Raw genomic sequence first — 121339 nt, forward strand, 5'->3', positions numbered from 1 at the left:
TGCTTCAGGGCTGAGGGTGCAGAAATATTTACAGATGGAAGAAAGCAAAAGAGGGACTGGGGGAAGCAGTAAACCAGTGTGAGTGAAAACTTGCCATTATTCCTACCTGTGTTACACATCCAGGCTGCTCCTCCCAAACTCCAAGTTATTTCTGAAGGTAGCTGCTGGCAGCTGGAGATGCAGGTTCCTGTTTCACTGGGTAAGAGACGATAACAAAGTCCTGATAATTTATGCTAATCCCACCTCCTACAGCTCCCACTGCCAGGAACCGGAGGAGAGTAGCTCCAGCACTGCAGCATTCCCCTGGATTTGGCTGCCTTTTCCTTCTTTCTTGAAGTACTATTCCTTAGGAATGCTGCTAGTGAGTATCTGCTCCTTGTTTGTACTACCCAGTGAGTTAGCTCCCCTCAGACACAAAGCTAGATGTGTATATAGTGTTAAAGCTGAAGCCCTTACACTGCCTGGTGCTTCCTTTGTGACAGGAAAAGCACAGTACACAATGTATTGCCACCTGTGTGTATGGACACACACATGCCATAGAGGATTTTGCGAGCAGGAGCACCATGGAAGTTTGGTGTGAATTCCCTTGGGAATGTGGAAAGTGACCTTTGTGAGTAGCTGGCAGTGTGAAGACCAATACCACCAGGGCTGTGGCTAAACCCAGCTGTGGGTTAGCAATGCTGTGGTACAACCTCTGCCATTCTCTTCCAAACAGGTCTTGTATCTCAGATGGAATCCGCAGCCCGTTCCAGGTCTGGCAGTGGTTGCACTGCTTGTACAGACAGTCCAGAGCATGACAGAGCTTCCTATTAGCTTAGGACAGTTGAGTACCTGAAGGGAGACCTCTCTTCATGTCCCCTCAGTGTCCTCCTGTTTAGCATAGACATAAAAACTTGCATTGTTTCGTAGAAGCAAGACTTTGATAGGGTTATAGGAGGGTTTTTAACTTCATACTCTCAGTCTAGAGTTGCTTGGAGCTCACAAATGTGTTTGAGGTGAATATCCAGAAAGCAAAGGTGTGTATTTCACGCTCAAGCCTGTTCTTTGTGCTAGAGACCGGAGTGGGATTTACAGTGGGAATGGCAGGAGGGATTTGAACTGGTACCCCCTTGCTTTGATGCACTGCTTATATTCTGGCTTCTCCTACATCCTGAGTTCATTCCTTCTGAAACTGAGTGTGAAATTTGTTATCCCAGCACCCCTGCAGACACCCGGGGTGATGCAATACCTGTTTTTCAGTCGGTTGCTTTTTCTTATGCAATCCCTAATCTAATCTGGTTTTCTTCCTGTGGGTAAACCAGCAGTAGAAGGGCAATATTTATTACATACTTACTAAGTCACTGTTGTGTTTCAAAGCTGATAGCACCTAGGATGCTTTGTAGTGGCAAAGACCGCACTCGGTTCCAAGAGGAGGTGGCAGAGCCCAGCGCGACCCTCTCTCTGTTCAGCCTCCTACGCCAGGAACAGCATGGATGTGTTGGGTCATCTGTGTTAGATCATCCTCATGGCATCTGCTTTGGTTTCTAAAGGGTTGCCCAACCTTGCATTCCCTTTCAGTGTAATCCCATGGCTGAATAAGCTCCTGAAGCATCCAGAAGGTGACAGTGCATTACTGCTTGTTGACTTGCATATTTACAGTTACTCTAGGTTCGTTTCCAAGCTCCTCCTTGGAGGAGTGAAATCTCTGGTTAATCCAGCTCGGGGAAGGCCTTGTAACACTTTTTGACACTTCCCATGATGTTCAGGACTAGAACTTTATCACAGCTCTTTGTTTTTTAATTCAGACAGTTCAAGCTGGGGGCAGTTTTAGCTGGGTGATCACAAGCATCCTATTGCTCTTGCTGAAAGAAGATGACAGCTTTGTGGCCATGGAGCTGATACACAGGCGGTGGCAGTGGTTTGTGTTCTCTCAGCACGTGAATTCCATGTAGTGTGGAGTCCTGATGGGATTTAACCACTCTTAGAGAGGGGCAGGGCTGGTGTAATGACTCTCCACTTGGTCTAAGTCTCTAAGCTCACTGTTGTAAACCCAGTGTGACACATGGGTGAACTCTAGCAATGTGTGTTCATTCTGTATTATACAACACCTTTCCTGATAGCAGCACTATTGAAACACTAAGTTTCCAAGCTTTTCCAGTCTCTTGTTCTCTGTGTATTTTCTCTTGCCGATGATCTAATGCAATTACAATAGAATTTCTATATTAGATAAATGTGATTTGTGCCATAGTCTGTATCTCTCTGCAGCTTGTTCAGTCTGGAACTGTGCTGAATTATACTGGAGAAGTGTAAGGACCAAGGCATGTTGTGCTTCCTTAAGGATTATATAAAATCGTATTAGAATACCTGTTTGTGTGAAAACTTACTTGTTCTTTAAATAAGGATGTGCTGGGAGAGAAATTCTGGGAACCAAACCACTATATACCATGAGAGCAAGAGCCAAAAGGCAAATAAAAAGAGCACTCAGCTCCTTACCACCCCTTTTCTGATGGTTTCTCGTAGTTTAGAATGATGGGAAAAGGAGCTGTGACACACTATTTCCATGTTTTCCATTAGTGATACCAGAGTAAGGCTGGAGCTTTGTCTGGCATCAAACACACTTGAACTAGGAATGAGTTTTAACCTCAGTCATGTGTCTTCAAACACTTGGTGTGCTTGGAACTTACATACCCTGTGTTGCACAACAAGCATCTCACTTGGTACACTGCAGAGAAAGTGGTGTACTTTCCTACCTGGAGCCAGGACATGGGTTGCAACAAATAAAAGGAGGAAATTACAAGGATGTCTTAATTTTGCATGGTTTCAGCTGCAGCACAGTGCTGACAGCTTCCCTTGAACAGAGGACTTCCCTTATGCTACCAAGGGAGCTGCTTATGGGCACACATGAAAGTACTTAGATTCTCATCTATTAGTGACGGAGGGAAATGAGGCCAGTGAAATAGCATTTTCAGAAGATGCTTGTTCTGAAATCCAACTATCTGTGGTTGCAGAAAGCCTCTAAATTCAGGCCCAGAAGGTTGACCAAATCCATTGTGGGTTTTTTTTGTCTCCAGCCTAATGTGTTCAGTACTGCCACAATCCATCATAACTTCTTGCAGGGGCAATGTAATGAGGTTGACAATCTGATCACTTCTATATCTGATACTTCAGTCCCCTGGGGAGGTGTGAAAGTGTCAGAGCTCTGCTGCTCTTGTATGGGGGGAAAAAGCCAGGAGTTGTTCTGTATGGAAGATGCAGAGTTGGTTGCTGGGATGATGGAGCAGCAAAGCTTCAATGTGCAGTCTTGGAGCAGGAGGGACTTTCAGAAGCAGAGCAGAGATGCTGAGGGGTTCATTATTGGAAAGAAAAGCCAAACATCCCCTCCTTCCCCTCACGATCCTCTGAAGAGGGAAGCAACTTCCCTAGGGAGATAGTTCTGCTACTGGAAAAGCTGCTGAGACAGCAGTGGAGTGCTTGTGGGAAAAAGCCATGTTACATAGACACCAATTCCTTCCCTTTTTCACCCAGTTAGGCAGGGTGTATATGCAGAGTGCTGTCATTGCATACCTCCTTCCATGGCTTTCTTTGCCTGCTCCTGGCTAACAGGCAGTGGGGTGGTTTAGTTGTTTCAAGTGGGGATGCAGTTTGACCCCTTAGTTATATTTCCCCCTGCTTCTAAAAGCATCCATCATTGGTTATGCATGCAAAACTAGGAACTTTGTCTTAAAACCAAACCGAGAGAGAACTCTGCACAGTTGTATTGTGAAAGCAAGCAGAACACAAGTGAGTATGATTCTGAAGCAGTGGTGTGTTCCTGTGCTTGCTTTACCCAGCACTTTAGTACTTGTTGAGGTGTTAACAGCTGCAATACAGATGTTGTAGTCTCCACCCCACCGTAGCTCACAGCCCCTTCTGGGTGAGGTGTGTAAGTCGTTTCCCACAGTCCAGTTCTTGATGGAGATGGTGGAGATGTTCCCTTTTGCCTTGTGCATGGAGCTGGTGACTCGTTGGAATAATACCTCTTTTTTTCCACTCTTCAATGTACATTAACAACCCCTGGAGCCACGAATCACACAAAAGCCTTTTCTCCAGCCAGTGTCTCTGGGTTTGAATGCATTCTTCCTTTTGAGGGCTTGACCACAAATGGAACTTCTCAGGAACAGCTGCTCCCAAATAATTCCAGATGCAGACAGACCTCGAATACAATGTTCTGCTCTGTTTTGGGCCAGTTTATGCTGCCCTTTTCCAATCCCTTTTATTGCTCTTTAAGCTCAGGATTACCTCTTTGCTCATTTAAAAATACAGACTCTAGATACCTTAAAATCTCACCCTTCACACACATGAGCTGAAACTACTTTTATTTGTAGCTGTATTCTGTTGGCACGCTGAAGATGCTTTGCTGCTGTTGGAACTGTCCCTCTAACAAGAGCTGTAGGATTTGAGGGGCTGCAGAGCCCTTGGTACGCAAGCAGTGAAGCCTTTGCTGCTTATGGACTTGAGGAGAGGGCTTTAGCCCTCTGAAAACCAGTTATTTGGTTGCACACCCAGGTAGGTTAGAAGTGCTGATATGGCAAGGGAAGACCTGAACTTGTTGCTCACAGGACTTGGTGAAGCTAGAGATTTCCCCTCAACAAATATTAACTTCGGTTTCTTGATTACGATTTGCCTTATTTCCCTCTTTTTTCAGTGAGGAAATGTCAGAGCATGTTACAAATCCTCTAACTCATTTTCAGGTGAGTCCACGTGCACTCAGTTAACAATGGAAATGTACTTGACCGCATTTACTGAGGCAGCAGCCAGAAAGAGCAGGGCTGGAATTGCTTGGACCTTCTTAACTGCTCACTGTACAGGGAGGAGCATTCCCTGTGCCAGCTGGAATGCAGCTGCCCCTTAAATCTGGCGCCTAATGTAGAGTCCTATCAAAGTTCAGGGGGGTGGATAGATGACCTTCGGAGGTCTCTTCCAACCCAAACTATGGTTCTGTGATTCCTGGGGCAGAAACCTCCTTCTTCTTCAGTACTTTCTGCCCCTTCAATGAAGAGTGAAGTTGTTGAAAATACTTGATGCGTTTGGGTGCTAACGCAACGTAGCTGTGATGCTGAATTACATCATCGTTAAATGAACATTGCTAACAGGAAGAAGGTTAAAGCTGAAAGGGAAACGATTTTACTGGGGTTTCTTTGACTCTTTCTATACCTTGTAAATGATTATGACAGAAAACAACAACAGAGATTCCAGTTTATTTTCAGTTCTGTGCTTCCTTTTGTGTTCAGTCTTTGTACAGTGGCGTTAATACATTTATTCTCCTGCCAAGCAGCACAAGCAGACATCCATCAGAGATAAAATGAGAAAGGGACTGTACGTGTGATATTGTGACTTGAATTATGATGTGGTTTCTATTGCTCTGTCTTCACAGCTGCTTTACTGGCAGATCTGAGCAAACGTGAGCCAAAGGAAGGGGGTGAGGTTGTGGGAAAGAGCAGGCCTGTCTGAAATCTGTCACGCAGCTGTTAGGAGCAAGCAGTACCTTTGGGAGATACTAATGGTATTACAATTATGTGCATACTCAGTAGTATACACATACCATCCTTCACTAGAGTGAAGAAGGTAATAACGCACTTGTGTACGTTGTAGCTTGTCTTTCCTCTTCTCTCTTCAGGGAATAGAAAGTAAGTTTGTTAGTGGAAATAGGGTGGATCGCTTTCTTGGGGGTTGACTTTGCCCTGCCTGTCAAGGTGACGTTTCTTCTGCCCGTGCTTGAGGCTGTGACAGGCTCAGAGGTGGCTGACGCACTTCTCTGTATGAGAGGAACGGTCCGGTGCTGACTCACAGTCCTGTGCTTGAGCAGAGTGAGCAGCACACTTCATTCAGAGGGGTCACAGTAACATTTCTTCCTGCTGGACATGAGGAAGAGCTTCTGTACAATGAGGGTGGTAAAACACTGGCACGGGCTGCCCAGAGAGGTGGTGGATGCTTCATCCCTAAGACATTCAAGGCCATGGATGTGGTTCTGGGCAACCTGATCTAGTTGATGATGTCCCTGTGTATTGCTGGGGATTGGACAGATGAGCTTTGAGGGTCCCTCCCAACCCAAACTGTTCTGTGATTCTAACAGGGTTTACAGAAGGATTTTTCCATTTAATTCTAGACTATAGCTTCTTCCAGGCATTCGTCTCTTCCATTAGATGATAATACTTTATCCTAGTGCTATTTTATACCAGAGATTGTGAGGTTTGCTGTTCATTGTTTTCTTATGGGAGTCCCTTGCCTGAATCTACACAGTCACTCAGAGACTGACAGGCTCATTGGAACGAAATGCTGAGCTACTACAATGGCTTTTCATCTCTCTCTTGACCCCTTCAGCATTTAAAACCCAGCAGTCAAGTCACTGAACCCCCCCCCCCAGACTGCTTTTTAGAAGTGCCTTTTCAGGTGCACTTTCATTATTGATGGGGTTTTAATTTGAATCCAGTTTGAGTTTTTAAATGCAAGACAGGTCATGTTGTGCAGCTTCCCTCTGCACCATGGGATCATCACTATAGGGAAAGCTGAGAGTGTTTCTTCACTCTTTGGCTCTGTGACTGGAGCTTTGCAAATACAAAATGCTGGGAATGCTGGGAGTCTTGTAGTGGAATGACAAGGAATTCTAACAGTGAGAATACATGGTGTATTCTGAAGGTCATGAGCAGTCCCAACGGCATCTATGCTCATGGAGCTCTTAGTGGTTGGTCTGGCAATGAAAATATCTCCCCATTGCTCCTGAGCTCCTTGAAAAACAGCAAGAAAGGGTTTTTTCCTTCATGTGCATGTAGAAATGTGCACACATTCTGTCTTCTTTCTGAAGGGCATCTGAATCCAGCTTCATATAGAATTGTGGCAGCATCTCCTACTCCGTGCAGGGCTTTATAAATACACACTAGCACTGGGTAAAGGTGGAGTTGCAGGTACTGGAAGAGGCCCTCCCGTCATGCTCTTTGCCCCATGGAGTTGTTCTTTGTCTCCTCCAGGGAAGCGACAGCCACATGTATGTATGTTTTCAGTTACTTGTGTATATCACATTGAAGTACCCTGAATGCTTTGACTTCAGAGTCTGTGCTGTGCTTCATGAACTCCAGCTCCTCAGCAGCAAGGGGAGGACAAGGTGTTCATCTCCCCTGGCAAATGAGACCTCCTATCTGATTACAGCTAATCCATCGACAGAAGATATGGTAACAGATACCCAGTGAGATGCAAAACTGTTGCTGAATAGCAGCTGATGCCCAGTGGGCTTTTTAATTAGGACCTGGCCTCTTTTTGAACCAAGATGTGCCTCTGTAGAGGAAGATTTTGGATACGTTTTGGCTCATAAAGCACCAAAAGGTGTTGTTCTTTTCCCCTCTTCCTTTATGGGTTTTCCTCTTTGGTAAGGAGATGTAGTGCTGGTGAGTCTCAGTTTTGGTGCTCTGGGGTTTTCCCTTCCCTGATGACAGGATGAACTCTCTTTTCCAAGCGTTACAGTAGTGAGGAGGGGATGTGAGGAGTGAGAAACGGATGAGTAGCTTTCCAGGACATATCATTTGGCTGTTCTGTAAGGCCAGACCTCAACAGGAATCATTTGGAAGTGCTGTCAGGCTGCTCTGGTCCCTGGAAGTTGAATTATATCTTACTGTTCTGCTCTTTAATTTACTATGTTCTTACCTGTTTTACTTCTTAACCTATTCTCTCATAGCTTTCTGGTTTTGCTGAGGTATTCCTTGTGCACTAAAAAGTCTCTTTTGCAGGTGTCCATCCTAAAATCATCAGGATTTCTAAGGTGAGGGGGGAAAGCTTGAGATGAGCGTGCACTGATATCAACAGTATCTCATTCCTTTGGGAAGGCAAATAGCCTGGTCTCTTCGTTATCCTGCCTTTCTGCACAAGAGCCAGTGTAACAGAAATGCTTCCATTTGCCACACTACCCGTTGGGTGCTTGAGATAACTGCTTGCAGAAGTGGAACTACGCTTTCTTCTTTGTTCTGTCAATAAATCTCCCTATCACCTCTCCTTGTAAGTCAGCATATTGCATGTGCAACCCTTTTTAATGCCCTCAGTGGTGTGCTTGCCCTGGTAGGTACTTTACCAACTCATTAAGGCTTCCTTTGTCTATCTATTGATTTTCCCAAGAGGGCATTTTATTACTGACAGCATGAGCCAGGGCAGTTAAAGGTTGCCGAAATACTCCAGCTTCTGATGTGATACAATAGGAACTGGAATGAAACATTCCCTTAGACACAGTAAGAAGAAACCCCTATTAACATGCTGTGGTACCCGTGAGTTAGAATGCTGCCAGGTCTCTCTTCTCAGAAACTTCTTCTCTCAGTGTGCTTCATTGTTCTGTGTTAGTGTGCAACCAGCGTGGAGTTAAAGTGTGTTGTCTATGTTCATGTTTTATGGAGAGAAGGCTGTTAGGAAGGAAGGAAGGAGGGCAGGCAGGACTCTGGGGTTTTACTCCAGGCTTCACTGACTCAGCCAGGGCTGAGTCTTCTTGTGCATTATTTACGCCAGTTTTAGGCAAGGGTAACAAAAAATAGCTATTTTATGGGAACGTCCTGACTGCATTTGAAGGGCTGGGTATAAATACATATGCAGAGAGCTGTATATATAAAGTGTAAGTATAAAAATGACTTCAGGGCAAAATTTTATCTTATTCCTGTTGGTTTTGAAACAGGATTGATGGTGGCTGTGTGAAATTTCCAGCAGGATTGTCCTTGTCTATTTGCTTCCCCTTGGATTGTGAGAACTCTGCCCAAGGCAGGGTGGATGTTGATGCGGTGTTGCAGATACTGTGCTTCTACTCACTAAGAATTCCTGGGGTTAACAGTAACTTACTTTGACACAACAGCCCAACATCCATCTTGGTCCCTCACTGCTACCCATCCAGCCACACAAACACATGGAGTCATGGAGTGGTTTGGGTTGGAAGGGACTACAAAGCTCATCTAGTTCCTTAAAGCCATGGCAGGGACACCTTCCATTAGACTAGGTTGTTCCAAGCTAGGTGTAAAGCCCCGGCTCCTTGCAGGGTTTCATTTCTCAGTGGTGGGAATGGGCAGTGTCTTGTGTTAGGTGGTATGGCCGCCAAGGAGAGCATTTAGAAGGTCATTTTAAGCACTGTTACCTCTTTAGCTGCTCTGGCCAGATTTTGTGGCCTTTCCTCTCCCCTTCCCTCTGACTTTATAGTTCCCTGCTTTAGCCAGCCCAGTTACACAGATACATTCCATGGCACAGGGGAGGTGTTGGCATCCTCTCAGCTTCTATTCTGCATAAGGAGAATGGTTGCAGAGACACCATGTAGCATCGATACTGGTGGAACCAGGCCAGGAGTGATTTTAAAGGCAGAGTGATAAGGAAGTGATAAGACATGGTATTTCTCATGAATGCTGAGAAGGAGTTTCAGTTACCTGATATCACTCTTTTCTACCCCTTGAAAGCACATCAGCATCTGCTTAAATGTCACAGCACTTTACCACGTGGCTCAAGCAGCAGCTACCTGCACCCTTGATGCTTCCCCTGCAGCTGGTTCCAGGCTGAAGAGCAACTGATGTGTCAGTGGCAATTTAGAGGATTAAATGTTCTTGAAAAGCTGCTGCAGAAAGGTTTGTAAAGGAGGGAGTGTGTTCAACCTGAGCACTGAAAGCTGCCCAGCTTTCCTTATCCATCTGCTTGGACTGTTAGCTGTGCTTAACAGATTCCATTTCACCTTCCCATTTCAGGGAGGGCTCTTGAGCCTCAGCAGCAATGGGAGAGATGTCCTGTAGAGGAGGAGCTTCAGCTTCACTCTAACATGAAACAACAGGGAGGTGAGAACAGCAGAGGAGTTGCAGAAATACCACATCACCTTCGTGTCCTGACCACTCTTTGTTGGCATTACAGGCCAGGAGATGGGGACAACTCTCCTGCTTTGCTTCCTGGGCTAGTGCTGGGTTCATTTTCTGCCTTCCCTGTGCTTGGGGCCTGGCTTTAGCTTCCTGTCACATTGAGAAGCAGGTTCCCAGCCTGCACAGGCAGCAGCAGTGGTGAAGCAGGGGTTAAAGGAGCTCAGTTTCCTGCTCTTCTGCTTACTCAGGTGTGCTGCAAAAGGGAATAGAGAATGGCTGATCAGGAGAAACAACTTTGTGCGCGGAGCTTATGGGACCAGGCACAATTCTGGGCTGGGAACTCTTCTTGTTTCTCTTTGTTTTACTTCTTTTCCCTCTGGTAGCTGTCATTCCGTATAGAAAAGCCTGTCCTATCTGCAGCTCTAGTCTTCTTCTGTATTTTTTTTCTTCATGCTGAGTCATTGCCCAACTCAACAGTCATTTCTGTGCTCGCTTCCTGGAGTCTCGAATGGGTTTGTCACAGCCCTTTCTGCTTCCCTCTTACGTGTAATACAACTGCACTGGCTTCCAGCACAGCAGAACTCCTCTCCGATGGTGCCGCGGTACCTCTCTGTGATCAGGGTGAGTGGGGATTGGCAGGATTTGTCCTGTGGAACAGATCAGTCAGCTGTTATTCCTAGGATAATGTTAACATGTAGGAATTACTCATTTTCCTTACACAGAGGCAGCTGGGGAATGCAGACATGTTACCTTATAACTGAGGGGACAGAAAACTTCCTTTGCTTTTGCTGTTTCATACAACATCCCATTGTTGGCACCTGGAGTTAAACACCTTTCATCTTTTTCATCCTCTATAATGCATGAGAGGGGTCCTTGCTTTGCTGTTTGTTGAGTATCTTCCCAATCCTGACTTGTCTATGAATATGTATTTCACTTTTCTCCCCTCTTTCTGTCCCCCCTTTTCTTCTGCCTTTAGAATTGGATTGGTGTTCTAAGGACTCTCTTAGCCTGGCTGATTTAAAACTGAAGAGGTTACCTAAGCCTCATTACTAGGTTTGTTTTAAAAGGAGAATAATTCCTGGCTGATGTTTTATCAGTGGTAAAATGCTGTTCTCAGCTGCAGGTTGGTTCGTAGCTGCAGGTTGTGATGGTCAGATGTTGTTGCTCATAATTTGCTTTTCAAATCAGAAACAGAATCTTCACCTTCCCCCCCCCCCCAAGTGTTTGTGTTTGAGATGCCCCCCCCCCCCCCCCATATAATCAGAAGTCACAACAACCAACACAACTATTCTTTATCCTGAGCTCTGGCATTCCCAAAAGATTCAGATGACGTTGCATGATGAAGCATTGCAGCAACCTCCGCTCCTCAGCTCTAGCCCTTGCAAAGCTAAGATAAATATCCAGATCCTCTTCACTCAGTATGAAGAGACACACGTACACATGAGGATGGGATCTGCAAAAGCCCACAGGAGGCTTCATAAGGCAGGAGGTGGCCAAAGTCAAAAGGTGTCTGAGGAGAGTGAAGATGTTGCTCATCCCCTCTTGAGGACCGACCTTCTACAGCAGGTGAACTAAAGCAGTAAATGCCCCATCTCTGGCAGTGCTCAAGGCCAGATTGGATGGAGCTTGGAGCAAGCTGCTCTAGTGGAAGGTGTCCCTGCCCGTGGCAGGGGGTTGGAGCTGGAGGAGCTTTAAGGTTCCTTTGAGCCCAAACCCATCTGGGATTCCATGATTCTATGTTGTGGCTGAAGGAGGCATTTCCAGCCCTGCCATCTCCGTTAGGCCAAGAGGAGCTGCTGTGGTGGGGGCTTTGCTGCTGATCCAGTGAAAGGTAGTCCTTTTTGGAATGTATTTCTTTATCCTCCAGTGTCTGTAGAGAGGGGCAAGTACCTCTGCTGCCATGGGGAGATGCATCATCAGGTGCTGGGGAGAAGTGGGGAGCTGCCCTTTTGGCACCAGCAGAGCCCTTTGCATTGCTTCTTACTGTTACAGAAACCTCCTTGCTGGATGAAAGTGCTGTCTTGAAGCTGTGCTGCACAAGCACTTGAATGATGCTGATCTCTGCAGCCCAGTCCTCCTGGGTTTAGTGGTCCTAGGCAGTCTTTGTGTAATGTAGCTTATGGCTTTCCCTCTGAGTTCTTTTCCCTGAGTCTCATTGTTTTCCCTCCAGGCCCTGATAAGGTGTTTGGTGCTCGCCTGCCTTTGGATAAAAGCTGTGTGTGGTTATGAACTGTGAAACCCAAGTGATTTCCTACTTCAGGCCCAGTCTTCCTCTGAAATACAGGACAAGCTGTCAGTTACTTTAGGAAATGGATGGAGGTATTCTCTTTGCTCACCTCTTGTCTTGCTTTGATGCAGATAGTCCTTACCTTGATGTTTTATAGTCTCCTGATATACCCAAATGCAGCATAATTGGGGTCACTGGACCCTAGGCAATAGTGCTTGTTGTCAGAAATCCTTATAATCCCAGGTTTCACGTGGTACTTCAGTGTTGTGCTCCTCTGAGTGGCCTTTAACGGATTTGTTTTAGGATGTGCCACCTCTCAGCCTTTCTTCCAAGCAGAACAAGCAATCTAAATTTGCTTGGCTAATTGTTCTTTCTCTATTCACCCCACTGGCAGCAGGAAACCTGGCAGCAGGAAACCTAGCAGCAGGGTTTCCATTGCCAGCAGACATAGTACACTTCTGTCACTAAAGTGTGGGAGAGGGAGGTAAAAATGACTGGGGACAGTAGTGGATGCAACTGCATCCTTGAGACCTCAGGGCAGGGGAGAGCAGTGATTTCTTTCCTCTATGTTGAGGCTTATTTGCTGGAAAAGATATTTAATGGATTACTCTAAAAGGGCCAAGTGAAGGTATTTTGGGGTCTGTTTGCAGTGCTGTGCACAAGGGAAGAAGGGAATTGTGCTCTGAAGCACTGCGAGACAATTCGGCTCCTACTGCATCTTCATCTTCTGGTCTGTGTCCAGCTTTCAGGTGCTGCTTCACATGTCACCCCTACATCTTCCTGTGCTGCTGGCTCTTTCCTTTCCTCATCTCATGCATCAGGATGGGTGGCCTGGGAGGTTTGTCCTGGTCAGCACTTTGCTGTTCCAGCTTTGTGTGAGCCTCAAGATAACCCGTTTGCTCACAAGACACATCTCTGCTGTCGAGAAATAATCACAGTATGGCTTTACTCATGTCATGCCTATATGACCCCCATGTGTTAAATCTGACCCTGATGACTTACTCTAGTTGTAGATCTCCATTTAGCTGGTCAAGAATGATCCATGGGGAATAAAAAGAGTGAAACATGTAAGTAGTGGTTTCTAGACATGAAAGGATGGAGCAGCCTTTTGTTTGCTGTTGATGCCATCGACATGGAGTGATAGTAGCACAGGTAGGAAAAGTGCTGTTGTGAATAAGATGCAAGGGGCCGCCAGACCTTTCAGCCTAGATTTAAAGTCAGAACAACTGTAGCTATTCTATTCTCTATTTGTTTAGTGCTCAAGGCCAGGTTGGACAGAGCTTGGAACAACCTGGACTAGTGGAAGATGTCCCTGTGGTCTCAGTGCTGTTTCATGTTAGGAGCAGTTGTCACTTAACAGTGTGTGAGGTTCATTGTAACTGATGAGTTGATTGCACTTGAGCATTGCTGAAAGCATCAGTTTTCCAGTATATGCTTCTATGAGGAAAGATTACATTTGGCTTTGCACTGACACTGAACTGCAGCCAAGAGATTAGATAAATGTCCTTGGATGTAGGTTTGGGTCATTCTTTACAATTTGGGGTATACTTTGATCTCTGCTACATTTGGTCGAGCTGTAAGCAGATGGGGTTCATTACTGCTCTGGGTTACTGGACTATTTGAAGACTCCAGCAAAGATCAGGGTTGCTTTTGCTGGGCAGAGGGGAAGTAATGAGGCTGGTTTAAGAGAAGGTGTGATCTTAACAAACAAATCAAAGGAGGTGGCAAAGGAGCATCACTTCCCAGTGCAGCAGGAAGGCAGGCGCACACAGTCCTTTCCCATCTCTCTTCCGTGTTGTAAGTTGAGAGCTGCTTTTAGCAGTTTATTAATTGTAAATGAGAGGTTAGTACCCTTTCTCCCTGGAGGAAAATACCTTGAATACTTTTATATTTGTTCCTGAATCAAAGGAAAGAAATCCAAGGCAGGGCTCAGTGGTTCTGATTGTTCAGTGATTTCCTAATTCCTTTTCTTAAAGTGATAAGTAAAACCTATTCCTGAAGAGCTGTTTTATTGACTGCCACTGTATTCTTCTGCAAGAAAATGCCAAGCACCTACTGAAACAATGTTCCTTTATGTGTTGCCAGATAACAGAGCAGGTTTGTTCAGTAATATATGCATGCAAAAGCGTGAGGATTCTGTGATTATCAAGCTTTTTAATAGCTTAGAACATGTCTCAGAGCTTGTAAAAGCTGACTATTCCACAAACTTGTTCTTTTCATAAAGAGTTTAAAGGAATTCCAGGTATGCAAAACTTGGATACAGATTGTTGCAGCCCGGTTCAACAAAGCTCTAGAGGTACATGTTCCATTTCCTTCCAGAGCATGAAGTCCATATCGCTCTATTTTACTTATGGAGCTGGTGTTACTGAGTTGAGACGTAAGACACCATCAGGTGAGATAGGAAGTAGTAAAAGAAGCTCTCAACACTATGGCAGAAGAGCAGAACAAAGGGAAGGTGGGTCCGTTGGCCCCCAGTTGCTATTCATTGCCTCCCTGCTTACCCCTTGATGGACGTGCAAAGCATCTCTTCAGTGGGTGCATCTTTGACACCTTAATGGTACTTTACACCTTCTTCTCTGTGAGGCTGCTGAGGCGCTGGCACAGGGTGCCCAGAAAAGCTGTGGCTGCCCCATCCCTGGCAGTGTTCAAGGCCAGGTTGGACACTGGGGCTTGGAGAAAGCTGCTCTAGTGGAAGGTGTCCCTGCCCATGGCACTTGATGATGGGTGTATCTGCTTGTGTTGTACTGTTACTCTATTAATTATTCTTGTTTAGTGGCTTCCCAAACAATTGAATTTTGGCTGCCCGACCCTGAGCTTCCATCAGAAGTAGCAATTGCAGCTTTCAGCTTGGTTGAATCAATCACAGTAAACCATTTAGTTATGCCAGGTCTTCATGTTGTGGTCAGGATTAAGTACAATCCATTTATCATTTGTTTATTTATGGTGGAGGCTTTAAGCTGACCTTGTAGGTCTGCTCTATCTTCACGTTGTGTGATCCTTGAGACAGAAACCTTGTTTTATATAGTACAGATGGACATAATGGAATCAGGAAGGTGTTGACAAAGCTGATTTAAAACATGGGAAATGAAACCCTCTTTCAGGTCAGCACTGTCAGCCTTCAATTCCCATCTTTTGTTTCATTTTTCCTGGGGCTCCTGAGCTATCTCTGCTTCCCATATTGCACAGCTCTTTTCTTCCTTTCCACTGCATTAGTTTTAATTTCATGGACACAGAGTGTACTTGAAACCATTCTATGATTTGATGTTTTTTAACCCCCCTAAAGCTGAGCTTTCAAGGTACCTCTCTGTCGGTTCACTGTTGGCTTTTACCTGTCTGTGCAGTGATTGAGACCTTTGGGATTGAGTCCTGTCAAGACTACTTGATTCCATGGGAAGAGACAGGGATGCTGTTATGCTGAAGGGCCTTGAAGTGTTGATACGTGCTGTGGCTCACCCATAGTGACATCCTGAAGCCGAAAGTAACCTGTCTCTGCTGTTCTCCTCTTCCCTGAGCACTGTCTGGCAAACTGAAGAGTGCTTCTTGAAGACAAACATGGTTGCTAGGAGCAAGGGAGATGAGCCAAGTAGATGTAGAGGTCCCTGCACATGATATTTGCAAGCAGTGCAAAGCTCAAGCCATAGTTCTTTTTAGCGTGATATTTTGGCCTTTTGTGCAAATTACTTGAGTGCATAAATACCAGTTTTCATCAGCTGGTGTTTGGAGTTCTTTGGCTTTCAGGATGAGTTTGTGTCAGCACAGTGTGGCTTTTTGGGTAACATTTATAACACAGAAATCATCACTTTCTGTGGCGCTCCGAATCTTATTGTATCATTGGTTCTGTAGGGCAAAGCTTTTCCTTTGGCTGAGAAATCTCCAGGCACATCCCCAGTGTTAGATAATAAATACACTAACAAACCAGTTCTCATCAGCTCCCACCTCTCCAATTGAGGTCAGAAACAAGAGCCATTTGTGGGAGAAGCAGGAAGGAAAGCTGAAATGCCTCATGTCCCCATGGGGAAGCGCAACCTAAAGATCAGGCTTGGCATTTAATATAAAGATTCTATAGCCAGGCCCCAGGGAGGCTCTATCAAGCAGACAGTTCCCTCTCTGCTATGGGGAGCCTGGCATTCAAAATGCTTCATGCTTCTACCAGCATGGGGCTTTTAAACCACCTCTGCAAGGCATTTGTCAGCAGCCTTGTGTGCTCCCAGAGGAGAGCAGTTCATCCATGTATCACCAGCATCGAGGTGACAGCAAAACCCATGACAGTTGTGTTTTGTGGTCTGTTGTGGGACACAGGACGTGCCAAAGAGCCTCAAGCAGGGGAACAAGGGTTCTTGTAGGGATCCCACAATGGTTTAAGAGTTTCTGTCCTTTCTCCTACAAGGATACTGGAGAGGGGCTCTGCATCAGGGACTGTAGTGATAGGACAAGGGGTGATGGGTTCAAACTGAAACAGGGCAAGTTCAGAGTGGATATAAGGAAGTTCTTCCCTGTGAGGGTGCTGAGGCGCTGGCACAGGGTGCCCAGAGAAGTTGTGGCTGCCCCATCCCTGGCAGTGTTGAAGGCCAGGTTGGACACAGGGGCTTGGAGCAAGCTGCTCTATGGAAGGTGTCCCTGCCCATGGCAGGGGCTGGAACTGAATGAGCTTTAAGGTCCCTTCCAACACAAACCAGTCTGAGATTCTATGATTCTCCTCCCTGTTTGATTTAAGGAGCTCTTTCCACAAACCTACTTCTGGGACCAGCAGATTGGGCACATGGAAAAGATGTTTCTTGATACAGTTTGCTCATGGACGAATGTACATCCCTGACTTGGAATTCATCATCTTGACCTACCAGAGAACTTTAAAGAATGGGTGTGAATGTGGGCTGGGCCTTTTGTGACATGTCCTGCAAACATTTGTTCCAGTACATTTGCTTCTCAATTTGCAATGAAGAAGGATTGATTCAGCTGAACAGGGACTGCTTAATGGCCTCTATGCAGTCAGAACCTTTATTAATGTAATGGTGTCAGCCTGCATTTGAAGGGCATTCACAGCTGCTCAGCACTTGAAGAAGTGTCATTTTAAATGAAATTGGGGTTCTATTCTTATGGCTCCTGTTAAATTCCCCAGTGGATTTTCAATCATTTACAACTCCCATGGAACAGCCAAATATCTGCTCCCTGCAACAGAGTCTTTAATGTGTATAAAACATGGGTGTCGATGTTTGTAAGTGCCAGTGGGACCCTGGATCTTCTCCCCTCTCGTGGGAAAGAATCCATGGCAGAAACAAGATGAGGGTGGATGGAGAAATAATGCTTAGAAGTGTTGCTGTGGATGGATGCCAGATGCTGAGGTTTTGGTTTCCTTGTCTGTCATCCTCAAGAGCGCAGAGTTGAAGTAAAGGCTGTTGGAGCAGTGTGAAAAATGTACTAGTAAGAGTAACTAAACCTTGTCACCTGTATCAAACCTCTCTGTCCTCCTTTCCAGAATGATGAAGTCCTCTGTACACGCAGAAGAAGATGACTTTGTGCCAGAGCTTCAGAGGAGCATCCATCCCAGAGAGAGGCCAGACTGGGAGGAGACTCTCAGCGCTATGGTGAGATGCTGTGTGCTGTTTTCTGTCTGTGTTATTTTCAGTGCTGAGCGCTCTTCCAGTTACACACTCATTTACATGCCCTGAGTTTCAGATTTCTAAATACACACTACTTTCAAGACCAAAATACTTCCCTTCCTCTGGCAGTTTGTCAAGGAGAGAGAAGGAACGTGCATAATGCTTCTGCCCTATTAATATGTGCCCCAAAGCAGGTCTAGTAACCAATTAAAGGTCCGTAATGTCACAAGGATTTTGTCTGCACTAACCTCTTTTTCAGCAAGGCTCATGAGCATGAAGCATGTACAAACATGCTCTTTGAAGCATGCAGCATTGTGGAAGAATTAGGTTTTAGCAAAAGGCTGCTTTAGTCTACAGAAGTAAAACCTCAGCCTGAAAGCTAATGTACCATCAGAGGGAGCAGAAACAGAACCACAAAGGTGCTGTTCTCCTGCTGACAGAAGGCACTGGAAACGGCAGTGGGCCACAGGCAACCGTATTACCTTCATGTCTGTGTTTTCTGTTCTATATGAGGGAGTAAAATACCTGCAGTTCAATTTCCCAGCCCCCTCTGGCACTTGCTGAGATTGGAAGGTCAGGTGTTATGTATTACCAGCCAAACAGGGCAATGTGATGAGGTGGTTTTGTGGGGTTACCTTACCTTAAAGCTTGACCTGCTTTGTTGCAGTTCAGAAGTGTCGGGAGGTTGGAACTTGTCTGGTGTTTTCAGTTGTTCTTAAAGTACTTCCTTAGCATCCTAAATTGGAGAGGAAATTGCCTTCTGTGATGGAGCTTGGCCACCTGATTTTGGATTAGCTGTTGGTTATACAGTGCTCAGAAAGTGCACAGGTAATAATCTCCCTGTCTATGTTGATTTTAAACAGGGGAACAAAGATAAGTGCTCTTTTACTCTTTGAAAAGCATCATCAAACCCCATATAATACAATGATCACATTTTGTTCCAAACTTTATGTTCAAGGCAAAAAATCAACCCAAACCATAGGAGTCATCAAGTGGTTTTGTCTGTGGGTATTTTCTGTGCTGGTCACTCCACTCAACCCCTCAACACCCAGTGTTAATGTTCACTTGCTGCAGCTGGCACTATGTTTTTCCTCATCTCCAGCTATTTTCTCCTCCTCCTCCTTGGCCAGCAGCTCACACTGGTGCTGGGTGTCTGAGAGCACTGTCTGTTCTCATCAGCATTCCCCAGCCTCAGTGCATGGTGCTTCTTACCCCCCTGGAGCCAGGCTGGTGTCAATCACTGTGTGACATCGCTCCATGCTGGCTGTAACCTCATGGTGTGTCTCAGGATTGGGGAGTCCCTAATGCAATGTCTCCCCCTGTAACACAAGGTAGCTGGCATGCCTCATTTGTTGCTGCTCTGTTCCACTGTTTATTTACAGGGAAGGAAAGGTTCACCTCTTCTGGCTTGGTACTGCCTCTATTCTCATCCAGCCTATTGTGCTTATGGCTCAGGCTGTTCTTTTTCCTTAAATGTTGATCTTTAGGGAAAAAAAGATGCCTTTGTTTTAGCTAATGATGCAAGAAAACATCCTTGGAGGATGAAGATTCTCACTGTCACCTCCTGCAGAGTTCACTACTTCTTCAGGTGTTTGGGATATAAATTGCATGTTACAAGTAGACACATTCTTCACATTATTATGTTGTTAGAAGAGTTGGGGAAACAAGTGTATCGTACACCAGGTTTGTGTTTTATGCCACTGGAAACAGCTCTTTTTATAAACCAAAAAGGGAGTCCAGGTTGGCTTTACATTGTTCAGTGTTCAGCTCCTACATGTGTGTGTAAAGTTGCTCTCACTCTACTATCACATCACTTTTTAAACAGCTTTGTGCCAGCAATATAAAGATTGAACAGTCCAGGTGGCTGTAAAAGAGAGATTTAGAGGACAAGAAACAAGAGAATTCCCATCTCAGATGTGCTGCACAGGGATTTGGTATGATGGAAGCGCAGGGCTCCGTGCACTGACCCTGTGTTTCTAATGGCTTGGATTTGCGCTTACGGTGTTGGTTTGACCTCCTGCTCCTCTGAATGCATTGTAGATGGGTAGAAAAACCTCATGTTTACTGTGCTGAGAGAATCACACTTCCACTCTCAACCTCTGCCTTATGTCCTGTCAGAAGGTAGCATCTACAGAATGTCAGTATTTACAGGCCAGTGGCAGGCAGCTGGAGAGGCAGCTAGGGACAGGGCTTTGTTATTGAGCTAAATTCCACCGTCTGAGCAAATACGGCGAGTAGGAACACTATGGAGAGCTCAGGATAATCAACAGACCCGTGATGCTTATTCATTTGTCCCTTGAACTTTGTCTTCATACATGGCACAGAGTGACCACAGAAGCTGTGGCTGCCCCATCCCTGGCAGTGTTCAAGGCCAGGTTGGACACTGGGGCTTGGAGCAAGCTGCTCTAGTGGAACGTGTCCCTGCCCATGGCAGGGGGTTGGAACTGGATGAGCTTTAAGGTCCTTTCCCACCCAAACCATGCTGGGATTCCATGTTTCTGTACTTTGGGAAAGGGCCATTTAAGCAGACACAGTTAGATGAACTCTCGTCATCCCCACTCTCCCTCCTCCCTTTTATCTGCAATCCATTTTGGAGTGCTTATTATTAATGTATAAAAGTGCTTTGTTTCCAGAGCTTTTTCTTAACTAGAAATAAACTAAAGGTCTTTGAAATGGATGGAGGTTGAATGTCCTCCTATACTGCAAATGTAAAGTAGGGCAGAAACTCTGTTTCTAATGTTTCTGTGCTTGTCAGTTTATTCTGGGCACCTGAGTAGCTTCAGTCCTTCAGTATCAGTGTGCTACTATTTTTGTCATAGAATCATGGAATAGTTTGGGTTGGAAGGGACCTTAAAGCTCATCCAATTCCAACCCCCTGCCATGGGCAGGGACACCTTGCACTAGAGCAGCTTGCTGCAAGCAGTTAAGTGGATTTTGGGAACCAAGCTGGACAAGATGCAATACTACGTGGACAGACGTCGCAGCAGCTGGATAAGAAGCCAGCTGCCTACATAGTCCTCAAGGACTCCTGTGTTTTATGTTCCCCTCCCAACTCCTGTTGTGTATTTATGGAATCTGGGGATATTAGAAGCTCCTGGTCCCTCTGTGCCTCCGGGTAACCTTCACACAGGTCTCTTTCTCTCTCTGCTCCAGTTTGGAAAATGCAGTTGATGATATTGACTTTCTTTGGAGGAGACTTGTGAGTTCTAGGGGTGAAAAGCCGTATTTGAGGCAAGTGATATTGCAGAATATGGATTTTCTCTGAATTGATACTTGTTCTTAATACTACATTTACCTTCTGTTATTGACCATCTCAGCACCTCTGTATGAGCTCAGTGAACTTCCCACCCTTCTGAACACTCGCTTTTGGGATCTAGATTGAGGATGTTGAGGTGACAGCCGTGGTGTCCGAAGTGTTACTGGTTGATAGCCAAGCTGCCAGCAGAGGTGTGATGAGGAACCTCTACATTACCAATGGGAAACCATGATGAATCCTTGAATTTGCAGAAGTGAACAAGAAGGCAGGCAGGTGGCACTTAGTGCCCGTCATCCTTTTTGGCTTATGCTGGTGGAGTTTTATGTGGAAGAATACAAAATACAAGTGTTTTGGAAGGGCACAGGGGTTATATGCTGTCCTGGGAATGCCCTGGAGTAATCTTCGTTCCTGTATCAGATCAGATGAGTTCTGAGATCAGCAATTGATGCTGGATAAGGGAAGGTACCATGGCTCCAGAAGGTAATAAAGGCGTTTTAATGAGACCTCGATACATCACTGTTAAATCTGGGACATGAGTGAGGAGAAAACTATTTTTAAATGCAGTTTATAAAAGCATGTGGAAATGAGTGAATTGCAAAGGTTTAAAGAGAGATTTCACCCTCCTTAGTGCAGGGTTCGTTTCTTGTTCTTCCTATGGCACTTAGCCCAATGCAAGGGACCTTAGAGCTCATCCAGTTCAGGCAATTCAGTGGAGATGGACTTTAGATCTTTTCTTCACTGAGATGCTCCAGCAGTTGGCTTGTGGCTCTAAATCTCTGCATTTCCTAAATGCCATGGAAAACATTCCCTTAAAACTGTTCCATACAGTTCTGGTCTGGCATTGCACCAGTAACCTCTGTTCCATTTTCAAGTCCCATAACTTGTTTTCCTTGTTCTTGCTGCAGAAATGAAATGGTTTTTCCCCTTGTTAGGCTTTTGGCAAGGTGTTCTGCTGTCCTGCATGGTTCTTTCTCTCCCTCCTGGTTAGTGAGTTGTTTTATTTCCCAGGCTAACTCCCAGCATGAAGCTTGTCCCTGAGAAGCTCGGAAAACTGGGACAATCACTGAATTGGAAGCACATTGGCTTCCATTTGGGCTCTCTAATTAAATGAGTTCAATTAAACCAGAATGGATCCCATCTTTTTGGCAGTAAATATTAATTTATAGCAATCATTTAATTTCCAGTGGCGATGCTGTAGAAGGCATTGTTTCTGGTGGCATTTACTCACTTTACACTGTACAGTGTTGATCCAGGAGAAAAATCGTACATTTTCTCTATTTCTGGTTTAAATCTGTGTGGTTACAGCCTTTAGCCAGGAAAGAATGAGTTAGAATTTGGGAAGGCTGGATCAGTAACGTTGTTGTTCGCCATCATCATGACTTTATGCTCCTTTCTGCATATTTATCCATCTCAAAGTGAATCCGATGCACAGCAGTAAATTCAGGTCTTGCTCAGTGAAGCGTTTGGGGCATGGATTTACACACCTCCACTAGGAATTCTCTTATGGTCATAAGGGATAACGGCAGTTCCAAAGATGAAGACGGCACTGGAGTGTAATGACTCGTGTTTGGAATGCTCTCAGCCAAATTCCATCAGTGTAGGTAGATGTCATCATGTATTAATGAACACAAAGCACTTAGGGCTGGGTTTACTAAGGCATTAGAGAGCCTGAGTACTTCACTTTGTCACACTGTGGGTAAACCACTGGACTCGGTGGTGTACGTGCTCTAGGTAGCAGCTTTTGTGAATGAGCAGTCTGCATTTCTTGGGGTGTAGATGGCAGAATTTGAGGTTCAGTGTCAGACAGTTCCGTATCCCGGTGTCTATTACCATTATCTGCCTGTTGGTGCCAGTATGGTGATGTTGTTGTGATGAATCACTGCTGGAAGCTCAGAGAGGCACCATGAGATGAGCCCTGAAGACAGGACCACATTGTCATGACCCTCCACCTCTTTTCCTCCTACCTGATTCCAAAGATGATCTCTTTTTAGTAATGTTTTGTTGCACTAATAGGAGAAAAGCCACATCTGTGTGCAGTGTACTTCTTTGGGAGATAAAACTCATCATTTATTTATCAGTCAATCACTTTTCCCTACTCCCAGCTGCTTGACAGTAAGATGGAGCATCCAGGAAAGGAAAGGAATCTCTTCTAAACCAAGTGCTTGCTTTTGTTGTGGGGTTTTGTTTTGGTCTGAAATCGTTGATTCTTAGTATAATGCAAGAAAAGATGGAACTGTTCTTGAAGGGTTGTCAGTAGTTTCCTCATCTATCCCCTTCTGTTCCCCAAGTTAACTGCAAGAGACAAGCCAGACATGTCATATATTGCCTTGCTTAAGGTTGTAGGCATGAATTTTTTGGCCCTAATTCAGCCTTCTTAATTATAAGGTGATGAATTCCTCCCTGAAAGCACTGATAAATCTTTAGCCTGGTTTATTTCTTTAAATCCAAGTGTTGTGCTCATTGGATGTGCTATTTGCTGAGGCTTTTTCCTCACATTTATTCTGTAGGCTCTACAGAAGCCATAGGCAGGACACCTTCCACTAGACCAGGTTGCTCCAAGCCCCATCCGCTGTGGGGTTCCACTTAACCAAAGTTGTTGTTTCACATGTGAGCTGGAGATGGTTTTACCAGGAGGTGAATAGTTACGCATTTGTTCTTTGTACGTTTCAGTCTGATCCTTTAAACTATGGTAAATGGATGCCCTGGTCTCCTTTACAATGCTGAGGCTCAGGAATGAGAGGTTTGTCTTCGTTTGCCAGCTCATGGCAATGCTTAGAAATTTTTTTCTTCTTATTTCCCCCCCTCCTTTTTGGAGGGGAAAAGCTGGGAATAGAATAAGTACATCCTGTGTGGTCTTTGGAAAGAGTAGAACTCCCTGTTAACTGTGCCATGCAGTGAGTACTGCCTACGACAACCCGGCATTGACAGGGAATGTGGAAAAAGGCATTAAAAGTCCTAAGCTCAGAAAATGATACACATGAAAGTGTCTTCTTTATTGAATGCAGATTTCTTAGGCACAGGATTAAGGATGTATTCAGAGTTTCCCTACCAGTTTTTCACTGGCTTTCCTCTATCCCATTTCTCATTTACCATGACCTTTTAAAGGCATCTCTGGCTGGGTAATTGCTTCCCTGCATTGCACAGTCCCTGAACTGACAGCTAAATGAAGAAGTCAGTGCTGCCTCTAATGAATGACTCCAGCCACTGTGGCCTGGAGCTATCTCTGCACATGGTCCTACTGCTGTCTTACATATCAGAAAGGATGCGTCTCTTAACTTTCCAACAGGGATCAAGACATTTGCACTATGTGATGCACTAGCTAGGTGGTGGCTTCAAACTGACAAAAGAATACCTTTATAAAATGTGAAAGGTCCCGCTATTTCTCATTGTGCCTTCTTTGGATCTCGAAGCTGTTTACTTGCTGTAATCACAGTATGTTGGACCCTCAAAGTGATGCCTTGCTGGAGCTCTTGCAAACATAGATGGGTATCCAGGCCCCTTGGGCATGAGAAGTGGAGCTTGTCCTTGGTGTGCAGCTTTGGTACGGCTCTGGGTGGTTATTCAATGTGCCAGTGCTGCACTCTGCTGACCACGCCGTGAACAGCACAGATCTTCATTCCTAAGATGCTCCATTAGGAAATGCCCTTGGAAGGGGGGTGGTTATTTTCCTTTTTGACTTTTTCAGTAAAGCTTCTGTGGTACCCTGAGCAGACAGCTCTGTTTCTGCTGAGATTGATGGACCTGGAGGCATTCAAGGCCAGGCTGGATGTAGTTCTGAACAACCTTGATGTAGTTGAAGATGTCCCTGCTCATTGCAGGGAGGTTGTACTAGAGGAGCTTTGAAGGTCCTTCCCAACCCAAACCATTCTATGATTCCATAAACCAGATGCAATTGCTTCTTCATCTTAAATGTGTCCAAATATCTGAAGGATCTCTGAAAAATGTAGCTGAAATGTGTTAAAGTGCCACAAACACCCTGGATGAAAATGCTTAGGAAGATTCATTTGCACCACTAAATGAATCAATGGGAAGTGCTAATATGGAGAGCTTGGCAAACATTTGCAGTTGTCATCTTGCCTCTGTATCTCAGCTGGTTTTGAGTGACAGTTGTATCTTCTTCAATGACCAAACTTTTCTGCTGTTCACTGAAGTGACCCAGTTGCAGCCTTGTGTGCTTGATATGTTCTAATCCTTTTCAGAGAATCAGGGAATCAACCAGGGTGGAAAAGCCCTTTAAGCACATCCAGTCCAACCATTCCCCAGCATTGCCAAGGCCACCACTAAGCCATGGCACTCAGGGGCTCACCTACACAGTGTGTGAACACTTGCAGGGACAGTGACTCCAGCACTGCCCTGGGCAGCCTGTTCCACTGTATGTGAGTGGCTGTGGAGGATGAAGCTGAGCTGAACCATCTTTCTCCTTTTACTGTGCTTCAGGCTAACTCTTGAGCAGTAAGGGTCAAAGCAGGACAGTGCTGATGAAGCCATCATCTGTAACCCGTGATGAGGGGACGGTTCCTTCTTGATGTTGCCAAGCTCTGCAGAGACGTTGATGCTGAGCCAGCTTTGTGTAGCTGGTTGGTACCCAAGGTTTGGAATAGCTGTTGATGTCCTTGTTCATAAGCACCCACTTCAGATAGGCAGCTGTGTAGTTCAGTCCACCCTCTTGCTCAGGTTAAGTAGACTATTGCCTCAAAGTCATGTCTTATTGAACCAGCATTTCTCCAGTGGAGAAGTAAAGCTCTAACAAAGCTTTAGAGTTTCTGATGGTGGGGTTTTTTCCCCTCTTTTTTTGTTTTTTTATCTCTCCTTCGGGAAAATGGAGGGGAAATGAAGATGATGTAAAGGAAAGACTGTCATGGAAACCAACCAGCTCAGCCATTTCTAGAAACAAGGCTATGTGCTGAAAGCATCCAGAGCAGTCTGGTCCTGCCAAGCTGGTTTCGGTGAGAGATTGGTGGTAGGAAGGTGCATAAAGGCCAAGGCCAGGTTGGACGGGCCTTGGAGGAACCTGCTCTAGTGGAAGGTGTCCATGCCCATGGCAGGGGGTTGGAACTGGATGAGCTTTCAGGTCTCTTCCAAGCCAAACCAATCTGGGATACTGTGGAAGTCAGCTGAGTTCTGGATGGAGTCCTAATGTGTTGACCAAGTCTCAGGACAGAGCAGCTTGGCTCAGCAGTGACATTAAGCTGTGAAAACTGGGCTAACTCATTTGCCTAAACAGATTTGCTCTGCAATTCCTGGCTTTCCACAAACCAGCGCTGCATGGAAAGCAGGGAAGTGAAGAGCAGTTGCTGAGGCTGGCGAGCTGATTTTCAGATGTGAATAACCCAGCGGTTTCAAAGTGATTTAAAACATGAAACCACTGTGACACAGAGCACAGAAGATGACAAATCTCACTTGGAGAGGTTTGTATTTTGAGAGAAGGGGACAGTTTGCATGCCAGGTTTTGGATCAGAACAGGTACAGACAAGTAGGGAATAAAGTGCTTTTATCTAGCTTCATATCTTAGGCTTAAATAGAAAGTAGTTGCAGTTTCCTTTGGAGTAACATGGTTTCTAAATGGCAGTAAGTTTCTTTTTCACTTACCTGTCTAACCACCCTGTTTTTTCTGGGGTTAATACCTCCTACTAGAGAGTTTAGCTTGCACAAGATCCCCATTGTGCCCTGTTTCCCTCAGCTGTGAGACTTGGGAGAGATTGTCATGCTGCAGCAGAGTCAGAGAGTGCAGATCTACGTGGAAAAGCAACCAAAGTGAATTACTGTGTTGCATCTCATTGTAGTCCATTGAAATGGATACTTGGTGGTAATGGGAGACAGATCTCTCCTTCCAGCAGGGTTTGGACATAACTGAACTGGGAAGAAGAAGATAATACAACTTCTTCAAAGAGCGATGCTGGCATTTCACTCTGCTGGAGGTGTGAGTTTTGCCTACGCTGCTTTGAGTCAGATCCAGGAGAGTCTCTACCCACTGCTGCAAACTGGCTTGAAGCCCACATTTTTCTGTCAGAGTTGTTTATCCATTTTTATACCCCACCAGCTTCTACTGCTGAGGGAGGAGAAAAACTCTTCTTCTTCCTACAGAAATTCTGTTCCTTAGAAAACTAAGGCAAGCACATCCAGCTTTGCCTGAAAGCAGCTTGCAGGGATGGCGCGTTCATTACTGTCGTTAGTTATTTGCTTATGTAAAAAGACCTGCCAGGTTTATTACATTGGTGATCCTCTTAACATTACAATTCACAAGGAGACTCTCAAGTGTCCTGTTCCGTACTGGAGTAATCGTGTGCTTAGTCAGTCAGCCCAGAGAGGTTTCTTTAGGGGTATAAATACTTCTTTAAGGGTATATTTCCTGCAGTGCATGGTCGGTACAGTGGTGGGACAGTGGAGCTGAAGGGCTGTGAATAGCACAACTGGGAGAGTGGGTGTCCTGGCTTCAGATTTGTTTAGGAATGTTGAAAAGGGGGAGCAGTAGTGCTGGAGAGAGCAGGAATTTGTCTGGGTGCAGAGAGGATGCTCTTCTCGCAGCCTGTGTAAGCCGCAGTGATGGTTGAATGAATGCAGCCAGGATCATCCCACATTCTGTGTGTCAAGGAAGGAATAGATCCTGCCACAACACGGTTTCTTCTGTCCCCATCTGTTGCCTGAAGTACGTGAACTGGACCCAAGGTTTATCTCTGATGATTGCAAAAGCATCCTCAGGTAGAGAGCACAGTTGGAGCTGTGCACACTGGGAACTGAGAGACATGAATCCCTTCCTGTTGCTGTTAATGAATTAATGAATCTAGACAATGTTCAATTAATGAATCTAGTCAGTATTCAATTAATGAATATAGGCACAGGGAATGATTTTGAGTCATTTGCTGCAGCTTTTTCTGATGTGGTAAAGCATGTGGAAATGTGGCCTGTGTCAAGCAAAGAGGAAAGCTTCAGGAGTAGGAATAAGAAAGATTCCCCCGTTGTTCATCCTGTATGTGGGCTGCTGCCTGGAACTCTAGCTGTCAGACTCTGAAGTTTTGGGGTGAGGACCAAGTTGTTTCCATATTTTACATGTATTCTGTTACATGCAACAGCTTTTGGACTGAGCATCTCTGCTCAGAGATCTTTGGTGGACCAGGTTAGAAGCATCAGTACTGATGTGGATCAGGGAGGTCATCTCTGCTCCTAAGGGATTTGATGTAATACTTCTTCATTGCAGGCCTGTAGGAGAAGAAATACTGAGGTGCCTTTCTTCCATTACGAATTGTGTAAAGCAGAAAAAAGCTCCTTCAACCAATGTCACTCACATCATTAATGACTGCTTCTGGCCAACATCAGGGACCGTGTTTTTCTCCTCCCATTTGATCACTGCTCTCTTCATAAAAGCCTCACCTAAACCCCTTGATTCCCCTATTGTTCAGGGCCTGGTACAGCACAGCAGGAACATGAGTGTTTCAGAGCCTTTGGGATGGTGAATGCAGCTGGAGGAGGGAGAGGATGGGAAAGCATGACAGAACAATTGAGAAGAGGGAGTTTGCAGTTCTGTCCCCCTGAAAGTCAACCGATTTCAGTGATTAAGGAACTTTAATATGCACTTACACCAATAGCTTCCAACACCTCCTTTAAATGTTCACCTCCCACATCTAAGCAGCTCTGTCATTAACTTGATTTCCCAGTGTGTGAGCTCTCCAGCTTCTTCCAGTGCCTCTGCCTGAATCCAAGTGTTCGGAAAAGCAGGTGCTTCATGGGGAGTCTGAGGATGGAGCTTAGGGATGGATGTCTGACTCCTGCCTCTGAAAACCTCTTCAGACACCAGCAGTGGCAATGAATGAAATCCTGGCACTTGCAGTTATTGCTAAGAATTGGGAAGGTTCTGCAGCAGGGTGCAGGAAGAGATGATCCCCTCCTAGATCCTAATCCTGAGGTTCCCTTTTCCTTAGTCAAAGGGCAGAAGTACAACTTGTAGCAGATACGTTTTAGCTGTGTTTGTAGATATATGTAAAAATACGGGCTTAGCAGGCAGCAGGCCGTAGCATGCAATCAGATTTGAAGTTCCTTGTTGTTTCTTCCTCCTGTTCTGCAGGCAAGAGGCGCAGATATTCCCGACATTCCAGGGGAGCTGGCGCTCCGGACCTGTGGCAGCACAGCCAGCATGAAAGTGAAGAATGTGAAAAAGTAAGAGCAGTGTCCTTTGGTTTTCCTGTCCTTGCTTGGCTTCTCTTTCTGATATCCCAGTGAGGGCATTCAGGAACGATTTGGGGTAATACCTTCCTCAGAGCCACCAAGATCCATGTGAAACCAAGTAAATTAGAGGTGATGGAGTCTAAAAGTGGGGATGTGAGAGGCTTTGGTGGCTCTCTCCCCTGTTTGTGGCCATAGAAGCAAAGCTTCTTAGAGTTTTGAACTTACGCATTTTCTGCCTAGAACTAATTAATAATAATAACTTCAAAATACACATTAAAAGAACCTAAAGAGGGTCCCAGGCCATGTGTCAATGAGACAATCTTCCCTCTCTTCTCATGCTCTGGGAAGCTAAACCAGGACAAATGAGTGGCCTAGCCATACTTTTTCTCTTTTCCTTTCTTTGCATTCTGCCCTGTACATCTTCATCTGAATGGGGTTTGCACAGTTTCAGGGGTATTTTTTCTTCTCTGGTCTCCCAGATGTATTTTTCCATGGTCTTGCAATGTCCTTCTGTCTCATTCTCCCCCAGAGAATATAAAGCAATTGATTCTGCTTGCAGCTGAGGTTTCAAACCTCTCACTTGCAAAAGGGATCAGCAGCAATCAATATGTCTTTGCTATGAATGCTGACTGGAGGACCGCAACTCCCCAGCATCGATTGCTCTGTGCCTTCAGCTCACCTCTCCGATGCTGTAAGGGAAATGGCTCTTTGTTCTAGTGCTGAGCAGCCAGCTGCTGCATCTCACTTCCCACTTATATTCCCGTGGGAAGAGAGAGCTAGATAATGACAATCTCATTGGCTCACCACCAGCAATATCTATAGGAGTCTATAATAGCTTCAGCAGAAGCGAGAGCATGTTGCAGAGCCAGAGGATCTCCCCGTCAGCCCTCATTGTAAATGGAGACACTTGGAAATAATTATGGCTCACTTTGGAATTTGAAAAAGGCAAAGGATAAATAGCGTTTGTTCTGCACCCTCAGATACATCAACCCGGGACTGATGGGCTGTGATGCCTTTCACAGGTAAAGCTCTACTTTCCTATGTGTCTCGTGTAAGGCTGTGTATTTGCACTGCACAAAAGCTTTTGTAAAGATAGAGCAGCTTGTCCCTGTACCTGTCCCTCAATGTGGGCTTTGGTGTGGATGAGCTGCCACACAGTGCTTTAAGGATGCCGTGGTAAAAGCCACTTTGCAGTTTAGTTTGCCTTTCTCACTCAATTCCTTTCTCCACTCTTTTGGTGCATCACATCAACAAATCCCTCTGTTCCCTTGGCTTTTGGATGAGAAAGTGGGAAGTGTTATTTTCTATTAGTAACTGTATTTTGGAATGGTACTTGATGCTTGGTTCGCTCATTTGCATCTATCTGATGGGGTGCTTTTGATGTGCTTCAGGTTATCCTTTACAAAGGGTCACTTCCCGAAGATGGCTGAATGTGCACATTTCCATTATGAAAATGTGGATTTCGGCAACATCCAGGTGAGTTTCTGGCTTCTTTTATATACAAAACATCCCTGGGTTTGGCTGCCAACTTACCTGCTGGGGAAGGCAGAGGAGGGACCTCCACTAAGGTTGGTTTAGCTTGTTGTTTAGTGATGAGAAGTGAAAGCAATAGGGTCTCTTGCTGTGAGCTTGCTTCCATGTACTGGGCCAGCATCTGTACGTGTTGCCACCCCTTTTGTGGCTGGAGTGGTGTTATTTCCACTGGATTTGACTGAGGTCACTGAAGACTGCATCAAACACTCTTGATGGAGTCATCTTGATAACTGCATGCATGATTTTATGTGTGTATGTCTTTAACCAGTTGTGTGAATGTATTTATGTGAATAGAAATCATTCCATTTTATCCCTTCTCTTCATGTTGTCTTGGCTCTGCATTGTGCGGCTGTGTTGTCAGAATCCAAGCAATTGTTAGTCAGCCTGAGTTGCACTTCTGGAAGTGGGATCCATCCATCAGAAGTATTTCTTGCTGGGCAACACTGGGGAGGGCTGAGAACCAAGAATCACAGCTGGTTTCTTTTGAACAGGCCACATCGTGCTCTGCACTTAGAGAAGCAGGGATGCCTCCAGCATCTGCTAGCCTTGGCCAAAAAGAGGTTACAACCTTTTCATTTGTAAAACATTTCCTGGAGTAGAGAGTGAATTATTTACAGCCTTTCATGTTTCTTTACTCGACAGTTCTGGAAGCAGAGTTAACGCATCCAATCTTTCTGTCTCTATGAAATTCCAACTGAGAAGGAGTTTGGGTCCTAGTCAGGTGTTGTATCTACTACTGTTCACATTTTCACATTTAGTGGCTCTAAGTAGGTTCATTCTATTGAGCATAGGTTGGCAGACACACATACACACAAAGGCAAAGCAACTGAAGCTAAATGAAGATGACACCAGCATAAGAGCGCAGTTCTCAGGAGGTCTCTGGAAGATGCTGACACAAACAGGGGCAGTCCTCAGTTTCTGGAGCAAAACTGTGTTTCTTTGTTTGCAGTGTATAGGAATAGCCTGGCTACTCTGTGAGCCTGGTTTTTGTCTCCTGGTGGTTTTCTGATTTGGCACCATTACTTTTTCAGTCATCTTGGAAAGAAGTTTGCTGTTGGAGTAGGTGTCAAGCAGGTATCTGTGTCCATACAGATCTCTCTTGCATCACGAGTTTTCGTTTCCATCAGTCAGAGATACAAGCAAGCAAGCTACAGAGAGATCACAACCCTTGCATGGCACCAGGATTTGAGGCATTTTAAAGGCAAAGTGTGGTTGTGTGTGCTGGGGGGGATCTGTGCTCTGTTTCCACCACTCCTACCTCTGAAAAATCATATACACTTCACTATTTAGGTACCTAAAGCAAAGCATATGCTTAGATAAGGTGAATGAGGCTCTGAGTACTGGCTCTGTGCCTCTTATGCCTTTCTTTTTCTAAGCAAGATTTCTGTAATGCCCATTTGATACGCATAAAAATATCCCAAGAACAGAGCTTTGCTCCTCAAACACAAGAGGTGTAGGACATTACAGTGTTTCCTTAGTAGCAGAGCAGTGTTAAGGGTAAAATAAATGCAAGCTATTAATACAACAGCAGTATTAGTCTACAGGTCTCAAAATAGGTTCATCTAGGGCTCATATATGTGAATCAGAAGGCATTCATTGGTGGCTCCTTGGTGCTAAGAAGGGAACCAGAGAACAGCAGTAGGCTGAAGTGACTTGTAAGTGACAGCTTGGCACCTAATAGTGAGTTGCCAAGTTGCATCTGAGGGGTAGTGGGTGGAAACTCCTTTCAAACTCTCTTCAGTGTTCCAAATGTGCAGAGTTGCAGTGCAGCATTAGCAGGTATTGTGTAATGCTGCCTGTTAAGAGCCTGGCTGGATTTCAGCTTGTTTTGTAACTGTTGATGTCACTTCGAAGATGGGCTCATGGCGCAATCGGTATTAATATCCTGTCTCCTCACCTCATGAGCTCATTCTAAATTAACTTTCTGAGATGTGTCAAATAGGATTTGTTCTCTTCTTACCCTAGCACACTGCTAACAAAACTGGGTGCTTTGAGGGATGCTTTTTCTTTGCACAAATGTGATGCTCTCCTGCTTTCTATGTGCTTTAACCTTGTTTGCTTCTGGCCAGTGAGACACATGTTGCATAGGCAGGAAATTGCTGGCTTACCATGCACAGGTAGTTGATCTCTAAGCTGTAGTTATAGGAGAGGCTTTACAGATTGCGTCAGTGCCTGAAATTCACTGCTGTTTTGCTGAAATACCTTAAATTTCTTACTGCATTGAGGTTTTAAGGCGACATCATTGATTTTCAATCTTACAATGAAAAGCCACTGTCTGCATAATAGATTTCTCTTAACATTGATTTCATCTTAACATTCTCTTAACATATTTAACATGGGATTAATGTGTAAGAATCCCATTAGCAGGAGCAGAACTGTGGTTGAGCTTCACTGTGGTCTGGGTCTCCCAAACAGCATGCCTTGATGATCTTAAAGGTCTTTCCTAACCTGGTCGATTCTGTGTGAGGCCATGGCTGGATTGGGATCACTCGGCATCGGTTAGGTCAGTTCTATTGCTTTCCTTCCCTCTAAGCTCTGCTGCCTTCAGACAGGGCTTAGCTAAAACCTCTCAGTGATGCCTTTCCCTCTCTGGAACATCAAAACTCAATTCATTAATACACAAAGCACTGAGGTTTAGAGTTGGAAGTCCTCAACATCTCTACCAGCTCTTACAGCCAGCAGAAAGGCTCACGATGCATTTAACTTCATGAGTGCCTCCTAATATAAAATAAGTTCATAATCAGTTTCTAAATTGTTAAATTAAGCATGATTTTTGGGTCTCAGAGTTGCCTTCTTAGGGGCTTGAGTTGTTCCAGTATGAAGCTGAGGTGCACACGCTAAACAGCACAGCATCTTCCTGGCAGGATTTGAGTTGGAGTTGGACCCTCAGCCAGCCTGATGCCCTGTTCCAGGTTTTGTGCTGTAACTATAGAGCTGTTGAGGTGAACTCATTCACATGGGATTTGGGTATCTCAGTGCAGCATTTGTGTCATGTAGCTTCACTGCCTTTCATCAGCGAGTTTTAGGCCTTGTTAATATGTAGGAATGGAACTATTTCAACACCTCCGCGTGTCACTAAGTTACACAGAGTGGAGTGATTGTCCCCCCAGTGTGGTGCAAATGTGATTGTATTTTCCTTAGTGCTGTGTGCATTTTCATGTTATTAGGAGATATTATTATATATTATATTATTCATGTTAATAGGAGAAATAGAGATTGGGTATTCTGTAACATAGAATCATAGAATAGTTAGGGTTGGAAAGGACCTTAAGGTCATCCAGTTCCAACCCCCCTACCATGGGCAAGGACACCTCACACTAAACCATGGCACCCAAGGCTTTGTCCAACCTGGCTTTGAACACCGCCAGGGATGGAGCATCTGTACTTGCTGCCAGCAATACTTTGTTCTACCCTTGACAGAATTAAGACTTCAGGTTTAATTGAGTAGGTTTGAGTAATAGAATATGGAGAGCTGATCAGCTCCCTGCTTCGCAGGTAATATTCCTTGCTTCCTGAAAAGCGTATTGCTAAGGGCAAAGTGCTGTCAGGCATTTCAGCACTGTTCCATCGGTCATGGATTCAACCCCTTCAGACAACAGGTCTCTTGTCTCTCTGTGTAGCTGCCTTCTAAAAATAACCCCATCAGAACAGGATTGGATTACGGCCATGGAAGATCCTTTCCCTCTCCTTATCTGTTGAACTTTGGCATTGCAAGTGGTAGGAGCATGTTATCAGTGGTAAAGGAAGTATTTGATCCAGAATCACTTCCGCCTGCGGAGGCATCAGGTGCCAGGAATGCTGCCAGGAATTCCTGTTCCCAGCTCAGCAGTATTGTTTGCTGCTGAATGCCTTTGGCGAGCTGCAGCTTTCCAGCCAAGATGATGCTTTGCCTTGCAATGGGGGCTGTGGTTCCTGCCTGTCACCGTGTTTTCCTGTTGCATCTTCAGAGGGAAGAGCAGCTCAGTTCTTCTCATGCCTTCTGCCAGCAGTGCCTGTTGAGAAGGAATTTTTCAGGGTCACCTTCTTTTGGTTTGCCTTTTTATTTCATACCATTCCAGGGAAGGGGGTGCAGAGGGGAAGCATGCTTGGGAAGGTGTCTCTGTTAGTTACGCAGTCATTTTCCTGTGGTGGATTGCAAAGGAAACACAGGTGGTAAAGCCTGACCAGATGCCCTCCTCTGGAGTGAGCTAGGGTAGTTTAAGATGTTTCTGCCACAGCTAAAAGCAGTTTCTCTTCACTGATCAACCAGAAAGAACAGGAACAGAGAGATGCTGCTGGTCTGTGTGTGAAGTCGGGCAGCTTAGCTCGACCCTCTTCCGGCAGTCCTTTCAAAGCAAGGCTGCTCACTACCTTCAGTGTAGGAGGGTGTCGTGGTTTAAATGCAGTCAGTAACTCAGAACCACGTAGTCGCTCACTTGCTCCCCCCTTCCTCCCCTCCGCTCCCAGGGGATGGGGAGGAGAATCGAAAGAATGCAACTCCCATGGGTTGAGATAAGAACAGCACGGTAACGAAGGTATAACACAAACCACTACTGCTGCCACCAATAATAATAATGATAAAGGAAATAACAAGAGAAGAGAATGCAGCCGCTCACCACCCGCCAACCGATACCCAGCCCAACCGAGCAGTGATCTAACCCTTCCTGGTAACTACCCCTGGTTTACATCCCGGGCATGACGTGCTGTGGTATGGAATACCTCTTTAGCTAGTTTGGGTCAGGTGTCCTGTCTCTGCTTCCTCCCGGCTTCCCCTCCTTCCTGGCAGAGCATGAGACTCACAAAGTCCTTGGTCAGAGTAAACATTTGAGCAGTAACTAAAAACATCGGTGCTATCAGCGCTGTTCCCAGGCCGAAAGTCAAAACCACAGCGCTGCATCAGCTACTAAGAAGGAGAAAAATGACTGCTACTGCTGAACCCAGGACAGTGGGTTTCTTCATTCTGCAGCTCTTCTGTGGGCACGGTGGCTCTCAGTGTCTTGGCAGTCATGAGCAGCTCCAGGCTGTCATATCTTCAATAAACTCCTTTGCAAAGTGTTCTAAGAGAAAAACGTCATAGAATCACAGAGTGGTTTCAGTTGGAAGGGCCCTTAAAGCTCATCCAGTTCCACCTTCCACTAGACCAAGCTTTGATGTATTCTGCTACGTTGTGTTCCCCTTCTTTAGATGGATACCTCCCCCCTGTTCCCTGTCTTTTCTATATGGTTTCTTTACTATTGCCTTCTACAGTGGCAGGAGGAGATGTTGCAAGGCCTGCTTTAAGGACATGGGTATATCAACCCGACTATGTTCATAGTGTAGGTGGAAACTGCTTCTATTAAATCAATAATTCCAGCCACAACTCCCAGAAAACTGGCACAGTCTCCTGCCAAGATTAAGAGTCTCTAGGCCAAGCTTCCTGATGCCAAAAAAGTTAGGAAAATATTCGAGTAAGTTCACCTCAGTTTGTGGATTCTTCTGTTTCCTGGTCTTGCATCCAGCTTTGCCACGAGCTCCTCAGAAAAATTCCTCCTTGGAATGCGATCAGACCTGTGACATTCCAGCTTGCTTGCTTTTCTTCCAGGGAAGTGGGGGAGAAATCCAGCATGGGTGTTCCAGTGGAAGGGTAACTTCAAGTGAATGGAGGATCTCTCATGGAGCTTTACGGTTGCCTCTCACACATTTACTGCTTGTTTGCACTTGTTGCTTGCTGTGCAGAACAGTGGCAGCCTTCAAGTGATCCAGCTTTAATGGGGCAGTGTTCAAGGCCAGGTTGGATGGGGCTTGGAGCAACCTGCTCTAGTGGAAGGTGTCCCTGTCCATGGCAGGGGGTTGGGACTGGATGAGCTTTAAGGTCCCTTCCAACCCAAACCAGTCTGGGATTCTATGACTGACAGTTACTGAAATCAATAACTGCTCCATGTTTATCGTGTATTATAAAGTAGAAGGTAATTTGCTGACATTACTCAGCTGGAGGGTTATTGAATTGCCTGTCACAGGGAGGAAGGGCTCTAGGCTAGCTCTATGATTCCAGGTATGTTCATCATCAGGCAGGCTATAACCCCCAAATCATCATTAAAAGCAAATGAGATTCTACTTGTTACTCTGTTGAACAGGTATGTCTGCTTTCTGTCTTCTCAACACACAGCAAACTTGTTTGTGGATCTTGAGTGCGTAGTGGCTGTTTGATGGCATGAATAAAAGTGAGTGCAATGAACCCAGGTTTAACTTTGGCCTTGACCTGCTGTTTGCCACCATCGTCCATCATCTCTAGCAACATGTGACACAAATGTACTAAAGTTGTTTTAATTAGTGACTTGTGTTGGGAAATGTTCCTTCCCTGAGGATTAATGGCCTGGAAAAAACAGGGAGATGTATTACATGTGTAATTAAAATGTATTAAAAAGAATCCATAGGTCCCTATGGATCCCTACCTCACTGGTGTTTTGTAGTCTGAAAAGGGATGGAAACCCCTATGTTTTTGTGTAGAGTAAACCATGTTGTTAACACGAATGGTGTTAAAATGCAGCATAATATTGTGCTCAGAGACCGTCCAGCATGCCAGGCTGGTGGGATTGTAATGACCAGCAAACTTCATGTTGCTGTGATCCTGAGATTTCCCTTGGCAGGGCTGTGTTTTCAGTCTGCAGGGGAGCTTTGTCGTGCCAGTGGATGTATTAGTTGTTAACGCAAACAGCACGGGCAGCATTTCCGTTCTGCATTTACCGTACCTGCTTGCAAATAAGGCAGTTTATTTACTTTGGGCTTCTGTGCCAGAAACATGAGGTTTGATGATGGAGTTGGCAGCTCAGGGGGAGCAGGTTAGGCTGCAGGGTTTTAAGGTGTTCATTCATGGCCTTGGCTTTCCCATGGTGTGTGTACCTTTGGCCTGCAGTTACAAGCGTCTTCATTCATTTCCTGGTGAGGAAGCATGGATAGGATAGAACCTATAGATGTGATCTTGCAAAATGTGGGTTCCTGACTGGCTTGGCTGTGGGAGCTGTTGGAGCAAGGCCAGAGGAGGCAATGGAGATGCTGTGAGGGCTGAAGCAGCTCTGCTCTGGAGCCAGGCTGAGAGAGCTGGGCTGGTCCAGCCTTGGAGAAGAGAAGGCTCCTGAAGGGGAGACCTTAGAGCAGCTCCAGTGCCTAAAGGGGCTACTGGAACGCTGCAAAACAAATGTGCTTTTGCATGCACAAAGTGGTGCTTCTGCCTTCCCCCAGGGCAAGGTCATGAGCAAGCAGCTAAAGGCCATAGGGTTTATTGGAGGGCACTGGGAATCCTGTAGCTCTGCGTGTGCCTGTGTGATATTCAGATGCTTGCAGCGGTCAGTTTAGTCCTAGCCTAACCTTAATGGAAAAGCAGGGGGTGTCAAAGTGGAATGCAGCAGTTAGGGTTTCCCACAGCTTGATTTGGGAAGATGAGTGCTTGTTGATCTTTCCCACTTCTAGGGTCATGGCAGGAAATGGACTGCACTTCCCCTCAGCTTTTATCACTTCCTGCTGCCAGCTAAGGAGAGATTATTTTCCTTCATTCACTGCTCTTCTTGTCAGCAAGAGGAGTTGGTGTTTAGCCAGATAACAAATAATGCTTTTCCTGGGGAAGGAGCTCTCAGGAATGCTGATTTCCCCAGCCCCTTGTTTCTCTCTTGGGCTTAGTCCTGCAAGTTCTTGCTTGGGAAGATGTGCTTTGCATATATGTGATGTGCAAAGCTTGCTTGCTTTTGCTTACAGTCCCTTTCTGAAGCTTTTTCAGCAGTTCTGATGGTGGCTCCTCATCTGCTGTTGTGTAAGGCTTCTGAAGAAGCTGCAAACCAGCCTTGCAGTGCAAGTATATGCTTGTGCACGCCAATTTGTATTATGTATTCTTATTTATGGAGTCTACTTTATCGTTCGCAAAGGGAGGCTTTGTCATCTTGTTGGGCTGATTCTCTTCACCTGAGCCTGCAAGGGTGCTGCACGCCTGCAGTAGGTTGAAGAATATGGATCCCTTGGTATGTGGTGATGGGTAAAACTTGGAGCGTGGGGTGAAGGCTGGGTCTTGAAGTGCTCCGGGAAGGTAACAATGACCAATCTGAAATCAGCACATCAGGATCCGCTGGAATACTCTCCAGAGCCTATGGAATTACTGGGCAGATGGGTCTGTGGACAGGAGGTTGTACATCACCCATGGGTGAGATGAAGCCAGGAGGTGCACTTGCTAATGAGATTCCAGAGTTATTCATGTCCTGCACCTCCAGCTACAGCACAACCAAGCTACTGACTTCAAGGTTCTTCAGGGTACATTTGCTTTTCCCTTGCGGGCATTGGTAAGGTTTGTTTGCTTCCTTTCTGCCCTGGGGATGCTGGTTCCTTGTTACTGGTTCTCTATAAATGCAGAATAGGAAACATTACTGAGCACAGTTCTTGCTTTGGGCTGTGCATTCAAAGTAACACGAACACCTCTCTTCAGATGAGATGAAGGTGAGAAGTCATAGCAAAAACCGACCTGCACTCCTGGGTAAGGAAAGGTGCTTTGAAAACGTGGCAGTGAGACAGGATCAATGACTACCTTAAGTACATTAAGCTTCTCATCACCACAGTACTCTTCCTCTCATCAAAAGTAGGGTTTCTGGGAGGGGTTTGGTGGTCTTTCTCCCCTCTTGCAGCTCCTGCTGGTATTTCAGATATATAAGACATTTTTTGCCAGTGATTTTGATTCTTCTCTGTGTGGACAAAAAAGATAATATTGATTTAGTGGGGGAGAAGAAAGAAACAGTGAGTGAGTAAGGGAATAATAGCCTGGAATGACAGGAGTGTCAATTTTCAGTTCTCTCACAGGAATAATGTGCTTGTTTCAAGCAAATGGAAAAGTAGACTGTGACTAAAACTGTCACTGACCTCCCACAGAACTGAATGGATTTTGGAGCTCAGAGAAGCAAAGGCAGTTGTAACTAATGTGGTGATTTTAATGTGCTTTCCTTGAAAGTCAGCAGTTTTAGGAGATGCTGTATGCAGGAAGATTAAAAGTATCTATAGAGAATCATGGCCTCCCAGACTGGTTTGGGCTGGAAGGGACCTTAAAGCTCATCCAGCTCCAACCCCTGCCACGAGCAGGGACACCTTCCACTGGAGGAGGTTGCTCCAAGCCCCTGTGTCCAACCTGGCCTTGAACACTGCCAGGGATGGGGCAGCCACAGCTTCTCTGGGCACCCTGTGCCAGCGCCTCAGCACCCTCACAGGGAAGAGCTTCTGCCTAAGAGCTCATCTCAGTCTCCCCTCTGGCAGGTTAAAGCCATTCCCCTTGGCCTGTCCCTGCAGGCTCTTGTCCAAAGCCCCTCTCCATGTTTCCTGCAGCCCCTTTAGGCACTGGAGCTGCTCTAAGGTCTCCCCTTAAGGAGCCTTCTCTTCTCCAGGCTGACCCAGCCCAGCTCTCTCAGCCTGGCTCCAGAGCAGCGCTGATCCAGCCCTCGCAGCATCTCCATGGCTTCCTCTGGCCTTACTCCAACAGCTCCATGTCCCTCTTGTCTTATATTCACTGGCTTGGTCCTTTTTTTGATATGGTTGTATGCATTTGTCAATGAGCTTAAACAACATCCTACATGATGGAATTATGAATATATTATAGGTTCAGCATGTAGAGCAAACCTGTTTAAAAAGGATGGCTTAAAACTTGAATCAATCTCTTTCGAGTGGCTTTTCTGTGTGAGCAGCAGTGCCAGCTATGAAAAGGTCCCTTTTGCAGGCTGAGGAGGGCCGTTGCATTTGTGTGTATTTATTGGCAACAGCCCGAATAAGAATCCTGTTCTGTCCAGTGGCAGACAGTGGAAGAAGGGACACTTTGTTTGGTGGCAAAGCCACTTTCCTTTTAAATAAGCACATAGATAAATAAACAACAATTTAATTGAACTGCCTCTTTGTTTGTGCCTGAAGCCACCAAGGGGCTGGTTCCTCTTACCGAGCCGTCTCCATTGTGTTGACACTGTAAGTATTCAGGCAGTGGTGCTGAGCACCTGGCCTTTCAGGAGGACCAGGAAGGGATTTCTAGTGGTGTTTTCCCCAGGAACTCCAATCGGTGCCTAATCCCTGCGATCATTTGTAGTGCAATGCCATCTAGTGTGCACGGAGCTTCCAAACCTCTGGAAATTCATCCAGCAGTGATCTTCCTTGTGCATCTAACTCCCTGTGCATCAAACAGCCACGTCTTTCAGTGGAGATGGTTCTAATGATGTTTCAAGTGTTCAAGGCCAGGTTGGACCTGGGGCTTGGAGCAACCTGCTCCAGTGGAAGGTGTCCCTGCCCATGGCAGGGGTTGGAACTGGATGAGCTTTAAGGTCCCTTCCAACCCAAACCAGTCTGGGGTTTTGTGAACTTCCAGCTTTTCTCTTCTAGGGTTTGCATCATGTCCAGTGGCTGGTAGGTGTTTACATCTGGTCTGTTGTTACTGTTGTGCTACTGTATGAAACACAGCTAGGAATCACCAAATCAGAGGCCATTTGAATTGACTTTGCTGTTCTTCAGACCTGTTGTCTAATAGATATGGGGCAGGAGCAGCATTACTTCATCACTCACACTGTCTGCACTTTGATCTCAGTTCTGCGCATGGAAGGGTATAGTTTTCCCTGCCAGTAGGACAGAACAATCCTTCCCTCTCTTGTTCTGAAAAGTGATGGTTGGTATCGTTGTGTGGTACCCAGTGTCTCACTGCTGCCAGGAGCAGGGCTGTGTCTCTGCAGGTGGTGACTAGACCCCAGCCTGGCAAAGGCTGCCAGGGAGGCTTTGTTTCTGAATATTCTCTTTTGGGTTTCAATTAATTGTGCAATCAGACTCTAAGAGGGTGTGAAATGGAACCAGAGAGAGGTAACACCAGGTGCCTTGAGTTACGTGTGTTACTCATCACAGACCCAAACAACAACAACAGATTCAACTGGAGCCATTCATAGAGTTTGAAACGCTCCGTGTTGTAAAATGTATGACTTGGGAGAGAGATGGAAGGTCAGGGGCATGCAGCCAACATGCCAGCATTCGATCCGACCCCCCCTGCAGTTACAGCATTTCAGAAACACCCAATGTGGCTATAGCAACCCATCATTACATTGAATTAGCTTTGCTGTGAACAGTAATGGGGAGAATATTTACTTCTCCCTTTTTGAGTATAGCCTGTGGAGTAACAACGAGCACACAGTGTCATGTGTGTATTCTGTGTACTTTGTATCTCAAAATGCCTGTTTCCAAATGGCTGCTGTTATATTCACCAGGGTCAATTTACTAGTAACTAAAGGGGGTTTCCTTTGAAGACAGGCTGCTGGTTCTGTAATGGTAGGCATTGGAATTCTATGGGAATTTATACTGTAAGCAAAGTTTGCTTGGCAGCCAGAGAGGTTTTGTAGTTAACTCTTTAATTGAGCTCAGTGGGGTGAGGGGGAGAACCAGTATCTGATGGTGATTGTGCTGCAGATGGTAGTAAGAGTTTTGTCCCTGGAAAAACACACTTGTGGCTAATTCTGTTGTTCAACAGAGCAATTGGATTTGGGTTCCCGGGAAACTTGTGGGTTTTGATGCTGTTTGGGGATCAGGTTTGGTGGAATGAGGATGATTCCTCTAGGGAAGAGTTGAGGCAGGTTGGTGCAGTAACAAGGAAGAAGTAGTTTTCTTAGAAGCACCACTTGTTCTGGTGCTGTGAAGTCCTTTTGAAACCCTGTTTATAACCCTGCAGACTGCGTAGATCCCCAGGTCCATCTGTGGTGGGAGCAGATGTGGTCAGCGTAATCAGTAACGTGTTCAAAGGGTTAAGAGGGGACAAGGGGAGTTGTGGCTATGTGGCGTAGGGCTCTGCATACTCCTGGGTGCAGATCTTCAGCATCCCAGGTAGGTTGTGGGATGTATTGACATCAGAGCTCCTCTCGAGATGTCTCTAAACCTAAGCTGTAGTTGAGCCTGTTTTGTTTCAGCAGCAGTACTCGCCATTCAAAACACACTATGTGAAATGCTGCTGCCGTTTTAAAGCAGACAATGATTCAGGATTGGAAGTTCAACCCGACTTCTTGCCCCCTTGCATGAACCAGGACTGAGTGTTGCTGATGTAAGGATGTGAGCCATGATTTCATTTAATAAAGTCAATTTAGAGAAGAGTTACAATTGTAGCTGGTTCAGATGCGATTTGTCAGTTGAGGGAATAAGAACTTATTCAGTTATTTGCTGGTGTTTCTTTTCCCTCTCAGAAGGAAATCATAGAAGCAACTGCATTAGAAAAGACCTTTAAGATCATTGATTCCAACCATTCCCCAGCACTGTGAAGACCACCACTAACCCATGGCACTGAGGGCAAATCGAGTTCTGTTTGCCTTAGGAAGTATTCTTCCATCCTCGGAAGTGATTTCCTTCATTGTCGCTTTCTAGCATCTCTTTATGCCAACAACAGGCCAGTCTGCACATCAGTAGCAGTGCGAATTCTGCATCAGGAGTTGCTTTCTAATGGACAAGACCACGTACAGGAGTGGTTAACAGCGAGCAGGACTTGGAAGCTACTACTCCCTGATTACTCTTTTGCACAAAATAAGGCTGCTCCTGAATTGTAGGCTGTGTAATTTGAAGGCACTGATTTCCTTCTTTCCCTGTTGTTTTCTCTGTGCCATTACAGCCCCCTGTAGACTCATTTCCTTTGGTGTATGAGAAGCAATCTTATAAACTTTCCCAACTTCTCATCCCTGAAAATACAGCAACCGGTGGCACTGTCTGATAAGTTTTCCAGCGTGACAGTTTAGAAGACACTTTAATGGAAAGCAATTTTCCAAGGTTTGGGAAAAGTAGTGTGTTGGATGGAAAAGAAACTTGAGTTTCTTCACAACAGTGCTGGGTTTGCCTTTTTGAAACAGCTTGGGTTGAGCATTACAAAACCTCTGGGGTATTTGCATGTTTTCTGGAAGAACAGAAAGGAGCTTTGAAGAGGGGAGAAATCAGTTGATGAGTAAATCAGTTCTATCGGCTGATGAGTAAATCAGTTCTATCAGTTGATGAGAAATCAGTTCTATCAGTTGATGAGAAATCAGTTCTATCAGTTGATGAGAAATCAGTTCTATCAGTACAATAGAAGTGTATGTCCCTATATGATGTACATATGATGGACTTGAAAACTCTCATCTTCCACTCCACTTGTATATATAAATAAGAAAAGTGTGCAACTTTCCATTTTAACCTTTGAATTCAGGAAGAGAGATGTGAGAAGAGGGAGCTGACTGCATTCCCTTCCTTCAGGATGAAATTACTGCCTGGGGAGGGCAGGCTGGCTGTAGCCTAGGACCAATTCCATGGTCAGGAACTCTTTTTCTGAATAGAAATGACCAGAGCTTGATATTCTGGACTAGCCAAGGTGCTATGGAGCTGCAGCAGCAGTATTCCACAGCGTGGTGGTCTTTAGCTCTTTGCATGGTTAAATGACCAGGCATGCCTTCAATTGAACCTGAATTCTGGGGCTGGAGGTAAGGAATGATCCCCTTGTTAGTGGTCACCGTGCTCAGGAGCTGAATGGTAAAATCCTGCCAGGGAATAATGATCTGCCAACTTTGATTCTGCACGTGCGCCAGGACCATTTGTTCTGTAGTGATAGTACAGGACCCCTGGACAAGCAAGCGTGTTCAGGCTCTTAACTGAACAAGGAGCATTTTGACAGCAGACTTTTCACCATCGCAGTGCTTGTTTTCCGTAGGGAATATGTACAGTGAACAGAGAACCCTTGTACCTAGGCGCTAGGGCACCATCCTGCATCGATCTGCACCGGGGACTGGAGGGGAATTTCATGGAGCTTTAGCTCCATGATACAAGCAGAAAAGGACAAGCAAGGAGGAATGGGCTTGCCTGGAGCCGTGCTGGGCTTCAGGCATGTGATGGCAGTTTGCTGTCATTTGTTTTCTTTCCCTTTGAGCTGTAGCAGCAGACTTCTCTGCCTCAGCACAGCCCCTGCCTGCATTCCCTCCCTCTCTGTTTCTCTTGGCTCTTGTTAAACTCCACAGCTTGTCTTGTGGGACCTTTCCAATGCAAGAGCGAGCGCGAGAGCAAGGAACACCGCAGCTTGCTCCCCAGTGCAAACTGAGCATGAAATGGGCAGTGTGGAAGCGACGATCAGGGCTGCGGAGGCAGATCTTAAATGCTATTCATAGGCACTGAAGAAGCAGCAGCACCAGGAAGAGAAGAGAGCGAGGGAAGCGAATGTGGGGAGTTTGATTGGATTCTTCCAGCCTGGAGTTCCTGCCTTTCGGAGCTGATGCCTGGAAGGTTTTTGCACTTAGCTGCTGCGAAGCTACGGAGGGACCTGGAACCGTTAGGCCTTGGCTAGGGATCCATCCATGGAAAGAATAGATCGTTGTAGCAGGGGTAAGTAGCAGGCACAGCCTTTCAGAGATCCTCTGTGCTTGAGGGAAGATCCTTTTTGTTACTGGCACACTATAACCGTGATGCTAGCAGGAAGGATGGTACCGAGTGCCAGTGTGGCAGGAAGGGACCATTCCGATGGCAGTTTACAGGCAGTGGTTCCTTTGCAGAGGGATCTGCTGCAGTTTCCAGGGGGAGTTGATGGCATTTTTGTGCAGGCTGTCTCCCATTACAGATTTGAAAGCTCAGTACAATGCAAACTGTGGCTCTCCTTCCTGAGGTTAACCTGTGGCCTCTGGGAAGATCCCTGTTTCTGAGGTACCTGGAATTAAGTGGAAGTGGGGCTGGGAACATCCCAGGAATGATTCCCTTCTTTGGCTCTTCAGATACACAGTTTTGAGCTTGTAGTGTGTCTTCTACTAACTAATGAGTAAAAGAAGGAATATATGCCATTTTAGGGTGCTAGATGTATTCCAAACTGTTGCTGATAATGCCTACAACGCTCCCTTTGTGCTAAGGGTAGGGTTAGTAAAGGCTGCTTTTTGAAATAAGGAGATTTTAGAATTTACTTCATTTTCTTTGCTCTTTCATGCATCTTCCTTTTAAAATCATCGCTGGAACATGAAATGTTGATAAGGGGAGTGTGTATTTGACTTTGTAAGCCTTCATTCTGTATTTCTTTTTGAAGCAGGTATGCATGTATGTGACTCATAGATTTCAATAAATCTTTATTCAGGTGCAGGGGCACATAATACTCATCTTTGATGCCATATGGACAGGAACCATAGGAAAATATGCAAGGATTTTTCCATTCATAGCCAGCGAGGTATTAACCAGACAAAAGCAGCTTCTGGGCTTTCTAGGAATGACTTTGTCCACATGCCTACCTGTGGAATTCCTGCCACAGGTAGCTCAGTGCCACTCCAAGCCCTTCAGTGAGCAGTGCAAACCGGTACAAAGCATCTATGAGACCCCTACAAAATCCTTCTGAGAGTTGCCATTGTTCCTTCATTTGGGAATGGTAAATCACTGTGAGCTTTTAGGATGCATCCTAACTTCTCCCTTTGTGCTGGCTCAGCTCTCTGCCTCCTTTGTGCAGGAGAGTTGGACTTCAACCACTTCCCATTTCCTGCCTATCTCTGCTCATTGCTTTTCATATGGCCCACAATGCCTTTTATCCCCTGCCCTCTGATTTGCATTTGTGAGCAAAGGGCATCTCTTTGCATCCTTTTTTCCCCCTCTGTTGGCTGTGTCAGGCTGAGGGACACCGTTCATTTGAGTTCTTGGTTAGTGTTGCTGGTGATGCAAAACTCTGAGCTTAGGATTTGCCATAAGCTAAAGAAACGGAGAGCTTTTTTTGCTCTGTATTGATGTGTTTGGCTGAGCAGAGCAGAGTACCCAGGACCAGCTGCTTTCAGAGCACTGCACAGTTTGCTTCTCACCCACCAACTTTGGCAGTTGTGACATTTCAATTCATTATTTGGAATCTATCTGTTGGACTTGCGGCTTTTTTTCCCCTGCTCATTCCTTCGAACACACCTCAGTGAGCAGCCAGGTTTTCTGCTTGTTTCTGCCTTTGTTACCGTTCATGTTTTAAAAGGTAGGAATTCATCAGGATCAACTTGCTCTGCTCTGGAGCTCAAGGGGACAGACTCCTCACGAGAACTGTGCAGCTTAGTAAGACATGTGACACGGGGAGACACGTGGGGCTGCAGGCGATGTGCTGGTCACTGCTTCAATGCAATCATTTAATCAACAACATGCCATAATAGAGGCTCTGTATTTACTGAAACCAGATGCATTCATGTCTCTCAGGCTGAGCTTAAACTTTTCAAGAGCTGTGGTTTTGATTCCCATCGTAGATGTGCTGGCAAAACAGGCTTTTTCCTTGTTGTTTTATCCCGTGCATCTTCTATAATGGATAGATATATGGATAATATATTTATATCCTTCCCTGTGAGGGTGCTGAGGTGCTGGCACAGGGTGCCCAGAGAAGCTGTGTCTGCCCCATTCCTGGCAGTGTTCAAGGCCAGGTTGGACGACGCTTGGAGCAAGTGGAAGGTGTCCCTGCCCATGGCACCAGAGAGCCCTTCCAACCCAAACTAGTCTGTGATATGATTCTATTGTATGCCTCTTGGTGGTAATAGAAGTTATAGATGGAGTCAGTGACAGATTTTCTTCATTTATCTTCTAGTTCTTAATCTCTGAAGTGGCAGAGTAGCCCTGGAGCCCTGGACTCTGGTTAACATGTTATTGGCTATGGCCTAATAAGCTCTCAAGGGTGAGTTTGAGGAAGGAATATGATTCCCTGCACCCATTCACACTGCTCTGGCAGTGATTCCCCAGTTGTGGTCACAGTTACTGGATGCAGGGACTTTCCACGTTGTCACCATGTGTAACTTATTACCCCATTGTATGTCTGGCAGCAGTACAGCCACCCGTGTCCACGCTAAGCCTTTGCCACTGCTTAGTGTCATGTTTCATTGCTGTCTTCCAAAACCCCAGAGACTGGAAGTAGTTTCCCCCATGAGAAAAGGGGAAGAAAGGTCATCATGGAAGCTACACCCATGCAGGAATGAGATCTGTGAAACAAAGCTAGTAGTAGTTCCGTATTTCTCCCATATCTTCCCAAATTTCATTACAAGTGAGAGATGGGATATCCAGGTTTCACCCAACTAAGGTGAAAAGTGGTTTTCAGCCTCAGTATCCTCTCACTATTCTCACAGCCACTATTTCTGTGGACTGGAATACATGGAGTGAGCAAGTTTCTTAGCGATCAGTTCACTCAGAGCTTTAAAGACAAAGGTCAAAGCCACTAAACTTCGTCCAGGTGACAATTCCAGCTTATGGAGCGTTCCAGGATGTTGTCAACCATGAAGAAGTGCCCCAAGCAGTGCTCTGCATGAAGCCACATGGAGGGGTTTGTTTTTAATAGCAGCAGATACTTTAACTTTGTGAACACATTCTGTTGTCAGCCCCTAAGAAGTTGGTTTTGCCTCATGGAGTCCCTGATGGCTGCATCTAAGAAGTTTCGATGACTATTTCATTGCTTAGGAAGATTGACCTTCTTGCACATTGAGAGGAAATCAAAGGGTGAGACCACATGAGAAAACATTTGCAGCTTAATACAGGCAAATCTGGGGAAGAAGTATCCGTGACACAGCTCACTGAGATTTTATGTCTCAACAGGCTTAGGCATCAAATGTACTTGGCTTAAGAATTAGAACCGACTCCGGCAGCACATGCATTAGCTGCCTGTGTTGCCAGCTCAGCCTGGAATCAGAGATTGAAAGTATGGTCTTTCCAGTTGTGCACTTTTCTCTCCGCTGGCTCTTGGGGGTATTCCTCTGCTTGGCCTTGAATCCCCCCAGTAGGTACCGAGATGCACAGCACTTGTCCATGGCCTCCTTGTAAGCCTGTGCCGAAACCAGCATAAAACAACCCAAAGGAGACCTGACCTATGAGGCACATATGGAACTATGTGTGATTGAAGCACCTCGAGGCTCCTGCTGCACGATCAGTATCTGCCCTTTTCTCTAGCTGTGCGTATTTATGGTAGGATTTATTAGCCTTGAAGGTGAAGCTCAGTCTAAGGGATGCTGCCTGCTGAATAATCATGCTTCCATTGGAAAAACTTGTCCCATGTGATCTGCAAGCTTAAAATAGTTCTGAAAGTAACTACAGGCAAAATACACATCCCACAACCTTTCCTGTTTACTTAGTGCTTGTACTTGCAGGAAGTGCAGCCTTCCCAGTACACCTGCAGTTTGCTGGGGCTTCTGTCTGCGAGGAGGGGACTTTAAGCCAGGAGTTAATTTCACCTCTGGCACTAGTATCCTCCTTGCATGTTCTAGTGATGTTATAGACGGGTTTGTGTTGGGAGGGACCTTAAAGCTCATTCAGGTCCAAGCCCCTGTGTCCAACCTGGCCTTGAACACTGCCAGGGATGGGGCAGCCACAGCTTCTCTGGGCACCCTGTGCCAGTGCCTCAGCATCCTCACAGGGAAGAACTTGTGCCTAAGAGCTCATCTCAGTCTCTCCGCTGGCAGGTTAAAGCCATTCCCCTTGTCCTGTCCCTGCATCTCTTGTCCAAAGCCCCTCTCCAGACTTTTCTCAGCCCCCTTATGATGCTTCTATGCAGATGTATCACCTGCATTTTGCAATACTTGGATCATTCAGCATGTTTATGCTTGGGTAAAGAAGCTGCTCTGTCAGAAATGTTCTTTTCCTGCTCTCAAGCCACCGTTGAGTATGAAAAGGATAAAGCAGGAGACGGGGAACCCAGTGGGAGGATAATTAGTACATTTAGCTAGAAAAATCTGGAACAAGGAAAAATAGGCCAGATAAATACATGTATGGTGTCAGAGGCATGAGTTAGAATACGTTTCCCTGCTTGAAAAGATTGGCCAGCCTAGAATTTCAAACACAATAAAATCAAATCCTCAAATACATCAAAACCCTGGTCAGGAAGGTGCCTGAGTGCAGGACAAATGTGTGTCATGGGCTCAGCTAAATGAAGATGAAGTGGTTTGTGAGTCACCAGCGTGATTTAGGAGATAGCGGAAGTATTGGCTGTCAGGGACTGGAGCTGCGAGGGGGAATAAAAGCTGTTTCTTATAATAACTGCTTCTCTGAGTGTGATCAGTGTTAACTCTTTGAATTTCTGCAGGATTTATCCCAAGGGTATTTGGGCTTTTTTGAAAATAAAGCACAGCAATCTTTCACAGGAAAATGAGCCTCATGTTTCTTTCTCTTGGCCACCAGACATACTTTTCACCCCATCCATACATTCCAAAGCGATGCCTAAAGGTGGCATTTGTCCTGTGGTTTTTTCCCTCGTCTGATTTGCTCCATTGCACAAACCTCATACATTCACATGGAGGAGGCAGGAGGTGGTTCAGAAAGAGAAGAAAGATAAAGTTTGTTCCTAACGCTGTCAGGAGAAAAATCATCAGATGCAATAGTGGTTTGGAAACTTAATGAGCTTTTGCTCTGCTTGAGCTTTCGGTTGCATGTGTCTGGCTGCTTTTAACCTGAAATTCCAGCTCGGAAAAACACAGAAGGATTACCAGGTTTCCTTGGAACAATGACACATCCTTTGCCAGGAAAAGCATCAGCCTTTCCACTGACTTCAAGCTCCTGGCAGAAGACTTCTTCACCATTCTTGTCATCTCTCCTCTCCTGGAGGTCTCTACAGATGTGTGCTGTGTTTGAGATGACACCTCTTGAAGCTCGTGCTTGCCACGGAGGCTGGTTCATCACCATCTGCCCCATTGCATCCCTCCAGGAGCTCTTCATCCCATCTGGAACGCTGTGCCAGATGCTGCCAGTTGAGGGATGTCACAGCCGGATAGGTTGTGGCTTCAAGTGAAAGGAGTGGGTCTCTATTAGCTGACTTTATAGCAAACTTCTAATAATATTAATATTAGGGTGCATTACAGTTTCATAGAATCATAGAATGGTTTGGGTTGGAAAGGACCTTAAGATCATCCAGTTCCAACCCCCTAACATGGGTCCAAGCCCCATCCAACCTGGCCTTGAACACTGCCAGGGATGGGGCAGCCACAGCTTCTCTGGGCACCCTGTGCCAGCGCCTCAGCATCCTCACAGGGAAGAGCTTCTGCCTTATATCCAACCTAGATCTCCCCTGTTTCAGTTTGAACCCGTCACCCCTTGTTCTATCACTACAGTCCCTGGTGAAGAGTTCTTCTCTGTCATCTTTGTAGGATTCCTTGTAGGATTCATCCTTGTAGGTGTCTCTTCATCTGTAAAGAGTTGTATTCATTTTATGTGTCTGATGACTTTGATTTGTCATGGAATACATGTTTCACAGGGGAACATGCATTTGCACTGCTCAGATACGTGTGTGCAAGTGAAATCCATGTGTTCCTGCAGTTGGAAGCAGAAGCTGAAATAAGTAAGGTTCAGAGATAAATTAAATCTATCCTTCCCCGGTTTTTCACATATTATCCTATCATCAGGAGGGCTGGATGACGGAGCTAACATCACTCAGCAAACAAGGAAATGAAAGCCAAAGCTATTTAAATGAGCTTATTTGGCATCTAGGGTCAGAGGCAGACCGAGGAGGAGCAGACACAGCCCCACTGACCTTGCAAAGCAGAGCCAGCTCTTACTTGGTAAGGATTTGGCACTTAATTTAGTAGCCAATAGTCCTGGTGCTGACAGCGGATTTCTGTAGTGCTTTTCCTTGAAGTGGTTCTTCAGAGCTTTTGCAGTTTCTAAGAGGAGCACACAAGGACGTGACTCTGGTTTAAAGCTTGTGGTCACCCTGCCAAGTGAAGGACCTGCCTCTGCTTGGATTAAAGCCCTCTCCCCAGTCACCAGCCCTTGCTTTTTGGCTCTGTGTGAGGAACGTGGCAGGTCCTATGTGGCTTCCAGAGAGGTTCATAGTGGCCTTGTGGAGCTCCAGACAAGCAAATGTGTCTTTAAAACACACGCTGCTTTGCTCCAAGCGCAGATCTGCCAAGGTTTGATGCGAGGAGTGTTCTTGGAGGGCGAGCAGAAGGGAGCTTCCAAAGCCGCTTTGGAGAGCAGGGATGAGAGTGTGAGTTTTGTTCTTGTTAGCCCCAGTTCTGGAAGGTAAATGCACAGCATTGCACCTTGTAAAACTGCTGAGCTTTGGAATAAGCCTTCTGAATGTGCTATATCATAACTTACCCTACTGTTCACTCTGGGGCTGTTTAGCTCTACAAGAGGAATAAGCAGTAAATCATCCTCTGCGGGAGACTCCTGTAATCACTGTCTTTATCTGCTGGCTTACCAGAGATGAGCTGCTTGTTCTCAGACTACATGAACTAGAGGCACTCGTAACCTACTCCTGCCTCTGTGTGTGACCAATAGTCTTGGCTGGTGAGCTCTGCTCTGTGTGGCAAAATTGTGTATGAGCAAGGTACATTTCGCCTTTCACCCTTCCTGGCGATACCATGAGGTCCCGATTGCTTCTTCCTCCTGCTCTCAATGTCTTTGTTTCTATTTGGTTTGTTATAGTTACTCATCCTTTAGCAGATCATCATAGTAGAGACTACAGCTCTTCCTAGTCAGCTGCACAAAGCAGCATAGTGTGAATGTGCTGGTAGAGGAAAAATGGCCTGTCTGCTCCAGGATTTAATACACTCACTGGGTCCTTGTGGATGTGTGCAGGAAGGCAGAAAGGAGGAGACTCACAACGATAGCTTGACCTAACATTCACAGCACTATGTGCTATTCAAGCACCTGCTAAACCTCATAGGAGCATCTTTAGGGCTTTCTTTGTGTATCATGAAATGCTTCTTCCACTGAACAGTTTAGGGTACCATACACATGATTTACAAAGTCAGTCCTATCTGCCTGCGCTAGCTGAGCATAGCATTCCGGAAGCAAATGTACCTCCCGAACCTAATGCATCCTATGTGCTTATCGTGCTCAAGAAGTTTGACACGTTTTGAATGTGAAAAATGAACATTTTGGATTCTGTGTCGAGCCACATTTATCTGAAGGATGTTGTTTAACCCTTCGCTCAGTTGCCATAGATGCTATTCACAGGTTGTTTCAGCTATCTCACATTTCTGCTTCCATTTGTTGGGATTGTTTTGCTCTTGGCCAATTATGATTTTTTCCAGACATCAGCTTTTCCAAAAGAGAACCAAATCTCTTGTTCCAAAAGACCTTTGTGGAAAAAGGCCCAGACTCTTCCTCTGTGCTTTCTGCTTTTAAGCTGCCATCATTTCTGCTTAAGAAGGTGCTGTCACTGCAATTTAATGTCTGTCACACAAGGAATAAAGGTAGCTGTGATGGCTGTGTGAGTGCTGAGAGGTTGAGATCCTCATCCTGCTCTGTGTATAATGGAGTTTTTCATATATATATACATATATATATACACACATATATACATATATATATACACACACAATTTTTAGTTCCTGGGTCTCTGTGCTGGGTAAGGATCTCTTTCTTTCATAAAATAACTTTTTGGAAGATGTTTCCCTTTATTATTTGCTTTGCAAAGTCTTAATTTGCTTCTGATCACTTTTAATGGTGACTTTTCCGAGAAGATGATGAAATATAAGCAATTGTACAGATAAGATGTTAAACTAGTAGGAGCAGCAGGACTAGTAGTAGTACTAGTCAAGGCACTTGGTGCATTCAGTCCAGGTAAGGAATGAGGTGGTTAAATCCCTCCTCCCTGCTCTGAAATGAAAGCACATCCTGATGTTGTGTTTAATGACTCTCTATGTGATGAATGGTGCCATAAAGCTCTCTGTTGTGGTAAATTGCTTGACAAGGCTGAAGCTAGGAGGTCTGGTTTGTTACCTAATGTCTGCTGAACAGATTGAATAGAAAATGAATAAAATTGGGGGGGGGGGGGGAATCACTGTTACCTGATACGTGAATATTTATAGAGATATTTCAGTGAACAATCGATTTTGCAGGCTTCTGAGCTTTAATCCCTGGCTTGAATACTTTGCCTTCCTAGGCTGGTTTTATTTTTGAACCATAGTTTTAGTTTTAAGCTGTCAGGTGAGATGCCAAAATCCAATGGCATTCCAACGCAAGCCATGGATGCTCGATGTTTGCTCTTTGACAGCTTCAGACACACAGACACATCCCTGATTCCCTGCTACTCAGCATGTCTTGGAGCAAGTTGATGTGAACGTTGTGCTTCATGCATTATTACATGCCTGGCTTATCCCTGCTCACTGACCTGGTCTTTCTCTCTTTCTCCACCCCATCCCTTCTCCTTTGGTGTAGCTTTCGCTCCCGGAGGAACAGAATGAAGTAACAAGAAATGGCTGTGAATCCAAGGAACTGGTCTACCTTGTACAGATCTCTTGTCAGGTAAATGCTGTGTTTTCTAACCCCACTTTGTTTTACATTATGTTTGGCAGCACAACGTTTTGATGGGACACTTCTCGGTGGCGGGGAGGTGGGTTTCTGCTTCTCACTTTGGGTCCTCCTAAGGATGCTATCTGTGGGACTGCAGGGAGCTTATTGTAAGCAAAGGACCATCAAGGGGAGAAAAAGGAGTCTGTAAGCAAAGAATCCTTGTTCTAGTGTGTGCAGAGCTGCTGGATGAGTAGCCTAGAGATGCAGAGCTGCTGGATGAGTAGCCTAGAGATCCTGGCTGCTGGAGATGGGGATTCTCCACCTGTATCTCTAGGCATCTGGCATGGAATTCTTTCACTGCCTTTCATATCCAAATGCATTGGTCAGATAAATCTGCTGCTTTGGACCCTGTCTGCTATGATGAAGATAGTGACTTTGTCAAATGCTGTGGAACAAGTGATCAGATTTTAATACGTTGAATTAAATTGTTGTTTGTGTAAGACATTGCATGAGTGCATTCAGCTAAGTGTAATGCCTGTCTTTGGTCCTCTTGGTGTAGCAGTTTTTTCTGTGATTCATGTCAGCACTTCTTGAGTGTCCATCTTAGCAATTTATGCTGAACATCACTGCAGTGTCTGTCGTTTTAGAGCTCTTTATGTGATCCTGCTGACATTTCTGAGGTACCAAAAGGAAATGTACAGACAAGGCACGCCTCTGCTGCCTACATGTGAATTGCTGAGGTAGGAAAGTATCTTTCTCTTGGATATTGGATTGCACTGGCCCGGTGGCATCAGTACACACAGAGACAGGTAGTGAGTTCACAGTGCACTTGCTCCTCTCCCCTAACTCTGTATGCACACTGGTGTAGGGTGTTTGGGGAGAGCTGAGGAGCAAAGCATCTTGCTCTGTTCTGAAGGTGGAGCTTGGCAAAAGCTGCAGTGTCGTTGGTGTGATAGAAACACACAGAATAATTCTTCTCTGTTGTCCTGCTCTCTCTGATGCTTTGCAGGGATGTTTCTGAGAACACAGTGCAGAGATTTGATTTCTGTGGGGATTGTGTGGGGAATTCTCTGCCTTGTCTAAGGAAGATGGTACTTTGCAGCTGCTGTCCAACAAATCCAGAGGCTGTGAACAATAGAATCATGGAATGGTTTGGGTTGGAAGAGATCTTAAAGCTCATCCAGTCCCAACCCCCTGCCATGGGCAGGGACACCTTCCACTAGAGCAGGTTGCTCCAAGCCCTGAATGTTCAGTCTTTCCAGGGATGGAAGCACTTCCGTGTCCAACTGCCAGGAAGTTCTGGTACCTCCTGTTTTCCTGTCTCCTCTTTTAAGTAATCCTCCCGGCTCCCTGGAATTCCTCCCTACCCCAGCCATTGATTCACCTCTTGTGTGTTAGTTTATGTCCTTGTCTCTTGAATACTTACAAAGCTGGGAAACTTATGGCATCTGGATTCAATGAGTGGAAAGGCATGGAATGAACTGCACAGCTGAGCATCATTCCTACCATGGAGATACTTCACCCCTGACATCTCGCGGCCTCTCCTAATGTCCAAGGAAAGATTCCATTCTATCACACATTGGACACTGCCGGTGTCTGGATGGGTTTGGCTCCACATTAGAATGGAATGGGAGGTGTGAAATAGCTCATAGAATGATAGTGCAGTGGGGGAGAGATTTTTGGCAGGATGCACTTGGATGACGCCAAAAGTACTGAAAGAGGGAGAAAAAAGGCCTATACCACAAAGTTTACTTTGCCTCACCCTTTGGATGTGCTGCTACCACTGGTACTGCAGCGCTTGCAGAAACCTTGTCACTTCTTAGATGGACACAGAGAAAACCAATTCTGTTGATGAAGGCTAAACCCATGTACATTTAAAAGCCTTGAGATACTTGGGGGTTGTTGCATAAACAGAGAGCATGGGGAAGAGGAAGGGCATTTGGCCATCCTGGTAATTTTAGATTACAAACCTTAGAGAAATACCCCAAAGCCCTTAGTTTTGGGGTTGAACTTATTCTACTGCTGTGCCTTGCACAGTTTGGACTGTGCAGCCCCACTCTGTGTGTTGTGTGGTCCATTAAAAGACATTGATTTTGTCCTCTCACTCTGTAGCAGGCAACAAACCAAAGCTTGTGAACATTAGACCTTTAAAACCTCCAGTTCAGCCTTAGCTGTGTTTGGCAGCCTACACTAAGGAAACTCAATCCCACTCTTTCCCATCTGTAAGTATGATTTTAGTGGTGTAAAGAGAATTATTGTCTTGCAGAACCCTCCCAGATAAGGGTTGAAACAAGTTTTGAGGGGAGTTGTATTTGCAACTCAGTTCTGCTGCCCCTCAGCTTGTGAAATACAAGCTTTGTGTGATGTTCAGAGGGAGGGTTCAAGTCTCTGTTCAGCTTTTCTTCTGCTTAGAGACCTCAAAACAATAATCCAGTTTAGTAGCTCTTAAGAAGAAGTGGGAATATTGAGAGGTTGATATTATTAAACTAAATCTAACCAAAATCCCTTTCTAGGAGGGAGGGAGGAAGGGAGGAAAAGAGGGAGGGATGGAGGGAGGGAGGGAGGGATAGATGGATGATGGATGGATGGATGGATGGATGGATGGATGGATGATGGATGGATGGATGGATGGATGGATGGATGGATGGGCGGGCCTCTTGATGCGAGTAGTTGCAAGTCTTAACAATAACTCTGGTCCTTAAAGGAGTCCAGGGAATGCTGAGATCTTGCTGAACCTGTGCTGTCCCTGCAGGCTGGGAAGGGCCGTGGGCAGTGTTTGCAGTCCTTGCAAGGTTCCACAGGGTTACACAAAGAATTTACAAGCTCTGCAACACATTTAAGGGGGTTATTCTGTGCCTTGAGAAGAAATGAAGCCTGCAGAAAGGTCGAACTAGGCTAAGCCAGTTTTGTCAAGTCCTAAAGCAGGCTGTGAAAAGACACCTTTTCAGTGGTTCTGGACCTGTTTGTGTGACAGTACAGCAGCAGCTTCCTGCATATTTAAATGTCCCAACATAAGAGTGGCCATTCTAAGCTGTTGTTCTGAAAAACATGCATTTCAGCACTTCAGACAATGTTTTGTGGTGATGTTTTGAATGGGAAGGAGAGAACAAGAGACGGATTGTGAAACTGTTCTAAGGGAGACCTTAAACTCCGGTCATCTCCCGGGGGTTTTATTGTTCATTTTCAGCATCACAGGTAGACTGTTGAAACAGGAGTGACAGACTGCAAGCATAGCTGATGTTTAACACAATGAGAGGAAGGTTTGGGTTGGAAGGGATCTTAAAGGTCATCCAGTTCCAACCCCCTGCCATGGGCAGGGACATCTTCCACTAGAGCAGCTTGCTCCAAGCCCCTGTGTCCAACCTGGCCTTGAACACTGCCAGGGATGGGGCAGCCACAGCTTCTCTGAGCACCTTGTGCCATCACCCTCATAGTGAAGAGCTTCTTCCTAATACCTAGTCTGAATCTTAGGGCTAGAACTCATGGCAGACCTCTAAACACAGACTGGCTGTTGTGCTCTTGGAACCGAGCCACACCACCTCCTCTGCTCCCTGCTGTTCAGGGGATAACACCAGTGTCCTGCAAAGGAAGCCTCTTCCTGCTGCAGCTCTGGCAGGTTTCTGAGGCTGTTCTCATGGGCCAAGTGTGGGTTTTCTCTCTTCTTCTGCTCTCATTTGCAGACCCCACACTGGCAGCAGAGGAGCTGTGTGGCTTTGTTGTGCAGGATGCCCTGTTCCTGCTTTTTGTTCAAGGCAGCCACTGCTGCCTGTGCTGTGTTCATTTTGATTGATAGAATAAGGTCTCTTATGCACTACATGAAGGCTTTTATGCAACTCTGTGCCACTTGTATCTCCCAGCTGTGCCTTGCAGGAGATTCAAGCTCAGTATCTACTGTCTGAAGAACAGCATTTGCAAACCTCTGAAGGCACCCTCATCCGGTGTTCCATGGCTGGAAGCGTGGTCGCAATAATAAGTGCTTCAAGGGCAGCAGAGAGAATGCCAGGAAAAAGTGGGATCCAAGAGGGAAGAACAGACAGGACTCCCTATCCTGGGTGGTTTGTGGGGAGAGGAGAGTGGGATCTGTTTTCACAGAAGCAAATATCTTACTCAGACTACTGACATCTAAAGTACGGTTCTCTCTGCCTGTCATAGTCCCTGCTAGAAACCACAAATTGCTTGCAGTAGGATTCGAAAACCCTTTTGTGTGCGTGGTTTTCATCTTGAAGGCTTTCTCTGTAGCATATTGATGGTTTCATCTCGTGTGATTGGAGTTCAGACACTGAGGGAACAGTTACTGAGTAGGGGCTGCTGACATTCCTCCTGTGGACAGCCACAGTTCTTTAAACAGATGGCTCAATGGGACTTGTCCTTCATTCCCAACCATGGAGCAGACTCAGTATTCCTGGGTGTAAATCCATCCCCTGGTGACTATTCATCAGGAATCTTAACCTTCAGTATTCAAATTCTCCATTCAGGGCTCTCTGAGGTTTTTCCTCTATTTACATATGGATTAGGAAGGAAACGGTTCTTTCTTGTTCCTGACTCTGGCTGCTTGAGCTGCAGTACCAGGGTTCTAGCTGTGTTGTGTGGATTTTGAATGGAATGATTTCTTTACTGAGTGATGCCATAGGGATAAATACCATGGAATGTTTGTGCTAAAGCCCGTTCCTTCAGCAGATGCAAATGGAAGTGCATTTCAAGCTGTCTCTTCAGTGTACCAAAGATAGAGAGGCTTTACTGTGCTCTGTGCTAAAGGCTTCCACTGTAGACTCTAGGAGAGGAATCACAGAAGCCCAGCTTGGTTTGTGTTGGAAGGGACCTTAAAGCTCATCCAGTTCCACACCCTGCCATGGGCAGGGACACCTTCCACTGGAGCAGGTTGCTTAAGTGGAAGGTGTCCACTTGAAATGGTCTGGTGGATTTATTTAAGGGTGGTTTTTGCTGGGAAAAGAAGGCATCCAAGCAGATGCCAGCCTCCCAGTTCATCAGACCTGTGCTGGACTGAGCTGCAGTGCAGTTGTGGAGTGCTCTATAGCAGAATCTACTTTCATGTGCTCTTCAGATGCTTTGCTGTGATGAAAACCCACAAGCTGAAGCGAATGCTCAGTGTAGCCCTGGTCTAGGAAGGGATGGTGAGCAAGAGGGAAAATGATCTCTCTGAATAAAGTGCAATATCACATAAAAGTGCTGCCACAAAAGGGTTTCTTTTAAGCAACAGAAGCTTTTACAATTACACGGTAGTTTGTTATTGTCTTGTCCTTTGGGCATTTTGCTTTCAGAAAGCAAGCTCTGAATTAGAGACACCAATCCTCTTGTCTCCAAGTTGTATTCTACTTAGCTCTGAAGCCAATGTGAAAATCACTGTTGCAATCCAAGAGCCAGAATGATGATTATGGTTTCTGTCAGTAAGTGATGGTTTTGGCAGGGCTTCCCCTTGTCATGTGGTGCTTTGTAGACAAGGCTGGGCCCGGCCACAGATTGAAGAGTAGAGCTGGCTTTTCATCTGAAGAGACACTGAATCCTGCCCTGTAACCAGGCAAGTGCAAACCCATTGCAGAGGAGCAGCTTGTCTACAGTCTTACTTGTTTTACACCTTCTCCAAGAGCTCACATCCAGGCTAAGAGGAGGATTGTGGTGCATGGTCCTGGTTTTCAGTGATGATAGAACCATAGAATGGGTTGGGTCGGAAGGGACCTTCAAAGCTCATCCAGTCCAACCCCCCTGCAATGAGCAGGGACATCTTCAACTACATCAGATTGCCCAGAACCACATCCGTGGCCTTGAATATCTCTCCATGGCCAAGAAGTGAGACTTAAGCAGCTGAAGATCACTGTCTGTCTAAGCCAGCCTCAGGCGAGTCATTGGGAAAGCTGTGTTTTATTTTCCTTCCCTAACCTCAGGCGAGTCATTTTCAAAGGGGCTTTTTTGTTGCTCTGATTTAAAGGATGGTGCTGTGGCCTTACTGTAAGGAAACTCTGCTGCTGCTTCTCTGTGGTTAAGATTATAGCACGTTTAGAGCATGGGGTGAAGAGGGCGTTGTGCAGTGTCTGTGTAATCATTTGTAAATGGATATCTGTATCCACTTCTTGCCTTGCTACCTGGAGGATGGGAGAATCTTGCTCCCTGTTACTTAGCAGTCGTGTTAGTGCCTTTGAACTATTCCTTTTGTGGCTGTAAGCCCATGTTAGGTTATTCCTTGTATGTTTTGCAGTGTAAGAAAGCAATCCCCGTGTTGTGGCTTCACCTCTGTGTCCCTGCTGCTCTTACAGGATCATTTTACTAAAGAGATGATTGATGCTGAATTGTTTCAATTACAGCTTGCCAGGAGAGCAGGGGATTTCATTCACGTGCTGAGAGTTGTAAACCCTGTTTCAAGTTCATTAGGTGCCTGTCAGCCTGCCGTTCAGAAACAGGCTTTCCTGTGGGAGCACAAATGGATGTTCAGATTTCAAATACATGTGGTGGGTCTTCTTAGCGTGCCCTTGTTTCTGGGTACCAGGGATGGGGCAGCCACAGCTTCTCTGGGCACCCTGTGCCAGCGCCTCAGCACCCTCACAGGGAAGAGCTTCTGCCTAAGAGCTCATCTCAGTCTCCCCTCTGGCAGGTTAAAACACAGTTCCCATGTGTGTTTTAGTGTTCCAGTCTGTAATTGGAATCAGGGTGAGCAAGGAAGTACTAATTTTTAGGGGAGAAAAGCTTCAGTGGTTTCCATTAAAATCTCTTTTCTTTGCTGATTGCAATTAGTTGCTAATAAAGTAATAATTAATGCTGAGAGACATGAATTTCTTCTGTGGAATAAGGCTATTAAGGATTCACCACATGAATACACTGAACTTTCTCCTCTGTCTTCTGCCTTGCAGTCCGTCTGTGTGTTCCCTTCATCTTGTGATAGTTGGTCTCTGGTGTGATTTCAGTAGTGCTGAAGTTACAGCATTCCCATTATTTTCACCTTATTTCACCTCCCTCCTGCCCATACTTCATTTTCTTCTTGTCATAAATAAGGGCCTGACAGTGGAATGGGTATCACCCTGCAAGCCATGGATGCTCTCTTCTAAGTGAGTCAAGTGAGCAGACATCACCTTGGTGTAGCTGCCTTCACTGTTGGCTTGGCTCTGCCCAGCTCTATCAGCTGAAATGGGAGCAAGCACCAATGTTTGCCAAAGAAAATGCATTCATCAATTCCAATATCTTGGAAATGCCTTCCAGCTTAAGGAAAAGCCATAACGCGTGTTCCATACCCATGAGGAGCAATGCAAGTGAGCATCCATCTGTGGCCTCAAGGTGAGACCTGGAAGCCCAAAAGCATTGCATAGGCTTTCATTCAGAAATGAAGCTGCCTTAGTGCAAACTCCCTCGAAGTTTTACTGATTTATAGTTTCCCTAAAGTTATAATAATACACCAGAGGTCATGAGATCACACAGGCCATTTTGGTAAACAAACTGAAGCTCAGATAAAGCCACCTATGGCCCCAGCTAAGACCACTTCCTGGAGAAACCCAAAGTGATGGATTTTATCAGACTTGGTTTCTGTTTTGACTGAATTTCTAAGCCATTTTCCAGCGTGACTTGAAATAGAAAAAGGCTGAAGGGTCATGCTGGAATAACATACAGAACCCAGGACCCAGACAGCTGTAAAAGTCACCCTCATGGCAGGGTTAAACCCTCTTGGGGGATGCTGGCAGTTTCCAGCTATTTAATACATGGTGTTTTCTTACTATCGGGTCAAACTGAAGTGACTTTTGCCGTATACTTTAGTCTCATTTTCTGGGCTTGATCTGGTGAGGTTCATGAGAGCATCCACGTGATTTCCCTCAGGAAATAAGCATTTGAACCAGAAAAGAAAGGTCTGTCCCTGCCTTTAAATAAATAAATCCGAGGTGCTACAGAGAAAACAGAAACCGTGGGACAGGCAAGTTGTGCATGCAGGGATTCAGTAGGACCCTGCCTGGCTTGAAGGGGCATTGATAGACACAAAGGACTCCTGTCTGCTCAGCTGCAGGCAGATGCAGCTGGAAACACAGTCTTCCTTATATCTAACCTGAACTTCCCCTGCTTCAGTTTAAACCCATCACTCCTTGTCCTATAGCCACAGTCCCTGATGAAGAGTAATATGTATTATTTCTCCTGCAACTGTGATCTCTACTAACATACCATATACATAAGAGCCTGAACTGGAGGGCTGGGATTGCAGGCATTGGGCTGACCGAATGCAACGCGGGTTCTGGTCACCCCGGTTGTGCACCACCCCTCTTCTGGAGGTTGCTGCTGCTTCCGCAGGGATAGCTCAGGAATAGCTCAGCTGGTTGCTTAGCAGCAATTGGAAGGTACAGGAACGGGTCAGGGCTACCTCTGCACCACGCTCAGGCAGTGCTGGCTCAGTGCTTGCTCCACGAGTTGTTGTGAAGAAGCTCCCAGAGAGATGCTGGGGCAAGAAGCACCGCTGCTGTCGGGAGGTAAGCTGTCCTTGCTCACCGAGCAGCTGCCTTGCTAGCTACTAGTAGCCTTGTCACCATGATGGTGTAGCATGGCTTTCATCAGAGGCAAGGAGAACACTGTATAGTCTGTTCTCTGCAGCTCATCCTGCTCGCTCCATGCCATGGACCGGTTGTTTGCCAACCGCAGCTATTCCCACCTTGTAAATATAACTCAAATGTCTTGATTACAGGGAAAAAGAGACTGCAAATCTACAGCCCAACACTTGAAAATACAGAATCATAGAACAGTTTGGGTTGGAAGGGACCTTAAGATCATCCAGTTCCAACCCCCTGCCACGGGGAGATTGGAATCTGTCATTGAATTAATGACAGATTTATGATCGTTTGACAAATCTGCTTGTGTTTTGTGTGGGTAACGTGTGAGATCGTGTTGAAATATCCTCTGAAGTGTAGCAGGCAGAAGGAAATGAAGGATTGCAGTGATTTCTCTGTTGTTTCTTCTATTGGTGACTAAACCTTGCTTTAGGTGACTTACCTAGAGAGTAGGAACCACTGAGCTGCAAAAGGTGGAGAGGCTGGAAAGGCTGTCACCTTTCTGCAGATAGACTTGCACTCCTGGTTTTGGTTTTCTCCTTTAGGTGAAAAGTAAAATGACATAACTACTGGAAATTACAAAGCATTTATGTCCTGTGTAGATACCCTCTTTGTAAGGTTGTGAAATAGGGGTGATTCCTTGTTTCTGGGCACAGTACACGGTCTGGAGTTGTCTTAAATAAATAGTTGGTATGCTGAAGTAAAGATTTTGCATTTACAACTGGCTTGCAAGCTTTGGATATTGGTACAAAAATGATGCTTAGAAGCCTCCTGACAAATGGATCTAGCAGAATGGTGAATGTGAGGTGATGCTTTTTGTATATCAGGTGAAGAGGGCATCCAGTCGAGATTGAGAGCCACGTACAGCACATCTGGTTCAGGCTTTACAGCTCCTTTCCCTGGTGGTGCGTCCCCTCTTACACCATGCATTTCCCTCCTGTTTGTGCTGGTTGCCAGGCTTTTAATCCTTGCCCTGCCTTACAGTGGCCGTGTATCCTGAAGCAATCTTAATTCCTTCCTCTGGCATCTTCTGAGTCCTTGCCAGAGCACCAGGACTTGGACAGCATGGCTAACATCTCTTGCAGGCTGTGTTGGTTTTTCCATCCTTTCCCAAGGGAGAACAACTGCCTGTGGAGTGAGTCTGCAATGCTGATGGAGATCCTCTTCTTGTTAAATCACAGAATCCCAGCCTGGTTTGGGTTGAAGGGACCTTAAAGGTCATCCAGTTCCAACCCTGACATGGGCAGGGACACCTTCCACTAGAGCAGCTTGCTCCAAGCCCCTGTGTCCAACCTGGCCTTGAACACTGCCAGGGATGGGGCAGCCACAGCTTCTCTGGGCACCCTGTGCCAGCGCCTCAGCACCCTCACAGGGAAGAATAAATACAGCCATGCTGTTGAGTTTGGGAAAGAAAGACTGAAACAAGCACTTTGCACTTGAAAGAGAAGGTGTGGGAGCTTTGTGGAGGTCCACGGTAACTGAGTCAGCATCCACGCCTGTACCACACAAACAGTGTCACTTAGGGTGCTGAGAGGATGAATGACTCTTCATAAAGTGCTTTGACCTGTAAACTGCTGCATTATCACAACATTCTTTTATTGATCATAATAGGCCATGCAGCATTTAGAAGTGGTCATTTAGATACTAAAAGCTTCGCAAAGCAAATTATGCTGCCCTGGGCTCTTCCTTGTCCCCTGAAGCAGTGTGTATCTTGTCAATATTTCAACTGGGGCAGTGATATGCACTCAGGAGTAATGTGTTATTCATCAGAGATTGGTTGGAACGATCCCTTCCCTGTAAGGGTGCTCAGGCATTGGAACAGGCTGCCCAGGGCAGTGCTGGAGTCACCATCCCAGCAAGTGTTCACACACCGCATAGATGAGGCCCTCAGTGCCATGGGTTAGTGGTGGCCTTGGCAGTGATGGGGAATGGTTGGATTTGATGAGCTTAAAGAGCTTTTCCACCCTGGTTGATGCTGTGATTCTCCACACACTTCCATTTTCCCCATCTACCCCAGTGGGTGAGGAGCCTCTAACAGGGGGATTCTCTCTTGTCTTTCTGCAGGGGAGGAGCTGGATCGTGAAGCGCAGTTATGAAGATTTCCGAGTACTGGACAAGCACCTTCACCTGTGTATTTATGACCGGCGCTTCTCCCAGCTCTCGGAGCTACCCCGCTCTGATGCCCTGAAGGACAACCCAGAGGTGAATTCCCTAAAGCACAGTCACCAGCAAGGGCTTGGAAGAGAGAGCTTGAAACTGCTTTTTCATGTACAAAGTAGTTTTAATGTGGCCAGGGTTAGGTTTGGACATTGATTATGAGCAAGAAGATGTAAGAAGTATGTGTTTTCCACCCTGAATTTCAAGGGGCTAAAGGGAAATGCCCTGCAAGTTCATAATGATTGATGTGCTGCTAAGCATGGAATGGTCATTGAGAGTGTCAAGAAAGAAGCTGTCCAGTCTGTACCTTAGCTAAGAATGTAGTTACATCTTTGGAAACTTCTTCAATGATGTGGATAAGTTCCTGCCTTAATGTTAGCAGCTTGACATTCCCAGGAAATCATGCTGTGCCAGGGCTGTGGCACTGCAAGAGGACTACCATTTGCAGTGCTAGACTGAAGCATTTGCATTAGTGCATTATTTAAATGCTCTTTAAAAAGCTTAAAAAGTGGGGGTTTTCCCTAAATGAATAAGAGGTATTTTTCATTGTGAGCTGGAATTCCTTTGGCTTCATAAGCCTGTTGATAACTCCGAGATTCACTCATGTCTATAATAATCGAGGAAGTAGCAGGTGCATCTTGACTGCATCATGTCAGTAGATATGGAGAGGGAGGCAATGTAATGCATGGCCACAGAGGTTACTTGAGCCAGTGGAGCATGACAAAACCATTCTGCCTCTCTGTCTGCAGGAGGAGGCTGTTACCCAGTGATGGGCAGTGCCCCTTCCTTCATTTCACAGGTCACTTAGCTCAGGGACCTGCAGCTGTACATTTGCCCCCTGCCATCAAGCACACAATCCTGACATGCTGTGCGGGAAGGCTGATGTTGCCTGCCCATAAGATGCATAGCAGTAAAGGGAAATGGGGAAATCGAGGCCATTCAAAGAAGAATCCATCCAAGACTTGTAAATCAGAATGTGTGCTCTTTCAGCACGGAGCTGGTGAGGACTGATTACTTTTGAGCAACAGACGGTGGCTGAAATCAGTACCCACTAGAGTCTGCAGGGCCACTGCATATGGGAGGTTGGTAATGCGGACCCATTGCTCATCAAAACATCTGATTCGTTAGTTGCTTTGGCTTAATGCAGGCTGTTCCTGTAGAGAATTTATTTTCTAATCTTTTCAATTCAGCAGAAGCAGCAATATTCAGGGGGAGGAATTCCTGGGTTTATTGTTTTAAGTTCTGGGTTTTTTTAAGCATTCCTATCTCTTACATCTTTATTTGTACAACTGATTTAATATGCGCTTTATAGCATGAGCCTGAAAATGTATCTCTAAGCACAGAAGATGTAAAGGTACTGAACAGCTCTACTGCTCCAAAATGGAATTCTGCAGCTGGGTGGCATCTTGTACTGTATTTTTCACTCTGAATTGACCACATTTGAACCCCTACCAACGCTGGGCTGCCTTGGTAAAAGTGCTTTATAACACTGGGAAGCTTTGGGAAGTCCTCCCCAGCTTCTCTTTAATACAAGCAAGTTTACTGTTACAGAAAGGACATTGCCAATACAAGCAAGTTTACTGTTACAGAAAGGACATTGCCAAGTGTATTTTAAACCCTCTCTTCTACTGTTTGAAATATCCCTCTTTCACCAAGGGGTCCAGCTGAGCTGCCACATTTCTAAGGGCTTGCAAGTGGGTGGACATAGTAGGGTTTGTTGTGCTAAATGTTTCCAGGCTGTGTTTGATGTCCGTAGTATATGATTTGTTTGGTATGAAATTCATGATGAGAAGAAGGCTTTAGTTTTCAGGTATCTTGACAAGGGAGATTAATGAAATCTACATCTCTTATAAAAATAAGTATAACTTTCACAGGGAGATGCTGCTTTACCCTGTTTTTCTGGTGTGTAATCATTGTAACGCTGTATGGAGTGTGCTGTCCTCCTTCCAATGACAGATTTCCTTGCAAAAGGGAATATATCTCTTTTATGACAATGGATAATTTATAGTCTTTTAAGTCTGAAGAAGTCTTTCCAAACTGGTGGATTAACAGAAAAACTCTGTCTCTCTTTCTGTCCCAGCTTGTCACCCAGATGCTGATGGCTTACCTGTCACGTCTCTCCGCCATCGCAGGCAACAAGATAAACTGTGGGCCTGCTCTCACATGGATGGAGGTATGGGATGACGCCTAGGTTGTTCTTTGTTTCCTGACCTTAGCAGGCCACAAATGTGCTCTTTGGCCTTTCCAGAAAGAGGTATAATCCTTCCAGACCTGTTGGTGTCACTGAAACGCTATCCCAAAAGCTTTACTCCCCAATTACCAGCATATAAGTGGCCACAGAATGTCTAGAACAAATAGAATCAGATTTAGTATTAATGTAGGAGCTTTTCCGCCCTCTTGCTTGGATTTTGTCACCCAAGGACATATCATTCTGCTAATGCAAATAAAAGGAGGTGGCAATTCCAGGGAAGCAGTGACTTGGGCAGTGCACTGTCTGGAAAAGTCCCCGAGGAATAGGTTGCAGAAAGCACACACATTCTTACCCTCCTTTTTGGCAAGGCAATACTGCAAGTGTGGCAAAAGCTATTGGGGCTGTCTCAGTTATGGTGTTTGCCTGCCCTCTTTATTTTAATTTCCCTGGTGATGGCTATAGAAGCAATCAAATCAGTTCCCATTTACTGTTGGCTAAACTGGCACTGTTTGCATATCGTGAATTGTGGCTTTTGTTTCTCTGTTAATGCTCTTCTGCCACCTCAAACAACAGACCTTATTGGGCCAGGAGCACAGGAAAGACTGGGGCTGAGAGATGAAGCCCCCCTTGTCTGTGTCAGCAGCCCTGTTGCTGATTAGTCTTGTGGAGATATGTGTGTCTTTCTATTGCCTGATGGTATTGCTGCACACCAGGAATAGAAACACCTATTATTAGGCTGTTGCAATTCAGATTTAAATGGTTGTAATAAGGATTTTGAGTGCATTTTCCTGCAATTTTCCCTGCTGACATCCTCCTCACCCTGAAATACTCTTCCTGGGTTGCTCTCCCTCTCCCTGGTTGTGTGTGCTGTGCCCTGCTCTGTGTGTGCTGCTCTCCTCAGAGGGCCCTCAAGCTGTGCTGTTACTGGGAATCAGCTTGAAGCCCCTGCCATGTAGATGAGCATTGCTAAAATGCCTCCTCGCTTGTCCCCAGCTGCCTCACAGTCTCCTGTGCTCCTTATTTCAGATTGATAACAAGGGGAATCACCTGCTAGTCCACGAGGAGTCATCCATTAATGTTCCTGCTATTGCTGCTGCCCATGTTATTAAGAGATATATTGCTCAAGCAGCAGATGAATTGTCCTTTGAGGTAAACAACAGAACTCCTATTCCTCGTTGTCATATACAGCAGAGTGTAACGTGAGTGTCTGTGTGTGTGTGTGTACATCAGGAATACATGCAGACACTTCCAGAATGTTTTGTGAGGTGAAGCTTAGAAGATTCAGTTAAATACTCGATTTGCAATGGGTTAGATACAGGGAGGAGTTCAGTCATCTGTAAAATACAGCTTTACTTGGCATTAGTATCTCCTGATTGCACGGATGCTGCCAAGCGCTCCAGCCTGGTCTCTGAGCAGCAGCTCATACTGCAGGGGTATTAAAAGTATGTTGTCTCCATCCACATATGTGTGTGAGGACACATGCCAAGTTCATTCCTTGCTGGCCAGTTTACACAACCTGTGTTCCTGTTGGCAAGGCCATGTCTAACCCCATTTGTAAAAGCTTCTGCTCCCATGGAAAGTAAAGAACCAGACTGTCAAAGGATTTGATACCTGAAGAACGTGATCATCTAAAGCTGCTCTGAAGACCTTGCTTGATGCAGAGTAGGAGCTGCTGTTGGAGCAAAGAGCTGGGAGATCAGACCCTGGAAGGCTTTGTGTGTCCACCTCTTGTCTGTTCTACCCAGAGAGCAGCATTTTATGCTCTGATTGCTCATGTGCAGTGGTACTATCAATGGAGCATTCATGGTGGTGTACAAAGAAGTGTCAAGGGAAGCAGGTAGTGCCCAAAGGAGTGTTTGTGATCACATTGTTGGCATGTAGCACAGGAATGAAAGATAATAGTGCTGGTCTGGTGCTGCCAGGGCTTTGTTCATATTCAGGTGCAGTAACTCTTCTGCCTCACATTTGGATTTCACAAAGGCAGATGCCTCAAGATTGGCATTTCTGCAGTTGCTCACGAGTTGAACAGGTTTCTTGCAGTGTTGAAAAATGCAGTTATTTGAACTGTGCTGTGAGCTGCAGGCTGTGATTGATGTTGCCATTCTTTTGCAGGTGGGAGACATCGTGTCTGTTATTGATATGCCACCAAAGGAGCTGACCACATGGTGGAGAGGCAAGCATGGCTTTCAGGTAGACACAAGCATCAGACACAATAGTGCAACTTTATGAAAGGCAGGAAACTGAGCAGTGTGTTCATGGGACTGCTGTGCCTGCACAGGATGTGAGCAGTGCCCCTGTGTTGGTGTAAGAGGGCTGCTTTCTCTCTGGACTTCCTGCCTAACTGTTTGAGTAATGGACAGCCATGACCCTTTGGACAGCTGATGTTAGTGGAAGCTGATACTGCACCCCCTCCAGTGCAGCTGATACTGCTATTCAAATCATCTCTGTTATCACTGTTATCATCTCTGTAATCACTGTTATTCAAATCATCTCATTCCTTCCACTCTCTAAAACTAGATCAGGCAGAACATCGAGGGTTCAGAGAAAGCCATTTGGTAAGACACTGCCACTGACTTGGACAAACTACCCAACTACCCTGTGCTTTCATACCTGCATTTATTGTGTAGCCTTAGCATTATTGGTCTCTATAAGTGTTACAGCAGAAAGAATTAGACTCCATTTTCCAGAGATCCTAAACATTCCTGGGAATTAGGTACCAAACCTTTTGTGTCGAAGTGGCACTTCTCTGCCCAAAGAGTTTTATTCGCAGCTTGGGTTTTCTCATCAGGACATTAAAAGAGAGAAGTCTCTATTTACAAAACAAAACCTTCCACTGGAGGAGGTAGCTCCAAGCCCCTGTGTCCAACCTGGCCTTGAACACTGCCAGGGATGGGGCAGCCACAGCTTCTCTGGACACCCTGCACCAGTGCCTCAGCACCCTCACAGGGTTTACCAAGGGGAAGTCATGCTTGACCAACCTCATAGCCTTTTATGAGGAAATAACATTGTGGATGGATGATGGCAGAGCGGTGGACGTGGTCTACCTTGACTTCAGCAAAGCATTTGACACAGTCTCCCACAGCATCCTCATAGCTAAATTGAGGAAGTGTGGCCTGGATGATCAGGTAGTGAGGTGGACTGCAAACTGGCTGAAGGAGAGAAGCCAGAGAGTTGTAGTCTATGGGGCGGAGTCTAGTTGGAGGCCTGTATCTAGTGGAGTGCCTCAAGGGTCAGTATTGGGACCAGTATTATTTAATATATTCATCAATGATTTAGATGAGGGAATTGAGTGTACTGTCAGCAAGTTTGCTGATGACACTAAGCTGGGAGGAGTGGCTGACATGCCAGAAGGCTGTGCTGCCATCCAGCGGGACCTGGACAGGCTGGAGAGTTGGGCAGGGAGAAACTTGATGAAATATAACAAGGGAAAGTGCAGAGTCCTGCATCTGGGCAGGAACAACCCCAGGTTCCAGTATAGGTTGGGGAATGACCTGTTAGAGAGTAGTGTAGGGGAAAGGGACCTGGGGGTCCTAGTGGATGACAGGATGACCATGAGCCAACACTGTGCCCTTGTGGCCAAGAAGGCCAATGGCATCCTGGGGTGTATTAGAAGGGGGGTGGTCAGTAGGTCGAGAGAGGTCCTCCTTCCCCTCTACTCTGCCCTGGTGAGACCGCATCTGGAATATTGTGTCCAGTTCTGGGCCCCTCAGTTCAAGAAGGACAGGGACCTGCTGGAGAGAGTCCAGAGCAGGGCGACTAAGATGATGAAGGGAGTGGAGCATCTCCCTTATGAGGAGCTGGGTCTCTATAGTTTGGAGAAGAGGAGACTGCGGGGGGACCTTATTAGTGTATATAAATATATAAAGGGGGAGTGTCATGAGGATGGAGCCAGGCTCTTCTCAGTGGCAAACAATGATAGGACAAGGGGTAATGGGTACAAACTGGAACACAAGAGGTTCCACTTAAACTTGAGAAGAAACTTCTTCTCAGTGAGGGTGACAGAACACTGGAACAGGCTGCCCAGGGAGGTTGTGGAGTCTCCTTCTCTGGAGACATTCAAAACCCGCCTGGACACATTCCTATGTAACCTTATCTAGGTGTTCCTGCTCTGGCAGGGGGATTGGACTAGATGATCTTTTGAGGTCCCTTCCAATCTCTAACATACTGTGATACTGTGAAGAGCTTCTGCCTAAGAGCTCATCCCAATCTCCCCTCTGGCAGGTTCAAGCCATTCCCCTTGGCTGTCCCTACAGGCCCTTGTCCAAAGCCCCTCTCCAGGTTTCCTGCAGCCCCTTTAGGCACTGGAGCTGCTCTAAGGTCTCCCCTTAAGGAGCCTTCTCTTCTCCAGGCTGACCCAGCCCAGCTCTCTCAGCCTGGCTCCAGAGCAGAGCTGCTCCAGCCCTCGCAGCATCTCTGTGGCCTCCATTCTTCAGTGCAAGCTCCCTGCTTGCCATCCGGCTGGCTGAAATCCCGACTAGACACAATGAGAACTGCTGGTGATTAAAGACACAAGAAGCAAGGGAGCCCTTGCGCAACCTATCAGGCCTTCTGCCTCTCAGATCAGAGCTATCTAGAGTGCTTTCCTAGCATAAAGATATGTTGATCAGCAAACCACTCGAAGAGGGGTTTGTCTGTATCCATGCACAGTCAGCCTACTGATACAACAGATCCGAGCAGCTGCAGAGGTAGAACACCATATTCTGGCTTAACAGAAAACTAGGGGTGGAATAATCTCGTGTCTTACATTATAAGCAAGTCTTTCACAATGTGAGTCTGATCATGGCCACTGAACCACACCACTGGGAACACAGCAGCTGTAATACATGTTTCAGGAGCTCTCAGGATGTGTTTGCATTGTGTGCTTTGGGAAGTTCCTGCCTGTCAGCTGAGGCAGGTAACAAACCATCTGGGGGCTTTCTGCTCCCCCTGACTGCCAAGTAAAGCTGCTTGGAGCAGAGGTGGTTTCCAGCAGCCGTATCTGGGCTGACAGGCAGTGATTTCATCAGCTATGCAGAGTCAGTTATTACTACATCAACAGAGTTCTTCACACGCCATGGGTCTGATCTGCAGAGAGGTGCATTTTTCCTAGGAGTTGATGGGTTTTGTCATTTCTTTGAACAGGACTTGGCAGAGCTTTTCATTTCCATGAAATCAGCTACCAACAGATGCCAATTCCAGTGTGGTACAAAGAGGGAGAAGGGTTTTTAGTGTAAGTTTAAGGCCCATAAGCTGTGAGTATGCAGAAAAAGTGTGCTTTCCTGTTATAACAGGAGATTTTTGGCCATGCTAACTGCTGCAGTGAGAAGAGAATTCAGACTTAGAGGTGTGTTACTGTTCAGTACCAAACTGGTCTCGATGAGTGTATAGGTGAAGAATGTTGTTATAGTTACAGGTTCTGATGCAGCTGTGCAGCCTTGGAAGCATTTGTTCTAGGCAAACAATTGTGTTCCCGTGTAGGAACAGAAGGCGATAAGGTGATAGCAATCCGTTGATTCAGTCATTTTAATGGACAAAATAAATCAACAAACACTGTCTTGCCCCAGAGAGCTGTGATTCTGAGAGCAAAGGACGAGGCCCAAAGACCAAATGCTTGGCCAGTTTGTTCATGTTACTTCTCAGGTTTCTGCTCTGGGCTCAGAGAGGAGCAAGGTTTTATGCCATGGCCACAGCTTACACTGTAAATCATACCTTGATAGAGGTGAGCAAGGCTTTGCTCCATGGGGAAAACCACAACTTTAGGACTGAAGAGAATTTACTTGGTTGTGTGCATTTAAAGCAGCTGTGACTTGGTTATGTCTGAGCAGAAGTGTCTTCATTTCTGCACGTCCCCCCAGCTTCTGGAGTGAATAAAGGCTTTCTCTGTGGTGGGCAGATGAACAAGAGGCAGCTTTACTGATACCATCAGAAATGCAGATCCAATAGGTTACAAGTGTGTTCAATGTGAGCTGGAGCTTTGATTCCGCATGGAAGTCAACTTATTCTGTGCCAGGCAAAGCTATCCTGCAGGGATGAATCACCATTCCTGTTATCCTCCAATTCCCTGTTAGAGTTGCAGGTCCTCTTCTCCCAGTACCTGATCTAATGACTGCCTTGCAAGCCACTAAAGCCAATGGGGAACAGAACAGCTGCTGGGCTTCTTATCATTTACTCTGCTTAAAGTAAAGCGATTTTGAAGACATTTCTCCTCAAGCCTTTCTCTTTTCAAATGCCCTTAGTGAGTCACTGCTTTCCTTGTCAGATTGTTACCTAAATTGCAGCCACCTCCACACTAAGAGCCTTCCAGCCCTCTTTGTTCTCCTTTTCCTTCATGCTTTGTCTTTTCAATCACAGTTTCAGGCAGCTGAATCACGAGGGAGAGGCCCTTTTTTGATGCACAAGTGCCTTTGGATGTGCTGCATAATTCTGTCTTTTAGTTGCACTGCTGCTGGAGGTGACGCAAAGCACTGTGGTAACCAGAAGTGGATTGGGCTTCTTGGTAACACATGAGCTTGACCTGGTTGTGGCCCTTGCTTTCAAACCCATGGTCCATGCTGAACCTGAACACGGGCTTTAAGACTGAATGGATTTCCCAAGAAGGGACATGTTCTGCCCTGCACTGGTCAGCAGTGAAGCAGTAGTTTGTGCTTTCCTCCTTTGGTTAAGGTGTGTGGTGGGTTTTTAACCTTTAGATGACTTTGTATTGATCTGAATATATTGCTGTTCATTTTCAGATGTTGCCAAATCCTTTAAGCCAGTGCCTTACTCCATCTGTTGAGATTAACTCCTGGCCTAAACTCCTTTATTTATACAAAATCAGGGAAAACTTTGCAAGGGAGGAAAGGCAGCATCTTTTAAATGGGTGGGAATGAGGCACAAGTAACAGGTTGTGACCCTGAAGATGATCTCTTGGGATCATTTCGTTTCATCATTTCAATCATTTCATTGCTTGAACATGATCTTGAAAGAAGAGTTGGAATAAATAAGTCAGAAGATGTAAGCCATGTGAACTGTTACCAGGGAATTAACATCGGATTGCTTGTCAACAGCGGCATGAGGGAAAATTCTCCTTCCCTAAAAAATCCATTAGTTGGGAACATGGCAGAAGTGACACCGTGAGAACAGTACAGTGTTTTATTTGGGCATGGTTCTGAGCTATCTGGAATTAATGACATAAAAGGGTCTTCTTGCCTTCCTAAATTCATGTTTAGCATTTTATATTGCTAACAGGAAAAACATTAGGTTGCCAATCAAAGGCAAATAAGCTTTTGATTACAGGATGGGATTCGGGGCTGGATTTAGATCCACCATTTTTCACAGTCTCCCAAATGTATCGTTTGTGTGATGGGCTCAGACTCCCACTGGATATGTATATTTTTCCTAGCATAAATATTGTCTCCTTCATCTCTTGTGCAGGAGATGCCCCAGAGAGGCTCTAAGCTATAGTAAAGTAGTTAAAAACCATAGAATAGGTCTTGTTTAAGTCTATTTTGCCCCGAGAAGCTGTGGCTGCCCCATCTCTGGCAGTGCTCATGGCCAGGTTGGATGGGGCTTGGAGGAACCTGCTCTAGTGGAAGGTGTCCCTGCCCGTGGCAGGGGTTAGAACTGGATGAGCTTTAAGGTCCTTTCCAACCTAAACCAGTCTGGGATTCTATGATTCTATAAAATCATTTCCCCCACATATAGAGACTATTGAGTGGCATGTGAATTCCTGCTGGCACATCCTATTTCATCAGAGCATTAAGATCCTCGCCACACTCCAGTCTTTAAACTTTACCCTGGTTTTGACAGTCTCTCTGGCATTTCTGAGTTAGGGATGCAGGGAAAGCTGCCATGATGAGGGTCGGTGCAGGAACACTGCAAATGAACATTTGAGAGGAGTGGGTATGGTTAAGGAGCTTGTGTGGTATGTTCATCAGCTGTTCCTCAGGTCAGTGTTCAGTAATGGACATGTGGCACTTTTCTCCCCTGTCCTTTAGTGACAGGGAAACTGAGGCACAAGGGTTGCACTGGCTTGTCCATGTTCAGATGCTTACCAGGAATTCAGGCTCTTGTTAGAGGTGGTTTTGCTACATCACACTCTAAAGCCACTTACATTTAGTTAAATCTCTGGGTTCTTTCTTACAAATGTAGAACTCACTGTATATTTTATTACATCTCAGTTCTAAGACTGAATTGAATTCAATAGAACTCAACCCACATCTCTTAAACACAAGTGGTAAATGCTCCATCCCTGGCAGTGTTCAAGGCTAGGGCAGACAGAGCCTTGGGCGACATGGTCTAGTGTGAGGCATCCCTGCCCGTGGCAGGGGGTTGGAACTGGATGATCTTAAGGTCCTTTCCAACCCAAATTGATCTATGATTCTATGAAACACACTTATTTGGGATGCTTCAGTAGCATCACGAATCAGCCCATTAGCTCATCAGACCAAGCACATGCAGTAAGGCAAGGACATGGTAGAGAGCTTTGTGCATTCAGTGTGTCGTCTCCTAACTTAGCACATGAGAATATGTCTTTTTCCCTGTAATGGGACTACACAGACAGCAAATAACATTGAACCATACTGGATTTTAGTTTTCTAAAGGAATAAAATGCTCAAGTGCTTGTGAATATGGTATTTTAGCAGTGAAAACAGCGAGGTGTTGGTGTGATTTGAGCACACACAATTGAGCTGCTAAGAGCTCTTCCTTAAATTTCATGGTACATACATGCAGTGCAGGAAACACAACAGAAGTCTTTCTGTCTCTCTTGAGCTCCACTTAGGGATGTGTAGCACATTTATCCTGTCCCCTCTCTGTTGCCGTGGAATATCTGTCCTATGAACCAGGCTTAGAAAACAGACTCACAGCAGTGGTTTAGAGCACTAACTATTTGGTTTGTAGGATTTTAGCTGCATCACTTCTCTCAGGCTGGTCATTTTGTGCTGGGGCATGTTTTGGAGCATCAGAGATGAAGGAAAACGTTTCACAGGTGCTGGTTTAACAGGTCAGATGTGAAAAGCGCCACACTGAGTGTTGTGCCTCTCTTTGTGTTTCTACTACAGGTTGGATTTTTCCCTAGCGAGTGTGTTGAACTAATTAATGACAAAGTTCCTCAGTCCGTGACCAACTCTGTGCCAAAACCAGGTATGTGTGTTCAGGTTTATGATGAGTGAACTGATCTTTTTGGTGTTCCATGTTTAATATTGCCTTTATACCTACACACCATGTTACACCCTGTGTGTCGATCATTCTTTGTGCGTACCATGTTGTCCTTTCTATGTGTCAATCATCCCACGTTCCCTCTCTTTGAGTAGCTCCCACTGGTGAATGTCTTTCATCTGCAGTGTTTTGCAAGCTCCTGTCAACATCCATCCCCTGCATGGTTTGAAGGATTTTAAGCTTGTAAGAACTTAAATACATTCAGCGATCTGTAAGTAGTGATTCCTTGCAGCATCCTCCTTCCTGGTGTCCAGGAGGTGTTGTCTGTTAGGCTATTTTCATACAGCATACAGGTGACCCAAAAATGCTTCTGCTGACTTAGATGGAATAGATTACTTAGGTGCTGAAAGCTTCCTTCTGTTTGAGGATTGATGGAGAGGGTTGGATTTAACAGAACTTGGAATCCTGATTGCTTCTGCTCTGGGTATATGACTCCAGCTACTTCCTACTGCCTTCTGTACCAGGCAAATTACTACCCAGAGCTGCTGAGGAAAGGGAAAATAAATAGAAAATGAGACCTTGGATCTATTCTGTTGTCAGTCCCGTATACACGGGAAGTAATTGCAGGTAAATGTGCTGGCGTAATTGTGATCTCTGCAGAATGTGCTGGTGGTGAAGCTTTTGTTCTAAGTTAGAATAAGAAAATCTATATCTTCATATAGATGAAGATAGATCTATATATCTTTCATATCAAGAGAATCATAGAATCATAGAATAGTTAGGGTTGGAAAGGACCTTAAGATCATCTAGTTCCAACCCCCCTGCCATGGGCAGGGACACCCCACACTACACCAGAAGCAGTTTGAAATTGCTGATCTCTCTTCAAATGTTATGCAGCTGGCAAGTTGAGCTGGGAGATGGTTAACTGGGGTTCTTTGCATCTATTTGAATGATGTTCCTTATCTGACTTGGTATTTGGAAACAGATGAGATTCAGAAGTGTTTGGCTTTTACTAAGGGAAATGTGTTCTATCAGATCTTGTGTTACAGCTTGGAACTTGTGGTTCCGTGGTAAAAAGCCATCAGTGCACTGCATGAATATACGTGCTTCAAAGAGCTGACAGCTTAGGGAAATCGTGTCCTCAGCCTTTGGTATTGCCAGCCTTTGGTATTCCTGGGAACATTTTGGAATGTATTTATATATTCTAATCTATGGCTTAAACATATAAGGTCGTTCTCACACACTTAAATGTCCACATCCATGATTTTTCTCTCTTTAACTATATTTGAAACAGCAGATTAGCTTTTCCCAAGGAATAAGAGACTTCTCTAAAAGGAATCACTTGGAGCTTTTGTCCTTACTCGTCATTAGCAGAGTATTTCATCTAGAATTAATGTGATTTGGGCTTGATAAGAGGTACTTACGACATGTAAGCTTTATTTTCTTCCATCCAGATGTGCAGGACGTTTTGTATCTGCAGCGGAAAGCTCTTTGCCATGAAGGAATTTACAAACATAGAACTCCTTGTGCTGTTTAGTTGTCCATAGGCTTGGCTGGGTTGAGGAATCTAATGAAAAGCAGATGGAAAGCGAAGAACTTCCTGCCTTGTGTTTTTATTATGATTTATAATGAGAGGGTTTGATGTGCAGAAGCGATGGGGACAGCATTTTAATAGAACCATAAACTACTGCAGCGGTCTGTAACAGGACAAATAATGACTGAAGTTCAAATGGAAATGAAACGCAGGGAATGAGAGGGGAAGGTTGGGTTGAAGTGCCAGCTCTTCTCTTAGAAGCAATATTTTCTTTGCCTGTGGACTCTAATGATAACTTCTTAGCCTAAATTATGATATTGAATTGATAGCTGATATTTCAGAGCTAATCCCATTTACCGTCAATTCCAGTACTAGAATAGATGGAAGCAGCTCGTGTTTCTAATGGTGTTTGAAGAGATCCAGGATAAAGGTTGCATTTGAATTTCAGATACTCAGTGAGATGTGAATCTCTTCAATATTCATTAGTAATAGAAAAAGCTCTTGTTTTTTCCTTCTCAGTGAACATCAGGGAATTGTCTGTAGCGTGTGGCTGTGTTTACTCTGCTCATTCCCTTCTGTCCTGTCCGGTTGGTCTTTTCTGGGAACGATGTGTCCATGTGTGTGCTCATCTTGTCCCCACTCATCATCTTGGCATAGCTCACAGTCCCAGGCAGCGTGTCTCAGCTATGTCTCGGTCCGTTTTTCCTCATCATCCTGGATATCTGAAGCTTCTCAGTCTTGCTTAGGACAAACGAATGAATAACGTCAGCAGCTCTGGCCAAATTCCTGTCTCATGCATTCGTTACATTTGGATTGAACAGGTAAATGTGCTCTTATGATACGCAACTAAGGACACATTAAAGGGTACTTGTTAGTATTCCAAGCTTAAGCCAGGTCAACACACCAAATATAACTAATCCACTGACCTTCAAATTTAGGTCTGGACCAGGCAGCAGACTCTGTTCTGACTTCCTGAAGGCTCTGGTACAGTGCTGAAGGAATGAATTTTGAACTGCAAAGAATGCAAACTGAGCTACATCCACTGTATTAAAGCTATTGCAACCGTGACAGACCCTTACAAGGTCAGCCTGGGTTGAAACAGGCCAGTTGCTAATCCCTGGGCATAAAAGATTGTAGGTTTTCTTTTACATAAGAATATACAAAGCAGGAAGAATAAGGTACAGATAGAAGGTAGGTTTTCCAGAGGCCTGGGTTGAACAGTCATTGACACTGATGAATGCATAATGTTTTAATCAGTGGGTTTATAAAGAGAGATATATGTAATTAGTACCATTCTCCTTAATCTTATAGCAATGAACTAGTCATTTGGTGTTCAACATGCCACTGTCTCATTAAAGCTAAATGAACTGAAGCTCTTACTGAGCCAAGTCAGGTCTCCATTTCCAGTGTGAAAGGAGACAGGGAATAAACATGCTCAAGGCCCCTAAATATAGCTCTCGATGCAGACGGCAGGATGTGTGCTTTCAGTATTGACAGAGCTCAGGACCAATCCTTCAAGTTATCTCCTGGGCTTTGTGTTTTCTCTCTTCCATTAAAACCAAAGCTCATCCTTGGGGCTGAGACAGACCTAAGTCTCTGCCTCCTCTGCAAGTAATGATTGTCAGGCAGAACACCTTTAGTCAAGAGGAAAACACAGATCTGTGCCATTATTATCTTTTTGCATGGAATGCTCAGCAAGATAAAGCATAATAAAGATACTAAAGTAGAGGAAAGCTGAATGTGTAAGGCACCAAACCACACAAAATACACACTTACAAATCCGGGTGTTGTTTTCTTGTGGAAGTGCTTGGCATTGTCCATTTGGACAAAGAAGTGTCACGTCTTCCAGCCCTGTTCCTGACCCCACAAGGTACTTAAACATGGGCTTAATAAACACATGCTCAGCAGAGGGTGGAAGTAACACAGAGGAATCCCATGCTTCCCTCCCTTGCTCAACAGGGATGGGCCTTGTGCTAAAGGTTTAGACATGCAACATGTTTGGGAGTATTTTTTGAGCTGGGACACACTGGCTGGATCCTATGGAATTTCCCAGGCGTTTAGGGAATAAAACACCAAACAATGTGGAGGATTGGGGCTGAGCTTTGTGTGAAATGAGCCCATTTCAATGGGTGTGTGTTTTAACCAACTGTTTTGTTTGTTTCTTTCTTTTTTCGCTTACTCCTTCCCAGTCTCCCCTGCCCACGGAGCCCGTCCAGCGTCCTGGAGCTACTTCCCCCCTTGTACGTTCTCACTGATTCCTTTTTCCGTCTTTCTCTCCCTTTCTCTCTCTTTGTATCTCTTAAAGATTACTATTTTCCTCTGTACTTGCAGGTCCAGGTGCTCTGAAGGATATGCAGGGAAACCAAACCAAACCTTTAGTCTTGCATGCCTTTTTAAAAGCTCTTTGCACATAAAGCAGGGAAACAAAGATCTTTTATCTCCTTTCTGGAGGAGATGATAAAATCATTTGGAATGAAATTAAGTGCCAGGCAACCAAATGTCAGTTTGAAAGAAAGAGGGGATAAAAATGGGTGATGGAGAGGAATTAACTGTTGCAACCCACCTGTGAGGGTGGTGAGGCACTGGAACAGGTTGCCCAAAGGAGTGGTGAATGCCCCATCCCTGGCGGTGTTCAAGGCCAGGTTGGACAAAGCCATGAGTGATATGGTCTAGTGTGAGGTGTCCCTGCCCATAGCAGGGGGATGAACTGGATGATCTTAAGGCCCTTTCCTACCCAAATCATTCTATGACTCTAAAGTTTGTTAGAACTTGAGAATCTTAGAAGCAAAGATTCCCCTTTAGTTTTTCTTAAGCTCAGAAGATGCTACTTGAGCTTAGCATCTCCCAGTGCCCAAAGGGAAGCTGTTACGTGGCTTATTTATTCAGAGAATCCTGCTTCATATTGCCCTGGTCTTGTTTAGGTCCTGCTAGTGCTCATCTAACCTCATGGCAATGATCTGTTGTGAGTAAAAGCAGTGACTGTTTCCATAGATGTACCTTTTTTTTACAGTAAGGGCCTCATTTACACTTACCGATCCCCCCTGGGATGTTGTTGGGATTTCATACATCAGCCTTAAAACTGGATATGCAAATACTGTAGAGAGAGATAGATATAAAGACCAAAATATATAATATGCATATATATATATACACAACACACATGCATATATATGTGCTTTCCCCATGCACATGCACACTTCCAGCCTGTTGGCATAGAGACGGTGTGCTGGTAGCCTTGTAACATGGGAAACAGGAACATGGCTCCTATTCCTGATGCTTCTTCCTGGAGAAGAATGTTATTTGACAGCAAACATCTTGTTTTGGAGCACCTTCCTCAGCATGTGCCAACATTATCGAATGCTGTCCAGACAGAAAGGTAGAGACTTCAGACAGGAAGGGGGAAACGGGGTTTGTATTTCAGATATAGCTTCCAATACCTACAGGAGCCAAAAAGAAAGCTGGAGTGGGACTTTTTACAAGGGCCTGTAGGGACAGGACAAGGGGAATGGCTTTAACCTGCCAGAGGGGAGATTGAGATGAGCTCTTAGGCAGAAGCTCTTCCCTGTGAGGGTGCTGAGGCGCTGGCACAGGGTGCCCAGAGAAGCTGTGGCTGCCCCATCCCTGGCAGTGTTCAAGGCCAGGTTGGACACAGGGGCTTAGAGAAAGCTGCTCTAGTGGAAGGTGTCCCTGCCCGTGGCAGGGGTTGGAACAGGATGAGCTTTAAGGTTCCTTCCAACCCCAACCAGGCTGGGATTCTGTGATTTCTGTAGCACTGTCTCTAACTGCTGTCTCTGCAAATTGAATTGTAACTCTCCTGCAGTTTGTTCCAGGAGATACTTTAACTTTGTCTTTTCTCTTGCCTTCTGTCTGTCCCTTGTCCCTCTTCCCACCTGACCTTACTTACGCGCAGATTTGGAGATGGATAGTGTAAAGCCAGGCTCTCCATATGTTACAGAGGCTCTGAACCACTCCCAGCTGAGCTCAGGTAGAGCCCATTGGTGTCCTAACCAAGTCTAACGCTGTGTGTGATAGCAATAACCATTTACTAACACCCTAGGTTTGGTTACAGAAGTTAGATATAGTTGAAATAGTTTATTATTCATTTTATTTCTATTCCTGTCTGTTGGCTGGAAGAGCCAAGGCCTGATTCTCAGAATCCAGCTTCTCACAGGCAGGTTTTCCACAAGGGATTTCGTTCAAGTCAATGAATCCAAATCTGAAAGAGTATGCTTAACATAACTGGGCTCGTATTGCAAGTGCTCTGCAGCATCAGGACTATGGGACTCTTGGTCTGTGTATCCTAAATTACCTTCTTCCCCCCTGCAACTGCTGGATTTCTAAATATAGAGTGTTCTTCTCTTCCCAGGCTTTCAATTTGTGTCTCAGAAAGATATCTGCAAAGAGCGTGCCAAACCCCATTTGACCATGTTCTGTAGGAAAGAACTTGCTTGAATAAGAGAAATGTGGTTAAATCCTCTAGTTTCATGGCAATGTAACAACCTGAATAGGAGAAAACAACTGTGTTGTGTTGTCTTTGTCATTACGACATCGTTAGAGCTTTCCAGAACCAGCATGAGGTAAAATCAGAGTGCTCCAGTGGAGCTGAGCAATGAGATATGTCTAGGGTATGTCTTAAGTACATGCCATGTACTTAACCAGTTTGATCCTCAGTTGTTGAGGGCTATTTGACAAGAGACATTTCAATTGGGTTGATTTTGTTAAATCAGATCTGGACTTCAGTTTTCCTGGATCAAAGTGCTTTGAAAAAAGATGTGAGTGGAATTTTAGGAGAGGCTAAGCAGCAAACTGTGGAAGTTTTGTTTTCCAGAAGTCTGGATCAGGGCTTTACAGTAAAGCAAATCTTGCATAGTGTTCAGGCAATGTGTTGTCCTCTCATGTTCCTCTGTTTCATCCAGTCCTTTCATCCTGTGGTTGCAATGCATTTGCAGGGTAACTACCTGTCACAGAGATCACCCCAGTCTGTTCCGTGGGTAAAATGAATTGCTTGGTGGCTGGCTGGTACTGAAGTGATGCCAAGAAAGGCAGCCAGCCAGCGCTCCCTCGGGTCCTGCTGTCCACAATGCTGGGTTTACATTTCATTGCATCTTGGATACATTAGGAATGCCAGACTTTGTCTTCCGTAATTACATTGCATTGCTTCTTGCTTTCAGTGGAAGAAATGCTGAGAAAGTGTTTATTTAACCTGAATTGCTCCAGTAATTACCTGGTTGTAAAAGGGGATTTATTGCAGTGACTGAACACAACTTTAACATGTTCTATTGCAGTGGTTTTAGTCTTTTTAGGTCCTCAAATTCAGGCACCGAATTGCACCAACCAGAACAGCAGCAGCGTTTTCCTGTTGGTTTTTCATTTCCTTGGAGTCTTCCTTTCTCTTTGATCTCTTCCTTTCTTTAAAGTGATTCTTCCCAATGCTTTTCTTCCTCCTTCCCATTTTTTGGCTGAGCTAGAAAGGGACAAGGACCGTGGGCTGATCTGTGGAAGTGCTGCTATATGCAGGATGCATCTGGTCCTCTCTGAAAGTCACACCATCAAATCTGTGATCCTGCTGGAGAAGTATGAGTTTGAGAGAACAGCTCCCTCGAGCCTGTGTGCTGGGAACACATAAGTGATTGAAACTCTAAATGACAGATACTGTGTTCACCGGGCACGGAAGCATGGGTAGGTATGATGAGCATCCCAACTGCAGCAATATACGTGCTGCCCTGGGTCCTAAACAGTCAGGGTGCCCAGAGAAGCTGTGGCTGCCCCATCCCTTGCAGTGTTCAAGGCCAGGTTGGACACAGGGGCTTGGAGCAACCTCTGACTATAAGAATATGTTTTTCTGTGCAGCTTGCTTTTGGATTCAGCCTTCAGCATCGTATCTGAAATACTCTTCCTGACCACCTAAATAAAGCCAATAAATCTTGGTGTAAGTGAGGGACGAGCAAGAATTTGAAGTATTTCAAGGCAGTTCCTAAGGATACACAGCATTAGGAAGTCAATGTATTTTTTGTCTCCTTCTTAATCCTTTAATCCTTTACCAGTGCAGATGTTTTCTGCACTGACAGCAAGAGTGAGAACCAAGCCTTCGTTTTGGCAGGGTTTGTAAGCACCATGGTTGTGGCTCCACAGACTCTGTGGAGTTGTCGGTGATGTTTGTAGCCAATGGAGCATTTGCAGTGTGAACAGATGAGGTATTTTTGGAACACTTCCTAGGTGCTATGGAAACACGTCTGGATGGTTATCAGGTACTTGAGAGTAAATTGGTTGATGTTTTCTTCAAGAAGCCTGGATAGGGAAGTCTGGAGTTTCCTGTAGGAGAGAAGGGATTTGGGGATTACTGATGGGTCCAGGGTCAGAGGCTTGGCACGGCAGGAGATCCATAGTTTGGGGATGACCAGGAGAGAGTCTGAACTAAACCTAAAGGGCATCTGCACTGATGAAGAGGAGTTTCCTCATTTCAGGAAGTGCTTAGGTGTGCAAAGTAGTTACTGCACATGAGCCTTGCCTTGCATAAGTGCAAACTGAACAAGGTGATTGTGGGCTTCTTTGTACTGGACCAAGTGGCGGACATCAGTAAATGTGACCTCAGGCTCCAACCCCAGGCCAGGTTTGCACTCGCACAGCTGTGGATATGGAAAAGATCACATCAGAGCTGGTACAGCCAAAAATACCCCCGTAAGGACCCAGTTGTGGTGTAGGCACAGCCAGAAGAGTCCCTTTGCTAACACAGGTTGTGGCAGAGCTCTGCCGGTTGGGAAGCATCTCCATCAGCACATCCTGCATCTCCACTGGGAGGCACTACTGGTGTAACCACAGCATTGGAAACCACTTGGAGCCTCCTGAAGTCCAGGGAAACACAGATGGAAGGACAAGACAGATTAACTTCTGCATCCCCTGTAGATTTCTTCCTTGTGCAGGCTCACTCTCCCTGGGCTTCAGGCTTCACGTGTTTTTACAGGTAATTTTATGGCAAATCTTGGCCATGTTTCCTGGAGGAATTATAATTGGGAAAGAAAGCGTGGTGTATGGCTCTATATGCATGAGTTCAGAAATAATTACATAGCTCTGTGAATTGTGTAGGTAACAAAGAGCTGTATTCATCTTTCCGTTACGGAATCCTTCATACCTCACCTCTTTGGAGAGATTTGGTGGAGAGTCCACCAGAACATGATGTCTGGTTGGGAAGCAAAGTGGTAAAGCGTGGCTGAGCACAGGGGTGTTTGAGGCAGTGATGTGCTATTAATAAGGCCAGCTTGCCTTTCGCATGTTCTTGTGCTGCTTTTTCACTCTGCCTGCTCTTCACTTATTCAGGTTGGAGGGGTTGTTATTTTTAAACTAGATGTTTTTTCCCTTTCACACAAGCTCAGTCGAAATAGGACCTAACTCTAATAATAGTTGGCTTGAGCACAACTCCACAATTATGCTAAGAGCCTGGAAATCATGGGAAAAGGTGGTTTGTTCTGCTCTGCTTTTCCTCTGCTTTCCTCCTGAATAATCCTGCAAATCAGTGTGGGAGCCAAGCTGTGGCTTAAAAACATTCTCATGGAATCCCAGCCTGGTTGGGGTTGGAAGGAACCTTAAAGCTCATCCTGTTCCAACCCCTGCCATGGGCAGGGACACCTTCCACTGGACCAGGTTGCTCCAAGCCCCTGTGTCCAACCTGGCCTTGAACACTGCCAGGGATGGGGCAGCCACAGCTTTAAAGCCATTTCCTCTAGGCTTAGCCCTACCTGCCCATGTAAAAAGTCCACACTGGCAAATCCCTGTGTTTGGCTTTCTCAGAAGGTCTTGGATTGGGCACAGCTATGGTGTCTACTGGGGACATGTAGAAATGGATCTCCTTCAGCAGCAAGGCAAGAGCATCCCTGCCCCTCTCTGCCTCGCCATCCTTCTCTGTCCTCCCTCCTTTTCTTTCCCTCTCCCTGGTAGTGAATTCATTACCTGCAAAAGGCATTACTGTGGATTCTAGGACTCGCTTTGCTAGCTCGTGAATCAGCCTGGCTCTGTGATTAATGCACAAGTCTTTGCTGATCTGAACTTTCATCTGCCGGATTTCTTTTAGGAGCTTGTCTCAGTGCCGTGCTCATTCTTCTTCAGCATTTAATCCTGTAACTGCAGTGGGAAGCTTGCAGCAAATTCTTCGTCTTGTTCTCATGGGAACTGCTTTTGCTTAAGGAAAGGCGAGAAAAGGCCTCTATTACCCACTTGGCTACGTATCACCTCAGTCCTGACTGTGGTTTCGCCTTTGTAAATGCAGTATTTGGACTTGCAGACCCAGACAGCCATGGCAGACCATGGCTACATCCACCATAAGAACAAGTCACCACCTGACTGTCCAGGTACTCTGTGACAAGCTGGTTCCTTTCTGTCCAGCCAGGTTTCTGTCAGCTCTGTGCATCGAATCAAATCACTTTGATGATGTCCCAGGACAGTTTATTGCATGGTGTGCTGTTCTGTTGGGGTTTCTTTAATCTCTGAGCCTGCTTTCGTCTATAATCCTGGTTTCTCCCCAAACCCCTTTATTTAAGAAGAGGGGGTTTGTTTATGTGGGGGGTCTTTTTATGTGTTTTGAGAGCATTTGAGTGCAGGATGCCAGGTTGGACAGAGCCTTGGTCAACACAGTCCAGTGTGAGGCCTCCCTGCCCATGGCAGGGGATTGGAACTGGATGATCTTAAGGTCCTTTCCAACCCAAATTGATCTATGATTCAATGACAAATCGAGCTGAGTAAGACTCAGCACTGAAAAATACCGGCTGCCTAACTTCTAATAATAGGTTGAAGCTTCCTGCAGTGGTTGAATCTGCAAAGCCAGGGTATATTAATAACAGTTCTAGGCTCTCTGCCTTCCCAGTACTGAACTAACGTAAAACTATGCAGGGCAAAGCCTGTGAGCTCCCGAGCAGAGGAGTCACGTCCCTGTGGTGATGTGCACATGATCCTCAGGGTGATGCAGTGCTGTGCCAAAGGCAGAGTTGCTGTTTCCAGGTGTGGAAGAGCCACATCTCTGGTTGCTCAGGTTTTGTTCTTTAAAGAAGGATGTTTTGGAGCAAACATTGAGTATTTTCCTTTACAGGAAGCAAAGTGCAGGTGGGGAAAGGTGTGCCATTGTACACCATGTGGTAAGGTAGCTCCTCAAGCACTGCTGATCATCATGCAACCAATGTTCAAAGGTTTCTACCTTTGAATTTGTTGTGTGTGTCTTTTGCGTGTCGATTTGGAAGAGCATGGTTTCTGTGCTGTTCATTCCCTCTTTGTGCTGGGATATCACCAGCTTTTATCTGTAGGTTTGAGAGGAAGAACATTCCTGGCATGGGCGTTTGTATCAGGAAGAAGGGGTTGCATTCAGAATCGGCCATGAGCCATATGCAGAGCTGGGTTGAGGAGTCATGCTTGGCTGCTAAGGAAAAAAGTGATGTGGTAGTGTGATCGTTGTCCAAGCACAACACTGCCAGTAATAAATCCCAGTGTAATAAGCAGCTGGAGAAGGGGCAGTGTTTGGAGATAGGAGTCAGCAAACAAGTCTGAGAATAACCCGTTTGCTTGAGGAGAGGCTGTGAGCACCAGAAGAAAGGAGTCATACCCTCCTCAGCATCACCATGACACATTCCTCTTTCATCTCCCGACCCTGAGGTTGCCCAGCTCCTCCAGCGAGCGCACGTTTCAGTGTGTGACAGCAATTACTGACATCATAAACCCAACAGCAGCCATATTTACTCCTCAAGCATGGAATACATGCGGGTAAGGCAGGAAGGTTTGTCCCAGGTTTCCTGAGCCCGGTGACCAGCTTGGCTCCTGTCCCTGCTGCGGCATGGCCGAGCAAGTGATGGTCAAGTGAAGTCACGGCATGTTCTGCTTCCTGCCCCAGAGCATGGTGTGCTGGGGATGGGCATGGAGCAGGGCTGTAAATCGGCTCACTGTGCAGTGAGCTGTGTCGTTTGCCTTTGCTTCTAACAGCAGAACTCCTCGAGCTTTGAATTGAGGGGGGTTCTGTTGGATCTGATCCATGCAGCCACAAACTGCTTGTTGATGGCCACTCGGGGGGAGAGGGTGAGGTTTCTTCAGTGCTGTAATTAGTCCTGAGCCTTTTCAATGATCCATGCCCATAGCAGGGGCTGAGGTGGGTGATGCTGAGGGGAACCAGGGCTGTGTTTGCCCTCCCGACCCCATGAGGTTCCCGGCGCGGAGGCCGAGAAGCGGCCGCACGCAGCGCCGCACCTCAGGCCGCGGCCTGGCTCTGGAGGCGGCGTGGAGGGAGGCACCTGCGGGAGGTGGAGCCGGGCGGCGGGGCCGGCTCGGCCGGGGAGGGGCCTGGCAGAGCCGCAGAGGCGGTGAGCGCCCACCGCAGCGCCGGGAAGAGCCGAGCCGAGCCGAGCCGAGCCAGGCCGTCCGCGGCTGCACCCCTCGGTGCAGGGACCCCGGGCAGGGACCGCGGCCTCCCCCCGGGCAAGGACAGCGGCGGAGCGGCTGACGGTAGGAGCGGTCTCCTTATCCCCCCCACCCCGGCCTCGGGTGAGACCCGCGGTGTGTGCTCGGGCTCCTGCACCCACTTGTTGCTTCGTACCTGTTTAATGTGCGGGTGCCGGGGGGCCATGGGAGGCCTTCATTTCCTGGTGGTGTTGGGGGGGAAGAGGCGGTTTGGTCGTTGGGACCCCCTGCGCTGCTCCCAGCAATGGGCATTGGCTTCTCCTGCCAGCCAAAGGCTGATGAAGCAAACGCCATGGACTTCCCCCCCTCCCCATGCTGATTTACTTGTTTCCCTCTCGCTAATCTCCGTCTCTAGGTTTCTATTGCACCTTTCTCCTCGCTAGGTCCATAGTTGTAAACTGATTTATTGGACTTACTTCAGGGTGTGTAGCAAGCCGGAGCTGGGAAAGGGAGCCTCTTGCATGGCTGGGATGGATTGTGTGAGGATTCCCACCCAGATCCCAGGGGAGAAGGGATTCCAGCTTGCATGCCCCTGTGAGAGCAGGGCTCCCTGCTCCCAGAGGGAGAGCTGACACATGGGAACGGCTGGAATCTCAATTGCAATGGCTGTTTGCATATCACTTTATCCCGCCCCACCGGCACTCGGAGGACATAGGATGCATTCCTAAGCGTTCCTATTCCTCATTCTGTTGTTCGGGAGAAGGGGGCTTCCTGTTTAAAAGCGCCCATCCTTTGTTTGCTGGAGCCCTGGGGCGGCGAATGCCACCCTGGGGAAAATAAGATTCCCAGGGAGAGCAGTTACTGTGATCATAGTAGGCATTTTGCAAGTAGCCATGCCTTGTCTGCTCCCATTGGATCACAAAACCTCCTAGAAGCTCCGGTCCATTTTAAAGGCTAAACGCCCTGCAGGAGCTTATTCTTTATGACAGAGAAGGCAGGAGGCCTCCCCTTTCCACTCTTCCCTGACCTCCTTTGTTCTGGGCACCACACAGGAATGATAAAAGAGCCTGACTTGAAATCAAAGCTCTTGCTGGTGAGATAAAGGAAGAGAATAAAGCAGGCGAAGCAACGCAATATCTGCATTCCTAAGTCTGAGAAAGCAGATTTCAAATCCCCAAACAGATTGGGCCCAATTTTCTTTTTCCATAAAGCTTTTGTATCCTTCTTTAGCTGCGTAAGGAGGATGTATGGGAAGATGCCGTTTTCATCCTCTTTAAAGCTGCTGATTCCTGCTGGTGCTGCTTAAGGTGACTGCAGTGTGGACGAGGCTCATGCCTGTTGTCTTCGATAGTTTCCACTCCAGGTGCATGAGATTTTGCTTCCAAAGGCAGAATGGTCTCGTGCAGGTGTTAATAGGTGAAGTATAAATCATTCAGGAAGTCAGGATTGTGACTACAAAGAACCAAAATGATACCAATCTTGGAAGAGGAGGTCACTGTGATTTGCAAGTAACCGGTCTGGGCTGTAAACAGCTGCCCTCTGGCTACTGAAAATGGAGATCAACATCATCTCCGAGTGAAGGGGTTGAGAGCTACTTGTCCTACTGGGAGTGCCACATACTTCAGAGGAGTCCGTACTGAGGGTTGAGGTAATGGCTGCACCATGTGGCTTAAGAGAAGGGAGTTAGCGTGCTTCAACCCGAGCCTCCTCCTTATTCCAGCTGGATTGCTCATCTCTCTTCCTGGTGGGATGGAAAGTGGCTTTCCGGGGCCTTGCGTAAGAGCAGACACCCTCTCGCTCCGGGATCGGGCTCCATCTGCCAAACTCCTCATTATTCAACTTGTGTTGGTTGTTGATTCATGTCAGCTCTCTTCTCATCACTCGCCTCCTCCCACCACCCAAGCTGGAGCGTGCTGCCATGCAAAACTGGAGTAACTGGCCCGCCGCAGTCACTCTGGTTATCCTGGTTCAGCTGATGGCAGGATAGGGCTGAAGCGTTGTGTTTGAGTGACTAGTGCAGGCTCCAGGCTGCGTGTATGTGTCCAAAGCATTCGATGTCATTCGGGGTTGGCTTGGGTTACTGTCAGGCTTTTGGAAACTCTCCTATACTGATGGTAGCAGAAGTGGAAATGGTGTAGGTGAGGCTCAGCAGCGTCACTCAGGCTGTTGTAAAGCTTTTGAGCAAGGAAGGATACTGCGCGCAACATGGTGTTTGAATAAGGCAGGGCAAAAAGGCAGTTAGCTTTGAGACTTCTGACTTCTCTGAAGCCATGGCCACTGTAGACAGGACAATGAATGTTTGGTGTGGATTGTATGAGAAGGAGGTTGGGGTCAGGCAGTAAGAAACTACATCTATAATGTGTGAATCATAGAATCATACCCAGCAGCTGAAAGTAATCACCAACAGAGAACTTGAGGCATTTTCATCACTGGCAGCTGCTGAGGTGGCAGTCACCTGATAGGTGACAATTTGGCCCTTGGTTTTTCTCTCCTCTCTTCCTTATTTACAAGTGTAAATCTGTAGAGTAATATATGTATATTATGTATATTATGTCTAATACATAATTACAGTACACAGTGTGAATGAAAAAGAAAGACATTACAAGTGTCTTGCCCATTTCCTCCTAGGTCTGCATTTCCCAGTTTGCTCCTTTCTCTCCCAGTCCTGCTGCTGGCTTTATGACCACCATGTCATTTGAGCTGCTGATGCTACTACCACGTGTGCTGCATGCCCTCATCTCTACGCTCTATCCCAGTTTTGGCCTCTGATAACTTATTCCTCATCTATTATTTCCTTGCTTCCCCTCAGCTCCTTGTGTCCCGTACCTGAAGCCCATCCCTGCTGCATCATCACCAGGACTGCAATCAGCGCTGCCTTTTTGTCCCAAATAGGATTCAAACATGTTAATAGAGTTACTAGATTGAACTTGTCAGGTCGCTTTGGAACCTCTTTCCTTTCCCAGTTAGCCTTCAGCTGACTGATTTCCGTCTCCTAACCATAGACTGCTTCCATCAGGGTAGGTGTAATGCAGGGAATTAATTCAGAAGTGTCCCCTGCTCTGTTTGTTTAGGTCAGGTTGCGTTATCTGATGGCCTTAGGGTCTCTGAAAAGATCAGACATATCTTTAACCTGGAAAGTATCACAGATTTCTTGGTATCAGACTTCCCTGTCTGTATGTACATGACATACCTAGCTCACCTCGTGGTTATCATTCTTATCCCATTATAAATACTCAGCAAATTTGGCCATGAAAGAAGTTTTGCCATTGTAAATAGAGCCTGGTTTTTGTCTGCATTGACATAAAGAAACTTTCTCCACACACTTCAGGCTGTATATACTCCTTGTGTGTGTCCTTACAGATGTGTGCTTTGAGTTAAATCAATGGTGCTGAAAGCAGTCAGTACTGCTGGTGAGAAGCGGTTGGATTTGCAGCCTTCTGTTTCTGGAGGAGGACTGATTAGACCCAAATGAAGCAGAACATGGCAGAGGCTGTGCATGAAAAAGCACCAAGTGAGTTGCCAAAGCTGGTCCATCTCCAGCTAACCAAAATAAGCCAGTTCTTCAGCTTGAGCCAAAGGCTGATGTTGGCAAGGATGAGGGAGAGCTGCTCTTCTGAGGAGATGATTGCTTCCAGACACTGCCCAAAGCATGGCTCCAGAAGCCTGGGCAGATGCAAGGATGAACGTGGCTTCTTTGCTACTAGACTTTGTAAGAACAGCACCATCACTTACTACTTTACTCTCCATGTGCATGGTGATAGCTGTAAATCTGTGCCGCTTCTAGACATCATAGTTAATTTGAATGGTTTTTATCTAATGACAATCACCTTTAACCTATTTCATGACTACTTATAACACAAAGGCCAGCTTTAACTGATGTCAGCCTGGCATGAGAGAAGCGCTGCAGCATCAAAGAGCATTTTTATTTTTCTTTCTCTATAGAGTAACTCAGTAAGCACACGTTTATGAAGGTTATTTTTGATTCTCTTCCTGAAAACCTTTATGACCAGCGAGGGAGGCTGGTGCAGAGATGAGTGCAATTATGGATGTGGTATTGGTTGGTCCTTCTTCAAACCCAGCCTCCTATTGAAGGGCTGAAGGATGGTGCTTGGTGGTGCGTGGTTCCAGATTCTGGTTGGGATTTTAGGGCTGTATAAATAAGCTTCCAAAATAGAATGTGCTGTGGCAGGAGGAAGGGGAGGAAAATGTCTTGTTGCTAAGGAACATGACAGAGAACTGGGAGATGTGACTCAGTTCCTGGCTTCATGTAACTTCTCTTCAGGAAGGTGTGGGTCCACAGAGCTTGTCTCTCCGAGTGTGAAGCAAGGTATATTTACTGAGGTTTTGAGAAGATGCTGTGTGGGGAACCAGTTGAACTCACTCCACTCTCACAGTTAAATGTACTCCTGAGTGTCTGCAGCACCAGGAGCACGAAGAAATAGTGGCAAACCAACCCTGGCTTCTCGTTGCCTGATTCCTCTTCTTCAATAGAGTCTGTTGCTGCTCTTTTTCCCTCTGTTTAATTTTAGAGGAGGATGTGTCCTGAAGGCCCAATAGCCTGGAAAGATGATAGCTTGACTTGCTGCAAATCTCTCTTCAGAGAGGAGGGATTTGGCTCCTGGTTTGTAATACCTTCCTGTAGCTTTTCCTATGCTATCCCCATGCCTTTCCCCAGCTTTGATGTTGTGACTGGATATCACAGGTTGGTTGTACCTTTTCAACTGTGCAGCCACATGGGCTAATGTTCCTGACCTTAGCACCACGCTCTCCTCACACGGCTGGGTTCTGGGGTTTGTAAAATCACTGCTAACAATAAGAGAAACCCAGAATAAGAGAAATAAAGGTGGCCATGTGCTGGGGCAGCACACACCCTCCAAGATGTTCTTTCAAAGTCAAAGTTTATTAACCCTGTATTAGGAAGTGCTCTGTTGTCAGGTTCAAATCCAACATATTAGTGATAGCAACAGGAGATAAAGCAGGTGTTCTGTGTTTGTTTAGCATGGGCAAAGTGTCCTATGGGAAGCTGCCATTATCCTGTTCAAAATGCAGGACCATACGCTGGATTGGCACCAAGCAAGCACTTACTTTGCACCATAAGTGGGCAAGACTTGAAATGCGTTTTGTTCTTGCAGCCTTTGTTTCATGGGGTTTTTCTTACTGAAAAGGGGAGGAAAATGCAAGCACAAGGTGATTTGGGGGGACACAGGAAAGCTTCAGTTATTAAAAGGCTTCTGCTGTTTGTTTGCCGTGATTCAAAGCCAAGGAGTCAGGAGACAGTGCTCTTTTCAGAGAATCATGGAATGGTCTGGGTTGGAAGGGACCTTAAAGCTCATTCATCTCCATCCAGCAAGGACACCTTCCACTAGAGCAGATTGCTCCAAGCCCCTGTGTCCAACCTGGCCTTGAACACTGCCAGGGATGGGGCAGCCACAGCTTCTCTGGGCACCCTGTGCCAGCGCCTCAGCACCCTCACAGGGAAGAGCTTCTGCCTAAGAGCTCAGCTCAATCTTCCCTCTGGCAGGTTAAAGCTGTTCCCCTTGTCCTGTCCCTACAGGCCCTTGTCCAAAGCCCCTCTCCAGGTTTCTTGTGAGCCCCTGTAGGTACATTCCTGACCTAACCCAGGAAGGACATACCGTGGCCAGCAAGAGCCATGCAAGTACCTTGAAGCTGATGCTGGCACGTTTCTCCGTGAGCAAGCTTCATAAAGTATATCCCAAAGTGCCTTTTCAGTCTGAGCATTAAGCTGAGCGGTTTTTGCCCTGCTTTTAATGAAGTAATTGTTATTTAATAGTTTTTATCAGAGCCAGGGGAATCTCAGGCCTCACTTCTACTACAAAAGCTTGGTGGTGTAACAGCAGCATGGTTTGATGGATCAATGTTCCTCAGGGAGGTACAGACTATGGCAGCTGCCCAAACCCACAATAAACTACCTGGCACCAACATTCCTTTTCCTTCCCTCCCTTTCCACCACATAAAGACATTGTCCAGTGTAGTTATGTCAGCCAAGGGTGTGAGATTTCTTCTCACTCCTGATAGACAGTCGTGCCAGCAAAGCTTCACAAGGAGTCCAACCTCAGGAGAGGGGTTTTTGCAGCCAGTTTCACTATGGAGATGGAGAACTTGTTGTTGCTGGTTCAGGCCCTGTGATTTATCCAGACCTGAGGAAGATCAGCCTTTGGCTCTTCTAGGAAAGCCTCTCTTTCTTGGATTGTAGTGGTTAAATCCCAAGTGGAAAGTAGTATGGATAAACATTAGGATTTGTGTTGAGTTTTGTTTGCCTTTCAGTTGGTAACTCTTGTCTCTGACTACAGCAACCATTTAAAACTGCCCTGTAGGAATGCTGTTGTATCTGAATTTCCTTCTGAATTCACTTGAATTTACTTCTAGGACCTTTGTTGAGCACGTCACGTGGAGACACAAGCTGTGAATGATTCAGATGTATCATATCCCCGCTTCATTGGTGTTGCTAGTTTGTGGATCAGAAAGCGTTTCCCCTTTGCTTGCTGTTTGTTGGCAGGATGGCTTGTCCTTATCAGACACCTCCTGGCTTTTTTGATCTGCTTTTTATAACCTGTCAGCAAAGAGATGACTGCTCGGGTTGTCTTGATGTTCTCCTTTTCTTCCCCACTCAGGAGAAGCTGAACTCCTACCAGTGAATCATTCCTGCGTAGGTATAAAGCTCTGAAGTTGCTTTAGTCTGAGAAGCTCTCCTACAGAGCAGGCAGTGATTCAGAGGAGAGCAGTGCAGGCAACTGTTTAACCAAGGAACAATGCAAACTTGTGGACAGGCTGTGGATCGGGGAATTTCTGGTTATGGAACCTGCTCAGGCATCGCTCTGGCAGTGTTCTGGACACTGATGCAGAAAACAAGGGGATTATTTTAACCTGCACTGAGTGGCTTAAAGGCAGAACAGATTTATTGTGGTTTAGAACTCAGCTCTCCTTTCTGGTTAGTGATCAGTGCCAGGCAAAGTACATCTGTGCATCCTGGAGTTGCATCCCTTGCACCTTTTCCTGCTTTGAACAACCAAGGTGACACCCAAAAGTCACTTGCTGTCCTGGTCACCAGCATTAGTGGAATTTCTGCAGTGCTGGACTGCATTTTTCTCCATTGGACTCATTTTTCATTATGTGGAGTAAGATCCTCGGTGAAAAACTGTGTGCAGAGTCTGTAAGTGAACACCTGTGTATTACTCATTGCTTCATTTGTCTCTTTATTTGACTGCTATAAAAGCATCCATCTCAGACCTATCGCCTCCAACTTTGACATTGCCCCAAGTCAGGATGAGACCCTCATTTGGGGGATGGCTGTTCCATCCCTGGCAGTGTTCAAGGCCAGTTGGACACGGGCTTGGAGCAAGCTGCTCTAGTGGAAGGTGTCCCTGCCGGTGGCAGGGGTTGGAACTGGATGAGCTTTAAGGTCCCTTCCAACCCAAACCAGTCCAGGATTCTGTGATTTATTCTTGAGGAGGGCTGATAGGAGGTGATCAATGATCAGTTAAAGCCCCCATAGCCACAGTTTGTGATGCTCAGTGTTCGTGTTTTGTTAAGTGATTTGGAGTTGATGCAGACATGGGGTTTGTGGGAGATTTTAGGAGTTCAGCTGTTCCCATGCATTTGGCTGCTGCAGATTGTGGTGGTGCCACATCCAAAAAACAAACTCTGCTCACATAGATAGAAGCATGTTAAGGTCATAAACAGAGGGACTGCATCAATACCTGGTGAAATAGAAGGGGAAATACTCAGCTGTTTGAAGGGATTAAACCAACTTGAAGCCTATGGTATAATCATGTTCCTGGGACAAGGTTTTTCGTGGTGTCTGCTTGAAGAATACCCTGCCTGCCAATGTGAAGCATTACCCCATAAATCCCAGGTTTGCCGAGTCCCACTCCCAAAGCTGCTCACTGCATTTCCAGCTGTGTGTGTTAGCGAGGCGCAGTGACCCTGAAGAGATGCCCCTTTGTCACCAGGGCTCTTCATTGCTTTTGGGGTTTGTTTGAACCAGCTGGACCCTACGACAGTGCTCAGGGGTTTAATGCAGGTGAAATACGGGGTTGTCTTTCCTTCCTGGGATCGGAGACAGGAGCTGGGAAGAGGGATTGCTGGTGCTGCAGGAGCCTTTCCAACCTCCCAGAGCTGTAAAGGCTTCCTCACAAAGCAGCACAGCCTTTTCTACCCAGTGATTTGTTCTTTTCAATAGAGCTCTTCTGTTTTTACCTCACCTACACAATGGCACTTTTGTTGGGGAGGCCTCACGGCCTCAGGAAGAGAAGTTGACATCCAAGGGCATTGTGCTGCGTCCCATGGGAATGCTCAGCCTCTCCTTCCAATCTGCATGGGGTTATTTGTGTCACCCACTTCTGCCCTGTGTGACTCCCCGTGTCCTTCCACTGTGGATTGTGCTCCTTAAGGGACTGACTGGTGTTAACAGGGACTGATTGCACCAGTGTAACACAGAGCCCATGTGGCAATGAGTAGAGAAATGGAACAGGAGGTTTGGAGGGACAGCTCTCTTCTCTTTGTAGGCTCCTTGAATTTATTCTGGAGAGGATAAACTGCATCCCTTCGAGTCAGCTGCCTTAGTTTGCTGTTAAACAAAGACAGTAATGTTTTCATCTTGTAATGGCTTGAGAAGACTCGCAAAGCCCTGGAATGGAGCGTGTGTCCGCAGCTGCAGCGAGGGCCATTCACACTGCAGGTGTGCTGGAAAGGGCACTTAGAGCCGAACGTCCTCCACGCTCAGATATCATTAGGCACTCATTTGTTCTGGAAGCCTCTAAGACCACTAGAATAAGAGTAAAGTTAACGCCAGTGCATTTGTTTGTACTCAGGGATTACAAACCGTGTTGGTCAATGCACACGAGATGACCGGGTTTGTTGGTTTAGCCTTTTGCGTTCTCTCAGGTGCTGCTCACTGTCCGGTATTCCATGTAAGATCCTTCAGGATGCTCCCACCTGCAGCTGCTTCACTGATGAATGTGTCTTTGTGTTCAGTTCTCCTGTTATTTCTGCACTAGCACCAAAACCAAGTCTCTGTTAGTATTGGACCTTGGAAAATCTATAATTGGAATTACTGTCACTACAGTTCTTGCTTGCCCTGTAGAACGTGTTATGCTTGGCCTTGCTTGACTTGAGACCAACCTAAACCAAGGTGTTTTGCCTGTATTTCGTGCAGTGTCGAAAAAGCACGGCAAGCTCATCACCTTCCTGAGGACATTCATGAAGTCGCGCCCAACCAAGCAGAAGCTGAAGCAACGGGGGATACTGAAGGAAAGGGTGTTCGGCTGTGACCTGGGAGAGCATCTTCTCAACTCTGGCCATGATGGTAAGAAACACTCCATTCTTGAGTTCTTCCTCTGTTGGGGATCTTATTTCAGGGTGATAGTAGCCAGTAAAGGGCTAGTTGGGGCTAGCAGAGAAATGGGTAACAGAAGAGAAGAGTAGAGTAGAGAAGAGGAGAAGGCTCCAGGGAGACCTTAGAGCAGCTTCCAGTGCCTAAAGAGGCTGCAAGAAACCTGGAGAGGGGCTTTTTATAGAGAAAGTAGGGATAGGATAAGGGATCATACAAGGAGTTAGATTTAGATTAGATATAAGGAAGAAGCTCTTCCCTGTGAGGGTGCTGAGGCGCTGGCACAGGGTGCCCAGAGAAGCTGTGGCTGCCCCATCCCTGGCAGTGTTCAAGGCTGGGTTGGACACAGGGGCTTGGAGCAAGCTGCTCTAGTGGAAGGTGTCCCTGCCCATGTCAGGGTTGGAACTGGATGAGCTTTAAGGTCCCTTCAACCCAAACCAGGCTGGGACTCTAATAAGAAGCAAACGTGGTTGATGTGGGAGTGCTGGAGCTGCATGGAAGCACTGGCAATGAATTCTCAACCTCTCAATGTCTCTGAGTAAAGAGTGAATAAGGGGGGTTTTATTCTTTTTTTTTCAGGGAAATAGACTTTATTTCAGACTTTATTTAGGAATTAGACTTTATTTACATGTCAGGGTCGATGAATGATTAACTGGTGTGTTAAATCCATATGTTTCTCTGACTCAGGACCTTGCAGTGTAAATCCCTCCTCTGCCTTTTCCCTTGGTTTCACAAAGCTCACAGGAGTTAAATGGGCACAGTGTTTGATCACAGCTTCCTTTTCCCTCAGCTTGTCAGGGTGAGTTTTCTGTAGCTCTCCTCAGTCCCTTTCACTTCCCATCAGCAGTTGAAGGAGGCAGCAGAGAAGTTCTGCCCTTCCCAAGGAAAAATTGCACTTTTGTTAGTACTCCTTGGATGAACTTCACTTTCGCGTGCTCTTTCCTACCCTTTCACTTTGGGGTGGGGAGGTACCTGCATTGCTTTCATGGTTCTTTCATGGTTCGCATGGTTTCACATGGTAATAGCAACATGCACTCCCTGGCTTTACACAAAGTGTTTTACTACCAGTTGGTGAATAACATGAGCTTGTTCTAATGGAATCAGGGCTGTAGCAAGGCTCGTTGGCTTGTTATACTGGAGCCAGTCTTTATTGCTGGGCCTTGAAGAGCATCATAGAGCCAGAAACAGGATGGTTTGGAAACAGAAACAGACAGTAACCCGTGGAAGAACTACATCAGGGGTAGGTGATTCACACCACCGGGTAGCTCGAGAGCTGGGTTTATGTTCATGCTGTGGGAGCAGTCTGGGAGGGCAGGAGGCACGCCAGCAGAGTGAGCTCATTCATGGGAAAGAGAGAGTTCTCTTTTATCCCCAACCCTCCTCCTGCCCATTTTAGCTAGGCAAAAGTCAGCAATAACTAAGGCTGCCTCCGTGTTGACATCTTCCCCTGGCTTGGTGTGTGTTGCATTTAGCATTAAAAGACACATCCTGAGCTGAACTGGATTGTTCTAAGTCCACCGGAGACTCCTGTTTGACAGTCTCTGGGTCCTCACATCTTCTGGTCACTCTGCCTCCCATCACATGTGCCTGAGTGACTGTGCTGTGCAGGGCTAGTGAGGCTTCTTCCTCTGAGGAGCTGCCAGTTGCTTTCACCCGTGAGTTACTAACTCTTTCCTAACTCCCTGGAGTGGAGCAGATCCAGTTTGGATGCTGCTAACAGGGGCATGTCTCCTTTTTGCACAAGCAGGGTTGGTTTTGGGTGTGATTCAGCTCTCTGACCTGTATTCCAAGTGATGTAATCCTGGGATTGGTTTTGTGGGGATGTTGCTGTTTTCCTGTGAACCAGGCTCTGTGCATGAGCAGTGTTTTAAGATTCCCTCATTTCGTAGCATTAATGTTGGTCAGTCTTGGAGGCAGCTGCTGAAAGGGGATGGAGGTACCACAGCAGACCCTGCATGGAATTGGAGAGAGCAAAGAGCTCGGCTCCCTAACCTCATAAACAGAACATAACCAGGTAGTTTTATGGGAGCACAGTGTTTGAATGAGCAGCAAGGTGTTCATTTCTCCTCAGAAGTGCAGTGTTGAACCAGATTAGAGTTATGTTCAGAATTCTATTCATTACCAAAGCCTGAAGAGGGGCTCTTCATCAGGGACTGTAGCGATAGAACAAGGCATGATGGGTTTAAGCTGTAACAGGGGCAGTTGAGGTTGGATATAAGGCAGAAGCTCTTCCCTGTGAGGGCGCTGAGGCGCTGGCACAGGGTGCCCAGAGAAGCTGTGGCTGCCCCATCCCTGGCAGTGTTCAAGGCCAGGTTGGACACAGGGGCTTGGAGCAAGCTGCTCTAGTGGAAGGGGTCCCTGCCTGTGGCAGGGGTTGGAACTGGATGATCTTAATGTCCTTTCCAACCCAAACCAGACTGGGATTCTGTGATTCTATGCAGCACATTCAGTATAACCTCTGGCTCAGGTAGAGGCCATGTTCCCTTTGTAGGTAGAGAGACTTTTTTCCCCTCTTTTCCTTTTCCTCTCAAAGGAAACCAAATAGAACTTAAATTTAGCTTGACCCCAATTAGAAAGAATTGTGCTTGCAGAGGCTGTGTTTGGTTAGTGTGGGAGCTGGTGAAGTGCTGCATTGCAGCATCTATGCCATGTCCTCATTTGTGCCTCTGAGTATGTCAAAACGGAGCACTCTATGGCTTCAGGGTGCCCAAGAGAAGCTGGGGCTGCCCCATCCCTGGCAGTGCTCAAGGCCAGGTTGGACACAGGGGCTTGGAGCAAGCTGCTCCAGTGGAAGGTGTCCCTGCCCATGGCAGGGGTTGGAACTGGATGAGCTTTAAGGTCCCTTCCAACCCAAACCAGTCTGGGATCCTATGATTCCATAAGAAGTAAAAGGAGCACCCTGTGTCCATGAGGCTTGTTGGGGGTCCTCCAGTGTTACCTGTTTCTTCCCTGGCTACAGCTGAGTGATGCAGTTGCCTTTGATGCTAATTTATTGCAGGTTTGAGCTAGGGAGAGTACTGTGATCAGAACAGGAACATAAGGAATGAGATCTTGGGCAGCATCTTGGCAGGGATCTGTAAAGACCTGGTTCCCCTTAGCTCAAGGGTAAGGTTGGTCATCTCTGTGTTGTCACTCTGGTTCCTACTATTAATGGGAGGAGTCCCATTTACTAAGAGTTTTCATGATAATAAAAGTCTCCCTGGCTCCTTTGGGTCTTTGCCATCTCCATTTGGAATTCAGGACGGCTGAATCTTAGTATTTAGCTTATGTGGATGTTTTAGAGGGTAGATGCAACCATTTTCCCCTCTCTCTGTTACTGCTAGAGAGTGAAATAGAACAGGACAAAGCAAAAGTGAAGCAAACGTTGCTGGAAAGGAGAAAGTTATAAATATTTACAGATTTGTTGCTTTTTTCCCCCTTTCCTTTCTTCAAACACTAGACTGAGTTGTAAACACAAGGCATGTCCTGGAATCCAAGAAGGCGCAGGTGAAATCCCGCTTGTGATGGCCTGGACCATAAAGGGAATTGCTTTGCTCCAAGATTTTTGCTTCAGAAAGTGCTTCGCAGAGCTTTCATGAGAAATAGATCCTGAAGCTTTAGTACAGACTCATGGAATGGTTTGGGCTGGAAGAAACCTTAAAGCTGAAGGAATATTGCCCAGGGAAGGAATAAACCCAACTCCATTAGCACAGTTTTGCTGTTTGCCTGGGAACATGGAATGGGAAAGGGCATTGTGCTGGGTTTAACAAACACAGACCCCAGTTCTGGTGGGCCCTGAGGTTTCCTGAGCAGAGATTATTGAGGCTGGAGGCATATTCTGTGTGTTACCCTGTGCTGAAGCAGCTTGTTTGTGGTGGTCATCAGGAACTGGGTGCTGAGCTAAATCAGGCCTTGGTTGCTCTTCATATAGACCACGCGTGTCATCGAGCCTGGTTGGTAGAATTGCAGGAAACCACAGTAATTAACTAACATGAGTGGAATTTTAGTGTAGATGTTGCTGCATCCTGTGAGAAGAAATCCCCAGTGTTACGTTTCTGATTGGTTTGGGATCCAGAAGCTGGAATCGGGCTCTGAACTGGCAAGTTCACGTAGGAATTTATGCCACAGGCAGGGAGAGGGGCCTGAAAAAGTCACAACGTGGTGGCAGAAGCCACTATAGGTGTTGTAACCTCAAGTCTCAGCTTGTGCTGTCATCCCATCATTACATGACACGCTCCCCTCCAGGTGTGTGTCTATACATGTAGATAAGGATGTAGCTGGAGGGCTTGGGACTGGAAAGGCAGAGGAGGTTAAACACACATGTAATTGTTAAACAGTCAGAACTCGGAACAATCAAGTCACCATTGCAGCCGAGGCCTTCAGGGATAACTGTAGCCCTCCTTGGACTGCAGCCACTTCTCCAGCCATGCAGAATTCCCCCAAAATATCCATGCTGCTGGCATGATATATTTAGCTTAAAGAACAGCTCGTCCTGGTAACCAGATTAGGAAATGCATAAGAGCGAGTCTGCTGGAGCTTTTCAGTGTCTATTCGTTATTCTGACTGTGTCCATGACAAGTACTTTGGGAAGCATATTGTAGGTGCTGCATCCCTCACCCTTCCCCCTGTTGTCCCGTGACCCGGTTCATATTGTGACAACGGGTTGCTGCTCAGCTCAAATACCATAAATGCCATGCAAACACTGTTCTCAGTGCACTGTTTGTTGACACAGCTCCATAAACCCCAGGGGATGAGGCCTTGGGGCGGTGCATAGCTCTGGAAGGTCCCACACACAGTGTGTGCATCACCTTTCCTGAGCATTATCGGCCTCCTGGTAGGAATTGAGTGGGAATGTGCTATGTATTTATTTGTTTATATATTTCTTTCAATGGGGAACCCTAACAAGATTCAAATGTGGATTGTTAAAGTCTTTGGGATTGTGGAGCTGAGCCTTAGGGGCTTGTTCAAGCATTGGGTTGGTTCAGCCTGGAGAAGAGAAGGCTCCTTAAGGAGAGACCTTAGAGCAGCTCCCAGCACCTAAAGGGGCTCCAGGAAACCTGGAGGGCTTGAGTCTCTTTGCAGAAAGGGTTAGAATTTCGAATTTAGAGCCATTTTGTTGTGCCCTGTGCTTGGGTGCACAGCACCAGGGCCCTGTGCTCAGGGCTCACCTGCTGATTGCCAGGGAACCTGTTAGTATGGCTCTTTCCTCAGGCTGCAGAGGAGGAAGCACAGAGCATCTGAGTGCAGGAGAATGGACTCACAGATGGCGTTTGCTGCTTGATGGAAGGGAATTTGCCACTTGACCTATTCAGGATCTGTCACGTGGCAAAGTGATCAGACCTGTCATCTAATGTAAGGATGAATGTAGATCAGCACAGGAGCTTGCAGAGAGATCCACCGGGATCTGAGCTTTTCCCATGTGATGCTCATAATAGCTGAGTCTTGATTTTCCTTCTGTGTTCAGGGCAGTTTTACCTCCCTTTTATTAAGTGATTTTCTCCTTCATCAGCTTCGAAGGGTGGACAGATAGCTCCAGCAGTGAATGCTGCAGGAGGCTGAGAAGTCAGCTGGAAGGAATTGGTCAGTGAAGCGGTTTGAATATTAACTTGACACCTAATTATAGCCTCTGGGCTTATTCTTTCCATTCTGCCATAGCCTGGTTTGTCTGCAGCTTCTGTGAGTGGGGTACATTGCATAGCTTCTAAATCCAGTCACGCGCTGGTAGACATTAGGGGGAGAAACTATCAGTGGTAAAAGCTAAAACTGTCCTGGCTCTGGTACAGAAAGTAGCATCTCCTGACTGTTTGCATTTGCTTAAGCCAAGGGGTAAGGGTTAATCCTGTGTAGATCTGCAAACAAAAGAAATCTTTGGCTAATATTGTGTCTTCACTCAATATTGTAGCTCTCCTGACATGGAATTTAATGTCGTGGTTCTTGTGGGAGGTGTGATGGGACCTGTGCTGTCTCTGCTTGACCACAGTTGACTCTGTTCAACCTGATTCACATCCTGGCATTTCTTTAGAGCAAAGGAAACCTCTGACCGCTTTCCACACCAAGTCTTAAAGTGAAATTCCATACAGACTTTCTCCTCTAAGAACTAAAGGAAGAACTAAAGCAATAGCCCAGCTGCCTTTAGTGTATGGCATCTGACAAGACTGCAGCCTGAACTAGGACTTTAATAACACGCTCAACTAACCAGCGACACTTGCTCCTTAGTCCCACAGGTCCTCAAGAGCTGCACTGAATTCATTGAGAAACATGGCATTGTGGATGGGATATATCGTCTGTCTGGGATTGCATCCAATATCCAGAAACTGCGGTAAGGGCACCACAGCTGACCCACTGGGGTGGGCTCTTCACCCTCTGGTCTGAAGCAGCAGAGACCCCTTCTGTCCCCCAGTCTGGCTTCTATCACACAGCATTGTGTCTAGGGGAAGGCAGGAGCTGCTTCCTCACCCTGTAAGGGATGCAGGGGTGATGGCTGCAGTTACAAATGCACCTGGTGCCTTGGGCACAGGTACAGATGGGCTCCATTCTGTCGGCAGAGAGGTGAGCTCTGTGCTTGAGCTGTGCTGAAGTTACATTTTATCTTCTGGGCTACAAATTGCCTGGCTTGGACAGGGGGAGAGGCTGGGGATGTTGCCACCAAGCCCCTGACATTGTGGTTGCAGTGTAGACAGTTGATGGGCAGGTTTGGTTTACAGCTTAAAGCCCCTCGGAGCAGCCGTGTTCTCGCAGCCCCTGCCAGTCTGGCTTGCTGATTCAAACCAGCACTTTCCATGCACATATTCCAGCAGCTCAGCTTTTATTTCATAAATGGTGGTGATTTGGGTTTTCCTCTCTCTTGGAAAACCAAGGGAATGCTCAGAGATTTTCTTCATGTGGTTCCTGGCTCCCCTCACTCTGTAGCAGAGGCATGTCGCCAGGGAATTTCTGCCCTCACCAGTTTCCCTGTGCTCATAGCACTGCCGGTGGGCATGGCTTTCTCATTTTGATTTCCAAGCCTTTGCAATGCAAAGGGACAGCAGCTTCCCTTCAGACCTGGGCACTCTGCTCCACCAGGCAGCCCCCAGTCACAGTTAAACCTTCAGATTGCCTTTGTGCTTGTGGAAGATATGCTCAGCCTTTGGGAGAAGCCCTGTCACAGCAATAGGGCTTGCAGGCCAGGCAGTCAGTTGTAAAACTAACTGGAAATGCATTATTAGACCAAAAAGGTCTTATTTTTGGAAAGCTCCACTCTAGCAGCAGCACGGCCATCAGGCACATGGCTTTGGGCACTAAGGGCTCATGTTTTCCTGTTGATCAGGAGCTACTCACTTTTCTTGACTGTAATTTGCACTGGTTTTTCTTTTCATCCCTTCTTTCCACCCCCCTTTGCCCATTTTCCTGTTCTCATTTCCAGCCACGAGTTTGACTCCGAGCAGATCCCTGACTTGACAAAGGATATTTACATCCAGGACATCCACTGCGTGGGCTCCCTCTGCAAACTGTACTTCCGTGAGCTCCCGAACCCTCTGCTGACCTACCAGCTCTATGAGAAGTTCTCAGTAAGTACCTTTGGCTTCTCACTTCAGCTCCACTTCATCCACATGGAGAAACACTGAAGAGGATCCAGCAGGAAGCTGAACCTCTTAACACACACCTTTCTTTGTCTTTCTTCTGTTTAAGTTGGGGGTTTTAGATCAAATCTGCTCCTCCTTTAGGTTTACTACCATGTGCTGTTGTCCCCTGTGCCACACCATCTTAATTCCAGCTGCGGGGCCTCAGGTCGAGGCTATTGGGACATAAGTAAGAATTCCCCTCTCGTTTGCCATCCCCCAGTGATTACTTGAACATGACTGAGATTAGAAGCAAGCACTGCTTGGAGCTGGAGACCCTCTGTAAGGAATTGCTCAGTTGTTTTAAAGGTGATGATTCACAGCCTTCCTGGAAGGAGGGAATGCGGATTTCTCTTTCCGGTCTTACCTGCAGTAATAATTGCTGCCTCATTCCTGCTTCTCTGTGTGTGTCCAAATTCAACAGCAGAACAAATTGATTCATGTCCAGCTCTGTATTTTTGCCCCCATTTATATACACAGATAAAATAAGCCCCAAATCCCAGGCAGTGCATGTAAAATTACTTGTTTGCACCTGCGTTACAAAGATAGCTTTAAAACCAATCAGTCCCTCAGTTCTTCCCCCCTTTTTTCATCCCTGTTTCAGAGCACAAAGGGACCTTCCCCACCTCTTGTTCCCTTTTAAACATCTGGGCTGAAAGGCTCCATTTTAAAGTCTGATTCTGAAAGTCTTTATTTCAGTTTTCTTACTATAAGTACTGAGGTGCCAGTGTGAGTTGTCCTGAACAGTTGGACTTGATCTTAAAGGTCTTTTCTAACCTCTTTGATTCTGTGATGCTAGAGAGTGGCCCAGATCTTGATGTACTTGACCTTTCTCACATTATCTGTGTGCTGCTCTGTCCCCAGAAGGTAAAGACCAACATGATCCACCTCACTGCTGCAGAGGCCACGTGGATCCAGACCATGTGTCAGGTATTGAGTCTTATTTGCAGCTGAATCCCTTCCTGTCTCATTCCAGGATGCTGTTTCTGCTGCTACAGATGAGGAACGGTTGGTGAAAATCCATGATGTCATCCAGCAGCTGCCTCCTCCTCACTACAGGTCAGTGTCATGATGGGTTCCAGCTCAAGTTTGCTCCTTAGCAAACACTGTCTCCTCTGCATAGTCTTATTTGCCTGCCTTGGAAACTACGTTTGGAGGCAAATACAGTGTTGCAGTAGACTAATTATAATATGGGGTTTAAAAACACCAGCTAACTGTAATATATTCCAACTTATTATTAACTAATTTATAAGTTATTGTGTAGCTCACAAATTAGTTACTAATTTGTGTTATTAGAGTGTAAGTAATTGTGTTTAATCCTCAAGGCCATGTTAATAGCCTTGAGTATTAAAAGTTATGGTAAAAAGGCATTAGACACAAAAAAGATGGTGATTGGCATTAATAACTAATATAATAAATATGATAATGAGTCTTTTAGTAACTAAGTATTGTAACCGGGTGTGCTAAGTTCTCTTCATCAACTATGTATTCTAATGGCTTGGTGCAACTCTTAAAGTTATTTGGATATCAATAACTACTTATTGTGTAAAGAATGTTAAGCAAGCAACAAGATAAAGCAAAGTAAATCAGTGCTAATTTATGCTAATTTATCCAAGTAAATGCAGACGTACTTGGATGAGGAGATCTGGTGATCAGGCTGTATGCAGATTTAGACTAATACATTGAAATGAGGGGATCTGGTGATCTTGGTTTTTAGCTCATGCAGATTTATACATATACATGGAAATTTATGTTAATGATACTAATTTATGCTAGTAGATTGAAATGAGGAGGACCTTCCGTGTTCTGACTCTGTGCAGATTTAGGCAGAAATATTAAAATCTTATGTTAATGCATGATAATTTATGCTGAAATTGAAATGAGGGGACCAGCTACTCTCATGTCCCGCCTGACTCTATTCAGTAGTATGAGGATTTATGTTAATGCATTCTAGTTTATGCTAATATATTGAAATGAGGGGATCTGTTGATCTTGTTTTCAAGTTCTGTGCAGCTTAATGGGGTATGAAAATGTGAATGTATTTATGATTAGATACTATGACTATTTGAATCATTGTAATGTGTGGTGGTTAGCTGGACCACTGCAATGCTGTTCCTGAGTGCTATTACTGTCTTATATGTTACTTCAATATCAATAATTAACTCTGTGGGCATTCATCTGAACTAATCATTGTTAACTAATGCGTTATAAGCTATAACTGTGTGTGTTAGTGTGGTAGCTGGTACTTTGTGTTGACTAATGGTAATACTCTGTATATGTTAACCAAGGGGATAGGGCCTTGAGGGGACCTCACAAGTGATCTCCTTTTCTCTAGTGCATTCCACCTTTTCCCTAAAATGCCTCATCATTTTAATGGGGTGAACAAAGACTTGGAGCTTGTGAGTCCTCTGTGTGTGGTGTAGCCCTAGACCAGAGGGGGGACATGGGAGACACCAGGATGCAAACCAGTGTACAAAGAGGGAGACTTCATTGTTGCGCTGCTCTATGCAGAGAAGTTCCATGCAGGTTCCATGGTGTGCTAGAGCTCTCCATTTTATTTCCAGCTGGAAACATCCATCCTCACTCCAGGCCTTGTCCCTGTGAAGTTTAACCTTTATATATATGTATATATATATATGTATATATATGCCCTGGAGCAAGTAATTTCGTAAGTACACTCAGACACAGTGGAGTTTTGTGGCACAGTGTTACAGTAAAGCAGCCAAGCAGTGAATTTCCAGGGCACTCTGCTTCTGGATCCAGCCCTTGGACTGAGTAGCTGTTTCTTGAGCCTACACAAATGAGGACAGACACCCCCACCTCAGTGTAATTATTTGCTAAAGACAACTTTACCATCACTCTTAGGGTACATAGTGCAACGTTTTCTTTCCTGGGAGCTGTCAAACCAAAAGAAACTAATGAAGTGGGGTTTGTTTTGTAAGCCACAGCATGGCTCTCCTCATCCGTGCTGAACATTGGCCTATCTCCTCTTTTCCAGGACACTGGAGTTCCTAATGAGGCATTTGGCTCGTCTTGCTGATTACTGCTCCATCACAAACATGCACACCAAGAACTTAGCAATTGTCTGGGCTCCAAACCTCCTGAGGTACTCTTTGGCTTTTCTCCCCCATTTCAATACAAGATGAGGTTTTATATTTATATAAAACCAGATAGCTGCTTTCCAGCAAAATCACAGCTTTCAGCAGGTGAGGAAGAGCTTCCTTTCCTCTATCCAATGCGCTCTTTTCCTTCTGTGAAACCTGCTAATGGGAACGAAGCACAAGCTCAAGGCCAGCTCCTGACCCAACAATGTAGTTCAGCCACAACCCTGGCGCCTGTTGTACTGATTCCTGGACTGCTTTTGTGTCCAGCCTGAGAAATGTGAGAAACCTGAGTCATAGATTCCCCTGTGGACACTTAATTAGGGTAGGCTCTTTTCTCCTTGCTGGCAATTCACCCCGTCAAATCTTGTCAATTCAGTCAAATCAATTCAGTCAAATGATGTCTTGTTTGAGTTTGCTGCTGTGAATATTGGGGTACTGGCTGGGCAGGGTCAATGGGAGACATTCCCTGCCCCTGAAGTCCTGCCTGAGGAACCAGGCACAGCATGCCAAAGCCTTACCCACAAGGAGCACATCCTCAAGTGTTCTTCTGGCTGTTGGTGTTTCATTTCCTCTGCCTTCTCTTCAGATCAAAGCAGATAGAGTCTGCCTGCTTCAGTGGAACCGCTGCCTTCATGGAGGTGCGCATCCAGTCAGTGGTTGTTGAATTCATCTTGAACCACGTGGATGTCCTCTTCAGTTCCAAGCTCAGTTCAGTCATACGGGATGGAGCAGGTGAGTGGCTTCCTCCAGGAGCTGCACCTTGATCAAAAGAGGTAGCAGGTACTTAATGGGCATCTGGGACATTGAAAATACATTTGTTCTATAAGCTAAAGGACAGATTTCCAGGCAAATGCAGCATGGTGTTAGAAACTGCTGTTAGCACCTTTCACAGAAGGCAAGGATGCTCCACATAAGCATGCATCTTAATGTTTGGCTGCTGCTTTTATGTTCTAGCACTGAGAAATTGTAAGGAATCTCCTAAACCTTTGTACCCATTGCTGCCTTCCCTTTCTTTTTAAAACCATCCTTAAGGATGCTCCTGCATGTCCATTTGAGCTGCCTTGCAGTACCACACCATGCCTGATGTGTCCACCCTCACCAGCACCAAAGAGAAACAAAGCAATTTAAAGCAAGCTTTCTGTATTCAGTAATGGAATACAGAGTAAGTAAGGAACTTAACAGGGAATGCTTTGGCCTCTGCTGTAAGCATACCCATTCCATTGAAAAGGAGCAGAATGGCATCAAGGAAGTTTACTCTCTGTTAGCTCAGCAAACTTAGGTACCACGAGCTGTTACTACTCCTAAGCACCAGTCAGGCTGTACCATCTACTTTGATAACCTGCCTTACCTATGAAATGTACTCATCCTTTGCAGGTACAACCACCTGTGGGGTACAGATAGCTGGGTTTCCAGTGTATTTACTGCTCCCCCTTTTAAACAACTCCTCTTAGACAGCAGAGTTGCTCCAAGTCCAGCTTCTGTTCCTGCTGGAAGGCAGTTTCAAGTCAAGAAGAGCCAGAGGTTAACTTGGCTGAACAGGAATAGGCCACAGCAGGCTGAGCGCTGCCAGGGCAAGATAAGCACACTAAGAATCAGAGCCAAATGATTATCCAGGCTTAGAGTGGAGCGTCGAAATTCAGCTAATTGTTCAATGACTTGGTCATTCACAGTCAGTGTGCTCTGACACAAAACTGGCAGGGAGATGGCTCAGGCTCTTTGACAGCAGATGAGCCAAGAGCAGGCAAGGCAGCATCTCTTCAGTGCTTCCAGGAGCCTGGCTTTGAGCATGGCTCCTTACCCGCTTCCATCCCTGAGAGGTGAAAGTGGTATTCCCAAGCCTGCTTTAAGCCACTTCAGGTAAGGCAAAGAGAGCTGGAACCCAAACTTCACCTGGGATAGCATTTACAGCTAACACACCCTACAAAAGAGGTGGGGTGCTGCAGAAATAGCAGTAGGAAAGGAACTAACGAGCATGTAGATGCAATGGAATCCTTCCCCCCCGACCCCTTAACTCACACACAGCACTTTTGTTGCACCAAGAGGTGGAACCTGGGGCTGACCAAAACTGCGTAAGAATGAACCCATAGCTTTCTTTACAGGCTTTTGCATGCAGGTGGACCTTAAGGAAGGCTTATGTTCATGTGGATTTCTAACCTTCCTGCTTCTTAAAAGGCACTAAGCTGCTCTCAATTATGTGTATTTTTGCTTGTCATAACCATACCTCTAACAAAAGGGTTACTCTGACCACGTCTTTCAGTGGCTGTGATAACAAAGCTTTAGGAAAACACAGCACCTCCCTAGACACACAGAGCAGAGCTTTGATCTCTGTACTGCTGTGTTCTGATTCTCCTGTTGCCTGTGGTTTTCCCTTGCAGGGCACAGCTCTTTATCACGGCCCAAGTCTCTCTTGGTGTCCTCTCCTTCCACCAAGCTGCTCACACTGGAGGAAGCCCAGGCACGGACACAAGCCCAGATCAACTCTCCCATCGTGGCAGACAGCAAATACATCGAAGTGGGAGAAGGCCCTGCAGCTTTACAGGGGAAATTCCACACAGTCATAGACTTCCCATCCGAAAGGTAGGGACGAGTTTCCTTTCCACCATGTGTCATAACTGGTTTGGGGTTTTATCACAGCAAAAACTTGCCAGTATGGACTTAACACTAATCATACCTGGAGGAATGTAGCCAGTTTTTCCACCTGCCTTGGACTCTATGAGGATTCAGCTTAGGTCAGCTGTCTGCTGGACTCAGTTTAGCCATGTAATTTCTGTGCCACTGCCACCTCTTCAGCAAGGTGATTACATGTATAAAACTATGTTGTATGTGATGCATAGAGATACCTGTACTAGTCACACATACTGACATGTAAGTGAGGTGAACACCTGGAAACATGGGGAGATTCCAGGTTTCAGGACTGAGTGCCTGGAACAAATCCAGGTTCCGCTCGAAATGGAGCAGTTGAATGGAAGTGATGGCACTAAATATGGCGGTGGGAGGAGGCAGATGTGATTTTACAGCATCAGCAAGAGATGCTTTCGCAGTGCATAGAGAACTGGTGCATCTGCCAGCTAAATAAAAGCCACCCTTTCACTGTCGTGCTGTACGAGTATGGAGCTTAGCTCACCTGCACCACACCAGAAATCTACCCAGCAACACTTCAGGGCTGAGCTATAAGAATGAAAAACATCCTCAGCTATTGGAAAGAGGCCGAGTTTCTAAGCTCAGTAAACCAGACAGTGCTAATAGCAACCGACCAGTAACGGGAGCTAAGTGCAGGTTCCCCCTCCAGCAGTTTGCCGTATTTTCTCACTCCAGGAAAAGGCCTCCCAGCAAGATGAAGAAGTCTCCAGTTGGCAGCTGGCGTTCCTTCTTCAACCTGGGAAAATCTTCCTCCGTGTCCAAACGCAAGCTGCAGCGCAATCCCAGCGAGCCCTCAGAAATGAAAGCCATAGCCCTGGCAGGTGAGGCTGCGGATCCGGCTCCCAAAACGCAGGCTTTCCAGGAGGGCATACTTCAGATTTGCAGTGTGCTTTTATCTCCTTCTAGCGTTCGAGTCGTGCATGACACCTTCAGCTAACTGCTCTCTTTCCTAAAGGGATCTCACGATAGCTCAGATCTAGAGCACACACCTCTTAGCGCTCTGTGAAAGACCATATGTGGGCACCACTGTAATAAGTCTGAGTAATTCCTTATGACACTTACTATGAAATAATAAGTTCTGTCTCCCTTTGCTGCTCTCACAAGACACCAGTTAAAGTAAGTAAAGTCACTTTTCCACAAACACCTTCACCCCGAAAGCGTAACTAGAGGTGGCACCCAACCGCTTTTTATAGCCACATCCAACGTACATAGGCGGCTGCATTCTCAGCCCTTTCCATGTATAGTTTACTGTCTCTTTCCCAATTTAAAAATAGCAACAATATATTCTTGTGGTAAAACACACCACAAATCCCTAAACACCGGCTAGCAAGGACTTTTATCCCATCTTTTACCTGGTGCCATTTCCAAATTAAGACTGTGGTAGTATAACAAACACATGCTAGGAATGCCCTTATGGCTGTCCTCTCAGAGTGCTGAAATCACACTTGTTTAGTGCTCATCAAACAAGTTGTGTAAATGTTACATTCTTCACCATTTTTAAGGGGTTTTGTTTGCCAGCAGGAGCCAACCCATTACCATGGGTACATCCAGACAGAGCCTGCAGCAGAGTGACGGGAGGGTTGTTTCCCAACCTGTCATCTGCAGCAGTTACTATTTAGGTGGGTTACTTTTCCCTGGTCTCTAAAATAAGCACAACTGTTACCGTTGCCAGAAACCTGTTTGTGGGTTTCCTGACAGTGTTACATGGCCAGATATAAACCACTTCCCTAACTCAGCCTTTCCATATCTTGCTGCATTCCCTCAGGTGGACGAGGAGACAGCGGGACTCTTCGTTCAGCTAAGAGTGAAGAATCACTCACCTCCCTGCATGCTGTTGATGGTAAGACGAGTTGTACCTGCCCTTTTAACCTGTGTGCATTTAAAAAAGCAGTTTGGCATCACTGACTGCAGATTTTCATTTCCAGCCCTCCAGTAAAAGCTGGAGTTGCTAACTAATGAAGCAGCTCACTGCTGCCCAGCACAGATGGGTATCACAGAGAAAGCCTTAGTTCTACAGCACACTTAAACTAGTTTTGCTTGTGCACACAGCTTAGTTCCAGACTAAATCAGACCAGACTGTTTGAGCAAACACAATAAAGAGCTACTGCTAACTACATTGGGTTTGTGTGTAAGAGTTGGCCAGGTGAGCATCTCGCACACTGCCTTAAGACTACTTCAGAAAGACCACCAAACCATCACCTCGTGAACAATAAGATTTGACACAAACTCATCTCTGTCTACCCTTTTCTAGGTGAATCTAAACTCTTTAGGCCCAGAAGACCTAGGTCCAGTAGTGATGCATTGTCTGCTTCCTTCAACGGAGAGCTCTTGGGAAACATGAATCGCTGCAATTCTTACGACAACCTTCCCCACGATGACAGCGATGGGGATGAGGGGCTCATCCATGTCCCTGCCCTCATTTCTCCTCGGTCTGCTGAAGATGTTGACCTGAGCCCACCCGATATCGGAGTCGCAAGCCTGGATTTTGACCCTATGTCTTTTCAGTGCAGCCCACCCCAAGCAGAGTCCGAGTGCCTGGATAGCAGTACCTCCCTGCTGGAGTCCGTTGGCATAAATAAGGAGAAGCCAAGCCTACTAAAGAAAGATCTAGAATCAGGCAGCCAGTCGCAGACACCAGGCAGTGCCACGAGCTCTGAGCCAGTCTCCCCTTTCCATGAGAAGATGAGTCCCTTCTTCACTCTGGACCTGAGCCCCACAGAAGAGAAGAGCTGCAAACCCCCCACGTTCTCACCCAAGATGGGCCGGAAACCCATCATATCTCCACCACTGACTACACCAGAACCCGTCTCCTTCGCGCTGCCCAGCCGCATGCCAGAAGCCACTGGGGCAGCGCCCGTCACATCCAGAAACTCCTCTGCTTCCAGCTGGAGCAAAGGGATTGGCATGACTGAAATCACAAACAGGTCCCCAACCCAGATGTCCTTGCCCCTGAAAAACAGTGAAACAGGAGCAGGGGAAGGAGCCCATCAAGAGCTACAGCACACGCAGCTAGTGGCTGCTGGCAAAGCAGAGTTGGCAGAAGAAGGGGAGAGACCAATGTCAAGCAGTCAGAATAAGACTGTACCCACTGGACACACACAGCCAGGTACAGTGCATTTTCCTCCATTCTTTCTTTAAGTTCCAAAGGGGACCTGCTCTCAGAAACGTCCTCCTCTGCGTGCCTTTTAGGAGAGGGGATTGCCCGTCAGTTCTGATCACAAGTGTCTCGCAGGGCTGTGCAGATCAGTAAGGTCTTAACCTCTGCCTTCTCCCTACATCACACAAAGCACATAATACTCTATATACCGCTTCCCCCCGCCCCGCATCCTGTCATACGTGAAAATCTCTAGCATGTCCTTCTAAATCATTGCAGCCAGCAGACCACGTAAGACTTTTCTTTGTTAAATTAAAAGTCTGCCAACACTCGAAGAAGGGACCTTTTTGCCTAAAACCTTATGATCAAAATTGTGTAAAGGGTTATCTCATTCTCTGCTTCCTACCTCTCTAGAAATGCAAGAGGAGCCTTTAGACAATCTCTTGTGGTTCCCCCCCCCTCTTTGCGATGAACTGCTGTGCTGTTGAGCAGCGTTTGCATTGTGAGACACGAGCTCTGAGTCGTGTTTCGCCTCAGAAGGAACGGCCACTGTGAATAAGTGTGGAAAGCATCTATTTTTCTATAGTAGGCATTACGGTTAGGTCACTCTCCTGACTGGGTAACGTCAAATCAACTCTCTCTCTCGATTTTCCCCCCATTAGGAGCAGTTGCCCTCGACTCCCCCCAGGATCCTGTTCCCGTCAGTTCTGTGTCTCTTATCCCTCCTCCTCCTCCGAAAAGCGCAGCGCGCATGCTGGCCCTAGCGTTAGCCGAGTCTGCGCAGCAAGCGTCCGCCCACTCTCAGAAAAGGCCAGGAGATGCTCATGCTGAAAGCACAAATTATGGAGAGGCTGAAGCTGGCACAGCTCTAGAAAAGCTCCATCTCTCTGCCGGTGCTCCAGACAAGCTCCACCTCTATACTGGTCTGCCCGAGAGCCGACTTCACTTCCAGACGGGTGCACCAGTAGAGCAGGATTTCCAAGGTAGCAGCAGCACACCCGGGGAGCAGAACCACCCACCGGGTGCACCTGGAAGCCAGGACCCCCTTCCACCTCTCCACACCCCTGGGGACGTGCCTGGCAGCAGAGATGCAGAGCAGGAGCAGTCCAGCTTCCATCCTGGTAAACCGGGGGACCAAGACCACTTCCCCTCCCATGCTGGGGACTGGGAGCACACCCCCCTCCACCCTCCTGGTGCACTGCCTGACTGGGAGCCACCAGCAGCAGACTTGCCTGTAGATAAGTCCCAGCTCCGCACCTGTGGGGCTGGGGACAAGCACCACATTCCCATCTGCACAGCTGATGACAAGCTTCAGTCTCCTCCTGTCCTAAGTGCCGGGGAGAAAACCACCCCGGCCTCCCTGCCGTACTTAGCACCCATCCAGACAGCAGCAGCTGAGCCTCAGCGGGCACCGGCGGGTGCCACCACAACGCAGGCAGAGGTGGCGGTGCCAGCCCCGCGCACAGCACCGAGCAGCCAGCCCGCCCTGGCACAGCGCCACGATCCCCAGGCAGCAACGGGACAAGTGCCGGTGGCCTCCGCTAAAGCACCCAGTGCTTCCAGTCAGGTATGTGCATGTGCCACCCCCAGCCTCTCATGGGCTTGTAATCATAGGAGGCTCAGCTCTGGGAGAGTCCCATTCCAAATGGCACAAGGCAGGGGAGTCACAGGATACTGGGAATTCCACCAGAGCCAGGCTTAGAGGAAAGCAGTGCAGGATTTCCTCAGGGAACACCCAAGTATAGAATCATAGAATGGTTTGGGCTGGAAAGGACCCTAAAGCTCATCCAGTTCCAGCCTCCTGCCACAGGCAGGGATGCCTCACACTAGACCAGGTTGCCCAAGGCTCTGCTCCAAGTGGCTTTGAACAGTGCCAGGGATGGGGCATTTACACTTCTCTGGGCACCCTGTGCCAGCACTTCAGCACCCTCACAGTAAAGAACTTCTTCCTTATATCCAAACTGAACTGCTCCCCTTGGCTTTAAGGAAATAAAAGAGTATCTGCTGGGGTAACTGGTACAGGGAATGCTAGTTCAGAAGTGCTCAGAACCAAGTGAGAACTTCTGCATCCTGTCTTGTGGCAGATTTTCCAGCACTGGGCACTCCAAGATAGGGTGCAAGGACATCTGGTCTAGGTCATGCTTTGCCTAGAAAGGTTGGACCAGATGATCCTGAAGGTCCCTTCTAACCTGGGATTCTAGGATTCTGCACTGAGACTGACCATACCGTCAGATTCCTTGCATGAGAGTTAGACATCCACTCAGAAATCCAAGCTGCTGCAGCCTGCCTTAAGCACCATAGCCACACTTAAGGAAGGGATTTCTGCTGTATCACTTGATCTGCTCACCAGAGTGTGAGGAGTTTAATTCCAGATGCATTTTCATTTGATTAAGTATATTTGTAAGCAAAACACTGTGTAGAAGTTTTAACCTGTTGCTATAGACAGACACTTCCTCCGCTTGCCCTAGATTGCCACTTGTGGTGGGTCCCAACACCTCCCAGAGGCACCACCAGCCCCTTGCTCCTCCGCTCCCAGTGAAGGGGGTGAGCTTCCACATCTCCTCTTTTCCAGAAGCACATTAGCTCTGCAGAGCAAACCAGAACTTAAACTGAACTAATCCATACTAGTATCTGTGATTTTAAGCATAGAACAGGAGGGGGAAGACTTGTGTCTAACCAGTTCTTTCTCTGTAGGTATGGGGCACAGCCGCACCTGAGAAGCCACCGGAGCCCACGCCTGGCTTTGTCTCAGAAGGCAGTTCCACCACCCGCTGCTCCTCCTCTTCTGTGCCCACGGGTCACCAGAGCCATGTGGAAAAGCCTCGGGAGATGACGAGGGCTCCCCCACTGCACCTGCGGTCTGAGTCCGTCCCTACTCACTCCTCCTACAGCTTCACACCCCCTGTCCCACCTGTGAGAACACTGGAGAGCAAGATCGCTGCCGCCATGCACTCGAACAACGCAGACCCCATCAACAACTCCAACTACCACACTTTCCTCTCTTCCTCCATGCTGGCCTCTTCCATGGAGGAAGCGCTGCTGCCACCACCACCACCGCCCCCTCCTCCCAAGCACGCTTCCCTGCAGACCGTGTACGTGCCGCATCCCAAGCCAGAGAGCATCCCTGAGCCCTCTGGTCCAGACAGCTACCTGCACCACAAGCCAGCTTCCGTCCACCAGTACAGGCCCGAGAGTGTTCCTCCTCACATGTACCACAGCAAGCCTGACCAGCACCAAGCCTACCCTCCTCGCTCCGAGACAGCCGCGTCCACGGGCACTCGCTACAACACCTACACCACCCAAGGGAAGAGCACCTCTGCCCTGCACTCCAAGCCTCGCAGGGAGTTTGTGTCCTCCGTGAGCCCAACGGGCCTGCGCAGTGCCGGCTATGCCGAGGATGCTCCACCCTACCCCACCATCCGGAGGGTCCAGTCTTTGCACGTGCCCACCCCTGCTGCCACCGCTATCCGCTCTGTTCCCATTTCGCGGACCGAGGTCCCTCCAGATGATGAGCCAGTGTACTGCCCGCGGCCCCTCTATCAGTACAAGCCATATCAGCCCCACTCCGACTACCACGTAACTCAGCTGCAGCCTTACTTTGAGAACGGGCGGGTACATTACCGGTACAGCCCTTACTCCAGCTCTTCTGCATCCTCTTACTACACCACTGCTGATGGGAGCTTTTATGACCTGGATCCCTACAGCACCGTGCGGGTCCGGCCTTTCCACCCCCTGCCCAGCCGAGACTTTGCCTCCTATGCCTCGCGGCTGCAGAGCAAGGGGCTGTACCGCTACCCCAGCTTGTCAGCCTACCCTCGGGGTAGCCTCATCGGCCACCTTGCAGGCAAAGAGCACAGCTTCATCAGTAGAGACGTGCCACCTGCCCCAGACATCAAGCATATGTACATGTCCTGGGACCTGGAGGACATGGAGAAGTACCGCATGCAGTCTATTCGCCGGGAGAGCCGCACGCGCCAGAAGGTGAAAGGGCCGGTGATGTCCCAGTATGATAACGTGGCCCCACTGCTGCAGGAGGATCTGGGAGGACTGGATGTGATACACTTGCGCAGCAAGTCAGATCCTGGGAAAACTGGCCTCCTCACCGTGGCAGAAGGGAAGGAGGGGAGGTACCCGGCCAAAGCAGCTACGCCCGAGGGCGAGGAGCGTTACTACATGCAGCACCCTGAGCCAGAGCTGGAGAGATCCCACTACCACGGGGCCTATGGGAATGGGCAGTCAGAGAAACCATCCCTTCCCCAAAAGCAGAGCAGCATCCGGAACAGGAAGCTTCATGAGCCAGGCTGCGGCACAAACGAACACAGGACGCACTTGCAGCAGGAAGCGAGCCATAGGCAGCCTTCTGAACCCAAAAACGGGCCTCCTTATGCTGATTACAGGCCCAAAGGTGGCCCAGAGCCCTCTGAGCGCATCGATTACCAGCACGCGGGCAGCAAGTACATCCCAGGGAATCAGGAGACCCTGAGACTGAACCACAAGGAGGTGAGGTTGGCAGAGGACAGGCCAGACTTGGAGAGGTCTCGAGGCAGACCCACCGCGTCCATGGAGAAACACTCCAGAGACTGCTATAAGGAAGAGGAACACGCTGCCTCCCCCATGGCACCGCCGCCCAAGCCCGAACGGAGCCACAGCCTCAGAATGCAGCACCCCGACCCCATGGAGAGGGACTCAGCCCTGCTCTACCCTTACCAAACCCTTGGGAAACGCCAAAGCACTATGACTGTGGTGTCCCAGTATGATAATTTGGAGGATTACCATACCATGCCTCAGCACCAAAGAGGGGGCTATGTTGGAGGAGGGGGGTTTGTGCCCCCCAGTTTTACCCATGTGCACAGTAGAACTTATGCCACGGCGCTCGGCCAGGGAGCCTTCCTCCCAACGGAGCTGTGTTTGCAGAGGCCTGAAACAGAGGTCCACGTTGAGTGAGTTGGTGGGGGGGAAGGTGGGATAGAGTCTAAGCAGCCTCTGCTGGACAGTGGACTGTTTTATTTTTTCAGTGATGGAAAAAAACCCCACAAACACAAACCAATCCTGCCCTGATGAGCAAAGCAAGCCCCCCTGCAGCACCCCAGCCCCACCACTCACTGTTTTTATGTAGTAGAGATAGAGCTTTTCCATGTAGTTTTGAGACAACTGGAATGATAGGGCAGACTCTTGGCACACAGACGTTGCCAGAGAGGCCGGGCAGAGCTGAAAGAGATGCTGTTGTGGCAGGGGGGGAAGGAAATGCTTTTCCTTCCCCACATTTGCCATTGGCAGTTAGCGCTGCGTCCTCCCCATGCATGAGGAACTGTGCATGCAGCTCTTCTCCCTTCCCACTGCCAGCTTCTCAGCAAGGGGCTCCATACAGGCCTTGGAAAACTGATGTTCTGCCCCCAACAAGGTTACACAGCAAGAACTGGATGGGGGGGAAAGAATTCCCAAGTATTTTCCTGATAAATGCTGAGGTCTCCTTTGCAAATTAGTGCTTAGGCCTCGTGGATCCATTTCAATTGCTTTGAAGTGGGTGGGAGCCAGTTTTCACTTGAAGCCTGTGGAGTAGGCTCTGAAGCAAGCTCAGAATACAACACACTTTCTAAATTGCTCACTTACAAGCTGTTTCTGACTACAGGAAATCAATTACTTGCAATTTCTATGGGAGCCAAGTAGGGCAGTTTGCATTTCGCATACCAAAAGAAACAACACAAAACCACACCAAACCATGCACACCCATTGGGAACAGCACACCCATTTCATGCCAATTCCTCTTTACTGCTAGGCTGTCTCTGGTCCAGACAATGTGATGCTGTGTTGTGGCTGGCCAGACAGCATCATCTCTACAAAACAATACTATAAAGTCTCTTTAGCATTCTGTCCAGCTTGTAAATTGGAGCCAAACTTACCAGCTGGGAATGACTGTGTAAGTGCCGAGTTACCTGCATGACCAGCTATTAGCCCCGGGCCAGATTCTGCAGCTCTTAGATCAGGGAATGCTCCTGTTGACCTCAAGGGTCTCCAGGACATGGCTTTCTGTAACCTTTAAGTTCTCTGTTGGCAAGGGGATCCCTGTGAAGCTGTGGCGCTGTGTGCTGTGAAATAGCATTGCCTCCTGTATTGCAATGGAAGCTCATACCAGTGTTCAGTTAGCAGTAGGGGCAGAAGGTCAGTGCAGTCTCTAATGCACTAACCATGTTGTCCTAGGTATTTAAAAGCTTTCCATATTGTCAAAGAGAAGAAAAACGGGCATGCCAGCATGCCTGCAACCTCACCTTATAGATAAAGCACATCCATTTCATTAGGCAGGGCTTTGCAAGCAATACTTGAGACTGAGTTAGTTTTTACATGTTCACCAAGAAATTCCAAGGCCATTCCTGTTCCGTGTGGTTGAAGAAAGAACTTTTCTACCCATGTTGAATCTTTTAATGTTTTATTAAAACCCTGGAGGTTCTGCAGTCAGCACACAGCTGTTAAAGCTCATGATGATAGAACAAAACTTCCATTGCTGTTTTAAATCCTAAGGAAACTCTGTTTCTAGTTGCTACCTAGCCTTTAACTTCTTTTTCATCATGTAGCCCTGTCTGGGGCTGTTTCAGTGGCACCACCTCATGGTCCTGTTTCATTGTGCAGTGCTGTTGGTTTAAGCATCATGTTGAGAAGAGTCATTCTGCCCTGTTACAGAACTGAATCTGGCAGCAGGGGGGGAAATGGGGTAAAGGAAAAAGCAGCACTTTGAGCCAGGTTACCACCATCTCCTTGTGAGTCATCACCAGGTTTAGAGGGGTCAGGGTTTTGTAATGTTTTCTTTGGAGGAAAAGTAACAAAAATAGATAGAAAGGGGCCATGAGGTGAGCCATGTTGGGCATTGCTAGCTGACTCCATAGGGAAGGGCTGACCTGTCTGGGTTCTTCAGCGCAAGCTCACCAAGGGAGTCCACTGTGAGGACCTGCTCTCTCAGTAGAGGTGTGTGTTGTATTAGGACTAGTAGCAGCCTTCAGGCGTTGTACAGTCTCCCCACAGCTGCCAGTTACCTGCTGAGGTCTCCAGTCAAAGCAGGGACAATGTGTTTGGTTCAGGCTATTCGGGATTCAGGTAATGAGAGCTGGAGGTCAACCCTCTCTCTCTGTGGAAGCCTTAACTCCCCACTCCTGCCCCACAGCAACTCTCCTAACCTCCATTTTGGCCTTAGGTTAACCAGGACTATCCTACAATGAGGGAGCTGAGCCCAGCTCCCAGGAATTGTTAATGCCTCACTGGATTTTCCTGCTCAAAGACACTGTCTCCCTCTAGTGCCATCCTTGGACAACTTCTGTTCCTTATGGGCTTGTCTCTACTCCAGCCTGAGCCTGGGCCCTGCAGCTCAGTGCATAGTGTGAGGTGCCAGGTACCCTGTCACCCATGGGAAGGAAAAGCTGTAAAGGGCTTCTGGAAGTGAGGTGGCTGCTACACACAGCCTTCCTCTTGAGAATAAGGTTTCCATCTAAAAAAGGCAGCAGAAAACTTACTATCCCTCTGCACCCAGCCACATCAGCACATACTTCAAGGGCTGAAAGCTCTCTGAGAACCCAAAGTAACTGCTGTATGTTAGTGTTGAGCCACAAGGACAGAAAGGCAAACAAAAAGCAAGGTTAAGGCACCAGCTTTTCCCAGAGAATAGTACACCAGCACCTTTCTTTTAGTGTAGCTACTGCCCATGGCTTAAACATTGAGTACAATTCAGGAGGCGTCCCGCATCCAGCCTGCACAGAGCCGTACAGTGAACTATGCAGTTCTTTTGTACTGTGGTTATCCTCATCCTCATCAACTGAGTCAGCATCAAGTCAAAACATCCCAAAATCATAGCTGAGCTTACAGAGGGCATCATGCATCAAAGTGAGGAGGGGGGGTTACACCAGATGTGTGAGTAGGACCTGTGAGTTGGTTGTTCAGTTCGTAGTGTCCTAGCAGAGAAATGGAAGG

The 121339-nt window shown here is 46.4% G+C and overlaps 1 protein-coding gene across 1 annotated transcript; it reads left to right on the forward strand.

Annotated features, from left to right (window-relative positions):
• Positions 1-17513: 17513 nt before the first annotated feature.
• Positions 17514-118330, forward strand: ARHGAP32 (Rho GTPase activating protein 32; the record flags this gene model as incomplete). Its single annotated transcript, XM_080631585.1, has 24 exons — positions 17514-17621; positions 28952-29043; positions 30033-30074; positions 30444-30528; positions 53653-53739; positions 64320-64457; positions 66493-66585; positions 67630-67752; positions 68716-68793; positions 75624-75705; positions 79444-79494; positions 81165-81239; positions 96798-96947; positions 103167-103269; positions 104353-104497; positions 105525-105607; positions 107547-107654; positions 108239-108384; positions 110028-110229; positions 110968-111113; positions 112058-112132; positions 112544-113398; positions 114049-114953; positions 116081-118330. The coding sequence occupies 24 exons, from the start codon at positions 17514-17516 to the stop codon at positions 118328-118330; spliced, it is 6222 nt and encodes a 2073-aa protein (XP_080487711.1).
• Positions 118331-121339: the final 3009 nt, after the last annotated feature.

Source organism: Psittacula echo (genome assembly GCF_963264785.1).
Source record: "Psittacula echo genome assembly, chromosome: 18".
Classification (NCBI taxonomy): domain Eukaryota; kingdom Metazoa; phylum Chordata; class Aves; order Psittaciformes; family Psittacidae; genus Psittacula; species Psittacula echo.